Source organism: Anopheles nili, chromosome 2 (assembly GCF_943737925.1).
Source record: "Anopheles nili chromosome 2, idAnoNiliSN_F5_01, whole genome shotgun sequence".
NCBI classification, from domain to species: Eukaryota; Metazoa; Arthropoda; class Insecta; order Diptera; family Culicidae; genus Anopheles; species Anopheles nili.
Genome location: NC_071291.1, coordinates 59,715,548 through 59,859,726, shown reverse-complemented (window position 1 = coordinate 59,859,726; position 144,179 = coordinate 59,715,548). Strand labels below are relative to the sequence as shown.

Here is a 144,179-nt window from a genome sequence, read left to right as displayed (position 1 = left end):
CAGGCTTTTCCAGTACCAATTACGAGGTAGGCGGGATATTTTATGTCGCGGAATCCTAACAATTTCTGGCAATTTGTGAAGATGATCAGTACAAACAATTGGTTCATTAAATTGGTTTGTTTTGAAAATGCCTCTGCAGAACCTATCGGTCTTAAAGCACCTTCATTTTCGACAACCGCTCGCAGCAGCTCATTTGAAGAGGCCAGTAATAGGACGCTAGCTCTTTTTTGCCAGGCGCAGGCCTATCCTGTTCCAGTTACAAAGTATGTTTAATATGCACTATTTTTATCCTAAAATGACCCTTTTTCTGTTCAGGCAATGGGTTTGTATCATTTTAATTGCAATTATTAAACGTTTCATAATATCCTTTTTTATGTAATCTTTCGTGCAGAGCCAATCGGTTCTAAACCGCCGACTTTTTCAACCGATTCCAAAATTAGTATGTTTGTCAAACCCAGTGGCTCATTTATGGCTTTGTTCTGTCAGGCACAGGCATACCCGGTACCGGTAACGAGGTATAATTCTCTATTTTTCTTCCAGCAATTTTGATTGAACATTATTACGCTATAGATGTAGTGACAGTTTATAACATAATAATGTTGTTTGAAATAATGATATTCATAGTGAAATATTGATTAATCGAAACATTAATTCAGAGCACTTGCTATTCAAATGTAGTTGGAAATTTGTCAAACAGTTTATGGTTGTATGAAGTTCTTGTTTACCATTTTAGTGATTTGATTATAACATAGGCTTTTACTTGCGTTAATCATAAGTTCCAACATTTGGGTAATTTTCAATATGAACAATGGGCTGCATTTGGATATTATTGTGCTAAACAAGTTTTTTCGCATTGTTCCTGGCGGTGTTAGAACCTATTGGATCGAAAGCTCCCACATTTTCGTCCGATTCGATGGGAAGTATCTTCAGACGGTTCAGAAATACGAGCTTTGCTTTGTTATGTCAAGCTCAAGCCTATCCAGTGCCAATTACTAGGTATGTTTCAAAATTGAATATAAGTAGCTACCAGCAGGGCTAGCGAGTGTTATGTTAACATTCAAAAGACGTAGATATTGATTGCTATCCATGCAATCATTAGAAATCTTAACTATCAGTACAAACGGTTTAAAGACTTTAAACGCAGACGCACAGAAGAAAATATGCTACGCAACACAAATCGCCAACATCAAAATTCTTACGCGTGGATTGGTTACTTGTTGTCTAAAGTGCTTACTAAATGTTTTCCTGCTCCCATTGACAGAACCAGTCGGTTCTAAACCGCCAACGTTCTCGTCAGAATCGAAGGGAAGCATTTTCGAGAAATCGGCCAACAGCAGCTTTGCGTTGCTCTGTCAGGCTCAGGCGTTTCCGGTCCCTATAATGAGGTAAGCGCGAGTTCCCAGGTTCAGTTATGTTTATCATATTTCAATTCATCAAGATCGAAATCGCAAGAAAGACGACGGTCCGTCGGATGCAAAGCGCATGTGGAATAACATTTGGAAGGCAAAATTTTACTATGATAGAACGAATCTGAGTGAAATTATCTTGGCTTTACACACACGAAAACTTTAGCAATATAACCCTACAAAGGATGCGATCGAGGATTATGCGATACGATCATCTTGCAGATGATTATGTTTTCGTCATTTTCATCGATACGTGTGGCTCCTTTGTAGACAAGAATAGTTAAACCGTGTTTCGCTGTTTGGTTAGCTTACCATGAAATTTGTCTCTATTTGGTCTGTTTTTCTTACATTTTCTTCTTTCTTTCCCCGCAGAACCTGTCGGCAGTGTTGCACCGAAAATTTCCGGAGATCGCCTTCAGGAAATGCGTGTAACAAGTGCGCAGGATTTTGCTATACTCTGCCTTGGGCAAGCCTTTCCAACGCCGGCCTTCAGGTGATTGCTGATAGTGCTTTGATTTGATTGCGTTGTGTCTTGTTTCCGTTCTGTTAACGCGATTAACTTACAGGCGCATTATAGTAACTCAGTAATCCGAGCAGTGCATTATTTTCATCGGTGATGCTTATCCCGTTTCTGCATTTTGATGTTGGTGGACATTTGATTTGAAAGTCATGGTTTCTTCTGTTGGTTAAACTTTGTTTTGCATTGAGACAACGCGCACGCTTATCCCATACCATGCTACGTTATACCGCATTCAGGAAAACGTGTGGATAAACCATTTGGTTCCAAATGGTTCTAGCTGATTATATGTTATCACCCCATTACAATCTTTTAGAACCTGTTGGTAGCGTGGGTCCGAAAATATCCGGAGGTCGTCTACAAGAAATGATCGTTGAAATGAAGGCTAATTTTGCTTTACTTTGTTTGGCACAATCTTTCCCGGTACCGGTGTTTAGGTAATTTGGTTTGATGTAAAAGTAGCATATTTTGTGACTACTTTTCTATACTATAACTGGATGTGTTTCGATAGGAAAGCAGACAAAATGAACGATATCATTTTTTATTCGCAACTCAATCTAATAATTGAAAAGTGTGCTATCAAAAAAGTTTATGGCATTTACGTCTAAGTCTTAGATTATCTCTATCATTTTGGAACTCATAACTTTAGGTAATGTGAAATTTATTTTAAATTAATCAGATTCAGAGTATTAAAACGGTACCGTCAACATTTGGCAAACATTGTTTTACATAATTCCATCTTTGAATTTTACATTATTTTTCACATTTCCTGCTATATTGTTCAGAACCTATTGGCAGTGTTCCTCCAAAAATATCGGGAGGACTTTTGCAAGAAATGAAAGTAAAAATGCAACAAGACTTTGCAATTCTCTGCTTGGGGCAGTCTTTCCCAATGCCAAATTTTAGGTAAGCACAAAGCGTTCCATTTTTGCCAAACCGTTTTTTGAACGATTTATGATTGTCATACTGGGTAATTTTTAAGTAGTGCATTGTGGTTGGGAGATAGCTCATGGTTATTTATCATTGGATAAATGTGGTCATTGTAACGCAATGAATTGGTATGAAAGCCGTTATGTGCAGGTTATTGGTAAGTATGGAGTAATGAAAGTAAGATTATATGAAATATATCAGTTTGAAATGAGACAATCGGTACAGATTTTTTTATTGATATGCCTTGTTTTGACAAAATAATTGTTAAAATAATAAAGTGTAAAAATGTAATTTGTGTTTTTAAATATTTGTAATTTTGTTTTCAATAAAACTCAAAATTGATCGTTCATCAATATTAAGACTCAAAAAAAAACTATTTTACAATAGTTGGATCAAATATATCGATACATTTATGAAACTCGTATATATAAAAATCTTACTTTCATGCTCTGATAGGTAATTGTATAATTTTGACGAATCTTTTACAGTCAGAAGTAAGAATAGAAAAAATTATTGTTGATTTTAATGTATACATTGTTCACAAGCTATATTCCATAGTCTTTTCATCGCTTATTTTCCTATTTATTTTTTTACATGTATTATGTTTGTGTTTAATTATATTTTTCCAAAATATTTTTGAAACATCACTTATGCTATTGTGTTTTTACGATTGTTTTTATGAAAAAAAAATTATTAGTGTTATAAAAATATTTTTTCATTTAAAGACTATGGAAAATGCTTAACCAATCAAACATGTTTGTACTATGCTAATTCCAACTACCTTATTTTTCGTTTAATCTTCTAGATGGTATAAATACATCGAAGGAACTCAGCAAAAGAAAGCTGTCGTTTTGGATGAACGCGTGAAACAAGTATCTGGCACTCTGATCATCAAAGATGCAATTGTAGATGACTCTGGTAAATATCTGTGCGTTGTCAACAATTCAGTTGGAGGTGAAAGCGTGGAAACTGTGTTGACGGTAACGGCGCCTCTTGCGGCGAGAATTGAACCACGTACGCAGACTGTGGATTTCGGTCGTCCAGCTGTGTTCACTTGCAAGTTCTCCGGTAATCCTATCAAAACCGTTTCCTGGACGAAAGACGGCAAATCGCTAGGCCACAGTGATGCAGTATTACGTATCGAATCAGTTAAAAAAGAGGATAAGGGCATGTACCAGTGCTTTATTCGAAACGATCAGGAAAGTGCTCAAGCAAGTGCAGAACTGAAACTCGGAGGACGATGTGAGTTATTTTATATATAAATGTCTATTTCTGTTTTATCGAATGTTTGCTATTGCTATATTCGTTACAGTTGATCCCCCAATCATTCGCGAAGCTTTCCCAGAAGAAACGCGTCACCCAGGCCCATCTGTATTTCTCAAGTGTGTTGCTGGTGGAAATCCTACTCCTGAGATAAGTTGGGAACTGGATGGAAAAAAAATCACAAACAGCGAACGATACCAAGTTGGACAGTATGTGACGGTCAACGGAGATGTTGTGTCGCATCTGAATATCACGTCGATTCACTCAAACGATGGTGGTTTGTACAAGTGTATTGCCAGCAGCAAGGTTGGAGTTGCCGAACACTCTGCTAAGCTAAACGTGTACGGTCTTCCATATGTACGAACAATGGAAAAGAAAGCTATAGTAGCTGGTGAAACTCTCATAGTTACCTGTCCAGTAGCTGGCTATCCTATCGAATCGATTGTATGGGAGAGAGGTAAATGAACAGAACGTTTATAAATATAGTTTAGAAAAGTAATATATTTTTTGTTGTAGACAACCGACAGCTGCCCATCAACCGAAAACAGAAAGTGTTTCCAAATGGAACATTGATTATCGAAAACGTCGAACGAAATTCCGACCAAGCTACATACACATGCGTTGCAAAGAACTCCGAAGGATACACTGCTCGTGGTACACTAGAAGTTCAAGTCATGGGTAAGTTGAACGAACCATATTTTTTTCCCCAATATTTAGAAATAATTGCTCGTGATACCGACACCGTATTTATGCAATATATTTTTTTACTCATACACTTTCGTTGGAGCCTTTCAAATTTATATTTTAATCGGTTCTATACGAATCAATCGTAGTAATAATGCTTTATTTTCTGTAATTTTTTTCATCAATTACATATTTTGGTTATTTATTTTTCCAAAAATAAACAACTAGATTTTTATTTTCATATTTTTTTTATATCATAATTGTTCATAATTCATAATTTTCTGTTCATAATTTTCTTTTATATAGAATCATTATTTTCTTTACGTTACGTTTTACATTTATATAAAATTTTTCGTTGGATCGGTATCACGTCGCATTATTTCTAATAATTAATAACAAAATGTGAAATGTATTAAATGGAATGGAATGACCGTTAAATGTGGTTAGAGAATTGTTAACCAACGGGTTATGTGATAAGATTAGTGTTAATTTAAAAATGCATCTAAATCTATCGCGATTGTTGCTACGACGTGTATTATAATACGATATAAAATCATACACACATAGTTTTGCCACAAATCGTTCCTTTCGGATTCGGCGAGGAGCAGATAAATCAATTTGATATGGTTTCCACGATGTGTACGGTAAACAAGGGTGACATGCCATTAGAAATCGGATGGGAGTTTACTTCATCGTTTCCGAGTCCAGGAAGTTCCAGGAAACTATATACAAACGACGGAGTATTAATCTCACGGACAAGCGCTCGCATCAGCACCTTAAGTATAGATACAGTACGAGACCGGCATAGTGGAAATTACACTTGCCGAGCTAAGAACGAAGCAGGGATGGTGGAGTATACGGCGGTACTATTTGTAAATGGTGAATGAAATACGCAGTTAGTTTAAAAAAGTTTGTTAGTCACATCCTTTAATCTCTTTGATACGAGAAACGTTCTCCTGAAACTTTGATCATGTTGGGCCATATTTGTTACACATCGATGGTTTACATTAACCATAGAAGCTATAAAGGATTTTACAGTTCCTCCGCAGATAGTACCTTTCGAATTCGGTGAAGATGCGGTTTTTGCAATGGATATGGTATCTGCGACGTGTACCGTTAATAAAGGCGATCTTCCAATCGATATTGTTTGGCTACTAAATGGACACAAAATATTTTCTAATGACGGTATTCTGATAAGCAGACCAAGTCCAAGACTGAGTACGCTTAGCATCGAATCTGTACGCGATCGTCATAGTGGAAATTACAGTTGTATCGCCATGAACCACGCTGGTACCATGGAACATGTCTCGCAGCTGTTGGTGAACGGTGTGTTGGTTTAGGTTATAGTTATCTTTTGCAGCTTGTAATCTAAATTCCTTCCATAGATTCCGTTAAATAACTTCGCAAATATGTAGTTCTTCCGCAGATAGTTCCATTCGATTTTGGTAGCGAGGACATTTTTTCCCTTGATACGGTGTCCGTATCGTGCACAGTCAGCAAGGGTGATTCTCCGGTTGAAATTCGTTGGCAGTTTAATGGAAACCATTTGACTACAAGCAATGGCGTACTGATTTCAAGGCAAACTCAGCGCACTAGTTTTCTCACCATTGAATCTGTCCGCGATCGTCATTCGGGCAACTACAGTTGTATTGCGGAAAACCTTGCTGGTCAGGCTATACATACTACGTCGTTATTTGTGAACGGTGTGATATTTATATTTTTTCATTACTGGCATTACTTATTAATCCTTTTCCTGGTATACTTCATTACATTTCAACGATGTGAAAATGATCATTGACTTTAATCATCTCCGTCCGTTCGGGCGCGACCATGGAACAATTTTACAGTTTAAAAAAAAATTGAACTATTCCAATTGCTTTTAAATAAGCCAGTCGAATAAGAAAGAATAGTTAGCTGGCTCATTACTTTATAGATAGCTAGCTTATATACGCTACAACTAAATGTTTGTTTTCCATTCAAAAGTGGGCCCATCAGTATTTCCATTCGATTTTGGCGAAGAACCCGTCGATCTGCTGAACACTGTTTCGATTAACTGTGTTGTATCGAAAGGAGATACACCAATCATGATTGAATGGCTTTTTAACGGTAACCGTGTTACGACGGATGATGGTATTACTATTCTGAAGAGTGGTCAAAAGATTAGTGTTCTCTCAATCGAATCGGTTCAATCACGACATGCCGGAAATTATACGTGCGCCGCTAGAAATAAGGCAGGAGAATCGCAGCATACATCGGAGTTGAAAGTTATCGGTATGACCGTCAAGCAGCATATTACATGCATGTTCTTTGCATATTAACCATTGCTCCTTTCCTATGTCAGGTTCTCGATAGATTATTGGTTATTATTAGTTTAGAGCGATGTGATGCAGTGTCCATATGTTTTGAATCGTAAAATTAATTCGTTTATTACAACGTTGGCTTAGCTGTTCCGCAAATTATGCCATTCGAATTTGGAGACGAACCGTTTGATTCTGCAAGCACGGTTTCAGTGCAGTGTGTCGTAATGAAAGGAGACGTGCCCATCGACATTGGATGGATGTTTAATGGTCGCCGTATATCGAGTAACGATGGGATAACCTTATCGAAGCTCGGACAGAAAATGAGCACACTGTACATTGAATCAATCCGTTCCCGTCACGCTGGCAATTATACCTGTCGTGCCAGTAATGCGGCTGGTAGTGTCGAGCATAGTTCCGAGTTAAAAGTAATCGGTATGATTGTGTTTTCGAACTGTTTAGATTTTTGTTATTATCAACCTTTCCTATATTCTCCGTTGTTTAAAATCTCAATATTTTTTAACGTCTGTGTGTTTTTAAATAGTGGTGCCTATTATTCTGCCATTTGATTTTGGCGAAGAAGTATTTGACAGCGGAAGTACGGCGTCAATAAGCTGCATAGTAACTAAGGGAGACACTCCAATCGATATAAGCTGGAAATTTAATAACCGGCGTATCAGTCTAGATGATGGCATTCTGATCACAAAAGGTGGTGGTAAAATTAGTGTGCTTTCCATAGAGTCTGTACATTCACGGCATGTAGGAAATTATACATGCTCAGCTAGAAATATTGCTGGTAGCGTTCAGTATACGGCTGAACTGTTGGTCATGGGTAAGAGACGCATATGTTTATTTAACTAAAAATCCTTCCTTCATTTGATAATCCGCTCCATTTTTTCGGTCAACAAAATGCGTCAAATACATCTTATTTATTCGTGCTATATTATTCTCCTAAAGTTATTTTTTTAACTTACTATGGAAGCAATGTCATAGTATGTAACGAAACATGCCCCCAATGGATATCGATTTAAAAGATCAACATTCTTCTAGACGAAGGATACGTACAGACAAGTACATGAAGAATTCAATTTGTATTTTATTGCTTACTTACGTGTCGTCGATTTATTGTTACGTTTCGTATGAACTGATGATTTTAATACAAAATTTATTGTATATCTTCTCCATGGCTTGTGCTCATCAGTCGTTCCGATAATATTTCCTTTCGAGTTTGGTGACGATGCGTTTGACACGGGAAGCACAGTTTCAGTAAGCTGCATAGTAACAAAAGGCGATACACCCATCGATATTAGCTGGTTATACAATGGCCGCCGGTTGTCGTCAAGTGATGGAGTGATGATAAACCCTAGTGGCAATAAAATTTCAATGCTCTCTATAGAGTCTGTCCTCTCAAAGCAGGCCGGCAATTACACTTGTAGTGCACGGAATCAGGCTGGAACTGCTGAGCATACGTCGCAGCTTAAAGTGATAGGTAACGAAATACATTGGATTAAATTATTCCTTTGCTCTCTTCCTTTTTCCCTTTCAATATTTTCGTAATGATCGCTGAATGCAACTCAGTGAAACCAATCATACTTCCTTTCGAATTTGGGGAAGAGCCGTTCGATACTGGCAGCACAGCATCAGTGAGTTGCATCGTTACTAAAGGTGACACTCCAATCGACATTAGTTGGTTGTACGATGGGAGGCGTATTGTAACCAATGACGGTATATTGATCATGAGAAGCGGTCACAAGGCAAGTGTGTTAACGATTGAATCCGTTCAGTCCCGACATGCTGGGAATTACACTTGCCACGCGGCAAATCGAGCGGGCGAAGTCTTGCACTCATCTCTTCTACAAGTTATTGGTTTGTTGGATGTCTACTTCACACATTCTATCGTATTATTCAGCTATTCCATTGCTTGCTTATCTCCACATTTGTATTAAAAATCAAATAATTCCTTGTACATTCCTGTTTTCGTCACAAAAGTATTGCCTGTAATTTTGCCTTTCGACTTTGGGGAGAATGCCCTTGATGAAACTAGCATGGCTACAGTGCAGTGTGCTGTTACGAAAGGAGACACTCCGCTTAGTTTTAGTTGGCTGTTCAACGGGAAGGATGTGATTTTAGGAGAGTCGAGTATACTAGTTGCGAAAAATGGTCAGCGTATTAGCATGTTAACAATCGAGTCCGTGCAATCGGCTCATGCCGGAAACTATACATGTATGGCCAAAAATATCGCTGGACTTGCAAACCACACGTCGGAGCTGAAGGTGATAGGTAACATTGATAGCTGAAACTAACAAACAATTACTTAATTATGTATTATAAGGTTGTTGCACCATTTCCCTATTGGTTCGATACTGTTGCTTATCCCTATGGTCTGTGTTATTGTGAAACTTATCATCATCAGTTAAGCCACTCATAATGCCCTTCGAATTTGGTGATGAACCGTTTGACATGCTCACGACATCTACCGTGAGTTGCGCTGTGGTAAAAGGTGATGCTCCGATTGAAATTAACTGGATGATCAATGGTGAAAATTTTAGTTCGGAAGACGGTATTACAATAACAAAATCGGGTCCAAAAATGAGTATTTTGTTCATTGATTCTGTTCAGCCGAGGCACGCTGGGCGATATACCTGCGTTGCACGCAATAAAGCTGGGTTTGTGGAGCACAGCTCAGAGCTGAAAGTTATAGGTTAGAGTGATTTAATTTTTTAATCTTTACCCGTTTTTCGCTTTCCATCTTCAATTATTTTTATAATACCCATGTTCACACAACCCTCTTCGAAGTTCTTCCTGTTTTGCTTCCTTTTGAATTTGGCGATGAACCGGCTGATGTATTGAGTACTACAATGGTTAGCTGCGCTGTCGCAAAAGGCGACGTTCCACTTGACATTGAGTGGCTGTTCGAAGGTCGAAAAATCGAACCAAGTCAGGAAATATCTATTATGAAAAATGGACAGAAGATTAGTATGCTCTCAATCGAGATAGTCCAGCCCCGACATGCGGGGAATTATACATGCCTCGCTAGCAATCGTGCCGGCACAGCAGAGCATACGTCCGAGTTGAAAGTGATCGGTAACTATATAGAAAAGTGTTTAATATTCATAGCAGCTCCATAACATATCCTTCACATAAACAATCTCGCAAACTTTTTTCATTTCATTTCAACTTGATTTTCATTTATTTTACACTACCTTGCGCTCAAGTTCCACCTATAATACTTCCGTTCGAATTCGGAGAGGATCCTGCAGATGTTCTAAGCACCACCTCAATTAATTGTGCAGTAGCAAAGGGCGATCCGCCAATAGAAATCAACTGGATGTTCAATGGTAGCAAGATTTTCACCTCCGATGGAATTCTAATAACGAAAAGTGGTCAAAAAATCAGTTTTCTCTCCATTGAGTCTATACAAGCCCGACATGCTGGAAACTACACGTGTGTTGCTAAAAACCGTGCGGGTTTTGCTGAGCACACATCAGAGTTAAAAGTGATTGGTAATCAAATGTTGGCCATACGGTAACTGTTTATGTCCCTCTCCTTTCCAAAGTACCACCTATACTGCTTCCGTTCGAGTTTGGGGATGAACCTTCCGATTTGGCTAGTACGACCACCGTCAGTTGTGCCGTTGCTAAAGGAGACACTCCGATTGAAATCAGTTGGGTGTTCAACGGCAGCATACTGTTTTCTAGAGGAGGTGTATTAATAACAAAAAGCGGTCAAAAAATTAGTCTTCTTTCGATTGAGTCGGTTGAACCGCGACACGCAGGAAACTATACATGCATCGCTAAAAATAGAGCCGGATTGGCAGAGCATACGTCAGAGTTAATAGTGATTGGTAAACAATTTGGCTTTAGAATTTCCCCAATATTTTTCACTGTAATCCTACTTTATATAGACACCGTTCTTGACACATTCTGCCTGTTATCCTTTCCCAAGTGCCTCCCATACTCCTTCCATTCGAGTTCGGTGAAGAACCCTCGGACATACACAGCACTACCACAGTTAGTTGTGCTGTAGCAAAGGGGGACACTCCTATTGAGATCAACTGGATGTTTAATGGAAGCAAGATATTTTCAAACGACGGCATCACGATCACCAAAAGTGGCCAGAAGATGAGTTTGCTTTATATTGAGTCCGTTCAGGCTCGCCATGCCGGAAACTATACATGCGTTGCTAGAAACAAAGCTGGATTTGTTGATCATACGTCGGAGCTAAGAGTGATTGGTAGGCCTAAAAGTGCTTGAAGTAATTCGAAACATAAATTATTACCCTTTTCCATCTCCTCTTTTATTACCCTTAGCTGTAACATTTCGCCGTTGTGCTGTCATTGTTTTTCTGTCTTATTTTTCTTAGTTATACCCATAATTATGCCCTTTGAATTTGGAGATGAACCATTTGATATATATAGTACCACTACTGTTACGTGTGCTGTAACGAAAGGAGATTCTCCCATCGAACTTATTTGGCTATTTAACAATCATCGATTGCGAACCAGTGATGGCGTTTTAATAACCAGCAATGGGCAGAAAATAAGCTTTCTTTCCATCGAATCAGTTCAACCTCGTCATGCTGGAAACTATAGTTGTATTGCAAAAAACCATGCTGGTGAAGCGCAGCATTCATCGGAGTTGAAAGTTATGGGTTGGTTGGCTAGATACTACATGCTTTTTGCTCACTCGTTTTTGTTAAAATCCTATTTTCCTACTAATCATCATATACCTCCTTATCGTGCGCCTCGATTTTGTTAGCTACAAGTTTGATATCTATTCAAATTCTACCATGGATTGTGCTAAAACTAGGGACGGACGTTTCTTTAAACGAAATCAATTTGCACAATTTAGCTATCTATTTTACATGAATGCAATAATCTGTCCGGTCTTCTAGTACTGCCCATAATACACCCGTTCGAGTTTGGTGAGGAACCTTTCGACATCTACAGTGCAGTGACAATAAGCTGCACGGTCACAAAAGGCGATCTGCCAATAGATATTAGTTGGACTTTTAACAACCAATCAGTTGTCTCTGGAGAAGGTATTCAAATTTCTAGAAGTGGCCAGCGTAACAGCTTGCTATCTATTGAATCCGTTCAACCGTGGCATGCTGGGCAGTACACATGTGGTGCACGAAACGCCGCAGGAACAGTCGAACATAGTTCCGAGCTGATTGTTATAGGTTCACTATAAACATTTTTCCTTATATGAATGCCATTATTTACACTCCTAGTCATCCTAATCTCCTGTCTATGTCGCGATTGAAAATCATTTCTTCCTCATAAGTTGTGCCCTATATCGTCCCGTTTGAGTTTGGAGATGAACCGTTTGATACATCAAGCATGACTACAGTTAGCTGTGCGGTTACGAAAGGAGACATGCCAATCGAAATCCTTTGGTCATTTAATGGACAACCACTTTACACGAATGACGACAACGGTGTTATCATTACGAAAAGTGGCCACCGTGTCAGTATGCTGACCATAGAATCAGTTAGTTCGCAGCATGCTGGAAATTATACCTGCCTGGCACGCAACCCAGCCGGCGAGGTGCGCCATATATCGCAGCTGAAGGTGTTAGGTTGGATTTAGTTTGTTAATATATTATTGATGTAATTATTTTCCGATGTCCTTTTTCCTATCCGTTAAGTACCACCTTCTATTACACCGTTTACCTTTGGCGAAGAGCCGTTGAATTCGGGAGAAAGCACCGCCGTAAACTGTATGGTCTTTAAGGGTGATGCACCATTACACATAAGTTGGTATATGAATGGAAATCAGTTGCCCACGCACGAGAATGGACTCATCATAGGCCGTGTTTCGGAACGGCTTAGTTCTCTTACTATCGACCCGATTGGTGACATGAACCGTGGTACCTACGAATGTCGCGTTAAAAATCGTGCCGGCGAAGCTGTTCAATCAGCAAAACTAGTAGTTAATGGTACTGTTGTTACTGCTTTGTTTACAATGGAAACATATTTTTTCGTTCCTATTCCTCCCTTTCCGAACATCTGCCAGTCGCGCCAACGATAATGCAATTTAGTTTCGGTGATGAGATTTTGAACACTGGTGACAGCATTGCGGTTAATTGTATGGTGGTGAAGGGTGATTCGCCGCTGGAGATCCGTTGGTATCTGAATAACGTGCCAATTTCGTCGGAAAACGAAGGCATCGTAGTGGTTAAACTTTCCGAAAAGCTAAGCTCACTTAGCATTAACTCGATTGAACCCCAGCATCGAGGGTTCTATGAATGTCGTGTAAAAAATAAGGCCGGCGAAGATACCTTGAGCGCGGAGTTGATAATCAATGGTTTGTTTTTGACAGAAATGATATTTTGTTATTATATTTCTTTTGCCTTTACCTTACAAACACATCCCTAATGTTAACTGCGGTCTGTTCAAGCTCTGCCGGTAATTAACCCATTCCACTTCGAGGATCATGTCGATTCGGAGGAGAGCGTTCAAGTCACCTGCCATGTCTCAAAAGGCGATCTACCAATCGAGATAAGTTGGCTGTTCAACGAACGACCGATTCGTATTAGTTCCAACATTGAGATCACATCGATCGGTAAACGATCCAGCTCGTTGAACATACCTTCCGTTAATGCAGATCACTCAGGAGTGTATACGTGTATTGCGAAAAATATCGCGGGCAATCGCAATCAGTCGGCCGAATTGTTCGTTAATGGTACGGTGTGGATAACGAATATTTGAGTACTAACCGCATACGAATGCATGCCCATATAGAATTTGTGTTTTGGGTTCCCGATGTCCTTTTAATATTTAGTTTTCTTGTGCCCATTTTATCAACATATCCATTACAACATAATTTTTATCTTTTTGCGACATAGTTCTTCCAAAAATATTTCCGTTTTCGTTCGGCGAGGAACCGTCTTACATCGACAGTTTTGTAACGGTGCAGTGCGCAGTAACAATTGGTGATCTTCCCATCAGCATTGAATGGTTGCATGACGGAAAAGTTGTACCGAAATCAAACGATTACGGTGTGTCGATCGTGCACTCCGGTCGACGTGTCAGTACATTTACGATTGAATCGATACGAGATCACCACGCTGGCAATTATACCTGTTTGGCACAAAATCAGGCTGGCTTGGTCGAGCAAAGTGCCATGCTGATAATAAATGGTTTGTGGTGAATGTGAACCAAAAAATCCTTTATTTCTCTCTTTTTTTCCTTCTATCACTCATTTTATTGCATTCTATTTTTATAAATCCAAGAATCCTTTAACAGCAACACTGATTGCATTTGTCGTTGATCCTTCAATCATTGAATATTTTACCTTATTTTCAATGAATGCACTTCGTCATTCACACATGAGCGATGAACTCGTCATTTTAGTACGAGATATCGCCGAATAATCTGTAATAGATCATGTATTAGATTAGGTACATTGTCTGAGAGGGTTAATTTAAAATTAAATATGTTTTTTTTGTGTAACGTTATTGTAACTCTTATTTTATTCGCGGTTATGTCAGTTCCACCCAAAATAGTTCCATTTAGCTTCGGCGAGGAAACGATGAATTCGGGAGATTCGGGATCAGTCCAGTGCAACGTACTGTCCGGTGATTTTCCGCTTTCGATCAAGTGGTATTTTAATGGTTATTTGATCAATGATCATACTATCACGATCACAACGATTGGCAAACGATTGAGTGTATTAAACATTGACTCCGTGCACGGACGACATGCGGGCAACTATACGTGCGAGGCACAAAATAAAGCCGACACTGTTTCCTTCACGACAGAGCTGCTAGTGAATGGTTTGCAATATTCGAATCAATATGTAGTCCAGTTTTGCTATCCTTTTTCCAAATTTTCCTGCTTTGTGAATTAGTACCAACTATTTCCTTTCAACATTTTGCGCACTTTAGTTTGTTTGCTGGTGTCATGATTTTTAAAATTTTCTATTAATCAAACACCGTAATACTAAGCTCACACACTTTCAATGTGATTATGTTGCAGTGAATAATTGCCATATTTTATGCTACGACATAATTTTTTATATGATCGCGGCAAGAAAATGAGGAAATTTTGATCATTCAAAATGTTAAATCTATTATCGATCATGCATGTAAGGACGAGGAATGTGAATCATGTGCTCGTCCTTTTAATATGGATCCTTTTTATTATTGTTACCAGTATAATTGCTTTATGTTATAGATAGATCTTTACAAAAAATCGTTATAGAGATTCTATATCAAACTAATTTTTTAAGCATCAAATATTCCGCAAATCTTGAAATAATGTCTTTATTTTATTTGTTTATTGATTTTCAACGGAACATTATTTGTTTTTAAATAACATAAAAAACACTTAATGAATAATGAAAAGGTTAAACAAAAGCTAAATTAAATTGTTTTGAATTGTTCTAGTCCCTCCTAAAATTGCTCCGTTTAGCTTTGGCGATGAACCACTGAATTATGGTGATTCAGCTCTGATCTACTGTAGCATCACATCTGGCGATTTTCCCATTAAAATCGAGTGGTTTCTCAATGAAGTGCCCGTCGATCAGCTGGATCCGTTTTACAATATTAACCAGGTGGACTTTGGCAAGAAAGCAAAAGCGCTATCAATTGACGGTGTTAACGAGCGACATGTGGGCAGTTATTTATGCCGAGCTACAAACCAGGCTGAAGTCGCTAACTTTTCGGCGATTTTAAACGTAAATGGTTAGGAGAATGTATAGGATCTCTGCTAAGTTTGTTTGTTGTTCATTATTTGTGTTCCTATTTATTTTTGCTGAATAACTGAGTTGTTTTTCAAATCTTTCCTCCTATCAAAAGCACCCCCAAAAATTGCTCCGTTTGTATTTGGCCAAGAAGCACTGAATTATGGCGATTCTGCATCAGTACAATGCGGTGTCATCTCTGGCGACATGCCGATTATGATAGAATGGCTTTATAACAATGCTTCTATTGAAAAGGCATCCTTTAGCAATAACGTAAACATCATGGACTTTGGCAAGCGCACCAAAGCTCTTTCCATAGATGCGGTTGATGAACGGTACGCTGGAAACTACACTTGCAAGGCAACAAACCGTGCCAGCTCAACATTTTATTCGGCGGAACTAATTGTGAATGGTTTGTTTGTAGTACATTCAGTTGATCGTCTAATTGCAGTTTTCCCCTTTTCTATTTTTCCATTCGTTCATTTTTTTCGCCTCGAACTTTTTGTTACAAAAGTTCCACCAAAAATTCTTCCATTTAGCTTTGGAACCGATCCAATGAATTATGGCGATTCGGCATCAATACAGTGTAGCGTGATATCGGGAGATTTTCCAATTGCGATAAACTGGCTATATAATGATCATGCTATTAGCACGATTGACAGCTTGCATGGCATAACTGCGTTGGCATTCGGGAAGCGTGCTAAAGCGCTTAGCATTGAAGGCATCACGGGTAGTCATGCTGGAAACTACACCTGCCGCGCCACAAATGAGGCCGGCGTTACTGAGCATACAGAGGAACTGATTGTGAACGGTACAAGAAGTTTATCATTGCTGGTTGATCTAATTTAATATTTTTTTGTTTCCTTTTCCCATTCAGTTTCTCCCAAAATATCACTTATCAATACGGGCGAGAACCCGACGTTTGTCGATGAGTTCTTTCAGATTATTTGCACCGTGGTTCACGGTGATTTGCCCGTGGACTTTGTATGGTTGTTCAATGGTGAAGTAAATCTTCATTCGAAGCATATTCCGGGCATTCGTATAGAAACGAAAAAACGTGGCAGTACTTTGAGCATCGAAGCTGTACGTGGTGCTCACGCTGGAAACTATAGTTGCCAGGCCAGCAATATAGCCGATAAAGCTACAGCAACTGTTGAGCTAATCGTGAAGGGTTTGTGATTTTGTAAAGGATTACTTGTTCTGTGCAGCCCTTTATTTAACCCTTTCCTTACTACCCTTTTTTTAAGTATGTTATCATAATTTCGACAACTTAATGGATATAGAATCCACTTTGATGTCTTTTGCAAAGCAGGTTGGACACGGCCATGCTATCTATTGATTGTGATGTGAAGCTGTATAGTTGTAGGGACATACCCACTTCATGGCGTTTCTTTCTTCTAGTTGGTGTAATAAGTGCTTTCGCTCTCCTTCCCGCACATCCTAGTGAATCCTAGTTCCTTTCCTTATAAGAAAGCACTTTTCTTCGCTGTCGAATGTCTGTTTATAGGGCGTATATGGGGCTGATCCTTTCCTCATCCATCCTTATGATCCCTATCCTTCTTTTGAGTTTTAGCAAAGAGTGTACTTCCGAATGCATCTCCGTAAATGCGCATATATGGCAGAATTAATGCATTCGGAATGACTCCAAATAGTGCATGCTTATTCCTCTGTCCCCTCCCTTTTTTTGTTGTCCCTATTATTGCTTTCGTTATGGTAGAAGCGACCCACGATAATTATTAGTTTGATGTATAAATTGCGATGTCTGTGTTTGTAAATTGAACACTACTTTGCGTTCTAGCATGAAGTATAGTAGCGCATAAAACTGTTAATTTCTTTCCAAAGGCGCATTTAGAAAGAAATAAAAATAGTTTCATTGAAAAGACATCGTTAATTTGTCTCAAAACTCAAACTAATATTTGTGGGAAGAAAATTGGAATGGAAACTAATTGCATTTTTTGTCTATCTATGTGCGGTTTAAACTAATGAAAATGATGACTGAACAAAACAGTACCTCCAAGGTGGATTCTAGAACCTACTGATAAAGCTTTCGCTCAAGGCTCTAACGCCAAAGTGGAATGTAAAGCTGATGGTTTTCCAAAGCCTCAAGTCACATGGAAAAAAGCAGTAGGTATGTATGAAATGTATTTTATTATTATTCGAAATGTATTCGAAATGCTACCAGATATGCAATCAATGCTACGGGTGTAATATAATAATTTGCATTTTTTTTCATAGGCGATACTCCTGGCGAGTACAAAGACCTGCGATCTAATGATTCGAGCATCCGTGTTGAGGAAGGTTCTTTGTTCATTCAAAACATTCAGAAATCGAACGAAGGATACTACCTATGTGAAGCGATTAATGGCATTGGATCGGGTTTAAGCGCAGTAACGTTGATCACCGTCCAGGCACCACCAGAATTTGTAGAGAAACTACGAAACCAAACTGCGCGTCGCGGTGAACCTACTGTATTGCAATGTGAGGCGAAAGGCGAAAAACCGATTGGTATTCTGTGGAACATGAACAACAATCGTCTGGATCCCAAATCGGATAACCGGTACACGATTCGTGAAGAAAACCTTCCTAATGGCGTTACTTCTAGCCTTTCGATTAAGCGAACGGAACGCAGCGATTCGGCTCTCTTTACTTGTATGGCGACCAATGCTTTCGGCAGTGATGATACTAGCATCAACATGATCATTCAAGAACCGCCAGAGATGCCGTATGCGCTGAAAGTGTTGGACAAATCGGGACGAACGGTGCAGTTAAGCTGGGCCAAACCTTACGACGGAAACTCTCCTCTGAAGCGATATATTATCGAATTCAAACGTTCTCGTGGTTCTTGGGAAAATGATATCGATCGCGTGATCGTGCCAGGCGATACCACGGAAGCACAGGTTCAGAAATTGAGTCCTGCTACCACGTACAATATTCGCATCGTAGCAGAGAATGATATTGGTGTATCGGATCCTTCAGATTCTTCAACGATTATTACCGCAGAAGAAGCTCCGTCTGGAAAGCCACAGTCTATCAAAGTCGAGCCGATCAATCAAATGGCCCTTCGTGTAAGCTGGAAAGCACCGCCACGAGCCGAATGGAATGGTGACATCTTGGGCTATTATGTTGGGTTTAAGCAAACCTCCGTCAACTCGTCATATATCTATGAAACAGTCAACTATTCACTCGAAGGCGGTGAAGGCAAAGAACATAGTTTGGAGATTAACAGCTTGAAAATGTACACTCAGTATTCGATTGTAATCCAGGCATTTAACAAAGTTGGTGCCGGACCAATGAGTGACGAGGAAAAGCAATACACCGCAGAGGGTACTCCGGAGCAGCCGCCAAGTGATACTATGTGTACGACTCTAACCTCGCAAACGATTCGCGTGTCCTGGGTGAGCCCTCCATTGGAGTCAGCAAACGGTGTCATCAAGGGCTACAAAGTTGTGTACGCTCCTAGCGATTTGTGGAATGACGACAAGAACAAGGACTACAAAAAGACTGCTTCAAGCGACACGGTGTTGCACGGTTTGAAAAAGTATACCAACTACACGATGCAAGTGCTGGCCACTACGTCTGGTGGTGATGGAGTAAGAAGTGCACCAATTCATTGTCAAACAGAGCAGGATGTTCCAGAAGCGCCTACTGCCATGAAAGCTCTGGTTATGTCAGAAGGATCCATTCTCGTTTCCTGGCAACCCCCAGCGCAACCAAACGGTTTGATCTTACAATATACCGTTTACATCAAGAGTGGTGACCAGGAACCGAAAAGTCACAAAGTACCGTCCTATCAAATGAGCTACGAGGCGTCTGGGCTGGAGAAAAATCAAAAGTATGAGTTCTGGGTGACTGCTTCCACCACGATCGGTGAAGGCCAATCCTCGAAGACTTTGGCAGCCATGCCAAGCGACAAAGTACCGGCCAAGATTGCTTCCTTTGATGATAAGTTCACGGCTACCTTTAAGGAAGATGCTAAGTTACCTTGTTTGGCTGTTGGCTCTCCCATGCCGGAAATCACCTGGAAGATCAAAGGAGTAGAATTTGTGCCGAATGAACGCATCCGCCAATTACCAGAAGGATCACTATACATAAAGGATGTTATACGCCAAGATGCCGGTGACTATACTTGCACCGCAGAGAATTCGATTGCTAAGGATTCCATCACACATCGTCTGATTGTATTGGCGCCTCCTCAATCGCCGCAACTAACGCTTACAGCAACAACGACTGACTCACTCTCAGTAAAACTTAAGCCACACGAATCAGATAGTGCACCACTGCAGGGCTACACGTTGCATTACAAACCTGAGTTCGGTGAATGGGAAACTATCGATGTTGCCCTTGAAGCCCCGAAATATACTATTGAAAAACTTTACTGTGGCTCACGTTATCAAGTTTATGCTACCGCGTACAACAATATCGGTGCTGGTGAACCTTCTGATATTCTGAACACTCGCACAAAAGGTTCCAAGCCTTTACTCCCGGAGAAATCACGTTTCATCGAAGTTTCTTCGAATTCTATTACATTGCATTTGCCTGCATGGAAAGATGGTGGATGTCGTATGTCTCATTTCGTTGTTGAACACAAGAAAAAGTATGTAGTCAAGCATGAAAAGCGCATTACTTATGTTGACTAATGGTTAACGTTTTGTTTTTATTTATTAGGGATCAAATTGATTGGAATCAAATTTCAAACAATGTAAAACCAGGTGCAAACTTCGTTGTGTTGGACCTTGAACCTGCTACTTGGTATAATCTTCGTGTAACAGCACACAACAATGCTGGATTTACTGTTGCTGAATATGAATTTGCTACACTCACTATGACTGGAGGTAAATTTATCACTTCTTAATATTAATATTAAAACTTAAAATTGTTATGATTGCTCCAATGCTATTTCGTAAATCTAACGCAAAAGAATTTATTTTTCAAAATAATAGGAGTTGAAAAGAATTCAAATTTATTAATATATATTTTATATTTTTTCTTTTCATATATTTTAACATAAAAATTTAAGTTCAATTTTTATATTTTTAAATTAAAATTATTTAAAGTGTATTATCAAAATTCAAATATTATTATTTTTTGCTTGAGAATGTACATAGACTTATCATCACAACACATTTGTAATCACACAAACACACAGGTTTATATATATATATATATATATATATATATATATATATATATATATATATATATATATATATATATATATATATATATATATATATATATATATATATATATATATATATATTTAAATATATGTATATATAACTTATAATTTAGCACCGGGTATCGTTTTTCTTACTGCATTGTATTTATTTAAAAAAATGATGTCAAATGTCTCTGAAACAACCATCAGAAAAGAACCCGTTATGAATAATAATTGACTATAATGATACCTCGAGAAGGGTCGTAGCTAGGCTCATTTCGATTACCCTTTAGTGTGATATAATCCCTTATATCCTTTTGAGTTACGATAAGTTTGAACTTTTATGTAGTGCTCAATATTCAAAATTTTGAATTTTAGCTTGTCATTTTAAAAGTTTGTTTTAAATGCAGATAAAAGATATTTTAATAATTTTAACGAGATAGTTTGTATATAATATTTTATATACTATAAAAAATGAAAATTCAATTTAGCTCCAATTAATAACATCTATTCACTCAATTCATTGGTTTGTTAAAGGATAACAGTTTATTGAATATTGGGATAATCACACATATACAGGGAAATAGGAATAAACTACACAGTCAATATATCAAATTTTGTGTAATTTTTCATATTTATAATTTGTCTTTGATGTTTTTCAAATCGTTTTTGTTGTCATTTTTAATTCAAACTTATGATGTGCCTTCCTAAAAGGTTACAACATTATCTGCTCATGACCATATAAACAACATAATAAGAACAGCAACAAAAATCTTAAATTGTTCGTACGTGTTTAATTCAACTATCACAACTTCACTATTCTATCAACTATCACAAATTGATTTTATAAGAAATTAAATTGAGACATATATATCAACTTGTGCTAAAATTTTATTAAATGTGATCATGTCGTTCATGTATTTTGATTTAGAAATCTTTTATTAGCAAGTTTTATTTATTGCCGCCAAATAATGCCTTGTGCAATCATAGCAATATCCATCTATTAGTATATGCTCATAATGTATAAAATTACGTGGTTTATACATTGTGTCGATTATATTAGTTTTCAAGCATTTAATTCCTGTCCAATGTAGCTTACACAGGTTTTATTCATTATATTTTCCTAGTATTAATACAGGCACGATGGTACTAGTTAAAGTTTACGTAGTTGCACATCTTGGCTAGAGAATATATTTGTTCATGTTCACGAATAGATTTATAATAGTATTCCTTTGTATTAATTACGATAATAATTGATTGTTGTTCTGTTTACGTTTGTTGTTGTTCATCGTTGTTTACATATGTCATGCTTATGGTTTCTTAAGCGGTACGTATGTTTAAAATTAGGTAGCAAATTCTTAGTTGCTACATGCTTGGAAAAACACATGAAACATAAAATTTGTGTTTCAAATATAATGAAATTTTTTAATTCACGGTTATTTATTTTTAAACCATTTGAATTAAAATGAAACCATTTGTTGAATATTGACAGAAAAAATATCTACTCATGTACAGATGGTCTGTACTGATGTATAAAATACAAATTTAGTTCAATCAGAAGCAACTAACTATTAATTTACCCCTTCACTCTCTCTTTCTTCTTCTCTTTCTGATTGGTTGTTTCAGGGACAATCGCACCTACACGCGATATACCCGAGTTAACGGCTGAGGACACGATCCGTATCATCCTTTCCAATTTGAACTTAGTAGTGCCAGTCGTAGCTGCTTTACTTGTTATTATAATTGCAATTATTGTTATATGTATTCTGCGTAGCAAAGGCAACACAAACAAAGGTATACTGATTTTGTAATTGTTTTTTCTCTTTTCTCTTTCTCTTTTTCTCTGATCGTTTATTTGCATCTGTATCTAAAATTGGCGATTCTGTCACTATATACGCAATCTAAATAATGAAACAACAATTCATGGCTATAACAACTGCAATGGCTGGGATTCGTTTGGTTTAAATTACTACTTGTTGTGTTATTTCTTTCGTAATGTATGAATGTTTGTTGAAAACTATCAACGACAATGCGAAACAATCGTCAAAATGGCGCTATGCAGGAACTGTTGCGCCTATCTTTGGTTCCGTGCAGCCCGGTGCCATATATCCTCCTTGGATTCCGCATTGGATTGATTTGAACGTAATGGTACCACTGATTGCGACCGTGATCGTGGTGGCGGTAGGTGTATTAGTCATTTGTGTTGCAGTATCCCGGCGCAGAGATGACGATCCTCGATGTGGACCGAAGGATGTATATTGTAGGTTACATAGCTGTATTGCATATGTTATTGTTTTTGCCATTTAGCGTGTTTCTTTGCTTCTAAAGAGGGTTTAAGCGTCATGCTATGATTTTAAGAAGCATAAGTGACAAAATTCATCGCTAATTTTGATTTATTAAAGTCTGTAGTTACTGTGAAATGATACAAATTATTTTATTTCACTGCAACGATATGATAGACGATGTCGTATACAATCAGTCCATGGGACCGGCTGGGGCAGCTACTCTAGATAAAAGGCGACCGGATATTCGTGATGAGCTGGGCTACATTGCACCACCGAACCGTAAACTGCCTCCAGTACCCGGATCGAACTATAATACTTGCGATCGTGTGAAACGTGGAACTGTGATAAGTGAGTATTTTAGCATAACGTTTTGACAATATTGGGGTTATGTTTGGCCGATGTTCGATGATGGAGCATTCTTGCTATTGCTACAGTAATCGTAAGTATGGTTAATTTCGACAAATGTGAAATGTGCCGTACACATGTTCATTCTTTCTACATTTAGATGTGATGTTTGTTTTGTGTCGCTTTGGTTGTTAATTTCATTCGAAGCAAAATGGATGCAGCAGATGATGACGCGTACTTTTAATTAAAAATTTTACTTTTTACGAAAGCAAAAAATATATTTCATATCCATATTGTACATTTTCTATGGAATGTTTTATTATTAGCGTATTCTTTGATTAATGTTTCACCATAAGTTGAATAATAAGTAAATTATTTTTTATTTACAATTAAATTATATAAATTCTTTATTGATTTAAATTTGTAATATATGAATGAAAAAAAAAATGAAACTTATTATATTTAAAATATTTTTTGTTTATGTTTATGTTTAGAATAAAGATGAAATAGAAATAACTACTTCATGCATATACCAAGAGGATATTCATCTATTTAGTTATATAAATTGAACGTGACGCTTACATAGCTATGTTAACGCCATTGAAAAGTCAACATAGTAAAAATAAAAAAAAGTATTGAAATTACACACTAGATTTATTGTTTAGTAAAACTATAGTTCTTTCCAATCTATAATTGTTCATCGATCATTGTTACCTTTATTATTGATCATTGTTGCAAAACACATTAGTGAATCAAACAATTTATGTTATAATTTCGTCATCACCATAAATTTGAATATAATTTGTATTGTGTCAATTAGGCCAAAATCCCACTGTAAAATCCAACCATACCACTTGGGATCCGCGTCGCCCGTTGTATGAAGAACTGAAGAAGGCTCCACCACCGCTTCCAAGACGTTTCAACCATCCTCCTGCGTGTTATGGTAAAGTGACGCTTGTTTTAGTAACTACCTTTCTAGATATTAAAAATATTACTTATTGTTAGTATTGTTTAGCATTACATTAGATTTTTTTTGAATTATTCATGCTGCATCTACAAGTTATTTTTCTCTTCTTGATCAATGTTTGCTTAATGATATCTTATGGATAATATATTGAAAAATAAAATTCAACACTTTCCACCACTAACTCTTTGAGCGGCACTTTATAGACAAGGGTAAGGTGTATCATAAACTCGAATCTCACAATTAAAGGGCTTATCAAAAATGAGTCCAAAACACGTCGTTTAACAAACTGGACATGGTTTATAAAAATAATGCCAGTGACTTTGTTGTTAGTCAAGATGTGGTTTGGATATGAATATTTTCTTTTAGTTTGATAATTTATACGCATTTGTAATTTCTCTCATTATTAAAGGTATGGAAGACGAGATATGCCCGTATGCTACATTCCATCTGCTTGGTTTCCGGGAGGAAATGGATCCTACGAAAGCAATGAACTTCCAAACATTCCCGCATCAGAACGGAATGGGTGGTCCCGGACATATGGGTACAATGGGCTCAAGCATGGCTATGCAGGTTCCAAGTCACGTACATTCACGAACTGGATCACAGTCCATGGTAATGTATCCGATGCTAGTTTGTTTATCAGTCATTGATAGAACACTGCAGAATAATGAGTACCTATCTTGTGTTCATCTTCGACAGAATCGATATGCGCGTAAGAATAGCCAAGGAGGTCAGAGCAGTATCTATACTCCTGCTCCAGAATACGACGATCCAGCAAATTGTGCAGAGGAAGATCAATACGTAAGATGAATGAAAAAAATGTTTTATTCAAAAAAAAAAACCTTAAAATTTGTTTATTTTCGTTTATAGCGACGCTACACACGCATCAACTCCCAGGGTGGTTCCCTTTACTGCGGTCCAGGTCCTGAGTACGATGATCCGGCAAATTGTGCTCCAGAAGATGATCAATATGGCTCACAGTATGGTGGCAACTATGGTACACCTTATGAACACTATGGCTCACGTGGCTCAGTTGGCCGCCGTAGTGTTGGTTCACCAGAGCCTCCACCACCGCCGCCACGAAACCACGATACGAGTAACTCATCCTTTAATGATTCTAAAGAGAGTAACGAAATCTCCGAGGCAGAATGTGACCGCGACAATGGGCCACGCGGAAATTACGGAGGTGAGTTTAGTGCTTTTCAAAATTTGATTAATGCAATAGTGTTTTACAATCACCGGAAAGCTCGAATGAAAGTTTAACAATAGGATGTCTTAAACGAATCTACATTGTACAAACGTTTAGTAACCATGCCCCAGTCTAATGCTAGTTTATCCCTTCTTATCTTTCTCGCTGGGTTTCCACAACATTTGTGCCCTTTATCAAATCGGCTTGTTTTGCTGTGTGCTGTCGATGCGGTATACCGAAATTGGTTATACTCTCGCAGAACCATCTGAGGGTGAGTTGCCGGCGGATTAGTTTTGCCTGCAATAGCATTTCACCAATTCAGTCTGCATTTCCTTTTGGAACGTTAATTGTTCATTACATTGTGTGTTCGTTCATATTGCATTTCGTCTGGCCCATTGCAATCACACATGTCCATAACTTGTTAGTTTCATCTGTATCGCTTCATCCAACGAATCATCAGCGAAAACTCATGTATATGATTTGTGGCATCTCATGCAAAATGCATTTCTCACATTTTACAAGTTTGGATTTTTAAATTACGTATAACGTAAATTATTTTTAATTCAATCGCTGGATATGTCAATAACTGTCGTTAAAGATGTTTGTTTTAGGCTAAACATAAAATTAACACCCAGTTTTTCACAATTACAAACATTCTTTGATTAGTTCTTCAAATTGAATGGTTTTCATGTTGCTTACTTGTGCCAAACAGTACAAACAACAATATACAGCCATTCTCAACGACATAAAACGTTGAATAATGAAGTCATTTTAATAATATGTCCTTGACATTTTACTTTCATTCAATCAGAAGTATTATTTTTTTATCATAAAGTGGTAGATGATGATTAATAATCTTAGCAATGTGTTAATGTTAATGTAACACACGATAGTATCGGGCTCGAATCTCGTCTGAGTTTCCCCCGTACGCAGGACTGACTATCCAGCTAGGATAAATTCCAAGTGATAGAAAGCCTTGGCTAGGCACGACATTAAGAAGAAGAAGAAGAATGTGTTATGTGTATGTACATCGCAATGAGAAGCGTAGCTATCTATGCTGCTCATACATTATGTTTTTATTTTAATAACTTAAAAAAATGTTCATATTATCGAAATCCAACATTATCATAAGGTTCAAAAAAGTGTGTATGTTTTTCATTGCATCCCATCATGCATGTATGTGTTCTATGTGTAGACTTTAAATCGTTTGGGCAACTTTCTGCTCGTATCGCAAAGATGATTAATTTTTCAAATTTATAATTCTGTGTTTAATTTCTAAATAGCATTGTTGATTGAAGCTTATTTATAATTTGTGTAATAACATTGGTTAAGATTTAGTAGCTACCTTTTTGCAACAACATATATTTTATTATTTTTCTTTCTTTTTATTTTCTGTCCCCATCGAAATGTGTTCGTCTTTGTAAATGAAAATATTATTAAATCGAAACAGCTTCAACAAAATCCAACGATGCAATTAACGGTGACGAAACTGAGAAATTGTTGATAAGGTAATTATATGTTACATGTTTTGAGAGGGTATGTACTTGGTTATCTAATATGTTTATTTTTATTTATTTTTTCTGTGGACAATTAACTATAAGTTGTAGATTTTATTTTTTGCAATACTCATATTAGTTTTCATATGGTTAATTCAGTTTGTATTTATGTATTATGTTTTTGTGACTATTGTAGATTTTTTGTAATTTTACAATGTCGATCTAACAAAAAATATTTATCTTACTTAGAAACAATACATTTATCATAAGCATGAACTCTTTTTTAATATACACATTTGAACTCAATTTTGCTATGTTTTTGTCTAAACAAAAGTAGTAATGATTTTGATAACAATAACAATGGTGATTGTTTTGTGGATGTTATTTAGAAAATATTGTTAACAAACGCATACATTCATCGGGCAGTCGCAGGTTCAATTAACATATGTTATGCGAATAATGCAAGGATTAGTATTATACACGTTGCAAATACATGTTACAAAGTGTTTTAATTTTACATATTACATGCTTGTCTATGTTTCAGAAATAAACATATGTTTTCGATTATAAATCTCATACAGGAAATTCGATGCATTGTGGAGTGTAAGGCGATGTATATTATGTACAAATTTGGCATTACAGTATTCGCCTTTTGTCCGATCGATTGGATTACTATTTCGTTGGTTAATTATCTATGTTTTTTTTTTCTTTTTTCTCTATCATTACTCGTCATCGCTGGAACGTCCAAATCAGAAACGAAGTCAAACCCAAGTACACCAAACAAGCAGCAGCCACCGGTAACACAGGACTCACAGCCTACGATACTATGGCAGTGTAATCTGTAAACTGAGTAATTATACGTAAATGCTCTGTATCCTCATGACTTGGTTGTTTATATGGAGGAAAAACGATGGATGTAGTGAGCGTGTACGACTACCGTACAGTAGAATATGATGCTGCCATCAATGTGCGCCATTTTAGTGGGCGTGATTTTGCATACGCTGGTGATAGAATGGTGTTGTCGTAGCTAAGTGATTGAAACGACGCACGAATTTAAGCGCATTTATGTTATCTTTACTCATCGAACGTTTTCAACAAGCTTATAAAATCGTCAGACAGCATAGATTAGTATCTTTGATTCAGTGTTTGCTTACGTCCCATGCTTTAAGAAGGATGATTACAGGATAATCATTAAATTGTATTTATACTCGGCGTCTGTGCGTTTGTTGTGCATATTTTAGTGAGACAACTAATAATATTAAAAAGATTTTAGTTTGTCCTGAAAATAATTTTATTAGTTTAAGAAAGCTTACCAAATAAAAAATTCTAACTATTTGAGCCACATCAGCGCACATATTTTAAATCACCAAACAATAGACAATGATCCGTGTGAGTCTAAAGCTAAAACTATATAGAAGCGAAAACATCTTTAATATAAGGCATGCCCTGGCCAACTCTGAGAATGATTTGAATTGAAGAAAAAGTGAAGTAAATAATTTCATTGCTAAATAATTTTAATTATTTCATAACGCTGTTAATTCATTAACAATCTCTAACGGATAGCAAAACGTTGGACAGGGCAATACGTAATTTTGTTTGAAAAAAGCGTCATGAGCTGAATTTACCAGAAGCCTGGACGAGGTTGGATTGAGAACATCTTGATATAACACGACAAATTCTATTCGTACGTTGAACTGTGCCACCTGGCGATGATGATATTCCCAAGATGTTGTCTTAAGCAATGGCGTTTAGGCATCGAAGTTAAAAGTAATGAGTCAAGAGTCTGAAAAAATGTGCGGATAGTTTAAAAGCTGAGCAAGAGTACGAGTAAGAGGGTAAAATCACAACTGAGTGATTAGGTAATGCGAGATGGTGTAATAATTATCGGTGAGAAATTATTCTTTTTTTTTCTTTTCCCGCACTAGCTACGAGCTCTCCGGGCATACTCAGCGTGAGTGGAGAAATTATGGAAAAATGATTCTATAATATTAAACGCCGCTGTTTTGTTAGTGCACAAGTGTGCTTTTTGTAACTGATTAGATGACACTTTCACATTGCTTCAATAGAAATGGACGTTATTTTTGTGCAACCTTTGTAAGGCTAATATCGTGCAGAATACACCAAAACCCAAATGGTAGCTAGGTTTATACAAATTGGACAATCTGTGCATCAGCCGTATTTGGATCGGTGAATTTTTCAACATCCACGGCTGCCACAGACAAATGTTTGCTCAATCTATTGCTATAGGCATGTAGAGCTTCAGTTTTATTTGTTTCAGTGGTGGAAATGAATATTTTATTTTGTTTAAATGGAGTCTAGCATACTGAAGAGTAACGAATGTATCTTTATATGAGTTTACAAGCTGGCGTTTATCGGATGTCGTTTCGATGTCGAATAGTATGCAACAAATTCTGCAAATGTTTATTAGTTGTACTAGGACTTTTAACTAAAACTATTGCTCTTTTACATTGCTATGTGTAGCAGACGGTACTTTGAAACCGCAAAATGCATAAAATTATATTCAAAAGAACAGTACTATGTTTGGGATGATGAGGTGTTTTGCAGAACATGAAAACATTGTGGGCTACTTAAAAATTTCCACGCATGTAGCAAATCATCCACTGTTCGAGGAGGCTTTTAGTGTACAATGTACGTTAGGTTGTACGTTTGCTTTTATTTTTCTCACCATCCGCAGTATGTATGGCGTTTTTATTGACCTCATCAAACGCGGGTATGGACCATTTGGAGAGGTGGCAGGAGAGGTAAAATGTACGAAAGAATTGTACGAAGTGGCTCACATTTTGGCAACGTTTTCGGTCTTAAGACTAGGAAAGTGTAACTTACAAGTACGTGTCGTATATTCCTCAGCATAACAAAACAAAACTCTATCAATGTGAAATTATTAAAACAGTTATAGAAATAGCATCCTAGTAACTACTACTACCCATAACGGAATGATAAAACGATATGGACGTTAAAACCAAATTAGACATAGTAATATAGCTATAATATTGCAAGTGCAGGCTCATAAATGGCCAGCAAGGAATGGGAAGGATTACTTCACAGATTGAGCAGACTATATCCGACTTGAAAAACCAGTGTCAAATGCAGAAAATTTGAATGTTTTCATGTGTTTTTTAGAGTGCTTTCATAATGAAATTAATTTATAAACTAAATTTGGTACATTTTTGAACTCTTTTCCTCAAGACCAAGCAAGCGGAAGAAATTTAACTATTGAAATCAGCTTCTAGTCAACTATTTTGTCTACAGTGATTTCTACAATGACAAAAATCATTACCACCAATCCCTTTGTCTATTATAATTACAAACGCGTTCTTGAGTGCCATATAGCGTTTTTTTGGCTTTTTGCAGTCTTTTATCATGAACCGCACGAATTCAAGTCATGTTATGCGTAACAAACAAAAGGAAAAACTAATCAAAATTATGCAACAACTGTTGTACAAACGGTAACAACACATGGTAACAAATGTTTATAACGTAGGGAAAATACAGTATCGTAGCCCAGACATTTATTTACACAGATTTGGCCGACGTATGTTACTAACACCCAGCCCCAAAAAAAAAAAAGAAAATCTGTATTGTGGGTTGTTCAATTCGCCTTTGGATTTTTCTTTAATCTGCAGGCTCACAAACTAGCACAGCTCGTTGCGTAACTATCTAAGCAGTATATAAACGTTTTTTTCCCCACATCAATAAGACATCGTAATCTTTAGCAGCGCCGTATATCTGTGCCGTAATGTTTGACGCAAAATAATTCACCTTTCCCTTTAACAAAAAAATGCTCTGTAGAATAATCCTTACGAATAAGCTCGCTAAAAGTAATCAATGTAATCACTTACAGTGGAAAGGTGTGTGAAACTATGTTTAAGAAACAACTAACAAGCTGATTCAATTCGTTGGATAAGATTTGCCAGAAATAACAAACAAACAAACAAAAAAAAAAAGAAATGTGTAACGTAACGAACAAAACATCCAAACAATCACCGTACATAAAGTAATTTCAGTAGCATTATCCATTATATGTAGTAAATGAAAAGGCTTGCTTGAATTTGAAGCTTGCGAGGAAGGTAAAGTACTATACACCAAACAAAAAAAAAAGCACGGTGGATAAGAGAGGATGCGAACGAACAACTGCGCGCAGAATACATACCATTTTGATTGATAGTAACTGCAAAACGAAGAAAACTTTACTAATAAGCATATACTCTTTAAATTTAAATAGTAATAGAATAATGAATAAGCCAACTATAACTAATGAAACGAGATCATACAGCAAAAAAAGCAGCCAAAATCAACTGATACAGCATAAAACATCACCGAACCTAAAACGCAAAACCTAAATGCAAACAATACAGTTTTTTCAAAACTACTCCAAAATATTACCAGACAAAAAAGTTTAAAATAAAAATAAAAATTGTAAAATATAAAACAAACCGTGTCCTGGTGTTTCATATTTATGTTGTTTCATCTTTTCTTTTTGGGTAATTTGGGTTAAGGAAGAAGGAAGAGTGGGGAGGTGGGTGTTTGTACTCCTCTATGTCCTGCAGCCCTTTTATCGACCCCGTTCGTTAGGGGTGGTTTGGAAATGGAAAGAAAAAAATTCCCATATCGAAGGGTTCACGTCGAAAACACCCGATCTGCGTTGCATTGCAGCAGCTGCAACCCTTTGAGATGCAAAATTTCGGTGCATTTATGCACCAAACCTGAAGCAAAATCACACAGCAACCCTTATCCACCCGTAAAAAAACCCTACAAACCCTTCCACGCGTTACCATGGTAGCAAATTCACCCTTGATGCACGAATCCGCATCATTCAAAACGGCCTCCTGAGCGCGACGTCGTCGTCCCTGGTCGCTGCTAAAAAGCGTTTTTCGACGTCAAGTTTCGCTATCCAAAAACCGGCTATAATAACAGGAGAGCATGCCTCGAGGAGGCTACCCGTGCTGGTAGCCCGTCCGTAGCTGATCGAACTCTTCACTCCAAGGAAACAACTCGTCTGCTGTCCGCAATTCGCTCTTGCTCTCACGCGCTTGCCAAATTCGAATGCTTTGTCTCTCTCTCTCTCGTTATCAGTTACTATCGCAGCTCGTGCGGGGGCGTGGTTTGCTATCGATCGTCAACGGTAAATTGGATCGCACTATGGAGCGACGGTTTTGTACTGTGGTTGCTTGGTGGCCATAATCCATACGATAATAATCGTGTTTAAAATATACCGCTTTATAAAAAAGAATCATTTTGTGCTGAAAAAAACGAAGAATGCTGTTTGTTGTAAACTTCTGTAACATAAATTAACGTTTGCGGCAGCTTTTAGTGTCTTTGATTTACAAAAGCAAGTGAAATTAATGTGATGGATAAAACGGTGTGGTTTCGTCTCGCTGTGGTCCATAGTGCAGCATGTGATCGGAGCATTGGACCACGTGCTACCAGGAGTTCAGCTGGATATATTTCTTTCTTGCTCTCACGCGCTTGCCAAATTCGAATGCTATCTCTCTCTCTCTCGTTGTCAGATACTATCGCAGGTCGTGCGGTGGCGTGGCGTGCTTCGATCGCTGTTAATGTATTGGATCGCATTATGGTGCGATGGTGTTGAAAGCAAAACGAAAGCATCCGCACTCTTCTTTCTTGTTACGGAGCAGTAGTACCATTTCACATTTGCACGTGGCATCAGGCGTACCAGCTGGTTCAAAACAAACAGCCTCCTCGCATGCCTGCGACCCTATTAAAAAGATGGGTAATTTTCGTTCACTCGAAGACTTGGTTCCGACGACGATTTTGAAGTTTGCTTTCTCGAACCGCGTTGAGAAAGAAAGTGAATCCTTATTCAATCCTCGGCATTTTTGACCGGGAATCGACCGGTAATCGATGAAAGAAGGATTATTATGTGTTTTAGAAATGAAAGGATTTAATATTATATATTTTATAGTTTATTTCTGATATTAGAAATCTATTTCTAGGACAGTATTTCTCTGTTTTCCTTTCTGTTTAAAAAATGAATCTTATTTTAAACAGGTTGAATGGCAAAACGAATTCTAAATGTCCTGATAAATTTTCAGAACGCATGGGACAATATATATATTGCAAGTGTGAAAGGATTTTATATAAAATCTCATTCGTTGAATGTGATATTGTGCCGCGAAAGGAAGGCTACGCAAGGGCGCTACGAGAAAGGATTCTCATCCAGGATGAAGCATCCTGGCAGTTGGTTGAAAGCACGGCTCATCAATATTTCTCAACATTTATATAATTACACATCAAGAACACATTATTAAGGACCTCAGAAAGTCGTGTTTTATTTTGTAACGTATCGCTCTTACCATCTAAAGCTAAATCTGTGATTCAAACTACCCTAACCAATTCCTTTCCGTGAACGATCATCATACTTGATCGTATAAGCGCAATAACTAAAAATTGGTATTAACTATAAAACTCGCAGCAAGCTACAGTTTGCTGTAGTAGCTTTCGTGCACGACGAATTTCCTCGTAATTTCCGCCAGCGTTTTACAACCCGCCAGTGCCATCGTGAGGTCCAGCTCGTTCCGCAGGATATCCAGGACGTTCTCCACGCCCGCCTGCCCATTAACCGCCAATCCCCAGACCGCCGGTCGTCCAAAGAACACCATCCGAGCGCCGAGTGCCAGCGCCTTAAACACATCCGTTCCCTGGGTGATGCCTCCGTCCAGGAAAATCTCCACACGATCACCGACAGCTTGGGCGATTTCTGGTAGCGCTTCGATCTGAAATTACCAAACTGTCGTTACTAAAACGCTCATCGCTCGGCAGGTTACATACAAATCACTCTTACCGATGCGGGAACGGAATCCAACTGCCGGGCGCCGTGGTTCGACACGAATATGCCCTGTACGCCCAGATCGGCCGCAATGATTGCGTCCTCCCGCGTCAGGATGCCCTTCACGATCACGGGCAGCTTGGTGAATGCGACCAGCCACTTGACGTCCTCCCAGGACAGGGCCGGGTCCAGCTGTTCCGCGATGTATTCGTTGATTCCCGAGCCACCCTGGCTGCGTATGCTGGAGGCTTTTCCAACGAAGTTTGCCATCCTTAAAAGGGGTAAGGATCACCGGTCATAAATTTCGAGGGATTTTGTTTCATTAACTTTACGCCACATAAACAGATGTTTTAGATAAATTAGAGTTAGTGCTCAAGGTGGTAAAGAAACAGAGTTGGGAGAGTTATTGGTTCGGAACGGTAAAATCGTGGAAGGATAAAACCGGTATCAGTAGGAAAAAGGATAATAACGACTGCTAAACCTTCTTTCGCGGCATCTATAAGTGTTAAATAAAAAGGGGACAAAAAAGGAACTCAGAACCGTGCGGCTAAGATTGCTCTTTACATATCCTGCATCATGTCTTCCTTACATGTTTATCCTTTTTAATAAAAAGTGCCAAAGAGCCATACAAAAAAAATTGTATCAAAATATAATGGCAAATAGTACAACAAATAAATCAAAGCATGGCAAATATACTAAGTCCTGCTCAAGAAAAATAAAGCTTCAGTTCTTGGAAAGGGAATCCCTTCACTTCGAGGAAGACGCTCGAAACGATCTTTGCCATCGTATGTATCGAACGATCATACCACAGATCATCCTCGGGGACTTTGCATTCGATCGTTGGCCTGGCCAAATCATTCTAAAGGACCTAAATGGTAAGCTTCTAATACGATAAGCCAGTTAAAATTACACCAAAAGTGTTGACATCACATCCCGAAAAAAAAACGAATTCCAATGATTGATTTTCCTGCAAAAATTTGGCCAATTTAGCATTAGCACAATCGTTAATCCCAATTGAATTTTATAGCTACTTCGAGGAAGACGCTCTAAACGATCTTTGCCATCGATGATTGATGATGTATCGAACGATCACACCAGAGATCATCTTCGGGTACTTTGAATAATACGTAGCTTCGGTCAAGTCATTCTAAAGGTCCTAAACGATATCGTACTGAAAAGACGACTATAAATACAGCTAAAGTGTTAGCATGATTAACATTTTGGCTCAAAAATTTAGGAAATTTAGCATTGCCTCGATCGTTGGTCCTAATTAAATTTCTATGGCTACTTTGATTATCTCTGAGCAGCACTTGTTGATGCATTCAGCGAGGTCCAATAAAACATTATCTCTCTCTCTAAAGTGCGATTTCACTGCGGAAAGTGACACTGCCTAAGACTTTCTAGACACGATAATGCAATTCTGCACCATCCCACGACCACGAGCGATAAGCACAATGACCAGCAGAATTATGCTCCGGTCCTCTCGCTTCCTCCTTATGTCACTTACGTCAGGTGCGGTGGCAACGAGAACTTATTCCGCATATCGGCCCGCCGTAGCCCAAACACCGGTGCATCCACCGTCAGCACGATCGCCCGGAAACCGGCCCGTTCCGCTCGGCGTACGAGACTCTCCGTCAGCTGCCGATCGCGGTAGATGTACAGCTGGAACCATTTCGGTGTGGCCGGCGTCGCCTCTGCTACCTCCTCGATCGAGCTGGTGCTGATCGTGCTAAGCGTGAACAACACCCGCCGTGAGGCAGCTGCCCGTGCATTCGCCACCTCACCATCCGGATGGGCCATCCGTTGCATGGCGGTCGGTGAAATGCCGATCGGTAGGGCGAACCGCTCACCAAACACCGTACAGGAGAGGTCACGCGTTGAGCCACCGTTTAGCATGCGTGGTCGAATACGCCACCGATCGAACCCGGTTCGGTTGAGCTGCAACGATAGCTCATCCCCGGCACCGCTCCGGTAGTAGTCTAGCGCGATTCGTGGCACAATTTCGTACGCCCGCTGCTCGTAGTCACGCACGGACACCAGTGCCATTTTTTTTCCTCCCGAGCTGGCGTTCGATCGCACTTGGTTGATGGTTTAGCTGAGACTAGATCACCCTCAACCGATGCCGTGGCGCATCCGTTGGAGCACGTCTGATACGGCGATTGTATTGTTTGTACAAAAGAGGGCATTTTAAAACAGCTGATAACACCCCGTTGGTGGGGAACGACGACGACTACTTCACTGGACGTATCATCTGTGAGTTACGTGTGCAGCTCGCTTGAGGCTGGAATCTTTAGGTGCCGGCTTCCCGAGAAGTTTCATATCGCACAATTTTAGCACGCGATTAGCTTTTACGGGACGTTCTTCATCATTTGCTTCCCCTTTCGAAGCGATGATACCTTATCTGGCAGGTTTTATGGCCACAGGCGGCATTTTCGGGTGAAATTCGTTGAGCAAAACACAACTGAAAGTAAACGCAAGCAATTTTTAAGGTTAATGTGTGCATTTCTTTTACAAAAGTCTGGCGATATCTAACTATTATGCTTACGGTATTCGGTCCATTCAGTCAAAAAGAAGCAAATTAAATTAAACTTAACAGAAAAAAAAATCAACACCAACCTGCGCCATGTAAATGTTTAAATATTTTCGTAATATATTTATCAATGTCTATAATAGCCTTTTTTTTCATCACTACGTGATTGTTAATATGTGAATGAGAGAGTTTCCGTGAGACAGTTTTAGTGTATCGAACCGACCGCGTTCTGGTTACAGCGTCAGCGCGTCCGGGCGTTTACAAACGTTCGAAAATCAGCTACACCTGCTGGCTAAAGAAGGGCGGATCTGGATCTGTTACAGTACACCTTTGTTGCACCCTCTCTCTCGCGTACAAGAGCGATCGTACAGCTTTGGATTTCACGTACTGCAGCCCGACCGGTGACCTGCAACCTGACGGTCTCCTGTGAAGTTTTGGGCGAAACATTACGGCGCTATTTAGCGCTGCCGGTTCCGTTCGCACAGTAACTGCGCCCTGTCCGGAAGTGTTATGTGACATATGCTACCGCCCCAAACACTAGTAATAGTAATGATGACGGCGAGAAAAATGGGGGGAAAATTAAATCGTTATTGTGCATAAACAAAACCAAACTCAACTGCGCCCGTCCTGGCAGCCATGCATGGAATTGCTTCGTTTTGTTTTTCTTCTTGTGAACGCGTTTGAATTTTGCACCCTAACTGGAGGCTCCCTTCTTTGGTGCTGGATGGGGGTTGATGATCATTTCACACCCGCTGCAGGCTAATCGAAACGGAAGCTCGCCTCCTACGCCTACTACAAGTAAGTGCTATTGTTAGTACACAAAGGATTCGATCTATCGCTACCACCTCTACACCTGGAACAAAGGTTCACGTTTGGTATTGCGGTACTCGTACTCGTGCTTCCGGCATCGGCAAGCTGCTCCACTACTGCTCGAGTAGAATGCTGCTCGAGTGGTAAATGTACTTAGAGAAATGGGGGTTTTCTTTTTTGCTGCACACCACCACCACACCTGGAGGAAAGCGTTTTTCCCTTCGCCGTTCGCTTTGGCTTCGTGTGCCGATTTTTCGCTAAAAAACCTCATCCCTGTCCGGCGTCCCTTCGAAATTACGCGAAACCGATTCAGACGTGCGTCAGAAAGCAACACTACCATAGTATGTCCTTTTTTTCTGCCAGCTCTAGATTAAATCTGATCACCAAACACGCCTACTGACACCTAAGCCGGTTGCTACGGCAACTGCCTGGGGGTTTTTTTTTATTTTCGGGACAAACCCGGCAGCGCAGACCTAATTGTAACGTGAATTGTGAAGGAAACTAGTGAATTTTGTCAACAAAACGAGTATATCCGGCTCTTGTATCACAACATTTGAAACGACATTTCTACACACCTGCTTTCTACATCGTTCTTTTTTTTTCTTCGTTTTTTTTTAGCTTACGAGTTTCTCATCGATTCTAGCAACCCCTTTTTCGCATAATTTTACTTTTGCTCTCTCACTCTCTCTCTCTCTCTTGTCTTCGTTTCTTGTTAATATCTTTTACATTTCCTTTTTCGTCATCATATCCATTCGTCTATATCTCCTACAACTTCCTTTTGCCACCCTTTTTTATCATAGCCATTCAAACCAACCGTCCTCGTCTATGCCTGGCCGCCCGCGTATCCTTTCACTGGGGGTACGTTCCGTTGCTTTGCAGAACAAAACAATTATTGTCGTAAAATGGAGCGAACGCAAAAGAACCGTGGAACATCACTGCAACCGAAAGCCTTACGGAACCTAAACTCGGACACTTTGTACACTGGAAGATGATTTGATTGAGTAAGTCTCCCGTTTTGACGGCGTCTGGAAGCGGCCCCTTGTTCGGCCTGGTAATGGTGTAGTACTGCCGCCTAATTGAAGTATGCAAATGATCTACGTACTGCGGGCTATGGCGCAACTACATCTGCGAACCACGCAAGCTACGAATGCTACCCGGAGTTGCCAGGTGTTCTTCCCGAGAGAGGTCGGATCCTGCTTGTCCTTGATCGTGAGCTCACGCCACCGTTCACAGGATCTGCGCGATGACCGGCTCCAAAAGACACATATGCTCGGCACCTCGCACCGGCAGCCGGTTCAGGCAGAAGTGCCGTATCATGTCCGGTATCGTCGGGAACGGTCGACTAAACTGACCCAAGATGAACTGGCCCGAGTCCGCATCTCGCTGTATCCGCATGTGCATAAAGCCCTTAGCACTCCTGGAAAGAAAAAGGGAAAGGATACAAGACGAACGCCGACGACTAGGACGCGGAGTGTACGTACTTTAATGTGAGCGAATAGTCCTGCCGGGTTGATTCGCTGTTTCGCACCAGAAAGCTGCCCTCGGACAGCGGGCGTAGGATTTTCTCGGCATCGATACGGCTGATGGATCCGTGGTACCAGCTGTAAAGGTAAATTCGACATGGTTAGTTCGTTGGTTTGCGGACGTGTCCTTGCGTGACTTACCCTTGGCGATCGAGCGGGATGGATGCATCGATGAGGTCCACGTTTGGCCGGTTGGATCCAAGGTTCAGGCCGAGATCGAGGGTACCGAATTTTTTCGGCGGCCGGCTACCGCACTCGTTCAAATTAAGCGTGAGACTTTGCTTGAAGAAACCTGTTGAAGATGACAAGGAACGAGATACAATGGGCTGAGTATGGCACCAAAGTATTACTAATAATGGGGTAATAATTGAGGTTTCTGGTAAAGCAAGCCAAAAATGTATATAACAAACTTCTACATCCGCAAAATTTGCATATACTGAAGCTAGGATATTTAGATTGATGCATTAATTTGCATAGAAAAAATATTCAACTTTTTATTATTGTTGGAAAATCGCTAACATAACGGGTTTCAAAAAAACAGATGGTTAGGTAGAATAAATCGTGCTTTTAAAACACAATCACCGAATTGTAATGAGTTTAATGTTCTGCTCATTGAGAATCATTTCCTTCTGTATTTGGTGTATCCATCATCATCCGTTAAAACTTAACTGTTTTCGAGTATTCATTATTCCGTCAAATTGTCATCTTCCAATTAGAATACAATGTTCCGGAGAGCCCTTCGGCCCTAGCATTCTGCACGCTGCTGATTGCATTGTGCTTCCCCATTTCAGACGGTTCTCCATTGTCTAGTTAATGCTTCGGTTAGCATAATCCGAGCAATTGTTCACAACTCTTTCTCTCTCTCTCTCTCTTACACTCACACACTCTCTCTTTCTCGCTCATGCTGCTGGCCAGATTGCTTCGATTCGGTTTTTCCCCCGCAATCATGCATCTCCATTATCGGTGGCAATACTGATTGTTATTGTTTGACATCGACCACGTCGTCGAGGCCCTCTTGGATTGCTGATCGCAGCAGTCGGTGGGCAGAAGGAAAGCAACAACAACAGCACACACACAAAAAAAAAGTTTCACCAAAACGTGAGCGGAATGCGCGTCTGTCACTTTTTGTACGATTTTCCACGACGGTCCTGGGGTGTCCTTACGCTGGCAGGCGGCAGCCTGTGCCACCAATTACGCTCTAACTGATTAATTCATTATTTATTCTACGCACACACACACACACACCCACACAATGATTTAAATTTCTAAGGACGGTTGATCGTTGCGAAAACCCGGCCCAACCTGTCAGTTTAGCGCTCCCGCTGGTGACAGCGGCCATACATTAAACATTAAACCATGGGCCGGTTTTCCGTGGAACGGTAATTACTTGCGCTTGCAAATGGTCACCTAAATGGTGGTCACGGTGTGCGCGCTCGCGACCTAGCCGTGAGCAGCCCCTTTTGCGGGCTTCTTCTAATTTCGCTTGGTTCGCGGGGAATGTGCCACGTTGCGACATGTGTGCTTAGGGCGAGTTGTGAATACGCCACCGAACGGACTGTAGCAATCATGAGCGAGGGAAAAAAAACCCCACACACACACACACTCTCTGGCAAGTAAACGCATCACGTCAGCTTCCGGTAGGGACGCCATCCAGGATCCAGTGTCGGGGAATCGGCGATAATGTTTACAACATTTTTCACTCACAACAGCGCGCCACCGTCTGGTGGAATTGGCCACACACCGAAGGGGGGCGGGCGAACGAGAGAAAAATAACCACAAAACTTGTGCAGTTGTTGCCACCACCACCGTCACGAGGGTACGACGGAGTTTTAGCTGAAGCCACCCACGAAGGGTCAACCAAACATGTCTGCCAAACAATGTGCTAAACGATTGTTTATCGCAACGTGCAACAGCGAGCCGGCGATGGTGGTGATTGGAATGCGAATTACTTTTCCGAGTGGGGGTGGGTGAAATGTCCAACATCGACTTTTGCACGACACGTCCAGTGCAGAACGTTTGGGCACAATGGTCGCTAGTGGTTCGATACCGAAGGCGAATCTCGATTTCGTCGCGCACGGAGTTGGCGGAAAATTGTTGGTAGCTAGATTAATTCCTCCACGCTATGCCAGGCCAGATGTGTTCGGTTTTTCTCTGTGTTTGTGCGTGTGTGTGTGCTTTGCAAAGTGCAGGCGGTTCGATGCATAATTTATAGATGAGTTGAGCCCTAGCTGAGGTGTCCACGGGAATACCACGCGTCCTCGATATCCTTGTTCCGGATAGCGAACGTGTGGTTGCGTCGACAAAGCCAAATTAAATCTCTCAATTACAGGAACTCCACTCTAACGCCAGCATGTAGCGATGCTTGATGCGGAGGTATGAGCGTCTATTCTGCCTATGCCGCAAACGAGACATTAGATCTGAGAGCAGAGCTCAGTTACATTCGTTACATTCGAAAACGGTTCCGGGCAAGGTGTGCTTATGTAATGATAGGAAAATTAAAAAATAAAATTAAAGCCAAGCACAACGTGCCATTCTACGAGGAATTAAATGTACCAGGTGCAAAACATTGTGTTGTTCAATTATCCTTTTAGCAACCCCCATCTCAGCTTTGTTTAACCTTTAACTATTTGAAATTTCATTAGTAACAAGGACAAATTAACCGAGTCAGCCCGGGATATGACTCTCATGAGCGGCATGTTGGGTAGAAATGCCTTTCAGCTCACAAAAAATTATCCAAATCTAAATACGGCCAGGCTGTCCTTAAATAACTAACAATTTATTATTTCCACCTCCAAGGAAAAATGAGCTTTACGAAAAAACCTGCAGAGGGCACTGCTAAAATCCAATCAAATCTAGTGTGCAGAATGTGCGGATGAAGCACTTTTACAGCAAAAATCTTCATCATTTACAACAAGTATTGGGGTAGATATCGTAACCCCGTCATGTACCCGGCATAGCCTGCTGCGATGATTGAAAATGGTTCAAATTGAGTAATGTTTCCTCCCAATTAAACACTGCACACATCGCGCGCATCCTTTCTCAGAGGACACATCTCCATTTGCCGCACCGCGGACGATCCATTCTCCTTCCAGGTAGTCTCCGCAGGCTAAACGTGACAGGTGTGCGTTGTGCGATACCACCATAAATCAATTACCACTTTCGGGCGGCGCACCGGGCAACGTGACGAATGTTTTCCCCAACCCCAAAAAACCCCGTACATCATCCGATTTTGTCTGGCTGCAATGAAATGGTCATTACAAAACCCGTACTGCGTAAACCCCTCGGAAAAACCCCCTAAATGCGTGCTGCGCACGTACGCATTCAAACGCAAGTGTTACAAGATGAAATCGATGTTTCCTCGATACACCCCTTAACTGGAAATTAATTATTAAAATGCGTGTACACGCCGCTGCCGGGTGATTGAAACATCACAACCTAACCGCAATCCGATAGCACCGACACGGGGACACGTCCCAAACCTGCGTACTTACCCCCGGCAAGGGCCAGCTTACTGTCGGAGTCTCGCATCGACAGGCTGGAGGAGGCCTGCGACAATCCACTGGATTCGGTGCTCGTCTGCAGCAGCATTCCGGACGATGTGGGTGCTCCGGCTGGGAATGGGTGTTGCAACTGCTGCTGCAGCTGTTGTTGCTGCTGTTGCTGTTGCTGCTGTTGCTGGTTCTGGGACAGTCGCAATCTGCGCCTCAACTTTGGCATATCGAAGGGTAAATCACCCACATCCACCGACGTCACGCTACCGGAAGTGCAGGGTTCCTGAGTGGTGAAGAAGAACCAACCGACGGACGTTAGGCAATAAGCATACATTAGCGAAAGGCAGCCTGTCTCACCTGCTGCAGATGAGCGCGTCTTCTTCGCAGCTTCGGCATGTCGAACGGAAGATCATTCAAATCCTGCGGAAGCCCAACCACCTTGCCACCGTGGCCATCGGTCACCTTTTCCATCCCCAAGGACGCACGCTGAGCTCCAGCATTCAGGAAGGTCGTTCTCGACTTAAGATCCTCACGCGAATGCAACGAAATGCCACTATCAGAACCCTGGATTTCGGGACCTATCGACGGGGGAAAAAGCAAGCATAAGTGAGTTGGAAAGCCTCGATCTCTGGACACACGCACAACCCTTACCCGTGATCAGCAGCAACGCCTTGTTCGGTGCGGACCGTCTTTTGGTAACGTTCGCTTTCCCAGTCTCCGCGGGGTCCTCGACATCGGCACGATTCTTAACCCCCGCCGGTCCCGTGCCATCCACCGGCGACTGTCGCTGGGAGTTGTTGTTCCGGTTGTTAATGTCCGACGTCTCCGAGCCCGGTTCCTGCGAGGATTTGTCCGAAATCGGGCTAAGGATGTTCAGCTTATGCACCGCAACCGGCACGCGCAGCGGGAACGCAAGCACCTGCCCGGAATCCGAGCTGTGCGAGCTAAGCGACGACGAATGGCGCGAATCGGAACTGGACGTACTTCGATTGCCCTCGCTGGTGCTCGACTTTAGTGACTCCATGCTACCGCCACTGCTCGACGTGGCCATACTCTCGGTGGAGGAAAAATTCCGTCCACGCTGCTGGTGTGCCGCTCCCGCCGACGATTTGCCGTGGTGATGATGATGCTGCGAGTTCCGATGGCCCCGCTTTAGCTCCAGCACACGCTCCGGCTCGAGACAGAGCGTCGAACGGGGCCGTTCACCATCACAGCTTCCCGCGGGCGCATCGTTGCCCCGTCCATGCGCCATATCCAACCGCAGATCCTTGAGACGCGGATGTTGCGCCACCACGTTCGAGGCGGGCAGATTCGGGGCGCTCTTGATGCTGTTGATGAAGAACCGCTCGTGCTTGCCGGGAAACTTCATCGGGAGTGGTGCCGTCGACGGTGGTGACGGTGTGTACCCGCGCAACGGCAACTGTGAGGAAGACGTGGAGTTCGCGTTCGCGATATTGTCCATCTGCGTGTCGATCTGCAGCTTATCCTGCAGCTCCTGCGCCAGCTGGGTCGGTTCCTCGTGGCCAGGCTCATCACCGGTCGCACTCTCACCGGAAGGACCCGGCTGGGAAGCCGGAAGGACCCTACTGGTCGCGGATTTCGTCCGCTTCGTCTCAAGCCGCTTGGTGCGGGCCTGACCCGGTACATTGCTCGCAGCACTGCTGCTCGTGCTCTTCGTTAGCTGCAACAGCACGCTCTGGTTCGTGACGCGATCAACCGCATCCAGATCGTCGTCCGATCGCGTGATCTTCGCATCGAACGCCGTCTCGTAGATCTGGCGCGTCCGCACGTTCGCCATCTCGTCCGGACCGGCCGCCACCGGACCGTGGGCCACCGGATCGCTGCTCAGTGAACAGTCGGCACAGTTGTCGGCGCCCGGTTGGTGCACGTAGAAGACGCTGCGCGGTCGGAACAGCTCATCGTTGTCGTCGCCGAAGGCCGGCGTGGCACAGGCACAGACCGCCGCTGGTCCGAGCAACCGGTGCGGTGGCATCGAACAAGGATCACCCGGTGGACCGACGCTACAGCTGGCACGAGCGATGGCTAACGCTTGCGCATGCCACACGCGCCGCTTGCGACATTCGGAGCAGTCCGAATCGTCCGAGGTAGTTGTCGATGGCGAATCGCACCGGATGATGCGTACGCCTTCCTCCGTGATCGAGTAGCGCTTTGGTAGGCAGACTTCTTTCTCCGCACCGGGGGTGTCCAAGCTGCTGCTCTTTTTGTACCGCCCGGGTGCTTCGCGACCTGGTCGGGTGGGTGGTTTTTCTACCGGCGCTTCCTCTGCCGGGGTGGCTTCGCGTTCCGGTTCGTCTGCCTGCTGGCGTTGCTTGTTTTTTAGCAGATCCGAGTAGTAGTACGGTGAGGGGTTCCTTTTGGCCGTGTCAGGACCCGCCGTACGGATGGGACTGTGTCGGAGTGGCAACGGTTGCACGAGATCGTCGGAGATACTGTCCGGGGAGTTAAGCTCAGGTATCTTGCTCAGCTCGTCCTCTTCTTCGTCGTCGTTGTCCTCCTCGTCTGAGCTTATTGGGGCCGATGATCCTGCAAAGCAAAAACCAACCACATTAACCACCCTGCGGCTAGTTCAACACCTCACCAACCGTACTTACCGGAGCTAAAGTTTTGATTTATGTACTTCACTTCCGAGCAGCTGTCCGAGCGACGTGTACGGCTTCTAGCACGGTGCCTTCCGGTGGCTTTATAACTCCGCCGCGTGTCGAATATCTCCTCTAGCGTCTTGATAGCGACGGTATTGGCAGCCGCGGCACTCGCTGCATCCGGTGCGGGTTGCAGTGGACAAATCGAAGGACCGGAAGCCGACGGTACCAAGGGCAACGATGGGCGACCGATCGTTCCACCGGGCGGAATGCCAGTTAGTATCGTTGGACCGCTTCCCGGTACGGTGTTGGCGTTGGGCGGAACCGCTGACAAGGGTTGTTGCAGTATCAATGGTTCTAGAAATGAAACCTGCGAAACAGTGGGGAGAGTTTTATGAAATGGCCGGATACGGATTGGGACGTTGGATGGACGTTGTTGTAAGTAAACAAGCGCCTCCGTCAGGGGTGATGGATAACGAATGTCGACATCGGTCGACATTCGGAGGGATATATAAGGAGTTTTTTCCCTTTTTTTTAAAGAAACTGAGCTTGTGAGCTTCACTCGTCTCGTTCTAAACATATAACGACGGAGTAAAGCATAGGAGACAAATAAAACCCAAATTAATTTTTATGTTCTCGCTAAAAGTACCTAAGAAACAGTGCAAAGCTTCTCTAAGCCTGTGATTTATACTACTGTCGCTAGAGACAGCGTAAGCCGACGGCACTTGTTCAGATCTTGAAAAAAGACTTGACAAAAGAAAATTACAACATTTTTCTTCTTCATTAATTTGTGACGAAAAGTTTAACTATCTGTTAGACTTTTTCTGTGTAAAATACATTTTAACAACCCTACAACATTCGTATAAGCAATATAGTGCGTAATAGAAAAAAACATGGCCAACTTTGCCTAAATTCAAGTTTTTTTGACCATGTGATTCTGGATCAACGCATACTTAGTTCATTGTGGAAGGATATATCCTGTTACCAATCAAATCAGATCACCCTATTTAAATAAACGAATAAAATGGGATCATTAAATCTGTATTATTTTATGATTTGCTAAAGAAATTTTGCAATACTCCTTGGCGTACTGTTGTATTGTGAAACGCTTGCAAACTAACCAACAGTGTCGAGATTTTAAAACAGTTTTTGTGTTTAATTTATTAGCTTGATGAATATCTACGTCATTCTTCCTGCAATGAAGCTGTATTTTGTGCCAGAAAAAGATAGCTCTTGAGCAGAGATATATTCTTTCTTCACGCTGCTTAAAAACCTACCCCGAAGCAGTTTATTACGGTAAACAGCAGATGTGAAAACTAAAGGCAACAATTTTGTAAGCCTGCTTTGTAAAGGTTTATTCTTCTTAGCTCTCGTAACTTCACTTCGCCATGGATTTGACTTGCTCCCAAAGAATATGTCAATAGCTAACATTAATAGTGGTCTATTTTTAGCCTGCCAAGCCATCTTTAGCCGGACCAAATTGCACTCCGTATGGAAGCAAAATCCATTAGAACGGTGATTCCAAGGGATTTTGTCACACAATCTGGAGAAACAGCAGCGAAAACACACATCCTGCATCCGGAAACACAGCTCAAAGGCAACTTTCTCTCTTTCTCCTGCTTTTGGTTCATCTCTTTCCAACCCTCCATTGAGCCGACGACCCAACCAGCCATAAACATTTCAAAAATCGATTATCTCTCGCCCCACCAGGGGGCAGGACACCAACGCCCCAAGGGAACCGTTTAAGTCGTGGCGTCACTCTCATAATCCCAACAACCCGGCGGTTTGGGCCGGAAGGAAAAATAGTAAAAACGGTACAAAAAAAAAAAAGAAATGGAAAACGACCGACCAGGTGAAGGCAACCAGACGGAACACGCCCGAAGGCGCGTGCCAACGAACAGGTCCCGCATGTGTGAATTGATGAATCCGTTGGGGGCTTCATTCACGCGATTCGCGCGCTACCAAATCGTGCCATGCCGCGCCGTGGCCACGCTGGTGGCATGGAGAGAGAAAAAAACGGGGCGCACCTTCGCGAAAATCCCCAAGCACGCCCGAGAGATGCTCGTTTTGCTCGCCCGTTCGTTCGGTTCAGCGAACGCCCGATTCAACCGTATGAAGGGCGACATCTTGAATTTTCCCCCAGAGGGCAAACAGGACGAGCCTGCCGGCTGGCGGGTAATTTATGACAATTTTAATTTATGGTGTAAACAGCAACATGCGATCCTCAAAAACACGCCAGTTTTGAGCGGGAATGTGATAGCCTCAATTCCCAAAGCCACCGGCGTGGTGTAGGAAAACTTACAATTTTTGAGCTCATCACCGGGGGAGGCCAGGGAGTTTGCCACCTTTATTTCTGCAACGAAAGCCCTCCGTGCGTGTGCACGGGAAATTGAATAAATTTCTCACCGTTACACCGGGTTAATTCGATTAGGCTCATGAATATTTAGGAAACCCGACGCGTATTCGAACGCTTTGCAGGAAAGTTTTCCCGATAATATCTCGCTCGATCGGTTATGGCGCGACATGTCTCGCGAAAATGAGAGAGAAAGAGAGAGAGAGAGAGAGTGTCGCCACCGGCATAGCTCAAATCCGGCAAGCAGCAAGTGAAAATTTTAACACAATTTACATAAATTTGAATTGAACCCGCAGGGGGGGCGGGCTAAAGTTAATCCTGCAACCGCCACGGGGATGATGGACCCGTACATCGGTGCATTATTTTCACCTAAAAAGTGTCCCTCCAAAGAACGTATATTACGCCATCGAACCTATTCTCGAAAACCCACCCGAACGAACACCCAGGTGCCCAGTTGCGTGGCCAAAACTCGGCAACACACATATGGAGGAATACTTTTTCATTTAATTAAATTCCACCCATTTCCAATCCGCGCTCTCAACCGACACGGGAAAAGCTGTAACAGCGGGTCCTGCAAATCCGCGTGGATTATTGTTCTCTTCCCTTTTTCGGACGAAGAAAGGACTATTTAAATTAGCTTCCCACGTCCCGAGGAACGTGGAATGCAACCTCGAGCGCTCATTATGAAATATTTATCGAACATTATTTCACCGCACCGGTCACCCACTCGATGGGGGAAGCGTCTTTTTAATATTCAGCGTCAGTCACCACGGCGTAAACGACGCTGGGAAAACAAACATTTTTCTCCCCCAACCCGGGTTGGACATTCTTCAGTCGAGGGGGGGAAAAACAATGGGGCGAAAACGACGAAGGACCCCATTATAAGAAAGGTTCCCGCAGTGCCATTCGTGAGCCGCTGCAACTATCTAGCCGACAGGATCGTACGCTCGATCCCGCCCGTGTGTAAAATATTTAAAACGCAATATTGAACGACTGTAAATTTTCCCAACAAATGCCACACCAAAATACCAACGTCCCATCCCTGCGCTATCGGTTCTTCGACAGCAGAATGACGGCGGGATTTCATCCCCCGGCAAAATGGCAACAAAGCGCACCCCCATCGCCACTCGTACGGATCTCGAACGATACCGAGTACCGAGTCAGACGTAACCAATAACGATGCAAAACGGGACAAAATAACTTCCCAGGGGGGAGGGGGTGGCTTCTTGATAACAAAACAAAACAACACAAAATCATACACAAATGGAAAAATGCCGACCGATTTCGATTCCGGATTCGATCACGATCCGCGAGCGGGGATGAAAGCGTCATTAGCGAGTCCTTGGTGTCCTTGGAGGGGTTGCAAGCTGGAGTTTCGTGCCTTCAGCACGGTGGTAAAAATTGCGCTAACCAAAGCTATGGTGAAAAAAAAATGAAACCCCCTATCCGTTGCCTAGACACCAACGGTACACGATGGCGAAGCTCAAGGCCTGCTGCGTTTGCAGCGTTTGTTCCGTCGGTCACTCTACAGACACACACCCACACATGATGAAGCGCAAAAAGGATATCGATATTACGGTACCATTGGGGAAGTGGATAGAGCAGCAGCAAAAAAAAATGGAAATGCAATCCCGGGCAAAAGTACCCGACGGTGGTAGCAATGTTTAGCAATTTCCAACAAAAGACACCGAAACGGCACCATTGCGAAACTGCCGGTGGCAGCAACAGCAGCAGTAGTGCGGAAATGAATCGAGACACCCCGCAAGGTCCAACATTGCGCGCTATATATAGGATGGTGAAGCTTGGACGCCGCACAATGCGCCGATGGTTGGAAAGCAACGTGTGCAAGGGAAAACATTCGACATTCGGCTTGCGCGAACGTGATACGGGCGCATGCCGGTGAGCCCTTCAGGTGTACTTATAACCTTTACCTGCTTGTGTCTTTCACTGCTATTGATTTCGGAAATGGGCAACATTTGCGCCTTAAGAAATGAAACCCGTGGATGCAATTCCCTTACATCAGCAGGAGTATTCTGCTAGCCAAGGAAAAGCGGCCAGAATACAGTCATACTGTGAACCTTTCGACGTCTTATTATAAACGCTTGTTAGAATCAAATAATTGCCATGAAAAGATCAATCGTAGGCTCTTATTTATAGAGAAGGGTAGTAGGATTTTTTTTTCGTTGAAAGTACTCGAACTACAACTCCTTTTCAATGCTGCAATTAACGATGAATCTTGCAGTAGTGTATTAAAAGTTTTGTACACTTGTTTACGCTTGTTTTTTTGGCTTTACAATATAAATAGTGCCGTTCCATTTGTGTGTTAAATATTCATAGAATGATGTTATTTTCGTTACACCCACCTAGCGATAGGGGGGAGAGAAAAAAAAAAGCAGCCACCATAAGCCAGCTTATAAATGCAGATTACCTCACCATTGGGGCGCCTCCATCGCACACATTGTATCATTTGCGACCACACCTAAAATTCCAATGAATATTGATTTTTACGATTATTAGCGCGGGTTTGCTGGCCACACTTTGTCTTCCCGCAGCTTCGGTTAGCGGCAGCGAAAATTATCAACACCGTCGAATAATGTTGCCGCTTGGAGCGAGAAAAACTTTTCCTCGCCACTAATTTTGTGGCTCCTTTTTTTTTTTTGCTTCTCAGTACGCTCGGTGTAATAGAGTGTGCAGGATGGAATTGAGTCCGTCGGAAGCGATTAATAAGACCACGCTCATCGCTGTCACGGAACGCTGCGCGAGAGCTTTGCCCGTGGCAGCAACAAAAAAAACCTCACCGTAGCATAATCTACTTGACATCCCATTAAGCTTTAATTCCTTCCTGCAAATAAGGAATCCTTGGGAAGCTCGAGTAGAAGCAAAATAACAACAACAAAAAAACACCCCCCGGTCAAGGTGGAAAAGGTTTCAAACCGATCACGAAGTTTGCCTGTTCCTGGCCGTGTAATAGCGTGCTGGCGAGAGTAATTCGTTTTCAGAAGCGTTAGAAATTGCGCTACGTGCGTTCGAGTGCCGGACACAAAAGTGCGCCATTTCATTGAGATATATCACTGTACACAAACGAGTTTGTACAATTTCGCTCGCTCTCTCTCTCTCTCTAGAGCCTTAAATAAATTATCAAGCCACACGGTGCGCTTATACGATCGACACTCGAACTCGAGTCTGGGCCCCATCTTCTCATACTTTATTTACACCTCTCGTGTACTGCGTGTGGCTTCGCCACGGGGCGTCACAGCATTCCGGTCCATTCCGGGACAGCCAGGTTGCCCATGACGCCAAGATGAAGCCAAAACTGAACGCACTCGCTTCAAGCAAGCGAGAAAACGGAAACACGAACGTGCTGCACACTCGACAACCTGCGCCAACAATAACACGCGCTTTAACCTTCCCCGCCGGTCGGGAAAGTAATTTATTTGCGTTTTAATTAAATTCTAATTCAATTATGGTGATGGTGGTTCAATTTTTTGTCCATTTAAAAAGTAATTATTTGCACCACGGGCGATTTCGCTCGTGGCGATGGTGAACCGATTTGAGCACGCGTTAGTTTTCGTCGCTTCGGTGAGATTTCTGCTTCAAGTGCGCCCCCCTGGGTGCAAACGGTGGAGTGCTTATGATGAAAACGGCATTTTGCTCCGTTCGGTGTCCCGGTGTGAGTGGAAAATGGCAATAAGCGACGGGAGTTTCGTTGCAAAAACAAAACAAAAAGAAACCTAGCTCTCGAGTGGCAGCATCTTTTTTTTTTGGGTAACCAATGTTGTCTAGTTGCATACTTACGTGCTCTGATTGTGGGCTCGGTGAAGCCCAGTTGTTTGGTATATGTTGGACGAGGCAGGGATCAAAACTGGACGGTCGTTTCTTTACGAAGTCAATCGGTAAGCTGTAGTCATCACAGACGGATATCTGAAAGTGCGAGAAAACACCATCGTTTAGCGATCGTTTCAACCATTCAGGAATTATGAGACATCCACTCGTAACACACGGTCTTTTGTAAACGTCCTTTGACACCCCGGTTACAACCATTGCCATATTGTAACCGTTGCGCGGTGGAAATTCTTCACTCAATCCCCATCCCGGTGCGCTCGGACGCCTTTTAAGTTTTGTCACCCTCTTTTCCCGGGTTTGGCACGGGAGCGACACTTCAGGAACCGGCTCGAAATATGCATAAATTTCCAATGCCATTGTTTTCGTTACATAATTCATACCGCATCAGGAAACCAACGCCGGGGTCTCCTTCTGCCCTTCTGGTCTGGGGGTCCTTTTTTGGATTCAGATTTTCCGAACCCACTGCCGGGCAGGGCGCACGGATCCTTCGTTTGATTATGGCGTTTACATTAAATTCAATTTCACCAGCGCGGCGTTAGCGGAGGCCACACATTGTGGTTGGGTATGGGTTAGCATCCGATGGTCGGGCTTAATCAAAGGGAAGAGAAGTATTTGCACAAGGGCCACAGCGGTAATGATACGACGATTAATACCACGCGATTGGGAAGGGAGCCAGGTCGGATCGACGACGTATCGACAAGTGTTTGCGTCGGTGCGTTTTGTTTAAATACACACACGTGCGTGCATCCACTTCGAATCAACCCTTATTTATGGACCTGCTCGGACCACCGTTCATATTACCATATTCACCCTGCTGGATGCTGAGTCCAAAAATGCTATCGGAATTTTATTCAAATAAAGCGTGCAGTTTTCAATTCCACATGCAGCGCATTCCATGCACGGTTCAAGCGGAATCGAATTTTCTCTTTCAATATCGGTTTGCTAATGGCATGCTAAAGTATTTTCAATCTCCAATTTATGCTTTCGAGACAGGCTTTACCAGGGAAATTATATACACTTCCTACCTTATTTAGATTACTTTTCATTATTCCTGCAATGGCTGCTGCTTCTAAAACATAATTTGGCCACAATTTTGCCCACGATTCGAAGCGCATTGTGGATGCTAGCGTGTGTGAGCAAAAATCATAACCTCACTTTGTTGAACCCTTTTTTCCCGCACGAGCCGCAACCGTTTACCGGAAGCGACTGGTTCCGACGCCGAGCATCGGCCGGTTCTCGAACATGCAGCAGTTTTAGCTCACACCCTTCGCTGCATATTATTCATATTCATGATTTACGGTCGCATTAACCTTAAATACGTTCGAATGCGTTGAGTACGGGTTCGGTTCGGTCGAAGCCAGCCCTTCTACGGACATGGACGGACGGACGGACGGACGGACGGACACACACCCGCCGTTATAACACGTTCCCGGTCCAGTCCCATCCCAATGAAATGAAATTTATTAAGCCGTAATCATTGCAAACAATACACAAACTCCACCAGCCGCTGCGGAGGGTGGCATTTTGGTCGACACGCTGCAAAATGCCGAAATGTTTGGCTTTCATTTCCGCCCGGGCCCGGTTGTTTGAGAGCAGTCCATCCCTGGGCCACGGTTGGATTTTTCTTCTAGCGAGTAGGGGATTGTGATGGACCAAAAAAAACCATGCAAAAATTAAAACATTGACCACCGTGCAGCGTTTGGAGAGCATAATTCATTCCAAATGATTTCGTATCAATTTCAATTACGCCTGTATTTGTAGCTTTTGATGATGGCTGCATTTTATTACACGCGCGCGCTAGCCCCATTAATTAAAGGCTCATGTGAAAATGATCGTTAGCGCGATGAACAATGGATGTTTTTTTTTTTCGTTTTATGCTCCTCACAAACCTCACTCAATATGGGTTCATTTGGTGATCGCAAGTCACATTTAATGTTCCGCAGTTTGCTCAAAAAAAAACGCAAAAAAGTTAGCAAAAAGATCAAATAAGAAATGTGCTGCAAGAATTCCTTCTAGCGTTTATAAATTTTAGAATTCATTTTTTTTAGAAACATTCCGGTCAATAAAAGTGCGCCAAATAGACAACGTCTTGTGTGATTTATTCATGTAACATCATGTAATAGATCCACCCAAACCAAACTTCCATCCAACAATGCAGCACAATCATCCCACTACGCCCGTTGGCATTAAACTTTCATACATAATGCTGATATATTGTGGCGAATGCGAGTCAAAGCGCAAGGATAAACAAAATCTGCACGCGCACAAATATTCACACCTTAACGCAATAGCGCCCGCCCCGAAAACAAGCGGACATAGATTTCACTTCACGGCTAAAGCAACTCCCGCGTGAAGGGGTTTTTTTTTGCTTCTCCACACCACCCACACGGAATAGCAAAAGCAAATGCCTCCACCGACCAACGTGGGTTCGTGAAAATTCAATAGAAACGAGGTACCTGCAATTTGTTTCGCCAAACCCCTTTTCGGGAATCTCGCTACCGTTCGACATTGCGCATAAATTCGACAAATTAGGCCTGCCAGCGGAGCCACGTGGGAGTGGGAGCAACCAAAAGAAGAAAAAAAAAAAGGGAAGAAAAAGCACCACTCTCTCACGGAAGCCACCTTGCGCCGGCTTACCACAGCGCGGATTTGCCGAAAATTCCGTCCACACCACCGGAAGGGGCAAATCAAATCAATTTCCGGCTATAAATCAAAGGTACAGCCGAAAGATGATTCCAATATCTCGCAGCCCGGCGCGGGCATGTTTCGCTGTGATCTGATCGTAATGGCCGTCGTCGTCGTCCTCGGTACACATGCCAAAAGAAAGGAGGGAGATCCTTACTCTCAAACCACTCCCAAGCCAAAACGTCACAGGAAACCGTCAGCCCGGAATTCCCGTTACAATCCGCAATGGCGAAAGACACAAGCCTTCTACGGGACGGTTCCTCCGGCACCGGAAATTGCTCGTTCCATTGTGAAGGACTGGTAAGCGAGTGGGTAGCGTTCGATCGATGCATGCGCTTCTTCGCGCAAACCGAGCGACGTGTTGAAGCGGTAAGATTTATGGCATCTCATTTGAATGCCGGGTGAAAGTGCCTACGGCCGCCATCTTCCACTATCGCCACTCGAACGCACCACACATGCCGACGTATGTAAATGGGGGGGGGGGGGGGGGTGGTTTATTTATTGAAAACACTATTTACATTTTATATTTATAACGTCTAATACTACGCGCCAGCGGCTCATTCGTCCTGTGTGTGTGTGTGTGTGTGTACATCGCTCCAGCGTGGATGGGGTGCGTGACGTAAAGCATCCTTAAGCTTCCTGCTCAAGGGTATTCCTTGCACAGGACCAACCATCGGTGACGGATTCTCCAATGCATCAACCTGTCTCGGTCGGTGGCTTGAGGTGGTTTTTTTTTGCTTCTCGCTACCGAAGTGATTTGATTTCACCCCAAAAAAAGGTGCACACCACCACTGGGGGGGATGAAAGATAGTGTAATCACGGAGCCACCCGCAACCCAGCGTTGCCGCAGGCAACAAATGGATCGCCTGTACGTATCCTTTCAACGCCCCCTCTTACACGATCTCTTGTGCTCTTGTAACGCTGGGGCGCAATCTACACGACACCCCGAAATCGATTCCCATTTACAACGGGTTGCCCGTTATTACGCGCCATTTGTAACAATTCCACGCTTCCCAATGGGAGCGGAATATTCACGAGCCCTTTTTCACGCGTACAGCATCGCGCACCGCCGCGTTGACATCAGACCGGTGCCGAATGTTTAATTACGCACTGCGAAATTGAGTCAAATTTGCATTTTAAGCACCAGCGACCACGTGTTGCTGTCGCGCGCGTGGGAGTTCCAATCATGGCTTCAATTAGCCCTGCGCTGGAAGAAGATTGTGGTGCTGGAAAGACCAACTGAGCGACGAGAAAAAGTGAGCTACAACACGGCTTCAAACGCCCAATCGAATGCACGAAGCGGAGGAACACAACAAAGTGGTGAGATTAATAGGGTTAGCGACATAAAATGTAATTCGCGTGTGGCTTGAGGCGTGAGGACGTACCCCGATCTTCACCGGGCAGGTATTTCCCATCCACCAAATCAAGCATCCCAAAACCCGGAACCCCAGTGGGCAGTAAAAATTCATTAAAATAGACATTTTATAGACAATCAATTTAACGCACCGACAAAACATTAACATACTTGTCCTGACGATAACGGCCCTAGGGGTGTTTGCGGTCAGGCCCCAGCTCACAGAACAAGGACAATGGTCGCGGTTCCGCCCGGTAATGGGGTTTGCGGTGAGTTTTATTTCTTGCAAGGTGCGTACCGAGCTGCACCCGAATGGGTTAGCTTTTATTGCTAAAAACCTGGCTGCCTGGCCTGACAAATGGGCATTTTATCGTGGGAATGTGATATCAATTGAATGGTGGCGTTACACTCGTCGTCGTTGCCGAGGGAGATTATACACCCTAAGGTTTGTTGGGCAGCACCAGCAGCGGCATAAAACCCCTTAACGGGATGCTGTTTGAGCTCCCAACTCGGTTGCCTCCAGTGGGAAGTAATTGCGCCTTGTTATACGACCGAAATAATGGTGCGCCAATAACAATCGTCCAGCCGGAACTTGCGGGGGGAAATATGATCCTTTTGGAATGGAAAATTCCTTCTGAATGTGTGAGAGAAAAAATCCTTCAGTGTTTGAGAGGGAGCGAAATCAAGCAACACTCCTTTTTTTCTTCGCAAAAATTAATACTTTCTTCACCATTCGCCATAAACTGCTTATCACGTTTTGTGCCTCAAAAAGTCGTGTAAAAAATATTTCAAACACACACAAGCACACCCGAACGGCTAATGTTGGCAAATTCGATCTGGTGAAGAGGTGGGAAAAAAAAATCAAATCTCCACCCACCACCAGACGGCAGACTTTTCACGTATTTAGCTCGCTTAAGTAATTCCCTCACGTAACGACTGTAAATCCACCACCGACCGTGAGCGTGATTTCGACGGCATCCCGTGCCTTCCTGCTTTCGGTCGTGATTTATCGCCGTGCTTTCTCCACCCTCGAAGCAACGACGAAGCAGAAGTGCAAATAAAATCCCCTTGCAACGAGTGCAACGCGCCACAACCTGAAGAGACACAACCCTGCAGCTGGCACCACCGTGGCAGCTGTTGCAAGTGCCATCTGTGGTGGGGCGCAACAAAAAAAAACCCAACCCAGCGGTGTCTCGGCGTTTCGGCAAAATCAATGTGTTGAAAAATGAACCATCATCACTCTTCCGCACAACAATCGTTGTCACGAACAAAATTCGCCACTCATAATTCGTTTTCGCGCACCTCGTTGTCGGGGGAAAATAAAGAACTTTCCAGCTTTCCCTAACCAGCCGCCCTGCGGGTAAGCTGCGGGTTTGGGGAGAGAAAACCAGATAAATCTCGAAGCCTGGGAAGGTTCGCTGCAAGTTATTGCTGTTATTATTACATAAATTGTTCCATCCCCGTGAGTTTGCGCCCCCCAAAAACCCACCACAGTCGCACAAGGCGCAAAAGTACAAGAAGCGCAGGAGAAGCGCTTCGAAATCACTCAACTTTTCGCCACCCAAACGGCTGATCGGCGCCGGCGTCGGAATGAGAAGTCAACAACCGTCGGGCCTGCTTCGCCCCGTTTTCACTAAATAAAACGATAAATTATGCTTAATGTATCTCCCCAGCGCAGTGGTCTCGAAATCCACGCGCAATGAAATAAAAACCCACCCACCCCCCGGGGGTGGTTTGTTTTTCCACCCGTCTGCGAGCTTTTGGAAGTTTTGCTCTTTCTCTACGCCCTCGGCCCGCTAGACGTAGAAGGCTTTCACGGCAAAGACGACCAGTCGGTCGGTCACAAAAGCAGACACCATGACGCCCAGGTCTTCTTATCATCTCGATTATCGCGCCCACAACCCTGCTTTCGGGTCTTTTTATCACTCGGTCGCTGCGGGCAATAAGTATGGTAAATCTTTCTTCGCTTTTCCCCGCTCGTTTTCGTATTTACATAAATCTTTCCCATGGCAGTGGCCACCGCAGCATCGCAACCACCAACCACGAGAAGCCGGAAAAAAGGGCCGGAAAAAAACCCCCCACGACAAAATCGAATCCACATAAACACTGGGCGCCCGCTCTGAAGCAAAAAAAAAGAGAAGGATTTACCATCCAATCTTCGCCCAGCAGGCGGCAGGGAAAATGATTCAATAATAATCATAATTTTCTCTGTCATCGCGCGGCTTGTTTCGGCTCTCTAATAAATGGCCGGCCTGGTTCTTGCGTAACCACGAGTGAGTCACCCATGAAGAGTATGAAGAAATCAGCACACCTTCAGGCTGTGACACACGACGGCTGTTTTTCTGTGTCTGTACCATCGATGGTTAAAGCCAACGTGCCGCAATCTTGCTCGAAACTACTTCTGATTTCCGGCAACTACAATCGTAACTATTTATTGAATCCGCTTAACTGTCCGGTCCGGCTAAAAGTCGAACATATTCGCAAGTTTTTCGGCTACGACAGTGTCCTTCGGAATCCTGTGCCAATGCTCCCCTACACACGCGGTTCCAAAACGTGGTTCGTCCCGGATACGAAAAGCCCCTTTAGATCATCCCCGTCGAGATCCTCAAAGTCAAGTCGTCTGTGCGAACGGAAATGAAGAAAAAAAAAAAAAGGACACCCCCCACTGACGATGATGATGATGATGATACCGTGGGCCGTGTCCGCGCGCTGCGGTATGCGTGTGTTATGAGATTGACGGAGCGGTCGTTATGGCGAAATGGGATGGCAAAAAGAAAAAAAAAATATTGGGATATTTCACGAGCCCATGACGTACATCCACGGGCTTGTGGGATTTGCTCCATCCACCAGCATCGAGCCCTTCGCCGGCCGGTTTCGATTACCTTCCCGGTGGGAAGGTTCAACCGAGGAACAAGAAGTCCTTACGAGGAACAAGAAGGCCCCCTCCCGCGTAAGGATATTGACAAAACGTACCAACCAACCGAGCGGCTCCACATGTGTGGGTTGGTGTAGAAAAACGCAAACCTCTCTGCGACCAGCGACCGGTTTCCGTACATGATTATAATCCGAGTAGGATTTGTACTACCGGCTCTGTTTTTGAAGTTTGTTTTTTTCTTCTTCTTCCCCTTGCAAACCACCCCCCCTCCCCCCCCCCCCCGGGATAGATTTATTATGGGCGAGCTTATCTGTTGACGCAGTGATATGGGCGAAAGTTTTTGGCAGATTTGTCGAACGGAAATCGTAATAACCTGGAAATAATCTTATCCCCTCTAAACCACTGGGCGTCTTGTTCGGCTCGGCTGTGCACGGGGCCAGGGAAACGGCACAAAATTTCATCCGGCACTGAGCGCAAGAGTGAGTGTGGGTGGAGGTGGTTGGAGAACGAAAAAAAAAGAATGAAAAGAAAATATGTTCCCGCAGCAACGGCCTCCTGCGATCAAAGAAGGATCCTGGTATGAACGGGCCTACTTTGATGAAGTACGCTTGGCTTAAATTTTGTATTCATGGAATAACGAAAAAACCCCAACCACACAAGCTCGTGTGCATATGTCCCACCTCCCGCTATAGGTGGTGTGTATTGCATAACCTCACTTATGTTCTACCCATCTCGAGATGGATCGATATCAACGCCATACCAGTGGCGCTTTGGCCCACGGATAAGCCACCCATTTTCGGGGTGGGAACATCCTGCCATTGCACTTGCCGTCGTGGTGTGGGTGAAAAAACAAATGGCGCCCAACACGCTGTTCAACACCTGCTTCCTGTCCAAGGGAGCTCACTGAGCGTACCGACGAGCAGCGGGCTTCAGATGACAACCGGTGGAAGCATTCAATCTGCCTTTCGCCTAGACTATGCACTTTCCACGATTCGTCAAATATTCATGAACTCCATGGCAGAAACAATAGCCCGTTCTGGGTGGCAGCCAGCGAAAAGAACACCAGCAGTGGGAGAGAAAAAAAAACCCCACAATACGCATATCCTTTTGCGACAAAATGTCGAGCCTCGCGTGACGGCTTCGTCCTCGGCGAGAACAAAACCAGAGAGAGAGAGAGAGAGAGAGAGAGAGAGAGAGAGAATGAAAAAAGTACACAACCAAACACCTTTGCCTCGCTGCTGTCCTTGCAGGAAGATTCGGTTTCATTTAGTTCCCCCTTCCGCCCCCAAAACACTACGGTATAATCGCGTCCTCTCAATCAAGGAAATGGAAAAGGACACTTTTGTGGTACGGGGCCGCCTCCACCCCGCGCCAGCCACGCGGGTGTGATAAATTAAGATGTGTACGAAGTGAAACTTTATATCCTGCTCGAGCCACCGCCTCGATGCGGAACGGACACAAAAAGGATGCATCGACGAGGGTGTCGAAGTAAGGACGATGTAACCTTCGCACCGGGGTGTGGGTGGGGTGGAGGGGGATGGGGGGTGGGGGGGAGGGAAGCAGCATAATGATGAGATGTTTTGACAGCTGCGGTTCAGTTAGCATCAATTAGGATCAGGTTCGGGACCGAGAACCGTTCCAGCATCCGCCATCAATCTCATGGTACTCGAACGCGTGGGCGCCGCCCTCTACCCGTGTGTGTATGTGTGTGTACGTGTGTGTATGTGCGCGTATGTCATAAATATTAAATTTTCGAACAATTTGCACCAGAACCCGCACCGTTTCGCCACCGGATGTGGCTGCGGTTCCTTCTAAGTGTGCTCGCTGGCTGGAAGAAGGACCTCTTGACCCAAGGCCGCGCAGATTGTGCTGACAAATTGAAACTAATGATTCATCCATCGGCCCACCAGTGAGTGTCCGGAATGGGGGCCATTTCGCCGCCGCAGCAAGTCTGACCGCAATCAGCCGCTAATGAAGCATCGAGCAGCACCGAAATCTGAGCACGTCTCGCGGCTGGACGGTTGGTGTCCTTATGATTCACCGGTTCGAGCGCCACCCATACTAACCTGGAACGGGGGAGAGAGAGAAAAAAAAAAGAAACCCAAACGAAGGAGAATATTAAAAATCAATATTTTACCCAAATGGATGTCGGTCAATGTGGAAATGGAGCCCACAAAAAGCCCGGGGGCGTTTCGGTTATGCACACGGATCCTTTTTTTTCTTTCTTTGGTGTTAGTACCGCGATCCTAGTGCCGAATGGGGATGGAATGAGAGCACACACAGAAAAAAAAATGTAAAATTCATAAGCTACCGGAGCGGCCAACCTATTCAGGTTGGCAAGTTTTTGGCAACATTATTTTTTTTTGGCCTTTTCTCCCTCTTTCCCAACTCGGGTTTGCTGCCTCCCATGGGACGAGACGTTTGTTTGCGTGTGGTTGTTTTTTTTTGTTGCTATTGTCTTCTTCCTTCCATCCTCCCAAGAACCTATTCCGGTGTGGACCTGTCTGTCCTAGACAGGCGACCGAAACTATTTCCCTTGACTATCCACCACGACCACGAGCACGCGGGTGAACTGTAACGCCGTCTCAAGAGCCCTTAGTGAGCCATTTTTTACCATCTTTATGTGGCCGTTTTCTGTGCTGCCACCCGTGGGTAACCCTTGCCAGCCCGTGCCACAGGCCAAACACCAACCCCGCCGGCACATTTTTTTGGCACATAGATGTGAAGAGACATCGAAACATAAACAATTTTATGGGCAAACTTTCCTTTCGCCACAGATAAACAATCTGCTCCCCGGTGGGTGGATTCGGTGATTTTTTATCTTGTTACTTTTGGTATTTCTTTGCACGCCGTCGTGCGGTTCTATAGTTTCGATCTGTTTCCTCTTTCGGTGGTAAGCGCAACAGCAAAAAAAAAAGAAGAAACAAATTCGCAGGTGAACTCTTTTCCCCATCCACAGGTGGATTCACAACACAATCACGCAGAGTGTGTTGCTCCTTGCGAGGATATCAAGGATGTCGGTAAACCGAAGCAGAAAGAGAGAGAGAGAGATGATAAAGGGAATGGAAACGGCCAAAAGGTTGGATGGGGGAGGGCGACTTCAACCGGCAGCATTCCTTGTGCGCATATGTTACATAACCATAAAAATCAAAATGAAGGCAAGGAAGAATGGAATTTGAAGAATTTCCGGCACTTAACCGGAAAGCATTTCGCGAAAGCATCCCGCTCGGGACGCAGGAGCAAAATTAACATTGTTTCCAGCCGCTTCCCACCGGTGGTTAGAGTTAAAGCCGATGGAACCGTATCGGAATTGCGGGTCTTTTGCTTCAACGCATCGACCATCTTCGGGTGGATTTGCTTTTCTCGCCAAATGGCACCGGGTGCCGTTTTGCTAACCGCAAAAACGCTGTCCGGACCATTGGATTGTTGCCGTTGCGCAGGTTAAATTGGCTTCGCTTTAACAGATAAACGTTAACCTTATCCCCCTCAGCCGGTGTTATCCGCAGATGCCGTTACAGGTCATTTTGATCAAGTGAAAATTCCACGCTCGGGGTTTTTTGGGTACAATAATACGGACATTCCTTTTCTGGTGATCCCCTTCGAAGGCGGATGCTCAAGGCGTTACAAAAGGGACAAACATTCATTCTTTATTTATCCACCACCCTGGCATGTTGCAGAAACAAACAAAAAACGCCTGCAAAAACAATAAATCAAGTAAAAATGCACACCCTCAGAGGCTGGCGGTAGTCTCCTCGCTTTGCTTTCGCTCCCATTTTAAAGCTAAACTTTTCATCGAGGCATCTCGAGACTTGGTGATTTTTCTGCCTTATCACTACACAAACGCGTTGCCCAGCGGATTGAGCCACCGCGCCGCCGTAAGGAATGGCGTGAAATGGTCCGTTTATTTTTTATTTTATTTTATAGTCCTCGCTGCTATGGGACTATGGCATGGGTATGGTTGAATCTCATAGAACCAGTGAAAGCCCACACGATCGCAATAAAAATATAATTTTATAACTCTTCGCATGGTGCTGCGTCGTTATGCGTGAAATGTGTGGAGGAGAAACTTTTAACTTTCCTTTTGATCCTTGCAAAGGCGCGCAGCCTACAGAGCGGCAATTTAAGCGAAGGAAGCCAATATCGAACATTATGATTGCAAAGATTTTTGGCATATTGTTTACACTCTTGCCAGAAAACAAGCGATTGAGTTAAGGGGAATGCAAGCAAAGCATGTGGAAAATTACATAAGAAAACAGCATCATTTAGCTATTTGGGATTAAGTTACGAAGTCAAGATAGTCTGTTGAAAGCGTGAAGACGTTAACATTATATTGGCATATCGCATCAAATGATGCTGATTTCTCAATATTTAAAAGCGGAATAAACTACTTCTCTCTTCCTTCTCACTTCATACGGCATGTAAAAGTTTTTTTGTTGCTTGTAATAGATTGTAAAAGGTTGTTGGTCAAAAAAAGGTTCTATAGTTATGACGTAGCAGTTAAATCCATCATAAATGCTATGGAATTTCGAAGCTGCACTCCATGTACTTTATTTTCAACACGATATTCAAAAAGACAACACGAAGGACCTCACGATATCCAAGGACAAATGATTCAATGACTGACAAATTCGAAGTAAAAAATCGATAGCATGCTTGTCGTAAACAACATCCATCATAACTATATCCTGCAACCTTCTGGCTTCTATTTGATTGTAATTTCATAGACAAAGTGCCCTGAAAATATATCTCCAATATTCACTGTCATAATACTAAGACGAAGTAATTTTGATTGGAATTTTTTCAAATTTCGCATTTCTTGATGAACCCTACGTAACGACATTGTGTATAATATTACATAACAATAACATAAAATCTACATACTATCTGGTTCACATTATGAAACAGAAAACAGAGGGCACGTAATGCATTAATAATTCACAAATTTAAACTAAGATATAAATGCTCTTCATTTTGATATTTGCTTCAATTAAAGCATAATTTGAGTAATACACACAACTTTTTGAAAGAAATAAATCCATTCTCGTAAACGCCCTCAAGCACTTAGCCTCCCAAACAACTTCTCGCTCGGTGGATCATCGATTTATGAACCTCCGAGCATGTCACGCAGATGAATTTCTCCCAGGTTGAACGTGTAAACGCGTCGATAAAATAAAATTGGGCACTTTTCAAGCACCATTTCTCGCTGTTTTCCGCGCTTAACAGCGAACGCTAATGGCGTGCGCCTGTATGATTTTGAATTGCTGCGCTCCAAAGCGTTCCCTTCGAGAGGAGAGAAAGAGAGAGAGAGTGAAAAAAATTGGCAAAGCCCAATTTCCTGCAACATTCCAGATTGCAATTGCCGTGGCGTACCCCGCGAACGGGATCCCGATCGGGTCGGGAAAACATCCGCCACGGGGCATCGGGAAAACGGGACCTAGCGTGGCAGCAAAAAAAAGAAAGAGGAGACGCATAAAATCTGAAAAATGGAATATTTAACACCTCCGGGCGTTCAGGTGAACCTGTTTCCCGAACCGCTCGATGCTCAAATCGCCCAAAATCACAACTAAACAGAGCGAACGTAATTATCATTAATCTTTCGGCCCTTGCGGCGCCTTCGCGAATCGCGACCCGGAGGAGGTTTGGTTTACGAGTTTCAGGAGAAATTCCCCAACGAAGATTAAAATATCTAATTCCACGGTCGTCTACGCACCAACTAAACCATCCGCTGAAGGCTTCACACCGCATCCCGAATGGCTGCCATATCGTTCCATAAAGATTTACGGAGACTGACGCAACAAACAAGCCGAGCAAACAAGGGCCCACCGATCGTGAACGCGATGTGAATAAATACGATTACGACACGGGGGTGCACGATGAGCCCTAAGATGAGCCCGATGGGTGGGCCAAAACGCTCGCCAAAATGAATGATTAATGACTTCATCAGCCCGAAAGCAAGACACGTCAACTTGAGATGAACCCCATTAAATGCCGTTTCCGGGTGGGTCGAATCGAATAAAGACGATACCTCCAGCCGAATGGCCAGGATCCTGCGAGCAGGTGAGCTTAGAAGTAAATGTTGCACACCATCCAAATGGGGACCCCATCCGTAACGGGCCATAATCTCTGGGGCTACAATATGCCTGCTTGTCGGCCGACTTTGCCGCAGTATTTTCCGCGGCATTCTGTGGCCCGTAAAGCCGAAGAGGGTTTGGTATTTGAATTTTCATTTCAACGCGTTAAAGTGAAGAGTGATTACGAGCGGCGAAAGGGCGGAAAAACCTCGAAGCCAAACAGCCGTTTAACTGAAACATCCCTTCGGGTTTTTCGGCACGCAAAAACCACCCCCCATTATGCACCTTCAGTGTTACAGCAGCCGAAACGCGCGTTCGGACATTCGGCCTTTCCGAAACCGCGGTTTTACAGGGATCACAAATGCGAGTGGTTCTCGCGTGCCATGGGCAGCTGGGCCCAATTTTAATGTGCTCCGGGTTTGGACCGAACCGGTGTTGGGTGGAACAAAAAAAACATTCCCACCCACTCTCGTAACCGGATGCCGGTTTCTACCGACGGTTCTGATCCGACATTATCTTCCTGCATCTTTTGGGGTAATTTTTACGTGTCTGCTCTTCCGCAACCGAGCTGGAGCGCGCCCCGTGCGCCGTTACATAAATTTTGCACAACATATTTTATAAATTTCCAACAAGCAGTGAAATTGTCTGCACTTAAGCGTCCGCTATGCTGCCGCTGGTCCGGCTGCTGTTACGAGAGATGAGCCCCGTGTGTATGCGAGGAGGGTCTGCAAAAAAAAAGCGATTAAATAGTACCGCACGAGCTTGCACCGCAGTGAATTGCAGGTATGCCATGTCATCCAGCGGATGTAAGGGGGCAAAAAATAACGGAAACGATTAGCCGAGCCACACCGAAATAAGCTCGTTTGGATAGCGTTTGCATAGTATTACGGGGCGCAATTTGCATAAAATCTCTTCCGTAGCGTTCTTTTCTTGCGTTCTTTTCCGGATCTTCATTTCATGCTCCTCTACGGTAGTGGCCAGTTTCAAATTTATTCTTGTAGTTTGTAACTAAATAGCTAAAGAAAAATGAAGTTGATATTCCTAACTCAATATTGACAGCTGTCAGTTTCCTACGGCCCGTGATTCCATGGCCTACTAATGAGCTCTTGGCTAACTTGGTGGCTTAAAAATGGATAACTTGCATCATTCAAATAATTGATCGCATTGTCAAACCGTTAATACGCACGAAGGTGGCGTGCCAACTCAGTAAAGAGTAACGAGGCGTTTTCGTAAACGGTGTGGAAACATCGTTAAACAAATAAAACACCCAACCGAGCGCCAGCGCGATGGAAGCAACAGATTTCGTGCGCTAAACACGACCATACCTCACCAACTACTTCACGCTATTACATCGTGCTAGAATGGTATCGTACACACTCTGATTACTATTTTCCTCCTCATCATCGCTCACCAGACCGCCACCACGCAACGCCATGCAAAATTAAACACAACGAGGCGAGGCGCCACTATTGCATTAGGCTCCGTTCTCACCATCAATTCAGCCGAGTGTACAAAACCTATTCGCGTCCTTTCCAGTTCCTGCGCGTCCGGGGGAACCGGCCAAACTGTGGACGCGGACGGTCAACTATTATTATCTTATTTCACGCACCACTGCTCCCGAATGGCCCTGCCAAACTACCAAAGCGAGTGGGTCTTGATTTCTCGGCCAACTGACACCGGTCAGCGGTGGCGGTTTGCGGGCGTCAGGAATTTTCACATTAAACGCAAACACGAAACACTTCGCTACTCTTGAACGAACAGGGGGAAGAGAAAAAAAAACAACAACTACCAGCCTGCGACACGTGTAGGCGTACCAGTAACGCATTACTGGGACACCGTGACCGGAACCAACCACCCCGGGCTGAGGGTAGTTTTGGCACAGGTTGAGATAATTAACCGGTGGATGGATGATTTACCACACTCGATCCCATCCGTAACGCGTGTCTCGTGTGCCCCATTAAACTGCCAGTCGTGCGGCGGAAGATTTTGAGACTTTGAGGTTAGGAAAAATGGTGCCTACAATCCGTGCGGTGGAGCAAAATCTGCGTCTGGTCGGTCGTTGCCACCATATGTTGCCCCCACCGGAAGACGCCACCAGAGACAGCGTGTCTGCGTGGGGACGAGTCAATTTAGGGCGCTTTGTTCCCGTAAATGCGAATGCTGGAAAGCTACGCAACAAAGCGCTTCGAGTGGGGGGAGGACGAGCAAAAAAAAAAATAGAAGTAAACCACTTTCCGTAAGCCGCATTTGCATAATCTGCTCGTATGTAAGTGTCCGCCGGTGTTCATTAAAATCACTTTCGGTGCGAATGGTTTCACACCGGATACGAGAAAACCCGTCCAGACGAAAAAGTTTATCGCAAGACACATCCTATTAGGTGACTATCCCGGACTACGGGACTTCCGGGAGATCCTGCAGGAACGCCGCTGTGCCGATGGCACGAACCGTAATTGACGAAAAATGCTAATCAGTGACGGTTCCCAGACAATAAACCGGAAGCAAACTCAGCCCCCCAGCCACCCAAAAAGCGGGTTTCGGTAACTCTTTCGCACGAGCAAAACGTCACGAAGGCAGCGGGTTGTATTTAAATGAGATTATTATTAATTTCACTAAGCCATTTTGGGCTGCTTGGTTTGCGAAAACACTGTGCGCTAAATTAGACCCACATTTGTTCGGGCCCGACGGTAGCTAACCTTAACAAGCGAAGCTTAAGCTAAACATCTGCCTGGAAGTGCAATTATCATCTCACTCCCTTGCGCCCAGCTCGAGGAGAAAATGTCATTTTGAGAGTTCTCACAAATGAATGGATAAGGGGCATGCATATTTTTTTTTTTGAAAAATAATGAAGGTTTTACTTCTAGCGCCCGTTTTGCTCCAAATCATTTTCATACATTTTTCACACACCAAACCCCGTGCTGGTGTTTGGCGTGCATGAAACTGCCACCGGATGTCCTCATGTGGTGTCCCATCACAGCCCACACACACACACACGACCACAAACATACACATCTGCAACTGCAACCACGCCAGGGAAAATGACAACTTTTTCCACCACTATCGCAGCCTACATCAAAGCCATAATCAAGTCATAAAAAGCGGATGATAACGTGCCCAGGGATGCCTTTGTTCGTTAGGGGATAACATTTTCCCCCCCGTGTGTTCCGCCGGCCTTTGCCACGCGTCCTTTTATCGGCACAATTTTTTTTTTCGCCCTCCCATTTCGCCTTTATTCAAACCGGACGTAGGCCCGAATGTCACATTGGCGGCGGGATTCGGTAAAAGGTCCTTGCTCCTGGTGCTACGCCAGAGTGCTGGTCAACGTTCGCTCGTCGGTGGGTTTCAATACCTCTATCATCAGACTGCTATCTCCTATATCCGGCAGGGCCGTGTAAAAGTCATACCAGAGAGGTAGAGTCGGTTGTGGCTATTTTTAGAGTTCCCTTTCTGGTCGGCATTACGCTTCTGGTTCGCTAAACAGCACCGTTTGACCTCGAGGAAATCTCTTCGAGGCCAGTTCACCTGTCACAGTGCCAACGGAAATCACCGGTGATAATGTTGCAAAAAAGTACCAGTAAAAAGCGTCAGTTTGCGTTCATCATTTGAAAGGGTAAACGTCTGTCCAGGAAGTCTGTACAGGAGCATAAGATTTTATGGACATTGTCATAGTTGTCAAAGTTACTTCCAGCTTTTCGATTCCGAAGTGTCACTAACGGAGCTCTAACGTGCAAAATATTACCGCACTTTAAGCGCATTAAAATGTTTAATTTGATAAAAATACGTACTGATGAAACTTCGACCTTTTAGGGTGTATTTATTAACCCGTGATTCTGAAACATAATACAATTGCTTCTGTGAAGCATTTATCCGTCTCCATTGCAAACGAAACCAACCGGTTCGGATCAGAAAATCGCTCGCAGCGTTTTGTTGTTCGGTAAAGAAAAAAAAAGCACAAAAATACGTGAAGTGAGCCAAAAATAAGCCCGGTACACTTCAGCAGTCAATCCGGCTGCCGCGTATCATTTCCTTCCCTACGGTGAAACGCGACCATGGAAACTCGAGAAGCAATCATGATGGGCCGGTCATTCCCGGGAAAATGGCCGAAATCAAATTCTAAACTTTCCCGAAATTTCAACAACATCATCCGGTGCCCGCGGCGGTTATGATGTTGCTGCCCCAGCGTGTTGAAAATTGTGCCCTGTTTCCCGTCAAGCTGGTGTATTAGCCGCACCGAAATCCTGCGCCAGACGCGCATGTGAGCGTTATAAAGCCATTGAGTTCAACGTTTCGTACATTGGTGGTGTAACGCAATTTGCGTTGATTCAGTTAGCACTTGCAGTGCATGTTGCTCAGTACCCACGTGCACACAAAATTATGCTCACCCTCCTCTCCAAGAATTACTTTCGCAAAAGCATGTCCTGTATTTTTTTTTATCTCCAAACCGCCATCTTTAATGTGAACGCAAACATCGGTCTATCGTAAATGTATTAAACATGTACGCGTGGGCGTCTTACTAAAACGAAACTCCCTCCAGCGGTTCGGAATTAAACATCCCAGATCACTATAACGACCTTTTGCCAACAGGAAGCTGGCCGTCCCTTTCGGTTAACAAGCGCCCCATTTTCTTCGCATCCCAATCGCGCATCATCCCTTTTTCAAGTTGACTGTCGATGGCGAAACTTCGCAACATCTCTTCCGATTTCCTTTCCGCCGCTAACTCGCTTAAATTTAAAAGATTAACAATGTCGTGACGGGAACCGTATCAGATGTTGCCCAAAACTCCCTCCCCTAAGAAAGAGTTACAAATGCACGCGAAACGAATCATATCGAACTCGTTGGGAAGGAATTCCTCGGAAAGTTGCTTATGTTTTCCTTTGATCCCTTATTTTATTTCCTTTCCATTTCATTTCCTTATTGACTGTGTGGAGTTGACCGCGTGCTCTAGCGCTACTAACGCGTGACAAGATGAACTGGGAATGGTTACTCTCTTACTCTCTTTTAAAAAGTGCTGTTTAAAACCGCCCCCTCAAACTGTTCGAATTAAAAAGAACCTTTTCCAAACCCATATGATACAAAATTGTTAAGCATTGCGTTTGCTTAATATTTATCCCAAACGATAGAACAAAAACGATTGCGCACCGGTGATGGAACAAAGACCTCTGCGCCAGCATTGCGTTGCGGGGCTGATGTCAAGCGTATCGACCGCACTCCCTTAAGGGAACGACAGGACCATAAATCAAATTTTCCCATGAGCTAATTGTGCGCCCGGTTCTGGCGCTGAAAAGTTCACTTGACATAGGTTGGCACTGGGCACGGCAAGCGAGGTTTAAGAGCCATACCAGTCATACCGCCAAGCAGCAGTGGAGGAGAGTTATCGCGACGGTGAAAAGCGGTTAAATAAACAAATAAACAACCAACCGGGTCGTCCTTTTCCTTCAGGAGAGAGAGTAGGGCTTAAAAACCAAAAGATACGGATATACATGTTGCAAGCAAGCAACTGGTAAGCGAAAGGTTGAAACATCTCTGGGAGCATGGTTTGATAAAGCTGGAATGTGTGACCTGTCTGTCTATCCTGTCGATTAATGCGAGCAGGAATTCAATTCGCCCGCTAGCGAGCCTTCCTCCCCAAAGAAGCCACAGATTTATTGATTTGTAATGCACTTCACATATATATCCACTGTTTGCATGCAAATCCAGTTACGTCGGGTATTCGGCTTCGTAAAGCATCTTTCAATCTACTTCATCCACTGCCGCTAATCGATAGACAACCCTCAACGCTCGCAGAAGGAATGTCTAATTTTGTCCGAATCTTCCCGTTCCACTCGACGGCACCATTGAACGGCACAAAAGGGGCTGCGAACGAAAGGCTTTGACCATCGGTTGGGCATAAAAGCATTTTCGTCCCCGTTTCCGATAACATCTCGCCCCAAAATAGGGAGAAATTCCCAGCCGGACAGTTGGCGTTGCCGGGGGATACGCGCAAAGCAAGCTTCCCAACCGGAACGAAGATCGAACCGAACCAGTCCGAGAGGTCGTGAACAATCATCATCCGGCCAAACCTCCCAAACCCCGTAAAAAAGGGGTTTTTCATCGGCCATTCCGGTCGCAACGCGCGCCAGAGCTCACGTTTCAACCGTTCGCCCACCATTTTGCGTTCGCGTGTAGTTAAAAGGATGCGCTGGGACAGAGAAGATAATGAGACTAAGTGATGCTTTGCGAAAGGGAATTTGATGGACCGGGGGTGCTGTTTGATCATTAAATCACGTAAATTTTGATGCTAGGAGAAAATAATTAAGCTGAACGAGCACAAGAAGTCAATAGTTGCGTAACTTCTCGTTTGAAAAGGATAATTTTGCTTTGATATCTTCACAACAGCGAGTTAGGTTGTTTATTTTACTCTGTGTGACCTTTCTAATCCTTTCTTATCGATAGTATGCTCAGACATAATTACGACGAAACATGGCAAGCTTGAAGTATTGATTTTCGATCATATAACATGTTTATGGATTTTATTGTTGCAACCATCGTGGTTATACGGCCATTATAATATTGTAGTATCCTACACCCATAAATCAATGCGCCTTATTGTGAACCTTTTACATCGCAACTCTTTTATGCTTCCTGTAAAAGTAGCTGCTGCTTTTACCTCTAAATCTCAACAACGCACCGCTCAAAGATCATTCAATGTCGAGGCTGTTGAGTTTGTAAAGGCAACGGAGAGAGAGTGAAAAAAAAAAGAAAATATTCTACCCTGAGGCCGTGCGAACCCCTTCTTCGTGAGTTCAGCCTTCACCTCTCATGTGCCAAAGGTCGACATCAAGAGCCTGTCGCGTGCTTTTCGCTCCGTTTGGCATAAGCCACAAAAACCACTTAAACCCCATAAGAAACCTGCTTAGCCATGCCTGTTTCGCAGTTGCGGCACTTGAAAGTGTACCGACGGGACGCCCTTCAACGAATGCTCTGAAACATAGCTCATGCACCTTTGTTTATCTACGCTCTGCATGTGTACGCACACGTTCACATTCCCGTTTGAACAGAAAATTTGCAAGCATTTTACTAACATTTTTAGACAACAGAAAAACGATACCTTGCTTTAAGGCTTAAAGCTGCGCAGGTGCTATGCCATTTATGCATCAACTCATCTTAAATTTATTCATGCATTTTCTACCGATTCTGCTGCTCTCTTTTTACCAAATTTTCTATCCACTGCGGGAAAAGTTCTTGAAAGAAGCATAATGAAACATAAATTTGAATTGAAATGCAAAAAGCCTTCCATGGTCACTATAAACTTACTCTTGCTTCTCACTCTTTCTCTCGAAATGAATGGTCCGCATGGTTCCGAAAATAAAACAAAATTCACAAAGGAAAAATTAGAAACTTTTCACCATATAATTTTCTAGCAACCCTCGTCGCTTCTTCAGTGTCTTGAGTGTTTGTTTTTTTTTTCACCCAAAGCTTAGATTCAGTCATTCACCCTCGCTCACTTATATTTTGTTATTACTTCTGGGACACCCGTAACGCGATGGCGAAAGAATCCCGAGTGCCGGGTTTAATTATTTTTCATATTTTTCATCCCATCGAGAGCGCTGCAAGGCAGCTGAAACAGAAAAACCCTGATTATTAGACTCTTCCTGCATAACAAAACCACTGATGCGTGTTTCAACGCAAAAAAAAACTCCTTAAATAAGAACTTCTGTCCATCCTAAGGTAAGGTATATTTTTTTTTGCCTCTTTCACATCTCAACAACACCAAGGGAAGCATTAGAAAGGAAATGGTAAAGCGAGATGCGAAGAAAATATTCAATTTACTTCGTCCGCTGGAAAAGTTTCGTCGGCTCTAATCCTCGAATTCAATAATCATAGAAACAAATGTTTGCCTGCAACGGGGTGCCTCCCAGCAGACGATGGTTTTGAAAATTGAAAACATCATGATTACCCAGAGACCGATCACATTTATCGTTGTGTTGCGCTCTACGTGCAATCAACACCCGCAAACAGGGGAAAGATTTTAACGTACCAATTAAAGTTTACTGCACAACGCGTCCGTTTGCAATGAGAAACCACACGTTGCTCGATAGCAGTGTATGCTCACATCACATGCTCGTCGTTACACGAGAGTTTCGGTTGTGGGTTTTGAGAATTACTTTTCGAAAAAACACTTCCATGGAAGAAAAAAAGGATTTCTACAGAAGATCAACACAGCTTTTAACCATCATTCCTTAGTCAGTTGACGTTTTCTTCTCAATTTTCAACATTGAATTCGTGGTTAAAGACAATACATGCCTTGTTAAATAACACACACTTAAATTAAACAGGTAGTATCTTTTATATATCCTGAACTAAACAAAAACAGACATCTTAAGTATCTTGAATTTACAAGAAGATATCCTAATAAATTATGGGTTCGTTTTTTTTTGATTCATTTCAGGCATTTACTACATCATCTACTGTGCAAAAAACAATATATTTATGTATTTATATAATTTCATTCCTCCATCGCATTCACCAAGTGAATTAAGATAAATATCAAAAGATTAAAGCAATTCAATGTTTGTTTGAATAAATAGTTTTCATATACACATCATATTTCATATAAATGTTTTACTCTTAAAATCAAAACTATTAACAAAACAAACACGTTAAACACCTTTAGTTTATTATTTTACTCTATCAGTTATGGAAATGTTTGCATGCTAGCAAGTTTGTAAGACAATAAATGAATCATATTAGAGATGTTTCACGCAGTGGTCGAAAGTGTAATCATTCAAGATGTTTTTATAATAAAATGCAAAGCAACTTCAATGTACCTATCGAGGAAGATACTGCAGAAAAATAAATGAACCAGTGGACTGCATCGAAAACACCACTGGCTATCGGTGCATTGTTAAATATGTTGATTGCTTTTGCACAATAGCACCCCATGGATTTTTCACTGATTTTGCAAACCAGTGTTAAAAAATTTCACTACCTCGTAAACGCCTGTACCATGCCACGCACAGCCGGTTCGTGAGTAAATCAGCACATTTTTATAGACACGCAATTGCAGAACCCTTTGTCCGGTTCCTCACCGGCAGCCGGTTCCTCACAAATCGCGCCATCATTATGCCCCTTTAAAACAAGCAAACAATTAATTGAGGAAATTGAATGTGGTTTTCCAGCATTAAATGTGGGAGGCTACGCGTATCCGGTTGATCATTGAAATGTACGCTGAAAAGCCATACCTCGGTACCGACAAGACCGCGCGGAGTAGGAGCCCTCAGGGCAAATTATAATCTCTTTTATATGGCCGTCCATGGTCCGACCCCAATAGACGCTAACGCCCATACTCGAATGCACCGTGTGGCCATAATTTTCATCCCTTCCACTAGCCCGGAGCATAATCCACTAAATTAAAATAGCGGATTATAGTAAATTTTTACGATAATGTTCCCGTGGCATCGACAACCTCGGAGTGGCGAGTTTTCCCACCACGCGCATACATCGGAATTATCGCGTGTCAGTGGTGAAGAAAATTGCAGGTGTAAAGCCTGTTTTAAATCAAGTACCGTGGCCGTGTTATAGTCCGCGTAATTAATTTTGCCTCACTTCACCTATAGTATCGTTTTTAATTGATTTCACTCCATCAATGCATAAATATCTTATATAATCATTTTTATGTTAATTCATTTATATATATAAATATGAATAAATATATATATATATATATATATATATATATATATATATATATATATATATATATATATATATATATATATATATATATATATTCATTTATATATGAAGCAGCCATCATACTCGTTAGATACTCGCATTATCCAACGATCTTTGTCACCATGTGTGAGGACTGCTGTCAGGGGAGAGCAAATATTAACTTTCTATCATCACAAAGTTCGGGTGTCGTACGGGAGACAATCTAGCCACTACATCTAGCCTTTGGCACCACTTGGCAAAAGTTAATGCGTTGAACTCGCCTGGAAGCCATCAATCAATTTCGGCCTAAGGAAAATATTTTCCCTTAAGCACCGTACCACTGCACGCACCGTCGCAAAAGAAACGACGCACAGCAGGTCGTCATCTGTTGATGACGGGAAACGCTAGTACCACATCACACGCTAGTACTTTTCACACTCTCTCTCTCTTTCTTTCGTTACTCTAAGAAATATCCTGTAACGCACGGGCAAATGGAGCCGATCGCTTGACGGAGCGAATGTTTGCCTTGGCGCTCACCAAAAACCCCCAAGTGCGAAAGATAAATCGAGGGTAAATGCATCGCAAATAGAGTTCTTTCTCCGGCTCTTAACCAGCGCCCAAGCAGCTGCTCCATCGCATCATCTGCGCGGTTGATTGCGAGCAGATAATAAAGTAGATTCCAGGATTTTCACCATCCTCGAGGGGACACCGTGATGGAGACACCGCGATGTCCTCGATGGCGTACAAGCTATTGAAATATTATTTCGAGATGAATAAATAAATAGCAACGAAATTACAATCTCTCCGTGATTATGTATTTTTCCATCAATGACGCGCCACATCTATTGACTTTTTTCGTTCGGCGCGACCGCGACGAAGGAAAGTCCCAAAGAAAGTACAAAGAAAATGGGAGAGAAAAAAATATATCCAATCCGATCAATACGCAAGCAGCTTCCTGGAACGATTATTCGAAATGAAAATATAATCGCAAGCGCAAATCTGTTTGAGCAGCATCGCGGCAGCATCTTTCTTACGGCGAGCATTATGAAGCATTGCAATACTTGCTTCTTTGTTTGATTTACGCAGAACAAATTCTGTTCCGCACTTTGGGCACTGGATACACTCGTGATAGATTATGATTGATGATGATTTATTCTTACAGAATGGTGGAATGCATTTGTCATTAAGTTCACGCTCATCGACAAATATAGAATGGAACACAAAACAACATAAATATACCCCCATCCGTAAACCAGTATTTGAAACTAGATAAAATATTTAGTAATGAACTAGTTTCTATAAACCATGCGTAATATTACAGCCGATTCGATAGATTTTTTGTTTCATTATTCTATTTTAAATCATTTATTTATCAGTTCACTGTTTATACGACCAATCAAAACAATTCATTCTTGATTTTGAGCGTGTATTTTTGCTTAGGTTTTATACAATTCATAAAAATAACCAATCAATAAATCGATTTTGGTGCATTGTTCGTTGCTTACAGTAATGCTTTGAAAAAGTATACCATTCAAATTCAATAGCAACAGCATTCTGTTTCATCAAGCACTACGAAATTTGAGTAAAACGTTGCCCGACTGTATTTATCACGTTTCTTTACGCAACAACCAATCAAATGAGATTCGCGACAATGCCAGCGATATTAATAACGACAATAATGATGCACACAAACACCCACACACAGCACAAAGAAACAAAACCCCAATTCTTCTATTCAGACCCCTTATGCTGGCTAGAATGGCTAGCGAGGGGCCGTTTCGTTAACGAGACGATGATTACATTTTTCCACCGTCTTAGGCAATGTTTTATGCTTCTCCTGTAGCCCTTGCGTCCATTCATCGCTCTGTTGAAGGATATTTTCTTGCCTGCCACCGGAAATGGAGTACATTTCGCTGCCTAGCTAAGCCCTAAGTGCAAAGTTCCTAAGAACTCCCCCACCCGGCATATTACGCTCACGCCTTAAATGGCGTCGCACTTTTCCCGCGGGCACACCTGTTAAAATATCTCTCCCCTGGGGGGTGGGACACACCCGCACAATCCACCCTCGCTCCACCCCGTTGGGAGTAGCCCATTACTATAACTCATTAAAACATTTAACGCCATAAACAGCGACATCATTGCCAAAGTTTGCAGCTGAGCCCCGTCGAAAAGTGCGCGATTCCCCACGCGTTAGCAAACTCGCCAGCATGATGGGCCAATAATTATGATTAAAATTAATATTTAAACAGACATTACGCGAAAAGCACATCGGTGATGTAATAATGGGTGATGTTTTCACCAGCGCCTTGGCCGATCCCGCAAAAGGATTGCAACCCCGGCATCTCATCAAACGGAAGCGGCTGATGGCGCGCCTCCATCGTAATGGCATTAGGCGCTTTAGCCTTGCAAACACACTGTAATTAGACCGCGGATGGACGAGCCCGGTGCCAACATATCGGCGTTTGCTAGCTGAAGGGTGGACATGGCATCGAGGCGGACAGTAGTAGGACTCTTCTGCATTGCGCCACCCGAACGGCAAACGTCTCGGCCATTTCGTTGCGTTCGCGACACGGTTTAATTCAATTAGAGACCATCAGGCTGCGGGAATGAGCGTCGGGAATTTTAAGGTTTCTAATGCCCTTCAGTTCAGCTCGAGTTTAACCGAGCTCCGATTCCGCACGCGTTCACAAGATCTAAAGCGAAAAATGCGCACAACACGTACAACAAAACTCAGGAGCAGCAGCAGCATTTACGATAGTCCTCCTGAGACCTGCGAGCTCGCTTTCGTTAAGTGTGGCGCATTATCTCGATGTCAGGTTTTTATTGTTATTGAATGAAGCCGAAAGGGCGCAGGTTTGGTCCCATCCGCTTTGGTTCCAACCATTTCCCCGTCACTGTCTTGATTGCAGTGTCGCTTTCCCTGCTTTGCTGGATTCTTTCTGCATCAATTTGGTCGCATTTTTATGCACCATTTCGGTCCCGTTTCGCGCACGTTTTACAGCAACCGATGGAGCAAATATTATTTATGGCACGCTTTATCTGTCTAGCCGAACCTATATTGCATTTTTGTGTGTGTGTGTGTGTGTGTGTGTTCCATCCGCCTTCCGTACGCCCTCGCCCCGTGTGCCGTTTTCTCCAAACACCAAGTGCCACTTTTGCTAATAGACACAAAACGATTTCCAGCAGCGCTCCGATTTCCGGCCAGAAACCATCCTCATCCCGTCCAATCACACTCAGGCACCAGCGTAAGTCTAAGGGTACGTAATCCGGAGCACAATTTGGCATAATAGTTTTATGCTCGAGCCTCCCAACGCGTGTTCGCCTTTCTCGAAACTCGCTCCGAATCCTGGATCAAACGTCGTCGCTTTCTTTCGCCACCGATCGCCGGCGCCAGGCGGTGGGCAATAATCTTGCGCAGTTTGTGACGGGGTAGCCTGGCCGACGACGTGTAACGACGGATCATTCAACACCGGGAAATCGGCACCCGGGGTGGGTCAACCAGCAATAGTGCTGCCGCGTGCGCCCGGGAAGTGACTTCACGGCCCTTTCTGCACCAGCTCAATCCATTTTCCCAGGCGATTTTTCCCCCTTTTTTTTCGTTGTGCGCCACAAAGCCACGTGCTGGCGCGTGCGGAAGTAGCGGCGTTTCCGTTTCAGCGTACCGTCTTAGACCGTAGGCTCGTAAGAAATTGCCTGCATGTGTCGCACATTAGTGCGCTCCATTTGATTATCTTCTATTTAGATAATTGCATTCATTTGTCTGGATTATTGTGCTAAACTACTGCTCGGCTGCTGTCAGTTGCATCTTAGCAAAAATGGGCCTCGTAACACCACGTCGAGGGGGCGCTAAAATGCAGGCCATTCGCTTCAGAGCATTCCCGAGAGAGGCGAAAGAATTCACAATCATTTCCGTGCGATAGTGGCTTTTCATCGTGGGCAAGTGCTTGTGGTAAAAATTTTCAAATAATCTTCGGTGGTTTTGCCATTTCACAAATGATTTTTGTTCCCTCAAACTCAAAGAATCATTTTACCAACTTATGCCCGCCCCCGACCAGCAACCGTTTCTTGACGTTGTCCGTCGTGTTATTTATCGGAAGCAATTAATTTTCTTGCCACTTTTATCCACTAATTAATTTTGAGCCCGTGCGCTCCGATAGGGAATCGATAAAAATGTCCAACCACTAGCCGGCCAACCGCAGCAGTTAATTACGGCGTCGAAACTTGAAGCTTTTACTGTCTTCTCGATGAACTTTGGCAAAAATTACGATCATCGGTGGGACGTCTTTTCGTGTTCTCGGCATCGAGTTCTTCGTGCACAGCAACCAGGACGAACACGATATTGATGGGCGTTAGGAAAGAGTTGTGCGGTCGAACAAGTATGAAGCCACCGGAAGAAATGGTGATGCCATTTGTTACGTGACCTCTAGACACTCCTTCCCAGACACACGCCGGAACATGCTGGAAATTTTTCGACAAATTACACCCGCGTGTAAAATCGTGCGAGAACCCCAGAACCCAGCTATTCCGCAAGTTCGAATGGTTTCCTTTATTCCTCAGAGGAATATTCCCCGGGCTGTGTGGCATCAACACGGGGTTTCAGATAGGACGCTTGATTTAAGTTCGATTGCATATTTTATGATTAAATTCACTTACACCGAGCGTCCTTCGATGGCTTCATTCAAACGCAAAAAGGTGCAAGGTGAAACAGCCGGTGTTTTTCTGGAATTTAGAAATCAGATCTAGAAACCCTCCGGGCCCACGTGACCCAAGAGGCAGGCCTGTACCTGTACCCTTACAAGGCGGCACTATTGTAGTAATTTTCGATTCCAATTCTATTTCCTCCTAATGGATTCGGTTTCTCCCTACGGCCTGGTGCCGATCCTGCACAGCCCCTTCCATCGTCTGGCGTGTCTATTTTATTTCACCTTAAGCTAACTTTACGATTATGCGTCTTATCTGAAGGGATCACGTCGTGGTACATCTTGTATCATACCTTTTTTTTTCTCTTTCTCAGATTCGGCTATACTCACACACGCATTGGCACGTTTGCGGTTGCTTTTAGGCTGTGCGAAGCATCCCCCAACGCGGTCGAGAGCCCACCTTTTGGTGGCTTTTTACATTATTGTTACGGGTTTATTTTTTTTTTGCAAAACCACACTGCACTGCGCAGTTCCCCCCGATGGAAGGTGCGAACGAAAAAGCCACACTAAACCATTTTCCTACGAGCACACTCGTAAACAAACCCCGGGGTCGAACCCGCGTCGGATATAATGGCGTCTTTTATGGCGCCCGAATGCGTCCCCTAGCCGCACAGCTCGGTTAGCGATCCGACCACGCCAACGGTGCTCTTATTCAATATTTATATGCAATTTATAAGTTATCATAAATAAAAGCCGGCCCGTACGAACGCTGGTGCGGTGGTGGAGCCTTGGGTTCTGCGACTTTCGAATCCTTGCTTGAAGTTCCAACAAAACCCAAAACCGAAGGGCTCAACTTGACAGCGAATGTCCTGCAGTTGAGCGGGCATTCCGCATCCTGACGCGCACGGAAAGAATTTCCCGAAGGGTGAGCGTGAATGAATAATGAAAACATGCGGCTCTGCAAGACCCGGATCCTTCCGGCCATCGTCGAGATGCGTCTAGGCTTCGAGCGCTCCTACGACCGGAAAAGAGGCGTGACGGCGAAGACACTCCAGCATTCGCACAAACCAAAAGGGGACTTCCTTCCAACGCCGGGGACAGATGAAATGTCAGCAAAACTGACGACTGGACCGAGCTGGGCGGGAGGCCGAGAGCCACACTCGTCAACACTCGAGAACACCACGCAGCGAAACGCAAAATTTCCCGAGCTGCCGAGTGCTTTCGTCGCAATTTTACGCTTCCGCCCGGGGAAAACGTCCTCTTCAGAAAGGGACTTACACGTTTGAACGGATTTCGTTTCATACGATGTTCTCCTCATCGCACTTTCTTTTGGCGCGGTTGTTCACTCGCTTTTTGCCCTTCGATAGGAAGTTTTTAATGATCGAAGAACACAATCAAGCGAGAGAGAGAGAGAGATAGTCCCAAAAAAACCCAAAATCGCCGCTGGACAAGTTCTTACCCAAAATGAAATAGTGCACGTCTATGGTAGCGGAATCTTTTGCGAAAGAAGCTAAACGCGTATTTTCAAAAGACACTTACTTGCATCCGTTACTACGTGCAAATAGATCGGTTAGATTGGAACGTTTATGCCGCGGGCGATAGTCTACCAGCTCACACAAAATGGCTTCAACTTCATCGGCAAGCAGGTTCTGAGCAGCAACAGTGATTTTTTCATCACTTTTGCTCGCAACTTCTCAGCAAGATGATGAGCAACACACCAGCTTACGAATTCAACACCAAAAACCGAAGGAATTACAGCGCAAAAAAATCCCATTCCTATTTACGATTAGATCCAAAAAGGAAGACACTAGCCAGAGTTCGAGGAAAAAATAGCCCACCAAAATTAATCACCCTCTTCATAAGCGCTCGTCGATATCAAATATTTACATTTTTAGCACCGCTTTGCCGCACTCCGATCGATAATAGGTACTAATCCTAGCTGTGCAAACTGTTTTAAGACTGAAAGTGGAACAATGCGCAGAGACTAATAAAATTAAGAGCCGCTGCAGCACTTTTTACGGCAAAAACTTCATCCCGAGGTTTTTTTTTTCGTTGTTGGTTTTTGCCCAAGCCGCATTTCTTGCCAACTGACTTCTAGTCATCTCGGTGCTTTTTGCGAGCAAACGGTTGCAGAGAATTATCTGCCATTTTTTACCAGGTAGTCACGTAGCACCCCAAAAAGAAGAAAACTGTGTCTATTTCGATATCAACTACTTCTAAGATTCGCTGTTTCAATGCCGCAAAGCTGACAAGTTCACGAAATATGATAACAATAACTAAGCACATTTTTTACTGCTGGCACATCCCTTAAATAAATAATTCCGACTATTTGAGTCAATCTAGCGAAAAATCGGGGTGAGAATTCGTTTAACAACCACCGTTTAAGAATTATTAAACCACCTCACTTTATCAGCATCAGTCCACAGGCTTTTTGAGGGCGAAGGCTAAAATAGAGCTAAAAAGAAGCCCAGTAATTGAACGCCATTTGTCAAATTTTATACTACTCGTCAAAAAAAAAAAAGCTATCGCCCAACATAAAAAAGCCCACCGGACGCATCCTTATGAACGCACAACCATCAACAACTACGAGAACCGACAGAAAGTCTATTAGAATGGTAGCAAAGCGGAAACCCTAGTAGCAAGTAGACAAATCATTTCGACCCCTCGTGAAAAATCGAGAGGAAATATTCCTTATGCAATTTCCCTGGTCGAGATGATTTTTGGTTTCTTTGTTTCGCTCCCGAGCACGTCGGCTAGCCTAAGCTGACCGGCCAATATCAGAGAGATTGCCATTTAGGTTATTGTACTCATGCTTGCGGAAGAAAAATCAAAATAATCCCCCAATTTATCAGACGCATCAAATCATCTTACAAATTTCGTGATTTGATAAATCTTAAATTGTATTACCAACTGTAGGTCGTCCTTTTGAAAGGAACCAAAGAAGCCAATAATCTTAGAGGTCGTTGACGGGCAAGACCCTCACTCCCAGTAGCGATAAGCCTTAGCACTTTTTGTACAATTTGGTGTATGAATAAAATATTCCAAAATATGAATATTTTTTAGTTATGATTAAAATATTCCAAACATATTTCTTTTCCAGTAAATTTGCTACAGTTTTAAAGAAAATAACCATTAAAACTTCTGTATATATGACATCATTGATCTAGAACGGAACAAAGCAATATAAATATGACTATTAATGTACGAAAACATAAAAATTTTGATTTTGAATTAAAATTATGACTATCATTCTGCGATAAAATTTGTGACTAGAGGTGTAATATATAGAGTACGTCCTGGTATGTCAATTAAATCTACATGATAATATTTCTCTTTAAATACAATCGCTCTTATTGTTACCGTTATGGTATCAAAAAATACAGCAAAAATATGCATCAAAGCCTACTTCGCATTAAACCGGTACGTTCACATGCCTGTTGAAATAATTCTCACTTAAGTACGCTCCAAAGTTTTCCCGAGGCCACTAAGCATGCTTAGAATGACCGTTTTATCACATTGTTTAACAGTGGCACAGTGTTTTAACGGCACGCTACTGTTGATCTGGTAAAAAAAACGACAACAACAACAACATTGAGCTAAACTACGGCAGACTACGCGGTCCTGTTGGTTACGTACTCCTGCAATGAATTCCCACCGTTCGGTTTACCACAACGAAACAACCGTCAAGACCACACAGCGGTACCAGCAAAACCAAACCATTTACGGACAATGCTAGCGAATAAACAAACCGTGAAACTACCGCCTTCGGTACAGTGCGCTGCAAAAGTGTGTGCGCCGGTGGGAGGGAAAAGTGAAGTTTGTAAATAAACCATAAATTTATAACTCTCATAAAACTCTCACGCTCGACTTGAACGCTAAAGTGAATTGCACTTGAATGGTTTTACCACCGGTGCTTGTTTTTTTGTTCTTCTTTTCAATTCCATCGCAGCGCAAGGAGAAGGAACAAAACATGAAGTCGATCGTTGTTACAATATCGTTACAACGTTATGGTGGCCGCATGACGTTCAGAAAAAAATCTATCATGATCTTAGGCGTACAAATAATCAATAAAATCATTCAAATGTGTAACTGGATGGGAGTAACTACCAAAGGAGTAAATCCAAGGAGTAATTGATGACATAATAGGAAAAATTATCAACTACTTCAAACAACTTATTTTTAGTTGAACTTTCAATAGCACGTTGCACTAATGAGACTACTCAAGTAGAAAACTTATCCCATTTCTACCAATTAGCGGTTACAGCTACTAATATGTAACGCAAATGTTACTCTTATTATTTGCACTAAAATAATAATAATAATAGAGCAAGAAAAAGCGCTTATATATCCTATTTTTTTATTTCATTTATCCACTATAGACCTCAGTTATTTCACAATTATGGTCTAACATTCCTTTGCTGCCGAAAATACGCTCTTTTTGAGCGTCTATCGTGGAGCATATAGAAGGACGTTGTTTCCGGTCATTTATTGAATTTCTCTTCGCCATTTATTGACTTAATGATTTATCCGAAAACCCCTACCTAAAAAAAGGACCTTCCCGCTGCGTTCGAAAAATCAAGCTAACCTTAATTCGCCACCGTATTCCCTCGGCGAACATTTCCCGCTGTTTGGCCAAGCCGAGAGCGCAGATTCCCCTTCCGGCGGAATGCCAGCCCCAGCCGTATTGGCTCGTAATTAAAATCCTATCGATCCCTTCCGGTCTGAGTGCCACCCGGTCGTCGCTGAAGGGACGTCGCCCAAAATCAGTGCCCTACCGCACGTCCGCGTGTGTCAATGTTCACCCTACGCCAACCTGCTGCTAATCGCAAAAGGGAGAGGAAAAAAACGCATGTTTACTGTCAAACCCGGACTCTTTATGTAGCAATTGTGAAGCGGCTGATTAAATATTGAACGTCGGCCACCGTCGCTCCGTGCCCGGTTGTTTGTTGTTCTTTCGGTACTGTTGCTTTCCGGCTTCGGCCCTAGCAGGAAGCCGGATAGAGCCGGATAGCTGGATTACTGTCGCGCAAATGACTGCTCGAGGATGGACGAGTAAATTCTTCTTGAGCTTGGGGGAGAAAAAAAGCTCATTCATCAGGCCACCCTCGAGCACACCGACGAGGGTCGATTGGATAGCATCTTCCAGCTGGGAGAAATGTAAGCAATACCCTCAAGCCTTGGTGTCGCGTCGTCGAGAGCAAACAAACTTGTGGTGCACGCAACGATCGTTCCAATGCCTTTTAGGCGCGTACACACCGACGCAATGCTGCTACCACATTCGCAGCTAAAACAGCCAGGCAGCAAGGAGCACGTGTGCCAACGACGCAAGGATTTGTATGTCCCTCTAGGGAATAGAAAACGATGTAGCCTACGGATTCAGTACCTTGGTGTATGCGAACGAGCTCCACCAGGACAGTATAGTCAACAAGTACGTTACAGCCGAAGAGTTAGCCGTGTTTTCTACCTTCTACATCCTAATGTGTTACTGTTGTTGCAAAACACTGCATTCTACAGCTTCATCACAGGCTAAACAGTTCGTCTACAAACAGAAAACATTTGCTACTATGTTCTCCATCGTCACCGCTCTGCCGGATGATTGTCTTCTCACCTGCACCAACGGCCACGAGAGCAATCACTCTAATGGCCCAAAAGCACGCTCCCAGAAACAGTTACAACCCGCCCGACCGCACTTGTCGACTCACTTAAACGCATTGTGCCACCTTTATCGAGACACCGACGGGGATCTCCGCAAACTCTGCGTCACAAAAATACACGCACCATTTTCCCCGGGTGCGTTTATGCGCCAACAAAGCACATTATTATTTATAATGAATTTTAGCTCCCATCCACACGGGAAACCGTCTTTGGGTGGGCAAACCTCCATCATCGTCGTGAAAGACGCTCGTCGTCACTCCGTCAGCGTGTGTCGTGAGATTTGCTAGAGCTTGCCGGTGGTATTAAAGTTTTCAACAACAAATAAACCTTCAGCACAAGCCCGGCAGCTCCCGGACACAGTCACAAGCGGCATCCTTGTCATTTTTGGTTTTTTTTTGTTTTACAACCACCACTGGTTCGAGCAAAATTTTCAACTAATTTGCATGTTCCGTCCCATCCCATCTCGAGTGCCGTTCGCCTTCCGGTTTCTTCGGCGCCACACCGGAAGGACAGTTTCTACATGCGCCGCAGGGAAGTGGCAAGCACCACATCGGTCGGCACATTAAGTGGAGTGAGTTTTTACTTCTTTTCCCATTAACAAATACGTCTTGAGACCGTGCGCGACTGATGGAGTTTTTCCGGGCAAACCGATGGAGCCGCACAATCGTGCCACTGAGATGTACTGAGACGCGACTTGAGTGAATTCTCGAGACGAAAGTTTTCGCTTTTTTTTTTCTACTTCCGCTCACTTCCAACACTCTAATTCCCGGGCCACCGGGTGGCTGGCTGGGGGGTTGCTTATTTTTACAAAATTCGCGCCACCGAACCTTTATCCCGTGGGGCGACGCCGGGTAACTTCGCTGAAAACTCGGCTTCCACTCATAATGTGTATATTTGCCGCACACAAAACCAGCCGCCGTCTGGCGTCCGAAAGCGCTCTTTCCCCCTGGGGAGCGCGCCGAAGGGATTATTTCAATTATATTCAACGACAAATGACAATGATAAATGGCTTTGCGTCGCCTTTGAAGTTTCGCTCGATGCAAAACTACCGCTTTGTCGAACGGGCAACTACTTACCGAAACATGGCCCTTGCCAAGAAAACGCCACCGAAACCATCGCACAGGCAAATCGTAAATCCCCCATCCCAAGTTTTCCCATTCACCAGCATCCGACATAAACGACAAATCCTCGCCGGATCCTGCGGTCATCGTGAGCAAACACCGACCGACCGAGCACAAATCATTTTGAGGCTTCGCTATTTCGCTTTGTTGGAAAAATTGCTTCTTTCTGCGAGTGAAGACAACGATGCTGGGTATTTGACAACTCAACGGGACCCCAAGTACCTGGATTAGTTCAGCCCAAAACTCCCCCCGGGAAATGCCAAAACGAACGAAGGAGCGAACTCTGCTCGCCCTGGAAAGATAAACAACAATTCTTGATGATTTAGGATGCTCCCGTTCTGACAAAAGGTTTCGCCAAAAGGGCGAGCATTCCGTAAAAACGAAAAACGATCATTATCATTAGGTTAATGGATTTCGCATCCCAAGCGTCGAAGAGATAAGGCCGGAGCGCTAGCCAACACAGGGTGGCGTGCGTTTTAGGCGAATAGTTCTGGCCCTGCTTTTGGGTTTTCCTCCCCAAACGGAAAACAAAACGGGTCACCTGGCAGCTGGCCGGGCGATCATTAAGAGTAATTTTCCTTCCACAATCATCTGAATCTGGATCGACGGAAAAGCAAAGTGCGCATTGCAGTGGATACATTCGGATCCCTGCTTACGGTTGCTAATTGATTGTTGATAGTTCTCGCAAGAAAATGATGATGTTAGTTCCCTTTAGGTGACCTGAAGAAACGCTGGAGCTCGTTTGTTTTGTTTTTCTTTTTCACCAACACTCTCCAGAGCATGAAAATCGGCGCTGGTTTTCTTTTTTTGTTTCGTTCAATCCACACCAAACACTTATCAACCGCTGCAAAAGGTTAACGCAATACATTTCGCTACGGTTGTTTGGTTTTATTTCCTCGTGCGCCATCATTCCGTTGCGCCACGATATGTCAAAATCCGTTTACCATGATACGTCCGCGAGCAAGAACTACATCCAGCTTGAAGCTATCGCGGCTCGATCGCGCAAGATAAGCGTGAAGCATGATTGATGAAGGGCACCAAAGGGCCGGTGCATGCGCCACGCGGCTCCACCGACGATTCCTATCGCCAAAAGGGGGATGCTTTGTTCCTTTCCAAAACGTTCCGTCACCGGGAAACAAACCAAACCTCGTCCCCGTCAAACAAGGCCGCGGAAGATCGTGAAAAGCCTCCATCGGCACCTCTCTTTTTTTGTGTGCTGTGCCAGTGCCGCGGCAAAGCACCGAAATCATTTAAAAAAGCCCCGAACGATTGGCGCAATTTCGAACGCAAATGGGCATACCACAACGCCCGGAGGAGCGTGCGCATTTCGCACAATAAAGATGATTGATCTCGAGATGAAGATCTTAGGCAGATCGCAAAAGAAGCCACCGCTGCCGCTCCAGAACGAGCGGCAATGCAAATAACACTCCACGGCACGACGACGATGTGAACGCCGACCTTCGCCTGGGTTTTCAGCTGTCTCCGAAGCCGACGGGGGTTAGTTGCGAAGGGTTTCGAAACAAACCACCCCCCCTCATGACATCATCGCAAAAGGGGAAACAACGAACACGAAACGCCACGAGATATCTTGCGATTTTCGCTACCCGTCGGTGTTAAGCTAACGACCGTACCAATCATCCAGCGGGATGATAGCCCACCGCGTTCATTAAACGTAATGCTTATGCTCCGCATCCTTGCGCAATGAAGATTTCGTTTCCTGTCCAGCGTTCCAAGCCCACCGTGGGTCGTGTTTAATTAATTTCATGCCTTCTGTTGCCCGATCGTCATCGGTGAGGCTCTAAATTGTGGGACTGTGCTTCCTGTGTGTTCGGCCAGCTCTAGATTCGCCCTCCACCGTGCGACTAATGATTCGATCGCACGAGCGTTCATCATTACGCCGCGAATTTGACTGGACTGGTTTCTCGACGATCGGTGGCGCCGAAGATCGAACGCGTGACGGCGACCGTCTGGTAAGCTAATGATATCAACAATGAGCTTTGCGGGCAAAATCGAACACCATTCAGCTGGAACGTTCATTAGAGCCCTTCCCGAAACAGTGGCTCAGTGTGGTAGCGGAATTTCACGGTTTAATTGTACACCCTACCGAATCGTCGAGCAAACGGCCAGCGCCGCGATGATCGACCATCGGAAGGGTTTTGTTGTAAATTGAAAACCCATAGAACGAAGCACATCAATTCTGGCAGCCGGATACGGTAGAAATGTGCTTCCTGAAATTGATTATTTGTTCAACTAACCTTGAGTGAACTAACCTTAACCTATGTGCTGGTAAGTATGACGGCAATATGCCTCTCTTTGATTCTTACCTGAAAAACGACAAAAAATACACGTTAGTAGATCGCATAAATTATTATGTATATTACGCTGGTTCTCGTAAGGGTTTACTGATTATTTGTCACACAATTCTGGTTGTTATTTCACAGTGCAGGTTGTAAAATAAAAATGACCTTATCCATTACGTATCAAACAAATTTGGTAGATATTTTATAGTACAGGTTCTAATAAATAAATATGACTAATAAAAGATCCCATTCAACACATTCAACTAACGAACCAAATGTTGGCTTTTTGACAATTCATCGAAATCAATTCGTTTCCTATTTTGAGTATGTTATTTGCATTTTAGCATGTGATTTTCGTGCGTATTATGTTCGAAGATTGAATAAGATACGCTACGTCTGTTTGTACTAGATTCTTGTATGCGTAATGCTGCACGAGATCTATTCCACAAGAGATCAATGCCCCGCACAAACATTCTACACAAAAAGGGGTCACCCGTTCCGGCCAATTCGTCAATCATGTTCATCGACATTATCGTGGCAGCAATCATTACCATCCCAGCATGCAGGCTGGCGAGATTCCCATTCCATCCGCTGACCAGCGGGAAAACGAATTATTCATGATTTAAACAGCAATGAATATTATTTCACGCCATTTTGCAAACCCAATGGATGAATCTTTATCTGAGGAATGAGTATTTCTTTGCTGCATTTTAACTATTGGAGCCTTATTTGCATTATCGTTCAAATTCACTCATTATATTCTCTTGAGAATTATTATAGTTTTCAATCTATTTAACAATATCTAAATCCTAACATGACATCACAATAAGAAAGTTGTCATTGAAAATTTCACCTTGACCAATGACTCACTCATTACTATTCTCCGGATTGCCTCACGCCTCTAAGCTCTCTCTCTCTCACTCACTTTTGTTTCCAAATAAGCGAGGATAAAGTATTTATCATTTGTTTTGATTACGTAACAATATATTATGCAAATTGGCCACCACCTCGAGCAAACGCCACGCGCCTTTACCACCACGGAAGCAGTCGGAAAAACCTGCCCACCGATAGCCGTTGCGATTGTGGTTGACCTTTGCTAAAGGAATGGAAATTACCTGAAAAGCAACAGAACAGTTGACGCTTTTACTCTGGTTTTATGCAAATGAATGAACACCTTTTCACTGTGTTCTGGTGTCCCGTTCGTTCGCGTGTTTTTGGGGTTTTTTTTTGTCTTTTTTTGTTGACACCCTACACAAAAAGTCCGCTACGACAAGGGTGCTTGGGAGAAGAAAAAATAGCTCTCCACTGACCGGTGTCCATTGGTGTCGCCTTTTCACACACCACCCTAAATTACTAACTACTCCTGCACGCCGTTACACATCGGCGTAGGTGGAGATGTCCACTTTTCGGTCGCCCTTTTTGGACTGCCGCCCGTAACGGATCTCGACTCGAAGTGAAAACCCATCGAGACCATCGAGTAGCGCCCGAGTTGGTGAAGTATCAATTTCAATTAAAAATAGAACACGTCCCCTTTACTCAACCTCAACAACGTGGAGTTTAGCCGAACTCAACTCAACCACCGTCGAACCAGCAAATTGACAGCCATGTACCTGTTAGCACGCCAACCACCGGTGGTGTATTGGGGCCGTTCACTCACACTGGCCACTTTTCGACTGTGGGTTTCCTGTTAGATGTCCTGTTCGCTATTCGCACGGGCGCAAACAAAAAAACCAACAACAGCGAACAACTCAACGAGCGTCGTGTTTGACAGACTCTTCTACTTCCGGGGAAGAGGAACAAAAAGGATCTCCACAACCCACACACACACTCCTGTCGAGAGGACCCCAACCGTCGGAATTGGCTCCCAAAGGGACGTCCAAAAGCCTTAACGGTAGTTAAATTTAACGATAGAAACTTTCACTTGCTGCGTGACCCTTCGGTGACATTTGAAGACGAAAAAGACGGCCTAGGATTGCTGGCACCAACACCAGCACCAGTAGCGAGCTTATTGTTCTCTCTCGTAGAGGGTAATTTAATGAATTCATAACGTATCACTCCGAAACGTCCGTCGCTGTCTATCCTGAGGTTAATTAAATATGATATTTACAAATTTGTTGCTCTCCCCGACTGCCCCAAAAAAGGGGCGAATCGAATTTGCTTTCTCGCAAAACCAGCACTCGAAGGAAGCGATTTCCTCAGCGCTAGCACATTTTTCCCTTAGTGAGTGGAAGTAGTTTCTCATGGGACGTTCACTTCAAAACCACAGACAGGGAAATAATTTTTCTTCGCCAATGTTTTGTACACGGGGCTCGCCGGTTTATCACACCGGCACCTTGGCACCGGGAAAGTACTAGTGCAAGAAATTGAATTTCCGACAATTTAATGATCCTAATAGAGATTTATAGTCGAACGTGGGACAGTTTTGCGCCCCAGCGCTTGACCGGACACGGGACACTCACTTGCACTCGGGAGAAAATAAATCCCCCTTGCCGAAGCTCTTTATCAAGCCCCGTGCTTCGACACTTTCCTATCTGGCTAGATTTTTTTTCCCCTTTTCGTTTGCCCCTTTTTCGAATTGCGGGAAATGTTCCTACATGCTATGCTCGTATGTGCAGCATACTAAAGGACATCTACAAATGGGCTAAAAATAAAATTAAAAAAGGATAGGACAGATTCCTTTGAAGTCACAACAAACGACACGATAGAGGTGCCGGTAAAAGAGTATTTGCGGAAAATTTACTAGAAGGATCAACAAAAATGATTTCTTTTTCAATTTTCACATTTATAGGTGGTATTTTTATGAGAATAAATAGGCCCCTCAACTAGGACAAATTAAATGAAAAAGAGAATTTATAAAAAAAAATCAAAAAATTCAACAAAAATGCTATCTTTTGTAAATTCTGCATTTATAGGTAGTATTTTTATGAGAATAAATACCTTTCAGAAATATGAAAAATTGATTGTTAGTTGATTTTACTTGAATTGAAAACTAGACTTTTCATGCTTTTGATGAAAAATTTAAAAATACTGATTGTTTCTGTAATACAACACGACTAATAAAACCTAATAGTACTCCCAGCGAACACACCCAACCTAAGAGGCATGTAATACTAATCTACATTTACACGACACACAGTCTACACCGTAACGCCAACCATTGTACCATTCGATTCGACATCGTATCCCATTCCAACCACGCTACCTGTATTGCTGCACGTGTACGGTTGCCATTTTCGGGCGAGGAAACTTCCCCGAAATAATCCTCACACCAAACGGCTGCGAGCCGTCGCTCGTACAATTATAGTGAGATCATCGTTAGGCTTTCACAAAAAATAACATCCCAGGCATTTCCCGATGCTGCCGTAGGCATTCTAATTTTCTACATTAGCAACTCCGCTGTCCGCGGTGCCGGCCCGGCTGTCAGATAGGCAGCTGGAGTATTTTCCACCAGCGGAACACGACTGGCGGAATGCCATCGCTTCTGTATTCGACATAATTAATTAACCCCTCGAGAGCGATGTGAGAGTCTTGCTTCTGGAAAGAAATGGTAGCAAAAATACCGCGCACAACGAACGAAGCAGCCTGTGCCAAGTGGCGTTGCTTAGCGACGGAAGATTTTCATCTTGTTCTTTTCTTTTTTTTTTACTTTACGCCTGTGAGTGTGCGTGTTTTTACATCCACTATCACTAGATCTAGATCCTTGCGTCCCACGCTCCTTCCTTTATGATAACGGATTTTCTTCGGTTTCGGTGCTCGTGAGAACGCGTTTCGTTGGGCTAATGATTTGACGAAACCATGCCTCCGCATAATCCGCACGTTCTTGATAACGTTCCGGTGCGCTTTCTCGTTAGAGCACACAGCACAAGCGCTTCAGCTTCGCGAACTTTCTATTGAGTCAGAAAATTTATGCACACTTGCTGGCCGACTGGAAAAGGGCTTTCCGTTTGATGTTTAAAGGAACCGAGGGATTAACGCAAGCACATGCCGTGCGCTAATAAAGGAGAAAACTTTAGGTACTGCTTTAACAACAGCAAACGAAAAAGATTCCTGCAGGTGCTTTTTGAAATATACAAACTTTCCAAAGCGCAAACGTTAACGTTTGAACCTACTAGGCACTCGGTTTGGTGAAACACCACTTCTAGGAAAGCAAACATCTCTATTACTCATGGCCAACGCCTCTTCGTTGACCCTTAACAAGCATCATCACCATCCCAGCCACTGCGGAACAAGAAACCAACCAAACGGAGTGTCAAAGTATCGTCTTACAATTTGGCCACGGTTCGGTTGCCCCCATCAGGTTCGAGTTCATCAGCTCACTTCGCTGGACACGGGCATCCCAAATGGGCAATCTCATTTCGCGACCCACCGAACCATGGTACCGGGAGCGTGGAAAATCATGCATGCCTGATTTTCACAACCACCCTCGCTCCGGTGCCGTTTTGTGGCGTCAAATGGCATAATTTTGCGCGGGTATGGGCACATTTGGTTGATTAAAAGGCGCCCGCTGAACGTGACAAACACGCATATGTCTGTATTTTTCGCGCGATTCGATGGCGTTTTGCATTGGGGGAAAAACGAGAGCACAAAGGCAAGTGAACATGTTTAGTGATTTGCTAAAAGTTGTGTTGAATGAAATCATTAAGTAAATGCAATACAAGAGAACAATTCAGGACGTGGTGTATAATGGAACCAGCAATAGTCCTCATCTTCAGCCTGATGTAAACAAGTGTCCTGATCTGTTCTGTTCGCCTAGCTGATAATAGCAAGAAAGTTTTCCCTTTCCCTAGTACCCTAGCAGGATAGTTTTCCCTGTATCGAAAAGGCACCCTTCATTACCCCGGCTAATGATCACCAAATTCCAGATCCTAGCCTCCCGATAACACCCAATTCTGAGCCCAAGTTTCCATCGGGCTCCATCATTTCACGGATCCGTTTACCGACAACGCAAAAACATGCCCACCTTCTGTCAAAAGCAGTGGCTCGTCTCTCACGAAAACGGCAGGACGAACCGCATCGACACCCCAAATCGACACGCATTACAAAACATTACGCAGCCCGCCGTGTTTATCGGAAGAAGGCCATCAACTCACTCCCGGGATCCACGGCAGCTCGCGCTCTGCTTTTGGGGCATGATTTTTCTCCACAGACTCTCTCGCGCGCGCGAAAACGTGCTGCGCAATAAATAGGCCAACCTCCGATAAGCACGAAACCGGGCGACGAAACCACGAAAAACGTGGCATGTCCTTCCCCCATTAAACCCTTAGAACGCATTTCTCGTGGTCGTCCGTGGGAGGACAAAACCTTTCGACAGCAAACCTGGTGTGCTGGTTTTTCGCTACAAAGCTACGTGTGCACGCCCGTCGGCTAATGATAATGATGATGCTGATAGCAGCCATGCTCGTAGGTTTTCCTGGTGTGTGTCGTAGGACGAAGGCAAACGCACGGACCACCCACTGTCAATCATTATCAGCTCGTCGTCATGGGAGGCGGAGGAAAATTTTGACATTTCCCAAAGTCATGAAATGGATGTTACGAAAGCAGGATTCTGGGTATGAGAAGCCTCCCGATGTGGCTGCTCCCAGCGAGCACTCTCACGCTCAACATTTACACGCCACAGTGGTTTTCCACAGCACGCTCTCGCACACACACACACACACATTCACACACAGCAGGGAGGCTTTTCTCGGATAACATAACGACCACGGGGATGCTGAGATGCCGGTGTGGCACCGGAGAAATACAAAAAAGCAGAATACCGCCCGCTCAGGGGATGTCCTTGCGCCATACGGTCCTGTGGAAAATGTTCCCTCCAACGGAACCGCCAACAACAACAACAAACGGCACTCAGCGGGAAAAGCATCGCTCACGTCGAACGACGGCAGGACGATTTTTAACGACGATGACTCACCTCTTGTATTATTTTAACGATATTTTAGCGTGTCTTCCTGTTGTTGTTTTTTTGTTGTTGCTTTTGTTTTGCTTTTCTCCTGCGTCACACAACACAGCGAACGTCACTGATAGCGCACGGTATGGGACAATTTTTGCCTCCCACGACAAACAAGCACACGAGTCCTTGCTTCGCCAGGCGCGAACGCGAAAACGCTAGCCAAAATTGTCAATTTACGGAAGCCAAAAAATGCTTCGTCCTCGTTCTGGGACGGCTTTTCGCGGTTTGTTTCACACGCCAATGACCCGGTCACAGAGTCCGGGCGACAGAGTTTTCCACGAGTTTTCCACCGCGCAACGTTGCACCGGTGTGAGTCGCGTATTGCGCTAGCGCTCGCACGAGCACCGATGATTCATCCTTGCGACATCGCCATTCGAAAGGAAACCCCCGAAAATCCCCCCTCTCGTTTGGGTCCTTTCCCACACCCACCTCGCGCACGCACACACACACACACACGCACACTGCCCGTCAGCTGCTGGTTTCAGTGCCGCTCTCGCAGCACGGCTTTCGTCCTGCTCGCTCGGGGTACGGGCTTGTTTTAAGCGGTTCAGCTCAGCTCGCTCCTTGGCGAGCGTTTCGGGCGGCTCTCTCTCCCGAGCGACGAGGGAAAACTAACGCCAGCGAGCCAGCCATTTCCATCTGCGGCGGGATGCGTCCGTCCAGGGTGGTTAGGGCGCGCGTTTTTGGAAAAATACGTCCCTACTCTTCGCCAAAACGGAGTCCTTGCGTGCGCCGCTCTCGCGGATGAAATCTCGGAGAGATGGCAGATTTTCTTGGGTTTTGTTTTGCCCACAGGAAGGTTGGTCGTTTTCTATTTATTTTTTTTTTCAAATCGAAACCCGTGCCCGAAAAAATTCGCACGCAAAATAACACGCACGCACGCACGCACACTGCACACCTTCAAATGGCACACGGATTCTGTTGGCTCGGGATCGGAAGTAGCAAGGTACGATGCTGTACAGAGGTACGGGCCTTATCAACACGTTGGAAAAGTCGCCCTCGCGGATGCTGTTTTGCGTCACTCGTGGCACTAGCGCAAGAGAGCGTCCCGGGTGGATTCTACAACAGCGCTCCGGCGACAGGTACGTTTCACTGCGAATGGCAAACGAAGAACGCACCTTCGCAAGACGTCCTCACGATGGGCGCGATGCTCAGCTCACAGTGCAACTCGAAGCCCGATCACCAGGACGCCTCGGGGCATGACCAACGCGGCGTGAATGTTGCAGATTACTGAATGATGTCATGCGAGCGGTGCATGTTTTTAGGAACAAAAAAAGAAAGCGCTTTCTCTGTCGCTCTTTCTTTTTCACTCTCTCGCTCGCTCGCTCTCTCTGGCCACGCTCGCATGAAACGCCACCGCAAGGATAACGCGAAGGAAAACTCCCGCGAGTGGTGTGGAAAAATCCACTCACCGATTCGGCACCTGCTTTTTGCCACGAACGAGCGAAAAGAATCCCTCAACGCAGAGTGCCATTCAGGCAAAAACACTCAACCGAAGGCCGGTATTTTCCATCACCAATACTGTCGCGAGTTCCCCACGCGAAACGCCCCGTCGTGACGTCAGTCGGAAAAACGGTCTGCACAGGGAAAACCTGCGCACTGCAGCCGACCCCAAGCCGATGGAACGCCGGAACACCGTTGCCGCATTCACAACGCACGCACACATCCCTCGACACGGTTCTCAGCAAACGGCACTCATTCAGTCCCGCTTGCTGTCTTGCTGGCGGTTTCCGGTTCGATCGATTCACCGTGCTGGGGGGTGTCCGTGCTTATCGCACTCGCCTGATCGGCTGTGTCGGGCTGTCAGAATCAGCATCCTTCTTCGGTGGAGACGGTGACTCACCAGCATTGCGTTACGTAAACAATGCTGTCAGTTGGCAGGCTCGACGAGGCGTGCGCTTGGGCTTGGTGGATCGACATTGCAACTTGCAGCACTCTGGCCGGAACGGATACACCGCCACCTGTCAGTGCGTGTTGCTTGCCAGTCAGTGCCACGGGGACGCGAGGGTGTACGAATTGATTTTCTGACAGTTAGCGCCAACAGTTGAGGAGTATATCGCACACGGCATCATACAAACTAGCGGCACGGTGTGGCCGAGCGTGTTATGCGTCGACATATCGCTTTATCTTTTTGTGATTTAAAGCCGGAAGTCGGATTTAAATTAAATATATTTTAGAGAAAAAGTTGTTAAAAACGTTACATTAATTTGAAAAAACACTGGAGGAATATATATTTTTTAAATTAATTAAAAATTAATTTAAATATACGTTATGCATTATGCATTAAATATACATTATGTGAATTAAAATATACACAATGCATTGTAAAGTTACTAAACCATCTCTTTAGCTACGTCTCTGTTTAATAATTTATTTCAATCAGGAAATAAAAAAAATCGATCATATTGATTAGGAAATATAGAGCGTATCGGTAATTATAATATAAATAGCTTCATTCTAGGTACCGGTCAATGGTATTGTGAGTGTGAAACATACATCATTAATGTCCGGTTAACCCTTTAGTGGTAAGCAGAAATCTCGTAATATCAATAGGTTACGGATCTGTAGAACCAGTTCAATTTTAACTCATGTGTACAACGTTTGCAAAAATAAATTTTATATCTTAAATATACCAGTCTAACCAGTCATACAAAAAATAGCTTTTTAGTAGATAATTATTTTATACAACCATTTTCAAAATATATGTTTTATTAATTATTATCTTTTTTTAATATTCCATTTATCTTTCCATCATCATTGAAGTGACACTTTTCAACTCATTAGTTTATCAATAAAATCTGGAGCTATGATAATAGTTCTTTAGACAAATAACACTTTAAATTTTTCACATATAATTGGTTTATCAATACAATCTGGAGAGTTTCGTTTCAAACATAATAAATCAAGGCCCAAGATAAAGTACCGTTGTACAAAATAATAGTCTTCACTCTTCAAGAACTCTCTACTATGATAAAATACTATTTTATGACAGCACCTCCTTCTATGTCTTCAGTTGGCTTTACATGGTTTGGATGCTAGAAACAAGGATACCTCGAACAGCAATCACCCACGTGGGCTCCATTTCCACCCAAACCCAGGATGGTGTTTACAGCGACATCGACCAGACGATTTTCCAGGTGTCGTAAGGCAATCTCGCTCAATCCCCTTACAATTCTATTTTCTCACGATTTTCTACTCTCTTTCGCTCTATCGCTCTCTGCCACATGCTGTCTCAATCGCTCTTACTCACTTTTATTATCCCTTCGCTTTTCACGCTTATCAGAACACCTCCTCCCACCACCAGTGGGGAAGAAAATCATTATAGCTTCCACCCTTCGGATGTTGCGTTCCGCTACAGCGTCCAATCTCTTATCAAATATTTACACTAAATTTATTTGCTTGCACTGAATTATTAAAAACACACAAGCAAGATCTCATTTACCAAACTTCCCGGGGAGTCACAGGGCGCCGCGTAAAAATCCAAGCGGAACCAGATAAAGCGCAAGTTTACTTCGGGCGATTGCATTTTTGCGGATGATTTACATTTGAAACCTGCCGTCACGACAACGACAACGGCTCTTTCCCGGCGTTGGTTTCCGGGTTTAAATATGATATCCGCCGGTGTACGTCATCCCGGAACTGCGGTGGCATCCGAACCGAAATGGAGTCGTTCTAAGCCATCGCACTGCCCACTAACCGTTGCAGCTTCAGCATCATTTGCTTCATAATGATAGCTATTAAGATGTATTTGTATGCATGACTATTTCGCAGCTTGATATTTTTTTTTTGCTTCAATCCAATATCGCCGGTGCATGTGCACGATATTCTCAGAGTAATTTGGGCGAGGACCGGTTCCGTGATCGCTTTCAAACCGCCCCTTCAACATCAACCATTACGCACGCAGCTCTGGCTGCCCGGAACAAAAACTTATAACACACCGGTGGTGATGCGTTTTGTGGCACGCTTTAAAAATGCATCGAATGCATTCACCGGTACCGTGCACGTTAGGCTTGTGAGGGGTGTCATAAAAACGCTGCTTATTGCAACGAAGTAGAAAAACGACCACCATTTACGCCGACAAACGGCTGTACGCTTGCATTGGCGCCGTTTTGCTGAGCGGAGATTATGAATTCGTCTCACACAACGTATGGTGTCATGGCTCGGAGTGATGCGAGTGGACAATGTTGGATAAAATTTATTAAAAGCACTGAAACAATTGGTCAAAAGGTCCGATGTCTGTATGTTATGGGCACTCTTTTTTCTAGGTCTATGACACGCTCCTTTTTTGGTGTACGACACAGAAATTGAATGGACACTAAGTCATTCAGGGCAAACCACACCAAAGCGAATTTACATTGGGAAGGGAACAGCATTGCCGACATCCGCAAACAAGCTAAAGAGATAAACTAACTGAAGAGATCTGACGTTCTTTTAGAGGAATGAATGTGCGCCCTTTATTCTCGTCTCTCGGATGACGGATAGTTTGCATGTCACTATTGGCTTGCATTCGTTTACGAATTGAGAGATCGTCTATCGAGAAGAACGTGTCAGACTACACTACAAGTGGAGAGCATTACTTGTTTCTTTTTTGATGGATATTTGAAGTTCCCACATAAGGAAAAAATACGCCTTTAAGCCCCGCATATATACCAGCAAAAAATGTGTCTCATCATGCATTATTGCTACAACATTAAATCGATACCCAACGATCTGCACCGACGTCGGGTAGACTTGCGACCGATAGAAAGACAATTATTTTCAACAAACGGCAACAACAAGAAAAAAACGGGCCAACTAATAAACCCATTTCCTTTTCGTGACTTGCAGGGCACAAAAGACGTCACCGTGGTTCGCAGGCCAGGCACAGGGAACCGTGTCGAGGCGCGTTCGAAGAAAAAACTAATGTTAACTCACCCTTAGGTTTGCGCTTCGGTGCGGAATTCCCTGCCAAGCGTGTGGGATCCGGGTTAGCTGGTTTTGGTACAAATAACCGGAATAACCCCCCAAAACGACGAGCAAAAATAAGAGGAAGCTAAAGAAAAAAAAAAGGCAACGAGCCACGATCCAGGATCTGCTGGCCGCAAAAGCGAAGATTCGTCAGCTCACGACCTGCTCGCAACGGATGTGCAAAAAGCTCACGATCTCACCCGCAACCACGACGACGACGACGGTTGCAGGTCCACAATTCAGCATTTCATCCGCCAACACAGAGCGTGTTTTGAAATCTTGCGAATCTGGCAAACTTCCCAGGAATTCTGAACCACCCCTTGGGGAAGGAACGAACGAACAAAGTGCCCGAAACCGACACCGACGAGCACGCGTTACGTAAACGGCTATTTATTAATAACATCCGGAATGTAATCCATCCAGCTGGATGACTTCTATCTCCGATCGGGGATCGCAATTCGCGATTGCCAGCCGGCGGCTAATTTCTTTCGTGTGTGAACACAGCCCCCAAAACCATACACGTCAGACGCGGGATGATTACACTAATCACTGCCAGCTTTATATTGGTATCAACTTTTCATCAACGAATCAACGAACTACGCCAGACTGCTTCATGCCGTCTGGTGAAGGTGACTTGCATGTCAATTGAGAGCTTCTCAACTTCTGCTCGCGATCGTAACCCTTCTTCACGCTGGTTCGCCGAAAAGGCGAGAATAAGACGCCAACTTTCTCGCATCCATTGGCACAGTTGGATGCGTGCCACAAAATCCACAACGGAGCTGATTATCTTCACAGTTGGTGCTATTTCCCATCTACCCACCCACCGATTCCCGAGTTCTAAAATCCGCATCCTACGCGGCGGATCTCCAAAAAGGAGTCCCCCCGAGCTCAATGTGAGCTGAACTTCCGCCGCGGAAAATCTTCATACCCCTTTTTTCTCTCTCGCCAGCAATGACTGAGCGAATGAAAGTGGGGTGAAGAAAAAAAAATTAACAAATGATTACTGCTCAATCATCTTCACTCATTTATACACATTTTCTCCATTTACCGCTTCTTGGCTTGCTGAGGCGTCGTAGATGCCATCATCATCATCATCATCATCATTATTCTCATCTTTCCAGCGCCCTTTTTTTTATCTCTCTACCCCTTTTATTTTAAATCCATTCCCAATCGCAGGTGCACGAGCCATGATTATCTACTCGAGTGTTTGCCCCAAACCGGGTGGTGATCCTATTTTGTTTTGGCTTTTTATTTCCCTCCCCACTGTGTGCATTCGCAAACACGCCTTTAGCTTGCGGGTTCATCCGCGTAACGCGCAACTAACAATAGGGCCGGTCGCCCTCTTTTGTTTCACCCACAGCAAATGACGCGCGTACGCCAGGACGACTCTGCGTTGATTAATCAATTTCGCTTGTTTTCTCGCGCCCCGTGGTGGAAATGGGAGTTGCGGGGGCTGCAAATGCAATTTGCGTGTGTATGCGTGGGTGTAGCTAAACCCCTTTTGCAAACCCCATGAAGGGCCGATCTATCCACTTTTCCAAAACACCCCAAACACATATGGAGCGTGTGTGTGTGTTCGCATTTTACTTTATTTTCCAACAACAAAAAAACGCACACAAAACAATGGCCCCTAATCCTGCTCGCCACCGTTGCACCGTTTCAACCGTCTGGTCCTGTTAACGGGCCGAGAACCAAAAACCTGAAGCTTCCCTTACGCAGGGATTATGCTCGATGACCCTTTTTCCACCAGACATAAAGACGCCCGGCGTGGCGTTTCGTCGCTTGTTGCCGAGTCGCGGCGTAATGATTTACGCCATCTCTCCCACAACCCAACCGGAGCGCGATGATGATGATCCCGCTCGCGTCCTTCCATCGCCTGGGAAACGAGCGACCCTCAATTAGGTACCGGATTATGACGCTTTTCCGCGCGAAGACCGGAAGAAAGGGTGGGACTTAGGAAAACCGTGGGATGGATGTGCGCGTCCTCAACCGAAAGAAAGGTGCTTACGTTCACCGAAGCATTTCCGAGTGGCGCACATTACAACCGGCACCCGGTTGCTGGCGGAATTCATGTAACGGCCTCTTTCGTCTTTTTTTTTTTCTTTCAAAATGGCCCCCTCAAGCGAGCTGGCAGAACGCCGGGTTCGTGTCTAAAAATGGCCTCCACCCAAAAACTGCCGTAGGCAGCACTACATTAGCAAAAAAAAGGGGTGGGCAAAAAATTATATATATGGACTGTAAAACCGGAGCCACTACAAATTTTAATGGCTCCTGAAGATTATCGTTTTTACTCGGCGTGACAACCCTTCGAACGTTACGGGAGGCGTTTAAATAAACTGCCTACATTTGCGTACGCGCATCCTTTCACGACCGTGTGTGCGCGTGTGTTTCCGCCAGGGAAGGTTCGTCCTGACGCAATGGGAGCCGCATTTCGTCATCAACGTGACGTCACCGACCGAGTACGGTTGCAGCTAATTATTTGCCGACTTCTCATCAACGCCAGCTCCGCCTCGCTCGAGAAAACATCAAACGCATTCTTATGCTAATGCGAAGGGACCAATGCGCATGGGAGCAACAACTTTCGTGCACGCTTCACACATCAAACGACGTGAAAATGGCACGCGTTCATCGGTGGGGATTGGGTATTTTGTGTGTGTGTGTGTGTGTGTGTGTTTTTTTTTAAATATATTTTTCAACCCACACCAAACCGGCAGAAGGTGTTATTGAGTAAAGTTTTCTGAATCGTCCCCACGCCACTGACCAGTCCGGCCGCATTTTCGACGCACATCCTTTCAGTTTCCGGTGACAATGGACCTTTTTCGTAATTTGCATAATAGGGCGGAGCGTGGGGATTTTAGTTCACAATTCGGCAGACATCCTTCCAGGAAGCGTGAGTTGCGTGCGTAGAGGTGTTTTGAAACTTTACCAAAATTTACTCACCCTTTTCCTTTTTTTTTTTTGACTGCGTCACGTCACACGCAGACTAACTTTTCCCCATGACGAGCAATGTCGAGGGAGATTGGTTCCATGTAAACGATGACCCCTTCACCCACCGATGAAGAAGAAGAAGCGCAAAAATGGCAACACTCAACGAGGTAAATCAACCGGAAAACAACTCAACTTTTGGGGGTACGAGCGGCTCACAGCGGCTCACAAAAGGTCAGAAAGCCCTTCAAAACCGATTGGATCGCCCACTCGCCCGGAAATGATGGCTTCCCCTGGAGTGGGACCGAGAAAGCCTTCAAATTAGGGTCATAAACGCACACCGGCGAACACAGGGTGCCATGCAAATCCACTGCACGCAAGTGCCCTTCGCCAAGTGCACTCGATCGGTGACGAGCCTTCAGCGCTCGGAACGATCACCGCGCGGAATGTGTTGAATGATCGATGCGGATCAATCATCAGCTCACTTCGCGGGCCGCTTTTCATATGATAAACGCAGCCCCGAGGCGTGAAAAGCCATCCCCGTTTGGTTTAGGGCACGCGTATTTTTCAGCAATTTGCAAGCATTAACATATTGAGGGATGCGCACACTTTTGAAGGTGAGCTCAAGGTGACCCTGACATTTCGCACAACGCCTGCGATCGCCGCGATCTAGATGCCGCACGCACGTCTTCGGCTCCATCGCGGGTGACAAATAAACGCTCGACAAATTGCAAATTCGAACCTTCGAAACCGCATCGTGCCTCCGGTGCGGATTGAGTGAATGTTGTTTCCTTTCGCCTGGCGGCGGGTATACTATCGGGTGCCCATCGCGCAATCCGAAACGCACCGGATAGCGTAAGCATAATTTACATCTTCTGGTGCAATGGGAAGGTTTTGGATCTAGATCGACGAGTGCCGGAGGGTCGATAATGTGTAATTACCATCATCGCGGAAAGGTGAATCAATTTTTAGAGTGCAATCATGCACCACTCACCTCGGCTTGTGGCCGACCTTCGAAAGCTAGCGGACCTGCCATCCTTCACTACTACTTTTTGCGTAGTTAGCAAAATGTCACCGGTACAATTTAATTTCGGATAAACGCCGTAATCGCGTAATGGCATCGCACAGCTTCGCCATTAGAGCCCGGTTTCCTTGTTCGTTTACAGGACGCGGTGGCAGTGACGGATCGACGCCACACATTACGACGCCCCGTAGGTAGAGATCATGCCCACTTATCGGGAAGTTAGGTCGCATCTGTCGTACCAACCATGACAGCTCAACCTTCAGAACACCTCGCCCCGCGCTGACCACGTGGTGTGTTGACGTTTGCCGCGTCGAATGGACCAGAAATAGAGCGCTATCTTCGCGCTTACGGAGACATTAATCTTACGTCTAATCGGTGGGATCGATCGGCGCATTAAGCCCGGCAGTATAGGGAGCGGTATTGCTACCGTTTCTAGCACACAATGTAGCGATTGCGAAAGATTTTTCAATTTGTTTCTTGATTGAGCTCTCGAAATAGCGTTCTTTTTTCTCCCCATTCCCTCAAAGACGTCTCGACGGGGGGCAATTTTTCCAGCTTGAAACAGCCTCTCGAACCCCCGCATATCGATTCCACCGGGCGGCCGTGAGTTCGGTTTACTACGCGTGTTTTTTTTTCCCCGTGTACAGGAAATAAATCCTGCCAGCTCTCTGACCAGCTGCAGCGATATCCAACGCTCGCTCAAAACGATTCACGATTCGTTCAACCACCGGGACCAGAGCTCCGACAAACCCTGCGCTCGTTTTCACTCGAGCTTTATGAATTCATAACTCATACATAAATTATTACTTTCTTCATCAAGAATTTTCTCGCCATTTGCCGCCACCGCTTGCCGTACGCCGATACGGCCACTCCAGGGGAACGCAATGAAGAAACAATTTCAGTGCCCGGTTCGGTGTCGGTTGTTGATCTCCTCCCGTTAAGAGTATCGCACCGAAGGTGGCAGTGTCCCGTTTTCTCTCCTGCCAGGACACGATGCCGGATGCGCATAGATCCGTGGACAGGCGCCATAAATTTCCCGGCATTACCGAGCGCCAAGCTCCCGGTCGTGCGCGCAAAACGCCACCACTGGATGTATTCGCACCGGGGAAGCGATATTCTTTTCGTGATCCTGCAACCCGTGAGGTGTGCAGGTGCGCCGTTTGGTTGTGGATGCTCGCAATGGTTTTGTCTGCGGCTGCAGCTGTGCTTAGCCACCCAGACGGGGGAAGTTGAATAAGTTTAAAATATTCGCCTCCCTTTTCAGCCGGCTTTTATACATATTTATCGGCAATTCGATACCGGGCGAAGGATCACGTATGCTCGGTTTGAAGTCCTGCTGCCTGCTTTTCGCTGTCGTCTAGGTACACTAGCTCACGGGTTTCAACCGCACCACGCTGGCGAACGTGCTCAGTAACGCGTCCGGAACTCACACTCATGTGCGGTTTGAATTCGAAACATCTCAGCGGTATCCTTGCAATGCGCGGAAATCGCTTGCAGCGTGGGTGTAATCGAATTTATGACCACCGAGCATCGTTGCAATATCTTTGGCAACGCCATCAACCGGCATCGGTTGCCGTTTCGCCTATTTGTAGCAATTCAAAGCGAGTGAAAATTTATTCATTCGCAGTAACCGGGCTTTGATTTATAAAATTGATCCTGCAAGAGCAACAGTTGATCGGTCGGTGGCGGTGTGGTTTTGGGATTTGTTCACCTGTTTGCTCGTTATGAGACGGAGAGCGTTGCGGCTATTTATTTTAACATCACACACTGGTGTTATATTTTACTTGTAAGGACTTGCAAGATTGTAAGGACTAGACTATTGCATGCAATAGCCGCATGATCAAAATTAAGAACATGTTTACGGAATTACTTTGGTGGCAGAATTTCAAGATTACGAAATCTTATTTTTTTGGTTTTAGAGCTATTCTTTTATCCTTTAATCTATAGGAAAATGTACATGTGGTACAAATGAATAATGTAACAAAAGCCTTCTAACGAGATGGATAGTAACAAGTAATTTGTTCTTACATGGACTTTAGGCTTTAGCAGACAAAAAAATTATATTTATTTGTCTAATTACTACTTTTGAGGAAACAAGTTTACGACTAATATTGATCGCTCTATTGAGGGCTCTATCACATTATTATTTTACTTAAAGAGCCCCTTAAACTTCCTAAAGTCTTAAAGGGACCCTATCTTTTTCTTTTTCTAACTAATAGGTAATCCATTTCGGTGTAATAATGCCCACAAGCTATCGGTTCGCCCTTGACATTCAGTTACAAAGCGATACCACAATCCAAAGCGATAGTGAGCGTAAAAAACAATGTACAAATTGCACCTCAATTCTTTAGCCACAATTAAAGATCACAGCATAAACTCGCACCGTTCAGACTACATATGGGAACTATTTTTCCCGTACGCTTTAAAGCAATCCAAAAAAAAAAGCAAGTAACCTAATCGATTAGCGCAGTTTTGGGATTGTTTCTGTTGCCAAATAGCGCAAAGAAAAAAAAATGAAACCTTCATGCGTCTGGCTAATCGAATCAATCAACCCTTACGGCTCGGAAGATGAACCGATTGCCCAAGCCAATCCCAACCATCGCGGGATCGCGCGCACACCTCTCGCAGCTTATTTTATTTGATCAGCAATTTTGCTTCTTGCCCCTTCAATTTCACCACATCGCACTGAAAGGCGGCTCGAATCGGGCCAACCGAAGGCCAAAAACAAAAGCCTAATTCCGCAAGGGCGCCCGCAGGTTTTTGGCGCAGGTGAGTTGGTGCAGAAGAAGCGGCAAAAAAAAAGACACAACACGAAACATATATGACACGAAATTGAGCCCCCCCCCCGATGCCGGCCACGCGGGTATCGTCTTCGCGGCAAAAGTGAACGTACTCGCTCTGTACACGCGGGACCACCACGCGGTACGCAAAACACGCGAGAGATCGCACGTGTCGAATGATGCACACGTGCACGAACGAAACCTCCCCCATTCGATCGAACTGAATTTCTTGGCTTCCCAAAACACGGCCTCCCGATTACGCTGGGTGACGCTCAACCGGAACGATCACCTGGCAGCGATCGTTACTACCGCGAGAACGCGCGATCGAAAAAGCATCGCGGATCCAACAACAATCGATAATGACGTCTTGAGAATCAACCTGCCATTGTTAGCGGCATCGGTGTACGATGCCGGCAACACCGTCACCCGGCGGGTCTGGCAAGAACACGTTCACCTGGCACACGGGGGCTTCTTCAGCCTTCAACGCGGCCAGCGCTGGTGTTTGGCGTTTTGGGGCCGCACCGATTATGACGGGGGAGTCAGCAACGCGAGCGAAACGCAATGGCGACGCGTACGAGGCGACGGCGACACTCGACGGCCCGGTCTGCCCCTGCACAATCGCCATCATCACCACCACAGTCGTCATCGTCATCATCATCGTCATCATCCTCGCCAGCCAGAGGGGGCCTGGTTAGAATTGGCCGATGCCGGTGGATCGCTTATATAAAACCGCAACTCATCTTCTGCGGCATTAGTTCGGTCTGACGACTCCTCGTAGCTTGCAGCATCGCGCACTGCTCCCGTGAATACGTTTACACCGCATAGGTTCATTTCTCAAGCTGTTCCTTCCCGCATCCGAACGATGGTGCATAAAACGGTAACGCTTCACATTGATTTCATCCCGGAACAGGGAACCATTGGAAACCCCTCGTAACGCTTGCTCTCATTCCCTCTCTCTCTCTCTCTCTCTAGCTGCTATTTGGCGCACTCCTGGGACTCGCCAGTGCGGCTCGTCTGGACAATCTGTACGGTGCTCCAGCACCTGCGGCCTCTTACCAGGGTGGTGGTGGTGATGGTAACGTGCTGAATGCACCACCAAACCAGTACCTTCCACCATCGGCCGGAGGTCCTCAGGGATCGCAAGGAAACTACCCTTCAGTGGCACCCCTAGGCCAGTCCGGGTTCGGTGCGTACAACCCTCAACCGGCCTATAGTGGCGCTAGTAACGCCCTGCAACCGAGCGGACCTGCGGGTGGCTTCCAGGGTGGCTTCCAGCAGACAACCCCTATCCCGATTTTGCGCTACGAAAACGTTAACAACGGCGATGGCAGCTATCGATTCGAGTAGGTATAGCAGGTGATCGTGCGAGGGTGATCGTGCATTTTTTTTTTGTTTTCGGTGGCGTTAATTCGTGATCGATCGATCGATCGGCGGAGGTCGAGGGTTAAGATCATCGAAGCACGTGTATCTGACATGTCCGGTTGTGGTTAATTAATCGCCCGGTGAGCTCATGGTTTACGTGCAACGTGCTCACGACGATTAGGGGCGTTATGCAGTGTTACCAGGTTCAAATGGTTCAACAGGGATGAAATGTGCGGTTATGTGCAAAAACCTCTAAGTGCAAGTCTGAGAACTCAAAACAGTTAAAGTTCTTACTCGTTTGTGGAAAAAAAAAAAACAATCAAATATCCACAAGAAGTCAGTTATTGTAGCAACAAAGGTTTAGTGAAGTCGTAAAGGAACGGAAAAAATCACCCCATGAGTTACAGGAACGTGAAAATGTTTTATCGTTCTTATACGATCATAACGTGCAATTTGATGATCTGTTCGTAAAAAAAAATGGCGGTGCTTCAGAACATTAACATGTGCAGATACTTGTAGTGTAACGGCCATTAAGGGATGTGATTAGCTGCACTAAACTGCACCGGAACCGGTTTCGATGGTTCTAATTCGTTCACGATCACGATCTTTTCGCAGCTACGCCACCGGTAATGGAATCCAGCACCAGGAAGAAGGCTTCCTCCGGAATCTCGGACCGGAAAAATCCGAACAGGTAGTCTCGGGTGGTTACTCCTACACGGCACCGGATGGTCAGCTGTACAGCGTGCAGTATAAGGCCGACGCGAACGGTTTCCAGCCCGTCGGTGATCATCTGCCAACGCCACCGCCTCTACCGCAAGCGCTACAGGAGTGAGTTCTACAGCTTCTTGAGCGGAATTTTTACAATTTTATCTCCTCACGACCTGGCTTCTTTTTGATTGTCACACCTGTAGGGCTTATGATCTGCATGCTCGTCTCCACGCTGAAGCCGCTGCGAGACCTCAAAACCCGGCTTACCAGGAAGCTCAGACACCTGGCCGACAGTATGGTGCACCCCAGCAAGGACCTCAGCAGGGTTCGTACTATCCCCAGCCGCAGCAGCAGCAACAGCAACCACAGTACCCCCAGCAACAGCCACAACAGCAAACGCCCCAGTTCCACTCGAGCTCACCGAACGCCCTCCAAGGTTATCCTTCGGCACCAGCCAACCAGTACCTGCCACCGTTGAAGCGCCAGCAAGGCTTCAACCCTAACACCGGTTACACCTACTAGTGCCACTGGCGACTACTTTCTATCGATTTCAGTATTTATTTGAGCCAACCCCCGTTACGAAACACGCTAATAAAACAAACGTGACTAACATCGACGTGCCCTTCGAATCATTCATCCACGGAATTTCCGAACGTCCTGTGGGTTCTCGAACGACCTCCTGCGATGACCTTCTTAAGTATGTGTAACACCCCTTCTGATTCGTTGTCTTTTCGTTCGTCGGTGTCGGCATTTTTCCCCGTGAAACAGAAGGGTCGCTGGGAAATTCCCTACCCACCTGGGTCGCTGAGGTTGTGCACCTCTCTATGCGGGTCTCAGAGTTGACACGGAAAGCCAAGCCAAACGTCAAGACCGTGACCCTGACATTCGTCACAAAAGCCCCTTTTTCACGCGATGGGCACCCCCCGGTGGGCGGGTGCATCAAAGCAATCCCGGAATCGTGGCCAGCTTTTCGTGAAAACGGGCACACGCGATCCGCCACAAATCTTGTTGCAAAACGCTGCTGAATCGAACGCCGCGGTAATGAGCTTTTGTGTCGCGTTGTGACCGCTTTGGACGGGGGGGGGGGGGGTTTCGGGCTGTTGCCTAGTTTTCGCGCTTCTCTGGTGTTTTTGTTTTTCTTTTCCATTTCGACGGCAACGCGAATTGCATTTATGCAAATCTCGCGACCCCACCGAAAGAATGGGCCCCCCCTTTTTGTAAGCCGCAATGGGTCAGCGCCCAACAGGTGAACTGTCCGAAAGGGAAGAGCTTTATGAACTTCCCCGAAAACTCGCATACGCGGGTAAGCACGCCGAGGGCGATAAATCAAAGCACGATGCCCGTAATTATCATAATTTATGTTGTGAAAAAAATTTACGATCCGCGGCAGCGAGGTTGTGAGCCCGATAAGATTGACTGATCGGGGAGCATAACTGCGTTCGGTTGTTGACAATTGTGCTGGAGTAGAAAAGAAAGAAGGAAAAAAAGAAGCGAACCCGAGAGATGAAAACGAACTCACCCACGCTAGACGCACTCCCCCCTCCCCGCGCCGTTATTAGGCCCCATTTCTGCAAATGCGGCAGCGTTCGATCGGGCGCGATAATTGTTGGATGGCACTGATGGGTTGATAAAATGTGGCCCCCGCACGCGAATACATCAAACGCAAGGGTGCTAGAAACAAAGCGATTGAATTGTTTGGGAGGCCCTTTGCCGAGTGCCCGGGCAACATATTGGCGTCGTATTGGCGAGGCAGCGATACGGAACCGAGAAGCTGCTGGGTGGCACAAAAAAAAAACGTCTCATTATCCCTTAGCTACGGCGAGGTTCACCCACGAAGCGTTACATTTTATTGCACCCGTGTACAGATAGTGCTTAACTTTTTGTCCTTGAGAGGGGATTTTTGCTTTTCAGGCACCTTTTTGCCACATTTACTCATGTTCGGAGGTCATTCCATCTGGCTTTCTGAGCGAGAAGAGAGGTAACATTTTTATTAACCCTACGATAATCATGAATATATGTTTATACCAGATATGTTAACTATCACGTATTTATGATTGTGATTGTTCATGAACAAAAACGATATCGAGTGCAAAAGGGTTAAGCTGAACATTAAATGACTATAAATTTTTTTAACAAATATGATCCATTTGGCTCGCCTTATGATCCACTGGAATTTACAATTAAACTTGCAAATAATGTTATTATTGTTAACAATGATAATATACGAATCAGTTATAACTTTAAACGTTTTTTTAAACACACATACTGCTCCACAATTCAATAAAATAATACTATTCTATTCAATTTATTGTGGAGTAAAGAGCTAAATCTAGCATTGGAGTAGAGTAGCGAAAATGTATTTTAAGCTACACCGATATGAGCTTTTAAATATGTAAATTAGTACAGAAAGTTAAACTAAAGTAAAGACCTTTGAATCCATTTAGGCTCGCGAGCCAAAGCCAGCGTAAACCAAGAACATTATAAATCACCCGCTATAATCAATGCCGCAACTTAATGTAACAATCTGCACCCATTACATCATTACAGACGCTTTTCAACAGTGATATTTTGCTGGAACTATTTTGCCGCAACGTTCAAATTGATCGCAGACCTTATCAGAAGAAAGGACCATCACTTCTAATCCACCGCAAAATAGGGTTATTCTGCCTACATGTGCACTATTTTCTAAGTAACACTGTGGCTCACACCTATCAATCGCATTACTATCTCATTGTCCCAATCTTTAAGCACCCGCGTACCACAAATTTACTTTCGGTTCCACGTCTCCACGTCTCGTGGGGGAAGGTCTTCTCGGTTCTCTTCTCTCAATATTCACCCGAAAGTACACCCTGGACAGGCCAGCGGGCAACAAAGTAATCACATTTGCGTGATATGTCCATATCAATTACAGCCATTGCGGGTCCGGCTCTCGGATGAACTTTTCCGCTACGCCTTTCCATCGCTTCCGATCACTGCGGGGTGAAAGTTCAATTGCTTAGCACCCGCGCGGTGCAAAAAAGGGAGCGAATCACCCACACATGCAAGCGGACGGTTTGTTCTTCACGGTGGGAAAAGAAATTAGAAAACTCCAGCGCTTCCCTTCTTTGAGAAGTCCTTTGTCCAGGGCTCGACAGGTTAATTTCCTCGAGGCACATAAAAGTTGCTGACTATTTTATCACGACACGAGTAGCAGGAAAAGATTTTTTTTGTACATGGATACTACTTGAAGTATGTACCAAAGAGGTATTTATTAGATAAAGTAGTATCATTTAGAACAACTATAGCTCAAAGGCCACCGGAGCATGTTAAAACTTAGCATCATTTGTTTAAATGAGCAATGTTAAAAACATTTTTTGACACTTTTAAACAATTATATATACCTTTTCTACCTTCATTCATTAAGTCATTTAGACATTGGATTTTTTTAAACATCTTTCTGCAGTAGGCTCTGCGTTCGCTGATGATTCTCTCAGATTTTCCTCCGTACACCAGGTTGGCCAAACAGGCAACTTGCCGAGCCCTGGTTCATGCAATCAGAAACCATTTTCAAACGTCCACTGGACGAAGCACATAATTCAACATCGTACGTGAACAAGTGGGCACCACCGGTTAGAGAGTAATGATCTGGGAAAAACCAACCCGTGATGGATTTATTATGGACACCACCGAGTCCTGGTGACGTGCTGGGGCAGCGTACGGTGTGTGAACTGGCGAAGGAAACCCCAACGCAGCACTGCAACTCGCGTGGGCCGTTCGCGTTCTAAGACGCTTAGAAAAAGGAACACCTCCTTTGCGGTGGGTGGCATGATTTATAGTACGCCGCTTGTCGGACTTACTTTTCCATTAGCGAATATTGCGGCGAAAGAGTTTTCCCACCCCACAGGGGCCACATGCGAAGTGGGTGTGTGAGCAAAACATTACCCACCAAAGTTTCACAGTTTCGGCCAGAACATGCTTAAGTTTTGCGCGGTAAGCGATTGTTAGCCGAAATGAAACATATTCTCGGTGGACATTAGCTGGCGCACAGGGGGCAAGATGATCACAACCTGCCAAAGCTCGGGAGCCCAACATCAATTGGTTAAACTTTCTAGATCGATGTACCATCTTGCCTGATTTGTGGTGGACTTTTACTTGGGATCTGCGGGGTTTTGTGAAGATTAGAAAACGCTCCACTGCGGTCGGCAACAAAGGAATGCATTATTCATATTGAAAATTCGGAACTAGAAAAGTTTTCTTCGTCGCCGATTGTACCTGGTTGCTTGTTCGCATACAACGATACGTCGAGTGCACCTTCTCTCTTCCCTAACAGATGATCTTCAATAAAATCTCTTACGGTAAAGGAAAGAAGAAGTAGTAAAAACTTTTTCAATACACTTCACGGCCGGTTCCGGTTCCGCGTTGGAAAAAGCGCAGCACACAAGAACAAAACGGAACGTGAAGTTTCTTCACCGCTGCCCGGGGGCGAAGTTTCGGAACATCACATTTGAATCCAATTTGATGTCACAACGGCTTACTTATGCCTCTCGAGACCTTACTGTCTTTGTGATTTCATTTTCTGCTAATGTCGTTGGCACTTTTTCTCTTTCGATGTGGACTTTTCGCGTGCGTTTTGCTTCCGAAAGACACAAAGGATGGCACAAAGTTATGACTCTTTTGCTTTCTTTGTGTCCTTACCAGCTGCACGAGTTCTTTTCTGGCGTTTTGATTAGGCAGTACAGTGTAGAAAAAAAACAAAAAAGGAAAGATCAAGCATGTACTGCATTTGCGTTCAGAGAGCTTCGTCTATGCTATTGATCGATGCTTTTTTGTGGCATTTTGTGATGTCTACATCATAACGAATAAACTTTTTCCTAGGAATGATGTACTGAAGCTGTATAACCTTTTAGGCATCTATTAAAAACCTTTGTTAAATTAAATATTATGTTTAAATAAATTGTTGTTGAACAAGGCCTTTACGGTAACACATTTGTATGTTTTAAACATAGCTTTTTTTTAATACATTATAAATGTTTAAACCTTACCTCGTACAGTAGAATAAAGAGTGGGCATTACAATTCAACGTTTGTGAATTTCAACACAGTTACTGGTTCCTCGTAGAGCAAAATTAAAACTGCATACGGTAAGAGCCCGGTAGTCAGTGGCTCACAAGTCGGTAATATTTCAACAATCAGACATATTTTCCCTTTCCCCAGTAAACATGTTGTTACACAGGCGTCAAAAAACCAAAAGCATATCACCAACAGCACTAATAATATCATCAATTACACTGTCTTACTCACTAGATGTTTGCACCCACGCTTAGAGGAGATAACCACAAGCCTAATCAACACCATATCCTACTCTCTCTCTCTCTCTTTCATCTCACACCTCATTTCTTGAGCCCGCTGCACATACACTACTTAACTTCGTAAGCCTTATCGCTGAACGAAAACGTGTTTCACATTCTGCAAACCAAGCGCAATAAAGCATTGTTTTAGGATGATGGAAATTATTTGTAGGCCAGCAAAATCTGATTAATAATTATGAAGTTTGTGTCATTAAATGGATGGTGTTAGACGGTGTTAGGTTAACAACACTAGCGCTATCCCGTTATGCGTAGCCTACGTCATTGTGATTTCAGGAATGAACGCATAATAACCGACAGTAAAACAATATAAAACCCCCTATAGCAGTACACTGGATCGCAGTAGTTCCGATCAAATCTATTATCTATTATCAAAACTTCCATCACCCAATTTTTATCACCGAAACGCGTGTGACCTTCACAATGAACGAAACTAAACTAAGATAAGGATTGAAGCATCGATACCATCGATTCTGCTCAATACTAATCCGTTGGTTTTGTACCGTTATGATCGCGCTTCGGTGAATAGCGATCTTCAAAGGAGTGGTGGTGTGCTCTAATCGCCCATGCACAGCATTCAACAAAGATCGTGTGAAAAGGGTATTTGTACGTATCGCCGCAAAGAACAATTCACAATTTACAATTAGATTGTTGATGTAAAGACAGACCAAGTGAACATTACGGCATGTTCCTCCTCTGTATAACAAACGTGTGTATAACAAGCATATCTACGTATCGCCTGTATAACAGAGCGAGATATCGAGGATACATTTAAACAAACCTCACAACCCACCATCGTTTGTTTTTGGCGTTTTGTCAATAGGATCACTCACTGGAGCTAAAAAGGTTACTGGATCTGGTCACTGGAGCTAAAAAGTGATACAAAATAGCATATTTCTGATGGACGAAGATTCCAGTGCGTATTTGCGCACTATTTGAAGCACAATTCACGAAGGTATTTGCAGGATCAATGTTAATTTAAGCATACCTTGACTATCTGCGAAAGTTAGGATGAATAAGCGCTTACCTTAACGAGTTTTAAAATGTCCTTTAACTAGCAGTTAACAAGGCCTGGCTAAGCTTTTGTGCTTTTCAACTGCAAGGCTGCTTTCTTATTATGTTATAATTATCTACATACAGCAGCATTTAATCATCTGAAGCCGAGCGTTTCTTATACTAGTATTTAAAAAAGAGAGGTCCGTACTTGCATTGCTGACTATCGAGTTGCCACATTCTTTCTACTTCAGGGCATCATCTCTACGGAAGTGTGTTAAAAAGCTAATAAGTTCAAGGCAAATCAAGTAAGTTGTTTAAAATTGAGCTGTGAAAAATTGCAACTGAAGCTTTGTTTTAAAAATGTAACCCTATAGTGTGGTACCTCTTGAATGGTGGTTTTTAATATGCAACGCTCAAAACAACAATATTTATACATAAATTTGCATCTATGCTTGTGCCCTTGCATGATACCGTATTTTAAAACGACATACGAGTGAATTGACATGCAGACGGTGCATCCATTTTCATGCGATTTCATACACACCCACAAGAGGGAGGGCTTTTCTTTGCGTTTCTGTATTTTACTTCACAGGACACTATCCCGATACCGTAAGCGACCCGCTGATCTATTATGCCCCGGGTGAGGTACGAAAACTGCACGCTCAAAACCATCGCATTAAGAGTGCAATAATAATACGAAAAAGAGCGCGCGAAAAAAAAAGGGCCCTGAGTTGCCATTCAACCGATCATCGTAAACCATTCGCTGACGGGACAGGTTCTTCGGTTTCTGTCCCAAACTCCGAGCCATCCCGGACGTAAATGGCTGCTGTATGGATGAAATTTCTCACACACATTTTACCCCCCTCAAAACACTCGACATGAATATACAATGAGCGCTGGGCGGACGTTGCGGAAATGGCGCAAATAATCATACCCGCCAAAAAGGCTGCGCCCGGTTGCGAGGAGCTGCTTAGTGTAGTTTTCCACAAAAACAAACATCTAAATTCTCGCCCGCTGAGCTCGGCACAAAAACCTAGCGCTGCAGCTCTCGAACGCCAGAGCGAACAGTTCGCTGCGGTGTGCTGACTCCCGAGAGCGCTGGTGGAAATGAGATTTTCCACCCATCCCTCGAATGTGCCCGGTGTCGCTTTTCCGGTGACAATTTTCCGTGCTGAGAATACAGCCGAATGGAATACACCGTTGGAAACAATCGCCAGCAGTACGGAGTAAGGATCGCGAGACGGTCATCGACATCTGGCTAGTGTGTGTGTGTGTGTGTGTGTGTATTTTCGTATACCGCCCATGAACCACTAATTAAATGAAATAAATCGTATAACTCACGTGCACGAGCGAACATGAGTATTATAAGAAAACGTCGAGTAAACAGAAACGATTACCAATTTTCATGTATCGGCACGGGTGGCGCTTTCCACGTAATGTAACGCAATTATTTGATCTTAAAATTAGAAATTTCCCATTCTTTTCCAAATCAACATCGTCTCCACTGCGCCCTGAAATCGAATTCCAAACGCTTCATCGAACACAGCCACCGTCCATTCGCGTGGAAAACTTCGCTTAATTTCAATCAAACCCCTTTTTCTTTCGGATCACTTTCTTTGTCGGCCGTCGCTCACTCATTCCGCCGCGAAATCGTACGTAAATTGATTTGCTCTTTTTTTATATATCGTTACACCTCGTCCTCGTTCAATTAGACGGCAAGTGGCAACGGCGCCCTAAATAAATAGCGAATGCGCGATCTCTGTAGCAAATAGAAGCGAAATTAACATCGACCTTCGAACGGCTGCTGATACCTGAATATCATTCCAGAACCGTTCTTTTTTTTTTTTTGCTATCGAATAGATCCACCGAGTCAACAAGAAAAAATAAAACGTGAAAAGAGTAGCGAAGTAGGTGTTTGGTAGAGGGGATAGAAAAAGAATCTCATAAAAATGTAAATTTTCAATAAAAATCGGAGCCCTAATCCCATTGGCGACAACCGCGCTGATTAGGGCCACCACCACCAAAATTGAGCCAATCGTCGGCCCAATAACAGCGAAGAAAAAAAAAACAGAACACCCGTAATTCTTTGAGTATCCTTGCTGATATTATTTGCACGACCTCTTCTCGCACACACCCACGCCGCCACTTTTGGTGCAGCTTTTCCATTGATGTGCGCCAGCTCATCGGAAATGAAAATGGAGTCAAGAATTGCCCGCGGCGGGAGAAGCAACCGTAGTAGCAAATGGTGCAATCTCGAAGGTGCTGTCGAGGCGGCGTTAACAAACCTGCAGCTGGTAGGGTAAGTTCTTTAGTTCAATTTCCAACTTTCTTGGCTTGTTTATCTGCTTTTGATTCTACCGTTTGGCTGCTTTAGTTTTATTTTGTGCCTAGATTTTGTTTTACCAGCACAAATGCTTCATATCTATATGATTTATTTATTTCTTGTTTAAAAATATATTTCGTAATTCACGATAAAATACCAGTAAACTTTAGACGATACATTTTCTGTCAATTTTTGTCAAAAGTTTGGCAGGTATGATAAGAATTTAGAACGATTTTTGGATGAAAAATGTATGCACTAGTTAGAGTACTCACATTTCGAAACAACGCTTCCAGACAGACAAAATCATAACCCCAAACAGGCGACACTCTAAAACCCGTATCCCGCTCGCAGTAGCATAAACGATTCACTCAGCATAAATTCCCAGACACGCACGTACGCAATGCCGTGCCCGTTCTCTACGCCATTCGTGTGACGCATCATGTCCGAGAAAAAGCTATTGGAAATCTTTCCAAGTTGTGTTTTTGCTCTGTTTTTTTTTTGTGTGTAATTCCATTCAACCGTTTCACCGAAACTTCAGCAAAACTGTCAACGGGTGGATCATGGCTGGCTTTCTCCGCAAAATAACCCAACGCACCAAACCGAGTACAACCCGTGGGCGAGTACTCGGCAATCGTCTGGCCTTCGTCTGCCGGAGGGACGATGGATAAATTGTTGCCGGTTGCGCGAATTCTCGGTGGCGTTCACCAGGGAACCAGGGACCAAACCGGCCGGCCGGCATGCCCGACAGCTGACTTACGGCTTAAGGGACGCTGATGTTTATTTACTGCAGCGCCATCAGCTCACACCGAAACGCCGCCTGCGGTAGTCCCAGAGCGAATCTTGTTCGTTTTCGAGGCACCGATACGGCAAAAAAGGCGAACAAAACTGGAATGCAACGACACACTCTCGCGTACAAATTCGTATCTGTTGCACCACTCGAATTCTAAGCGGGCCGGTTGAATTTTTTAACCACATCATCCACTTGAATCATGCTTAAGGGACATTCCAATCAGTTTGAGCGTTATCTAGCGATGTGATAGCAAAATCATATCTGCAAGCGTTTGATGGTTATTTTTGAACGAGGTTTGTACCCGACAAATAAAGCAAAATTAAAGGTTAGTATAAATTCCTTTCATTTGTTCATGCAATTGTTGTTGCATCTTGATAACAACAATCACAACGCGATCAAAGTCGAGCATTGAATGAGAGCATACCTAAAAGACTAGCATAAGAATAAGAAACTTAAGCATAAACCATCACATGCTGGTTTTTATGCCACCATATTTGAAACGCAGAGCATTTTATGAATAAAACAGTCATCAACTAGTGACCGTACATATGAAGATTATGAAGATTATTTCATCTAAAACTCGAGAAATATGATACATCAAGTAGAACATTGCTAGACACAATAGAAAGCAGAAGATTGTCATGAAATACACGAGCCTGAAATGAAATATCCATTCAAAAGGATTCATTGAGCATAACTTCGATGTATTCTAGCTCATGTCTATGCTTTCCCTTATCACCGTTAGTAAAAGTTAACAATTATATCATCTATTTTCGGCATAGAAACTTTGCTCTGACCGGATTCTAAACACTCTCCCCCAAAAAAAAGGCACCATTCCAGTGGTTGCGTGGCTTTACACTTCATGCACCTGGCCGATAGAGCGAAAGAGAGAAGGAACATTCGTTTAAAGTTTCCCTCCACGGTTGGGGCTTCAAAAAAAACCGCAAGCCACATCGCCATATTGCACATGTTGGAGCGTTTTTCGACATATTTTCGGCAGCCGATGTCCGGCGCCCTCTGCCCAGGAAGGCATATCGACAAAGTGGTGTTCTTTGTCGCATGCGTCTTTACCCTGCCGTGGCCAGCATACGGGAACGAAGCGGATGGAAGTGACACACGAAACATTTCCATATTTCATCCTCTGTGCGATCCCCAACCCAAGAGTGGGACCGCTTTTCCGCTTTCCCGGGGACGGTGTCACTAACGAGAAGTGAACCGACCATGGCCGAAAGCCTCGTATCTTCAGTTCTCATTCGCCCTTTGTGGCAGGGCGAATATAAGTAAAATAAATAAAATTATTATGCAGGCGAATATTTGATGTTTTGCTGTCGATCCCGTCGGCCCGTCCTAAACGGCTCCCCTCTTGCCAAGCTTTTGGGCGTTGTTTGGTTTTGAATATTAAATGGTTATGCCGTGCCATTACCCACTCACTACGAGTGATCTTTTTTTTTATTCTTCTTCTCCACATGTGCTGCCACCATGCTGGTCATTTCATCTTTTAAGAGCACCACTAATTGAAGGACATTTTGCACTAGTTCAACAGTTTGTCTTTGTAAATTGAGTGCAATTTGTGGAATCATAAAAAAAAACTCCATTTACACACAATAAACAAAAACATTCACGATTATTTGTTGCTTTTTCACTGCATTAAATTTTGTACCAAACATATGAAAATATCAAATTGTTTTTCCAATATTCCATGCACAGGGTGCCAAGGTATCACCTGCCACCTGAAAGGCTCCTTTTTTCGCAAGGGTAAGCTCAAAAGCTTCTCTTCTTAGGTGCACTAGAACTATGGAATTGCACTTAAAAAAAACCCATTGATGGCTGAGAGCGATGCTATACAAAAACAAAAAGCTGTAGCCTTTTCTTCTAAATGTTCTCTCTTCTCGATAGTGTACATACTACCTTCGAATGACGTCATTTCGTGCGCTTCGTTCTACCTTCTTCTCTTCTTCACTTCTTTTCACGTATTCCTCCCTCTCTCACACATCCTTCAAGCTGTCTGGAGCTTATTGTTCGATAAATAATGTAAATTCTCGAGAGATACTAAGAAAATGAGTTTGGGCTAGTGTCTGTCAATGGGGTCGGGCAGGACTCACCAAACCCCGGAAGCGTACCCACTTCCAGACGGGTGGTTATCAAGCCAGATGCATACCGGAAGTGGAATGGTACTAGCCACGCACCCACGCAATTCGCTATATCCTTTTACGCGAGTGCGAAAATGCCATCGACATTAATAATGCAGGTACTAATATTCTTTTGTTGCGCTTGGGATTCGCTTGAAATGTTTCAGTGTGTGTTTTTGCGTATGTATGCGAAACGATGTATGTACTTTTGTTAAAGTATTTTGATTTTTTCGCCCCATCAATATTTACTAAAGTGAGCCTAATAAGAGTAAACGTGTATCGATGTGTTTCCGTATCGCTCTAAACAAATAGAAAAGGTTTTATGCAGGCTTTACAACACGAACTAATCGATAAATAAGGGCATATTCTAACTATACTTCACGTAGATAACAACTTATGGATTGGCATATGCATTACAACTTCATTCAAGGCTTCAAAAATGCAGGTGTTAACGTTCTTTTTTTAATGAAAAGCTTTCTCTCTCGTCTACTAAAAATCATGGACGTGCAAAGCATTCAGGATAAGGAAACCACGATTTTCAGATAAGACGGAATGACATCGACGAAAGTTAGCTTTAGCATAAAAATACACCAAGCCAGAAAGCTTTCGCTTTTGACAAGTCATCCCTCTATGGGCCACATTAGCCCTAAGTGTTAGCGATGGGTTTCACGTTCGAAAGAGGGAGAGAAACAAAAAATGGAGCACGACAGCAGCACTTTGTAGTATTAAAAAAATCTAGCTTGCTTAGCACAGCCCCCGCGGGCAAAAGCAACCGAAGGAAATTATCCAAACGAAAAGCCTACAGAACGATAGAAATATTAGCTGAGAGTGTCCGTTGGGAAATGGCAAAACCCCGGTGCTTATGAGTAACAGCGAACTGCAGCCTCTTCTAATTTGTGCCTACGTCAGTCACGGTGTAAACCATGAGTCCCGACAATAGCCATGCTACAAAATAGGACATGATATGTGATGGATGGGCTGATGATCTCGCAAAACCAGATACTACTTAACGGAGCCGAACAATTTGTTTTAAAAACTGTAATACACTAAAAATGCAAACGGAATTCTTTACTATATTTCATGATTTAATGAAAATGTCTTTGCATCTATAATTTTTGTTTTGCATATATCTGTAATTTCAATAAGGTTGTTACTCGAAAAAACTGTTATACCAAATTTTAAGCATTGAAAAATATGATAGTTTAATTATGATCCATTCTGTTTCATGCTTTTTTTATTTTTTTAATAGTTTTGATATCAACTTACTAAATAATTTACGAACTGAAATATGGAAAGGTAACATGAGAAGGATATACGCGCATTATGCCGAACGCATACAAAAGCGCCATCTATCGTAGTAAATCGTACCGTTTAGAAAATTTCCACTAGATGGCGTTATGATCCAACAATATATTAAGCGCCATCTATACTTCAAACTTTGTAGCCGCCAAAAAAATGCTAATTCGAAAAATGCTTTGAAAAAAATAACACGTGCAGGATTCCATTAACTTGATTACGTAGCATTTACATTTTCACAAAAAAAAAAACTCTTGTCAGTTTTATGATAAAAGTATTGAACGACCTTTGTAAACATTCATCATATGCAATGAATATGAGTCTTAATAAATTAAAAATTAAATATGTTATGAAATATGATTAGATATGATACGACAATTTCCTTTAAAAATATCTGTTACGGATTTATTAGTTGAAAAATATCTATGCGGATAAGTCATTTATAAATAAGTTTTAAATAATAATCAGATGTTAACATTTGATTAAAATTATGTTGAAATTGAGTAATCCTAACCTAGCCTAACAAGCCTAAACTTACGCACATTGTCGCTTCGATTATTTGCTATTTATCATATGAAAGATCCATCAACATACCTGTTTGCGAAGCATCGTCCTGGAGCCGGTATCCATCGGATCCTTACGTTCGAAGCGCTCGAATTTGAAGCTGTTCGAACGGTAAAGTTCGTTGTCCTCACCGCGCCTGTTACGACACAGTCTCCGAGTGATAATGTTGCCACTCTTAGGCCTATTTCAACAAAAAATAAAACGAGGATTCGTGATTGAAGAGCTTTAAATTAAAATACACCTTAGTTACATGAAAACACGGCAAGGACACCTGAAGGTATAATAACGAGACCTACTTTCGCGGACGAAAGTCTGTCGAACGGACACCAAAATTCAAACGCTTACCCGCATGGTTTGCACTGCGTCATGTGCAGATCCCAATTCAGATTAAAATTGAACATCTTCAGTCGTGCAACTGCTCGTTGTCTCAGCGATTGTTCGTTGGATTGTTGTGCGATGGTAACGGATTGACTGTTTCCACGACGTCCACTCGACGAGTGTCCTTTATGGTGGCCACTGGAAGCATGGCTGGGTGGGGGAGCGCTGAAGGAAAAACAACTATTTAATTTTTTACGAAAAATATTCGTTAAATTTTTTACAATTTAACTTTTTGAACTTAAAATTATTTCCTAATATTTTCTCTATCTCTTAGACACACTCAACTTTCAATTTATTTTGTGACGAGCATTAGGTTTTTATTTAGTAACATAATGCTAAGATATAAAACGTCAATTTCTTAGAACAAATCGATATATTCACATTGCACTTTCCCACACACATGACAACATTAATGCGTAAATCTTTCTATCGAACACAGTCGATAGGAAATACTATGAACGTTCAATACGTATTTTAGGTTGAAATGTCATTTTTATTACTGTTAGTTGATTTTTAAACTATACTAGGTAGACTTTGGACGATATGGAAAGTACGATCACTAACTTCACATCACTACATAGATAAGATAGATAAGGAGTCGTTATTGGAGTTGTTCCCTTTATTTTGGATTTTACTTCATTGAATTATTATTATCTTTGAAACCCCTTGTTATATGTAAAAAAAACCAGAGACCTTTAAACATGTCTGTAACATGCATTATCTGATTCAACTTACAAAACGTACTTTCCGATGTGTAATAAACTGTGCGTCAATGATGATCTCGGTCGCCATAAAGCAGGTCCACTTTTACCAGCACATTGATCATGTCGCAATAACCATGAGGAATTAGGGCATTCTTTTCTATATAAGCATTATAAAATTGCATAACACAAACACCAAAACGAGCAGCATAACGATAAATTACAATGCTACATCAGCAGCACGATTTTAAGAAGGCAAACAGTTTTATTTCAAAGGCCATAGTGAATGGTATAATAATATTCTACCAAGTCCAGCTCATGAAGAACACTGCACCAGAGGTACATGAGAAGATGTCAATGCCTTTGGCTTCCCTATTTCTAACATTCCAAACTATCATTCGATCCATTGGTACATTCAGATTAACAACAATTGAAGTTCGACGGGAAAGGCATCCATGCATTTGTCAATGCTTTTATGTTACCATTAATTTGAACTCCTTTTGTGGTATTTTTCGTATCTAATCTTTTCTTTTTAAAAATTTCATATGTGTCAATCAAGCTGTATTTTATCAGTAGAATAATTAGAATAACTGAAATAACACGCTGTTAGGCATTTCCTCCCAACAACCATAATGTACCTTATCCCGGGTGTACTCGGTTACAAATCTAATCTGTTTTAGTGAAAAATATTTTTAAGTCAAAAACATTAAATTGTACTTTGTGTGTTTGTGAAAAAAAATCAATTAAATACTCTTTGTGCTATGTTTCTTAATTAAAAATATTTGTTTTTATCAATCTGTATTTATCAAAATGAAATGAAAATGAAGGATAGGATATAGTTTAAAAATAACGCGATAAATAAAACGATTGAATATTGAAAAAGCATAAAGTGAAAGCAAGATAAAAAATTAACATAAATGATTGATACAAGTTTTCATTAGAAGTCAGTGATGCGTACATAAATTTATTGAAGCACAACTTAAAGAAACGCAAACTGAACGAAAATCAACGAAAGGATAAATAAGAGGGCAAGATATTACGTTTGGATAGATGTATGATCATTTTTTTTTATTACAAAACAGTGATGCGTACATAAATATACTGAAACATAACTTAAAGGAATGTAAACTGACGAAAAAATACTTTTCATACAAGGCTTGAGTATTGAAAAAGAGTTAGCAAAAGCGGTTTTTTTTGCTGTGAACAGAAATTGTTGTGAAATCGGCAAGTTTAATATGTTTAAATTAAACGGCTAACGTAAACGCGCTGTTGCATGCCAAGCCGGTACAACTTGTATGTTTTTTTTTTCAACGTGATGTTCCGATGCCATTCATACTTCATTTAAACTCATTCATTTAAAACTTTCCAATAAAAATAAAACGACACCATGCTTGGCCAACTTACCCTTCCCTGCTAGGCCGGCTGCGTCGCCTCCGTCGTCGTCTCTTCTCCGACGACGCTGTACTAGCCTGCGGACCAACGGAACGGCGCCGTTGGACGGCCACCACTTGCGATTCCCCAAAACCGGCCGAGCTGGTGGTATCCGTCGAGTGCGGCACAACGGATGGGCCAGCTACAACAGAGCCACCCAACGTTCCTGTTGCTGGCGATGACGAAGTCTGCGCACCACCTCCGGTACCGATTGCAGTTTTCGATGACGATGACCGAAGCGTTAGACCCTGGTTCACTTTACGCCAAACGCGCTCCATCGTTTTTTTTTTTCGTCAAACCAGCCCAAAACGATCTTCTATCTTGCCACAAAAAGGAACAAATTACCAATGCTCTAACGCCTCGTCGAATCGAGTGCCCATTGATCGAGTATTCGAGGGAATCTTTTCATCGCAGTAAGCTATGCTTGGTGTTGAGGGCGCGTTTATCATCAAACGATTCTTTGTTGTTGTTGTTTTTTTATTTCTTTTCGCTAACCTTTCACGCTTACACAACGCGCTTGCGGCGTTAGAACTGCTACTCATGTTCCGTAGGACAGATCACATCTTTAATTGCTCATGAACTTTTCCATGCACTTTGCTGAACACTCTCGTCGTCGTTAGTGTACGTGCACATGGTATTTGCTTCGAGGCTACAGGGATGAGAACATTCACTTCCGATAAGATACAAAAGCGTCTATTCACGTGCCACTCCTTCCATTGCCAATGGGTTTTTTTTCCGCGCCCTGTACACTTGCACGATGACGAAAGCGAGGACACTTTAAATTAACCAAAACACCCAACGCACGCTAGAAAGCCACTATTACACGGGCTCATTTTTTTTTTCTTCTTCTTCTACCAAAGAGGCGGCCCTATTCTTCAGGGTAAAAACAAAGACTTTTGCTTCTATACGGCACGCAAAGGCGACGACTCATTCGCAAAACCTTTCATTGCCTTCGCTTGGGGTTTCTTGGGTTCTCGCAGAACCAGGAACAGCTTCCGCGAGGATATTCAAACACGAAACTTGACACATATCATTTCACACTCTCTCCGTATCCTTTGCAACGCATTGGATTGGTCTTTTTCACACGCGCCCATACACACACACACACACGCGTACAAATCTTCGCCTCTACATTTTCCATCCGCCACAGTTTCACTGGTTCCTTTTTCCTCACGGGTTTTTGTTCGGTTCCGCTGGATCGAGGTGTGATTTTGAAACTTCACATTTCTTGCGCTTCCGCTAGGCACTTTTAACCATATGCTGCCGGAAGACAAAAGCTGCCAAACTATGCTCAAATCGTGGCTTTTCCAATCGAACACCACCGGCAGGCACGGCACCGTCCCATACACGAGCGACTGTTTGTTAGGAAGCAAACATCCTGATAAGCGGAGTGGTGCACCTGCCTTACGCACACGGGAAAACGGCTCACAGGGAAAGCCCTCGGTCCCGAAACTGGAAACGTCATGAGGAAAATTTTTGACAATAATCAAATCCGTTTCTCCATCCATCCGCGAGAGACTTCCGCGAGCGCAGAGAGAAAGCCAAACGCATCCTAGTAGGCGGGAGCATGCGATAGTAGACGGGAGTCAACGACGTGATGAGGGGTGATAGTGCTTTTGAAAGTCCTTGCTACTGTTGCTGCGATTACCGGTTTTACCCGGGCGGGCAAATGATTCACAGGTTGGCCTGTGGCCAAAAAGATTTTCCATCTTGCCGTGCCCGCCTACTGCGATATGATTGCGAAAGGCACAAGACCAAATCGTACAAGCAATTTCCACATCATTCATGCCAGCGCTCTCTCACCGTACATTCCTTCACTGTGAACGAGAGAAAATTACACACGTATTTGAGAAAAGTATAACAGATACCCACCGATGTGTCGATGTTTTGCGTGCGATCCTTGCTCTCAGGCTCGTCGTCGTTGCTCCATGTGACAGCAGCTTTTTGAGAGCGGTAGAAATTAGCGCTCAGCCCAAGAGGAAAACAACCACGTGTGCAACAACAACGGAAAATGCCAACACTTCCTGGAGCCGATCTCGATGCAGCCGGTAGCATGTGCCCGCTATCGGTGGGGTAACAGGGCTGTAACACATCACCCCAAAACGTGCTATAAATGTCATACCAAATACAGCATTATAGTAGGCTTGTTTTTTACTTTGCACAACATGCAGATGGAACCGGTTGGCTCGGTTGCTGTTATTCACCTGCATGTCTTCGTAATTAAGCCAAGAAGTAATCAGCGAATACAACTCCTCCGTTACATATTTCAGTTAATACAGGATGTCATAAACTGTGAATATCGATTTAAAGATTCGCTAGAAAAGCGCTATGGATTGGTTTTACTAGAAAATCTAAGCGAAACAGTACCATGCATATTATTTCGGATTTGGCTTTTCTCGATTCAGTAACAAACAGTGCAAATAAGTCTTAGTCTGTTGGTCTTATTTTAACCATTTTAAAACGATTTTAAATAAATAAGTAAACTGACAAAATATTTGCTCTTTATGCTAACAAAGAAAAACTTAATCGAATCTGTGGAGGAAAAAGCTTAAATACACAAGAAATGGGAACATTCTTCGCACAGTTTTTGATGTCGGTGGTTAATGCAGGTTGAGTACCGCGCGCGGCTTATTTAAACAGTTCAATGGCATCAACATTTGGATACCTCTTCCCACCAGCAGTTGATTGATTTCAGTACCCCCCGAATGCCTTCCATATGTATATAACAGAAAAAAAAATAATTCAAAAACGATCGATTCTTAAACTTCGAATATTACCCATAGATACACCCACATTAGTCCAGACCTTATCAATGCGTACAATTAACTGACTAAATAAGTTGATTCCGCTATCGTATCGTATCAGAGTAATGTAAAAACATATGTTATATACTGATGAAACAAAACATTAATAAGAGAATACATGAAAAGGAGCTTCGATTGGAATCTCTTTTTGCGCGTCATATTCGCTCTATCAGTCTAATTTTATTTTTTTTTATCGGACCTATTCATTTTACATCGGACCTAGTAAACCTTCGACAGAGGGGTCATTAACTTACTCATATGGGCTCCACTATCGGAGCTTCATCTTCCAATGCCTGATTTATGTGAGCAATATGTGCTCTTCTAGCTCCCATCGCGCTTGTCAGTCATGCTGCTATGCTAATGGTTTAGTTTGTTCTTTCGAAAGTTTGCGAGACTTGTTTTAAAAGGTTCTCGAAATCCTTACAGCTTCGACGTAACTTAAATGTACCTATTTAGTTCATAGCTAACAAAGAACCAAGTGCTTCCAGCAAGGGCGGGAGGGACTGCATTTTCCAAACCATTGCGAAACGCTCATCTAAGCTTCCACATAGTGATTACATGAAATTAGTTTATACAGTGGCATTTGAATGAAAACGCGCAGTTTTCAAGGCTCACATCTTTAACCGATTGCTTATAATAACCACGCTCCCTTTTTTTGTCTACAAATCACACTAGATTTATGAAATTTTATTCGAAAACTATTTTTTTCTTCATTCGATTAGGAGCGCATTACTAACCTCAATAAGTTATTAATATGTAAGGTCGCCTATATGCGATAGTAACTTTTGTTGCATTATAACTGTTGTTGTGAATTTCGTACATATCCAATTAATGATTTCTTCGTTCAAAACCAAAACGAGATTCTTCCGAATTAGCTTATAGTCTCTTTGTTATCATTAAAAAGCATTAAATAAGAAAAAAAATACTAACGTTTGATCGGTTGCTAATTACGTGTCCCTTTGGGTAGGATACTCGAATAACTGAAGTATCCTACATGTTTTGTTTCTTCTCCATGTTGGTTGACTCAACGACCGTTGTACGGTGGTCGAGGTCTGCCTTCTGCTGCTTAGGTTTTTTTTTATGAAACGGAATTTTCACAAAGCCAAGGATAGTCAGTCCTGCCAACGCGGGAGGCTCATTTCACGTGTTTGTGCCTCTCGCGCTTAAAGCTTCCGGTTATCGAGTCCCCTACCCTACACGAAAAACGGGTGCGTTTTCTTCGTTCATCTGCAACAAAAAGGAGTTTTTTTGCTCCGTAAGCGCCAATGTAAGAGAATGTTCTTCCACTGTTCCACATCCTCATTAGATCCAGCTTCCACAACCACAAGCAAGTTGTGATAACACACTTTGCGGTGTCTGCACAAATCTCAACATACGTAATTGTACATAGATGTATAGTGTGCATTCGCGTTAGATTTGCAGTAAAGCTAAATCAATATGACGATGACTCGTTTTATGTTCCTTTCCACACACACCAAACACATATATAGTGGTTTTCCGATGCGAATTTGGGACAATATATTTAGCAAATATATTATCCCTAGATAAATCTTATAAGCATCGATGCGAATCTCAAACCATTACACGTGCAACACCTGAAATTTGCGGGACATCTTTGGGGAGTTTTCGACACTGTGGTGTTTTTTGTAGAGTACACGCTGCTTAGCAGCTCCCTTAGTGGAAAGTATGACAAACGTGAGCTGTGTACAAGGAACTAAACAGTTGACTAAAACGTATCACCACCGTACCAAGGATGAATCCATGGAGCCGACGGTGGTGGCGTCGGCGGATAGATCGTTGGCGACGGAAGCGCACACGACCGTGCAGCGGTGCTAGTTTCGTAAGCGCTAATGCTACTGCTACCGCTGCTACCAACCTGCATCGACGGATACGGCGAGCTGGTGGCAAAATGGGGTGAAAACAAGCTATTGTTAACTGCTACCTGCTGGGGCTGTATATGCGCCTGCTGTTGCTGCTGACTGTGGTGCGAGTGCAGCTGGTGCTGGGTAGCGGCTGCAGCCGCCGCAAGGGCCGACTCTTGGAATGACGAGTATGCCGAGGGGGGCACAATAGGCGATCCGTGGCCTAACATACGACTAGCGGCGGCTGCAGCTGCTGCCACGGCCGCTGCCGCGGAACCGCTACCGACACCGGCATTTTCCGGAAAATAGTCCCCAACCGAGGCGGACGCAGCAAGCTGCCCTAGAGACGATTTCTCTTGCTGATAGCGGCAAGATGACATCGCCTTTTTATCATACATACTTCCGCCGGTGCTGCCGGTGGAGCAAACCCCGGCTATGCTGCTTCCGAGTCCTGCTCCCGTGCTGCCGCTTAGCATCGAGCTGAAAGCACCCCCGGAAAACAACGCCGCGGAACTACTCGACGGGGAGAGTACCGATGAGGCGGCGGTGGATGAAATCCCTGCCATTGCTAGGGCAGCAGCCGCTGTTGCGGCTGCAGCGGCCACAGCAGTCGACGATGAGGCCGACGACAACGAGGACAGGGACGATTTTCTCACGCCACTACTGACGTTGTTGTTGTTGTTGCTTCCGCTGCTGCTGACCTGCGACAGCGACGAGGACGACGGTGAAGGCGTAAGACTGTTCCATGCTCCTGCGGCCGATGCAACATTACCACCGCTTGCTCCCGAGAACGTGTCGCTAACACCGCCGCCAGTGCCAACACGACTCGACGAAGAAGATGATATTAGGTCGGACACGGTCGTGCTCTGAGGGCACTGCAGCTGTACCCCCCACCCCAATTCCTAGCTGATACGGGCCCGCTTGTTGGCCTGCGTTTCCTGGTTCAGATTGCTGCTCCGGATCATGTACTGCAGCTGGGGCATAAATGTGACCACATCCGACACCTGCACCATCGGCATTTTGTCGACATTCGTGCGACCAGCTTCCATCAGCACCTGATACTGCAAGCTAAAATGCAAGACCGGATAGTTGTGCGTTACATTGCGCAGAAACCAAAAACTCACGTTGCCTTACCTATTGCCGATGAAAATGTTAATGTCCAACGCGTTTAGCACGCGCCGACAAACTTCCAGACTAATGTACGGGAAAAAGACATCCTTCAGGTCGAACAGCGTCATTAGATATTCGGTCGTCCGGTACGGCGTCTTGTTCACGCAGTAGATGATCTTGTTCTCGACCGGTCGCTTCACCACCTCGTACGGCTTAAACTGCGTCACGCTAATGTTCATCTCCGGCAACACGATCACGTTACTGCCATGGCGCGATTCCGCTAAACTGTTGATTGCAGCCGCCGCCGCAGCCGTTGCTGCCGCGTGCTGTTGATGCTGCACCTGCTGCTGCTGCTGCTGTTGCTGCTGAGCCTGCTGCTGTTGATGCTGCTGCTGGAGCTGCTGCAGCACGGCAGCGTTCGCGTTGCGGTAACTGTTTGATGCGGCACCGGTCCCGTTCCCACTTCCGCCGGCACCGCTGGAGGAGCTACTGATCGCGCTCGAGCGACTCCCGGACAGTCCCGTCGAACCGGAAGCCGACCGCTTGCCCGACGACACGGACAGCTGTTGCTGCTGTGCGACCGCTACGGCAGCGGCCTGTTGCGCGACCGCTAAATGCTGGGGCAACGAGGCACCCGTTATGTTGGACCTTGGGGTAGAAGATAGATCGATTACTTCCGATAGTCTCGCGGCGATAAGCGCGTTTAGATAGTGCGAGCTTCCATCAACACCTCTAGCGGTAAAGCTTGCAACAAGCTCATCGCCACCACCGCCAATCGCACCATTGGTACTGGTTATAACACTGTGATTTCGAGGATAATCGATCCTTCCACCGTTCGATCTACTTTTATCGTGCACAATTACGCTAGAAGCTACCGCACCAGAGCCGGTGGTGGTGCTGGTGCTGCTGCTGCCGGTGCCTTCCCGGTACGATGGTAAGTGTCTACTGCTGCTGTTGCTGCTGCTGTTGCCATTTCGCTCGCGAGCCGGCAGATCACCGGCCACCGGATTGTCACCGCCACGGTTGCGATCCGGACCGAGCAAACGCTCGTTTATGATCTCTAAATCTTTGCTAAGCCGCGTCTGCAGGTGCGCCAGCAAATCGACACCGTTGGTAGCGAACCGATCCAACAGCTCGCCAGTGCCACCCACCGGTATCAACGCCGGTGGCGGTTGCCTTGCCTGACCACCCTTCGGGGAGGCACGTGTCGGTGAACCAACCGGTACGGCCGTGATAGAGATCGGATTCTTCGGATACGCTACCGATGCCTGCTTGCTGCTGCTGCTGCTGCTGTTGCCTGCCCCGTAACCGCTGTAACCTGCCATCGACGCTGCAATATGCATTCCGGTCGCAAGCTCGTCCAAGGTACTTGCTGCGCTTCTCTTGCTTCCTCCTCCTGCTCCTCCTGTTGGCGTGATGGTTACGTTCCGTCCCAGCGAAAATCCATCAACACCGCTGCTCGGTGGTCGGGCAACAGCAGCTGCATGGGCTGCATTGGTCACATGTCGGGAGGCATTCGTCTTTCCGGTACCAGAGCTGGTGCCACCGTTGCCCGTTAATCCGGACCCGCTGGCCATCGTAAGCTCGCTTATCTGCTGTTGGTTCAGGCGGGACAAATTGACCGTTCCGTTGGGATTGCTGGAGGTTGCGAATATTGACAAGGCAGGATTTAGGTTCGGTAAGGTATTGCCACCGCCACTACTACTGGCGCTCGGAGTCGAGCGCAAGGCTGAGGACGCACCAACGCCACCACTCGACCTGTAGGAAGGCACATTACACACAACGGGGGTAATATTTTTAGGCAGTTTCTTTGGCTCACGAGAAGTACAAAAAAAATTACATGGAACGCGCACCAACAATCAAACACATCGTTTACCCTCTTTTCGTTTACCCTCACACACCATCAATAGTCTATAATCCATGGGACGTCGTATAGCTCGCCCGCTTGTAAATTCTATCGTTTTGCTATCAACAAGTAAGTTATGCGCCTTCGCTAGTCAATCAAACTCCATCTCTATCGCTGCTACCCATGTTGCTTACACCCAAAACAATAGGTGGACATAAACATATCCAAAAGGATAAACGTTCCATGAAACGCAGTCCCGCCCGTAAGGCGCAACAACAGACCATCAGGATGTGGGGGGGTACCTTTCACCGCTCAATGTGTGGAAATTGACACGCTAAACATCCGTTGGCGTTATCGGAAATGGAATTTAGGAGAAAAAAAAAGAAGGTTTGCCGCTCCGTCACCACTGCGCAAAGAAACTGACTGCTTAGTGAGTTGTAATAGTTGGAATTGGCCTATCTTTACACCAGGTCGAATGAGGCACAAATAGGAAGAAGTGGGAAGAAGGAGCGTTTGCGTTTGCGACTGAATATTCCTCCAGGTTCAACAAGCAACGTGCGAAGCAACAGCAACATATTATGACCATCTCATCATCATCATTGTCCATCGCATCGGGAAAGCAGACACACACACACACACACACCACCTCTGGCTCTGATTTCACGGCTCTATTCTGCAACGGAGGGAAAGCTACTCGGAAGGGGAAAAGCTAAGAAATAGGTGTTGAGATTAAACGCTTTTTTTTTGCTTTAGAATATCATCAACTGCGACACCGACCGGTGTCTGCAAAATATATCGGTTCATTATTTAAACTTAACTTCGAGAGTCAGCTACCGTACAACAAAAATAACCGACTTCATACTGAGACGTCCAAAATAGAAAAAAAAAAACATTACACATAAAGGAATACGAATAGTAATAGAAAAAAAATGGAAAATCAAACGCAACAAAATCTACGTCAAAAACTCAAAACGTTGTGACATAGAACAGAATTACATTCATGTACGTAGCGCGGCATTACTACCAAAAAAAAGCTATCAAAAAAGCAATCAAAAATGACACTACGGTTTCATAAATACAGAAAACAGTGTGAAAATCTATCGATTCTATTGAAACTTTAACAACTTTAAAGAAACAGAGATTCGGCTGGCAGTTTTTTGTTGATTGTTGAGGTAATTTTAGGTACGTGTCTTCACATCTTGGTTGTTGAACAATATTCTATATAAACCTAGATACATCGCAACAATGCGCCACTATTGTGTGAGACGTTCAAAGTCTCAAGCAAACCTGTACCAATGGCAATTGCAATAAAGTTTATGTTTATAAATCTGATGCGGTATGATATGCCTATGTTACATCTGTGCTCTTGTCCATTTATCTCAAAATAAGATTTACTTATTTGCCAAAAGGCTGTGACAAAAGGATTCATAGTTTTTGCACACCTGACTTTACTTTGCGTGTCACGTGTTTTTATTCTTTTGCATGGTTATGTGCAATAAAGAAACACGTTTGTTGTAGAAAAGATGTTGTATAATTTGCATACGCAATGCTTTCCAGATCTGTTACAAAGTAACAAGCAGTGGAAGCTTTCGCGAAATTATCTCAGAGCAGCGCGTGATGAGTGATTTATACCGCAATTGATTGGAGTCAGAAATTGGAATCTCATTTGCACGATATCAAAGGGAACGAAAGTTCCCTGCTACTTATTACAGATCAACTTTGTGGTTCATTAAACGTTTAAAACGTTCATAAAAACGACGTTTAAAGACGTTTGAAAACGTCTTAGAACGTTTTAGACGTGTTAAAACGTCTTATGCAAAGCAACACGCGTTTGATTCTCGACAACAAACCTTCTTTCGAGTTAAACACAATACACCCTACACGGTAAGGGAAATTCGACCTTTTGCGCTATATCTTCCTTAGCCGCCCTCCGATTCGGTTTTGCTCTCAATCATTGCAAAATTAATTCGTTCGCGTCTTCTGCCAAACGATAAAACACTAACGTAACGCAACGAAATGGAACTAAAGTGTAAAGTAACAGCAGGAAAGGATCTACAACGTAACTAAACGAACTACTGCAAACACGGATAGAGGAGTAGAGAGACATTTGCTAGCTAGAGCGTGCCGAAAAGTAAGTAATTCTCCCGACGTGCGGGGATGCTGTGAGGGATAGGTACCGAATGGACGTTTTTGATCTGCTAATGCAGCAGATCAAGCGGATATTGCTACTTCTTTTTTTTTGTTTTGCCAATCCACAGCACCAATCCACAACATGCCCGCGACGCGGTGCATCGGTGCCTTCCGACGGTTTGCAAGCGAATAAACGAAAGTGGTGTAGAGGATTTGTGCTGAAGTTTGTCTCCTACGATTACGTCTTCCAACTCCTGGCTGGCTGCAATACTTACAGATGCGCTTGTACCTGGGCCGACCGGACCAGGGGCGGCGGTACCGGTTGGTTTTGTGACGACCGGGGCGTCAACGACATGGCGTTGGTCAGGTAAGAGTTGTACTGCTGCATCGAGTGCATGTTCTGGATGTTGCGGATCTGCGCCTGTGCTTGCGCCGCCTGAAACAATGAAGCGAACTATAATTAATTAAACCAGCGGACATGCCAGGACGATCGCGGAGAGAAATGCTGTCAATGTTGGGGCATCGGGAGTTCGGGGTTTTCCTCGCCTAGATATAGCCGTACCTGTTGTGCCTGGCTAAGCCGCAACAGTTGTTCCTGCTGGGCGGCAAGCAGATTGGGATGGTTCTGCGACACCATGTTCCAGTTTTGTGTGAGAGCCTAGAAAAAAAAACACGTAAAGCAAAGGAGGGGGGTTTAGCAGACCCGGTTTACGACGGCCAGATCAGCAGCACACCCGTAACGAACCTGTACCGCAGCGGTAATGGTGTTCATTTGGTTGTTCGTTTTGGCAAGATTCTGTTGCGTTTGCAGCGTCTGATAAACGTTGTTCGTCGCCTTCCGCGTGGGTGCATTATTCATCATAGCGGGAGCTTTCGGTGGTGGTTGAGCCGGCTGTCGCGTCCAGTGGACGGTGTTAGTTTTCGGCCCCGAAAGCAGCTGCGAATCGACCACCTTGCTTGGCCAGTAATCCTCAAAGTCCGTCCCGGGCGGAAAGTAACCCTTGATGTCGGTCAGGCTGATAACCGCCACCGAATCGCTGGCAAACAGCTCGTTCCGGATGCCCTGCACCTTGCAGCAAAACTTAAGATACGATAGGTCCCACCCGGACAGGTTGTCCGCCTTCAGCTTGAGGTTGTCGGTTTCACCCTCGAAGTAGAACAGCGGCACCATCTTCTGGTAGTCCCGCACGGTGTACGGCACGACGGACTCCTTGTTGATGCGGATGAAGCCACACTTCTCGTTCGGTGTGCTGCACCCGGTCAGCAGCTTCTTGTAGCACACGTCCAGAAACTGGTAGAACTTGTACGCGTCGGACACGCGCACGACCAGGTCCTTCAGCGTGAACAGTTCCCGTCCAAAGTGCATGTCGCACTGCTTCTGGTTGATCTCGTTCAACAGCTTGCACTCCGCCTCGGTGATGTAGTACGATCGCACGCACGTGCACGTGTAGATGTCCTGGTGCAGATAGTTGAGGTACTTGTTCAGCAGCTTCATCTCGACCATGCGCACCGCACAGTAGCGCTCCTGCTGGCGCAGGATGAACGGGATGTGCACCTTTCCCGGGAACACTTCCCACCCAAACCGGCCCTTGTGGCTTTCGTCGTCGTTCACCTTCTTCTCGCCGCTTCCGTTCAGGTCCGATCCGCCACCATCGTACGCTTTGCCGCTTCCATTTGAGGCCACACTTTGGCCACTTCCGAGCGGGAGTGCTATCGTTGGGGCCGTGACACCACCGCTCGTCGCTGCCATCGCTAGGTTGGTGGCGTTTGCTGGCAGGTTTGTGGTTGGTTTGCGCGTTAGATAGTTCAGTATGTTTGCTTGGCCGGGTGTGACACCGTTGGCCGTTAGCGTGCCCACCGCCGTTGGACGGGCTGGAGCTGCCTGCGGTTGTTGGACGGCCGCTGCTGCTGCTTTGGCCGATTGTTGCTTGTGTGCCTCCACTATCTTTGCCGCCATTTCATTAATTTCGGCCTCATCGTGCCGCTCCTGTTTCACCGTTACCGGTGCTGTGGATGACATTTCTCTACTGTCCACGTGCGAAAGTGCTCGGGGAGATGCACGCGCGCGCGCGCACACACAACACTTTCACTCTCCTGTCACTTCTATCTCGCTACACACACACACACAGTCTGGCTGTTTCACTCGCTCTTCCTGCGGTGTGGTTGTTGTTCTATTTCCTTCCCGCTCACTCACACTGTACACGCTCGCTCACTCTTTCTCATCGAGTAGACCTTTTTCCTTTCTCACTTGTTTTTTCTCTCTCGCTCTCTCTCTTCCTGATGGTGTTTGAATCTTTGCTGCTTTGCTTCTTGAACCTTGTTGGTTTACTTTGTTTTTTCCATCGGCAATCGATGCTCAACTACTTTTTGTTTTTGTTTGCTTCTTCCAACACCAACGCGTCACTAACACAACCAACCATTCGGTTATTATTATTTTTTTTTGTAAAAAAGAGACCCGCAAACCTTTCACTCACAGTAACATAAAGGTTGGAATTCACTGCCACCGGAATCTAGCTGAAGCACCCGGTCCCGGAAACACAACATGCGGAACACCACTGCACCGTTATCAAAGCACCCTTTGCTTTGAGCTTCCTCACGCGCACAGGATCTCGCAAATCTCCTCTAGTAATTCCTGCAATCAGATGACGGGGCCAATGATGTTGCTCCTCGCTGCAGCAGCATATGCTTTAACCCTTTCAACCGCAACCGAAGGGTAGTTTTCCCAAAAAAACACCCACACTTCGTGCAACACTACGTTTACGCTGCAGTGCCGTTTGTTTTCGAATGTTTCCGAACGCCCACACCGTGATGCGATTCAACCGCTCATTTGAAGCTGTGTTTTTCACTGGCGCACTGGAAAAACCACGGCAAACACCCGGGGACCGAGGAGAATATTGTTTTCTAGGCTTACAGCTGGATGGGGGGCGCACACACGAAGATCAAACTTTTTCCCCAACGGCAAAAAAACATCAATCCAAGGGCGCGCGGTGGTTTTGTATGCCGAATCGACTACTCCACGCGTCCAGCCTCCGCCAAAGGAAGGAGTTATTTTTTCTTCTATTTTGTTGTATGCCTCCTGTAACTCCTCCACCGTTCCCACTACCCTCGCAGGCATCCGAGGCACACGGTCCACGGTGTTCAGCTGATACTCGCGTGTTGGTTCACACACGTACGCACCCCCACGCATGCACGCGCGTCCCGTACGCAATCACTCGCACAGCGTTAAACGCGGGCACATTGGCTGGTTATTCGCGCCTCAATAGCTGCTTGCGAGCTTTTCATCGGTTATCCATTACAATGCGCCGTCTTGCGTCAAAAGCACACACACCACACACACACACAACTGATCTTCTCCGGTGGTTTGTGATGCGGACAACTTGCCCCAAACACTTAGACGATTTCGGTACCGTTTTTCACCATCCTCACTAGCGGATCACAGCGGAACGGATTGGTTTCTCGCAAGCAAAAAAAAAAGAGCTACAAAATCCTCGCGCAAGGGCACCGGAAACAGGACGCCTTAAACAACCGCGCACAAAATATCTCGATGGTGTGTATGGCCCCTGTCAAACACGACTCTGGCCCGCGCTGCGATGCATACGTTCCGCACTCGGCTACACGTCGTTATTTTGTGTGAGCGCTATTGAACGTAAAACACCGAAAAACCCCCGGATCAGGGCCCAATCTGACCGAGCGCAGCGTGCGAACAGAGGAGGCGAAAGAACCCTGGGCCCCGCAACTGACGTGGTAGGCGAACGGGCGCGTGCACGACAGAGACAGCACGCCAGAGACAGAGCACCCTCACCGCCAAGAGAGAGAGACCGTCAGTCCGCGGGTAGTCTCGCGTTCACCGGCAGGCTCCTGCTTCGCTTACGTTCGTTTGCTTCGGTTCGTCATCATCGTCGTCGCCCGCCATCGCCGTCGTCGTCATCGTCGTAGTGGTGGTAACCATGGTGTTTGGTTGTTCAATCTAGTGGCAGTTTACCCGTGAAAACGAGCGGTATGCGTGTGCGGTGTGGCAGCACCCCAAATAAGGGAGAAGGGACGGTTCGATGTGATGCGAGAGAGAGTGAGAGAGAGAGAAGCGGCAGCTGGAGCGAGCGAGATGGAAACGGATGAAGCGCTATCGGTGGTTGGTGAAGATGGGAAAGAGAGATAAATAAATATAAAAAAAAAAACAATGTACATATATATACACACAGAAAGGCCCTGTGTAGTACGCCCTCATTTTTCTTCATTTTCCCGTCGCCGTCGGCTGCCGCGGATTGCCATCTCCACTTCCACCCCCCTCCCCCTCATGCATTCCATCCAACACCCACCCCTTCCGCTTGCCCATCCTTGCCCGCTCACACACACCGGCCGCATGATGCAGCCGCGCGTTGTATGATGATCGGTGTTTCAAGGAGAAACGACCGAAACACGAAACGAAAAATAATACCAAAACGAAAACACACTTTGGCGCCTCGTCCCTGTGTAAAGTCTCTCTCTCGCTCTCCCTCACACTCTTCCGCACTCCTTCTCGTCACTTTCTTTATCTCCCTGCAGGGTTGCTGTTGCGCGCTTACTCTGATCGTTTGTCTCGCTTAAGCCTACTAGATTGTTCGGCCTGCTCACACACAAACACACACATTCCTTCATTGCCGCCTAACCCTGGCCCCGCACCCTCCTGTTTCGCCACATCCGCCGTTTCCACACACCCCTCACGATCTCTTTCCCACACACACACACACACATACACACAGCCGCACGCTCTTCCGTGGGGCAGCTTCTATCTTTCCTTGAACCTTTTACGAGCCGTCTCTCCGCTGCACCCCACCCACCCCCGTTCAGTTCCTTCACCAGCAACCCCCCTCCCCCCCCCCCCTACGCAAAACCCATTCCCTCCTGCTGCGTGTGTGTTTGCGTATTTGCAACGCTTATACTATACATATTTTGTTGTTTTTTTTTTCTGTTTTAAATTTCGTTCGTGCGTATAAAATGATTTTCGCTCAGCGATTGCGAGCCCCCCCCCCTTCGCCCCATCACGCCCCCCCCCCCACCATCCATTGGGGTGTGCGGTGCATTTGGGAGTGCATATGGCTTTCAGAAAATTTTGCTGCGGTGCAACCCGGACAGACAAGCAAGGTCATAAGCAAACAATGGCACGGAGCAAAGCATGCAGCAGTAGCAGCAACAGCAGCAGCAACGAAAAAAAGCACTCTAGACGATCGGGAGCTATTTCCAATTCCGCCGCCAAACGGCTGCAGGCTCGCTACATAACGCGAACCTACGTGTGCATAAATATTTTCGTACTTTTTTTTTTGCTGTTGTTGTTTTGCTTCTGTTTGCTTACGCTTTGATCTCATTTCGCTGCGCTGTGAAAGCAGGACGAATAGGATCGATAGCACGCAAGTTTTATGGCCAACGGCTGGGGTTAGTTTAGCGGATGAAAGTAATCTTAGCCCCGCTTGCGATGGGTGCTGGAAACACATGCACTGTAATTATGCTTCACATCCAAAGCATGATTAGATTAATGTGCGCTCGTTTGAAGTTGACAATATAAGGTATAAGCCGGTTTTACAGCGCTAATAGGTTCAGAAGTCATACATACAATTTTTACTACCCTGTTGTCTTTCATACACACACACACACCCGCACACATGTATGTGCGAAAGGGCGTTGGTATAAATATCAATATTACCCTGTGTTCCAAGCGAACGCCGCTATTTACAGGCGATCCAAGAAACAAACCCGACAATGAAAACCTCAAGCGCAAAAGGTCGAAAACTCCACAGCTTCGCACGCGCCTTGCTACAGGGCCTTGCCTGTATAAAGGCAGTGGCAGGGCCTGTGTCGTGTGCGAGACTACGATGGCACTGATTAAGCTAACCGCGGTCTTCTTTCCGTTCCGCGTTAATTATTCAAGCTAAAATGTTTTTCCTTCCTCTTCGTGGCAGAACGGCGGCATTTCCTTCCTGTTTTTTTATTCTTTCTCCGGAGACGGATACATTTGTTTGGGATGCTAAAAAGGGAAGGCGATAGCATTCCGATGCATCATCTGACGCGCGTGAAGCAATAAAAAACGATACTAATAATTTTGTGCTAACAATAAGCTTACAGCTTGTAAAGCATTGTCTTGGTGAACAAAAACTAGTACGGAAAATTTCAGGATTCATTTCGGATGAAATCCGAGTTAAACAACATTCTTAAGTAGCTTGCATTAAAAAAAAACTTCAATAATTGAGGGTGCAAACGTGCTGCTAAAATACTCAAAGTCTAATTTTAGCACATACGGATGCTCCTCTTATGCGCATCCTGCTACTATCGATGGAAGCTACCATTTCGCGAGCTGGGAAATTCTCAATCCTCCAACGTCCGGCGGGAAGAAATTCAAATTATACAAAAAAATAACGATCAATAATTAACAAACTTAAAGCGACCTCAGAATTCCGCACACAAACCGATGGAGCCATCTTTGAAAACAATTTCAAGCGCCTGCCAGCGAGACTACTCGCCGTATATAGTTCGCCTTGGATTATTTACGTTGCTCGAGTTTTCCCTTAGTTTCTTTCTGGCAGCCTTTGTTTCTTGTTTTCCTTCTCTGTCTTTAGCTTTCTCCATCGTTTTTTTGTTTGTCTGTCTCTTTCGCGCTGTTTTCGTCGCTCTCAAGCCTGTACAGTATTTCCACTACATTTTAACATTGATCTCTCGCCTTACGTACATTGCGTGACTGCACATGTAGTTGTGTATATATACTTCTCTCTCTCTCTCTCTCTCTCTCTCTCTCTCTTTGCGCCGATGATATATCTCTCTCTATCTACACGTTACCTGCCATCGTCAGGGGTAGGATTGTTCTACGAGGCTACGTCACCTTTATAAACTTTATAATAGGTCATTTACTGAGGACAGAAATATCAGTTCCTTTTTTTTCGGTACCCTCGTACATGGTTAGGCCTATAACCGGGTAGTCGTAAAGCGATTAGAAATCCGGCTTATATAGATTATGAACCTCATAGGTACGTAATGTTCGTGTGCGTGTGTGCTTTTGTTCACAATTATTTGAAAACATGTAATTTTTAAATTTCCTTAAGGACTTATTTTGGGGGAAAATAACACACGAAAATTGTCCAAATAGTCACACAAAGAGCGACATCCATTTAAATGAAGCATGTTTACGATGCTTGAACTGATAAGTTACAGTTAATGAGCTTCTTTAAATATTTATTGCATACATGCAAAACCGAAAAATAGTATTATAAAACGATTATGGCATTATTTGCAACCGTTGCTGGATTTGCTTTATGGCATCGATATTCGACCATGCATCTTTTTTTTCTCTCCCCCTTTTACATCGTTCATGTGCACGTATTTGTGTGGAGAAATTGCTTTTTCCTTTTTTTTTGTTTTTATAATTTCAATTCAATCTCACAAATCGCAGAAGACAGAGAAGATTTGCTGGTTTTGAGGGTTTGAGTATTGAATTTATGATCGTTGGCCAGATTTAAGCCTATATCGTTTCCCAGCCTACTTATTACTACTGCGCTTGCGCTTTGCGGCAATGTGGAGAACTATTATTATAATTATTGCGTTTACCTTATAAACAACAACTTAAACATTTACTGTTGTTTGGGAGATTGGCAGAACTATAACTATATTATGCAAAATGTCACCGCAAAACCCGAAACACTCACAATTAAGTTACATCTTTCCGGCGCAATCGTCCGTTTTTCTTTTTCCTTTCGTATGTAGCAAAAATCCTGTGGCTTTAACTGTGTTAAATAGGCAAATAACACTACCCTACTGGCGCTGGGTGGATTCAAGCTCTCATGTACAGACGGTTCGCTTAAAGGCCGGCGTATATGTAGCCAGAGGAGAAGATGGCAGATTTGGAGGATGGAATCCTCGGAACCCGCCCCGCCGCAAGCACTCCGTTGGCCACCGCACCCACTCATTATTGTGCTTCCACGAAGGGAATATTATTTTAAACAACAAAAAACCCGCACATACATACGTACCCTTTTTTCATCGCATGCTATGCCATGGAAACGGACCTTCATTTCTCTTGCACGTGTGCATACGTACGCGGGCACACATACAACGGCGGCCGCTGTTCATGAACCCAGCGCACTATCGCGCGAAAGAATGCGTCTGGGATAAGAGAGGGGAGTGGGGTGAATGGGGGGGAGGAGAGGGAGGCGTTTGTACCCCCGTGCACCATCCGCCCGCCGCTCTTTGATTGTCGAACCTCGCAACCTCGAACCGATGGACCTTAGGGCTCTGTCCCAACCCGGACACGCGAATCAACCCCATAAACACACACACACGTACAGGAAGGTGTTTCGCATCGAGTCGTGTTGCCTGACAATAGCTGGAGAGAGGTCCGTGTTCGTGATAACATTGATTAAGGTGGGTGGGCGGGTGGGAAGCGGAAGCAAGGGCAGATTGGAGGATCTTTTTTTCCTTTTCTTTTCTTTTTTTGTTTTTGGAGGCCTCTCGTTCATCCCAAACATAAAAACGGTTCTCGCGCGATTGTTGTTGTTGTTGTTGTTGTTGCTGGTGCCATAAAACAACAACATTTCGTCATCAGCCTCTACCAAGCTCAGCTCCATACGCTCCCGATAGCGTCTTTCAGCACAGCAGCCCTCTCGCACTCCCCCCCCCACCCGGTTGATTCTATCATAAAACCCACACCCCGCCGCACACCCACGCGTCAAACCACCCCTTCCTGTGACCCCGTTCATCCTGCCCATTCATTCAAACCAGCTGTGCGTGTTGGAGCACCAGTAGGCGCGCTCTCGCTCTCTCACTCTCTCGTTCTCACTCGCTCTCACTCGCTCTCAAATGTTGGCCCTTGCTTGTTTCTTCCCCGCCCCCAGCATAAGGCTGAGCTTGGGCAACTTGGATAGAGCGAATGCGCACGGGGTGTAGTAAAAACCAAACGGCGGTATGCTCGTGTGTACGTGCGTGCGTGTGTGTGTGTATCAGTTTGTGCACCCTCAGCGTGAGATGATGCCTTCAGCTCGGCTGCTCTTGTGCGTGCGTAGTGGTGGAATGGAACACAGCGAGCACAATTTTCCGAGCCCTCGCTCACCGGCGAGACTATTTCAGGTTTTCGGTCGCCCTGTGAAGTTTTAGATTTTTCGTTCGTACCCGCTTCGTTTCGTCGCCCTCATCGTGTGTGTGTGCGCCTTTTTTGACGCTGGCGTTTCCCTTCTCCTCCTCCTCTCCCCCCCACACACAATGCCCCACAATGCTTCCCTTTTATGTGCCCTTTCGCTCTCCGTTGTTCCCAGGTTGTGCTGCTGCATTTCTGTGCCATCTGCCTTGCCTTTCAACGGATCTCCCGGCTTCTAGCCCCTTTCCCAGCTGCAGATGTGTTCCTTGTTGTTCGTGTTGTTTCCTGCCCTGCTCGGGCCAGGTTCCTTCCGAACCTTCCCACAAAGGGGCATGTTTGCATCATCCAAAAACCCAGCTACTATGATCAAATTTTGCGCTGCCGTTTCATCGATGCGATTATGCACCTAGCAACACAACCGCGTGTGTGTTTGTGTGTTAGAATGAACGTGAAATTGCGTGTGTGTGTGTGTATGCGTAGAACGTAGCGCTGTGTGCGCTAAGCTCTATTGCGCAGGTATACCTAATCGTTTGCGTACTTCATTTGTCACTTTTTAAAAAACTTCGCCCCGTAGCGCCCTCTAGCGGTGGCGCGCTGCGTTTCTGGCAGGAAACTGGGACCTTTTCGGGTGTTCGGGATTCGAAACCGCAACCGAACATGTGCGTCTTTTTTTTTTTGGAGGGCATTTTCGAGGGCATAGCAAATATTAGCGACCTTCGAGAGGGAAACCCCGTAACGCTGAAGCAGGAACACCCGCTAAAGTTTGATAGCGAAAAGCACGGATTTCTATCCATTTTCCCAGCCCATGTCCAATGCCCAGCTCCCAATGTGTTGTGGAGGGGGGCTTGCTGGTGATCGCAAAAAAAATATCGCCATCTCCTACAACCGCGCCTTTTGCTTAGCAACGAGAGCGAAGAAGTTGTTTCCTTTCTATTTTTCCTTCGATTTTGCCAACCGCACGCCGTGCTTCTAATACCACTTTTCACCCAGGGTTTCTTCTTCTTGTTGTTCTTCTTTATTTTTTCCACCCCCTCCTCATGCACACAACTCGGGGTTGTTCGGGGTTTCGCCCTTACAATTTTATTTTGTTGTGCTCCTCCACATAAGCCAGTTTAGTGGGCCCGATTGCTCCACCATCGGGGGTTGCTCCCTTCGCGATCGCCCTTAACCCTACCCCCCCCCCACCGGGTGACGTCGCGTGGGGCAAATGCCCTTCACCTGGTTTCCCATTCGCAATTAAACAGCGAAGCACTTGGCCTCGTCGGTGGAGTTTTTCATGTTGTTGTTGCTTACAACGACACATCCTGATCTAGGGAACTGGTGCGGTTGTTTGATTATGAATCTTGCGCTCAATTTGCAAATCCCATTCGGAATGCTTGTGATGGTGCATACGTATTACCAGACACTTGAATGGAAGCTTACATCGGTAGACTATTTGGCTAATACAAGAAAGGAAACCCTGGGAATTCATCCTTCATCTTCCCTATCGAAGCGAATCGTTATTTGCAATAGCCAAAACCAAAACCAAATAGACTAAACATGCTGATTTTCCCCGATTTACCTCGCAGAGAAGCTGTTTAAAAGCATAGCTCTCGGATCGGAAGGAATCGGATTTATCAGACTCGGTTATTCCCCGCTGATGAAATGATTCATAAATTATATTTCTCTAATACTGACGGAAGACTGTAAAAGTAGAACAAGTTTGCAAACACCCAAATGGTATGTTATTTAATGTAAAATATCCTTAAGAAACCGTGTTGGCAATTGTACATTAGATTAAAATATTGTTTCTGAATAAAGAACTCTATTTTCAAATTAAAAAAAATCAGACTGTGATTAAATCCCTTTAATGAATTCCTCTGCTTTACCTCAATATATAATCAATTGTTCTACCGTATGCTTAAACACCTGCAGTTTTGATTACTTTAGTGGCACTTCGGATTTTTTAGCGCAAAAGGGTTACTGATCACCCCCCAAGAAATGTTTGAAGCAAATACGCTAAAGTTAATCAAAGCACAGAGTAGCGATGAGGAACAAATCAGAATTCCAAAAAAGAATGCTATAAACAGAATAGTAGTCTCAGATTATGATTCTGATATTAGTGATTCCATTTCAAGAG

At 44.2% G+C, this 144,179-nt stretch overlaps 6 protein-coding genes across 6 annotated transcripts in view; 2 read left to right on the top strand and 4 right to left on the bottom strand.

The window, feature by feature from the left end:
• LOC128721074 (cell adhesion molecule Dscam2) overlaps positions 1 to 28,061 on the top strand; it is a 47,299-nt gene extending 19,238 nt beyond the window's left edge. The window contains exons 6-22 of the mRNA XM_053814785.1: positions 3,659 to 4,095; positions 4,166 to 4,573; positions 4,633 to 4,794; positions 13,498 to 13,782; positions 14,591 to 14,875; positions 17,792 to 17,911; positions 18,019 to 20,377; positions 20,449 to 20,615; positions 23,004 to 23,201; positions 23,401 to 23,574; positions 24,392 to 24,514; positions 24,948 to 25,150; positions 25,238 to 25,339; positions 25,409 to 25,724; positions 25,987 to 25,998; positions 27,178 to 27,235; positions 27,977 to 28,061. Coding sequence (XP_053670760.1) covers positions 3,659 to 4,095; positions 4,166 to 4,573; positions 4,633 to 4,794; positions 13,498 to 13,782; positions 14,591 to 14,875; positions 17,792 to 17,911; positions 18,019 to 20,377; positions 20,449 to 20,615; positions 23,004 to 23,201; positions 23,401 to 23,574; positions 24,392 to 24,514; positions 24,948 to 25,150; positions 25,238 to 25,339; positions 25,409 to 25,724; positions 25,987 to 25,998; positions 27,178 to 27,235; positions 27,977 to 28,061 — 5,494 coding nt within the window. The remainder of the gene's footprint in view (positions 1 to 3,658; positions 4,096 to 4,165; positions 4,574 to 4,632; positions 4,795 to 13,497; positions 13,783 to 14,590; positions 14,876 to 17,791; positions 17,912 to 18,018; positions 20,378 to 20,448; positions 20,616 to 23,003; positions 23,202 to 23,400; positions 23,575 to 24,391; positions 24,515 to 24,947; positions 25,151 to 25,237; positions 25,340 to 25,408; positions 25,725 to 25,986; positions 25,999 to 27,177; positions 27,236 to 27,976) is intronic.
• A 5,618-nt stretch (positions 28,062 to 33,679) lies between these two features.
• Positions 33,680 to 36,077, bottom strand: LOC128731456 (uncharacterized). The gene is made up of 3 exons (XM_053824580.1): positions 35,539 to 36,077; positions 34,047 to 34,302; positions 33,680 to 33,978 (listed from the first exon to the last, which is right to left on the bottom strand). Exons 1-3 carry the CDS (start codon positions 36,075 to 36,077, stop codon positions 33,682 to 33,684), a joined length of 1,092 nt encoding a protein of 363 aa, XP_053680555.1. The 3' UTR covers positions 33,680 to 33,681.
• A 1,664-nt stretch (positions 36,078 to 37,741) lies between these two features.
• LOC128721511 (uncharacterized) lies at positions 37,742 to 124,259 on the bottom strand. The gene is made up of 11 exons (XM_053815269.1): positions 123,191 to 124,259; positions 121,053 to 121,250; positions 120,738 to 120,888; positions 51,134 to 51,259; positions 44,998 to 45,355; positions 43,037 to 44,929; positions 42,743 to 42,963; positions 42,386 to 42,668; positions 39,036 to 39,186; positions 38,853 to 38,972; positions 37,742 to 38,788 (listed from the first exon to the last, which is right to left on the bottom strand). The coding sequence occupies exons 1-11, from the start codon at positions 123,493 to 123,495 to the stop codon at positions 38,599 to 38,601; spliced, it is 3,996 nt and encodes a 1,331-aa protein (XP_053671244.1). The 5' UTR covers positions 123,496 to 124,259; the 3' UTR covers positions 37,742 to 38,598.
• Positions 106,058 to 107,875, top strand: LOC128721512 (pupal cuticle protein 20-like). Its single transcript, XM_053815270.1, has 4 exons — positions 106,058 to 106,072; positions 106,168 to 106,538; positions 107,173 to 107,385; positions 107,469 to 107,875. The coding sequence occupies exons 1-4, from the start codon at positions 106,058 to 106,060 to the stop codon at positions 107,785 to 107,787; spliced, it is 918 nt and encodes a 305-aa protein (XP_053671245.1). The 3' UTR covers positions 107,788 to 107,875.
• A 3,488-nt stretch (positions 124,260 to 127,747) lies between the features above and the next one.
• On the bottom strand, positions 127,748 to 128,449 carry LOC128727141 (transcription factor SOX-4-like). The gene has a single exon (XM_053821015.1). The coding sequence runs from the start codon at positions 128,447 to 128,449 to the stop codon at positions 127,748 to 127,750; it is 702 nt and encodes a 233-aa protein (XP_053676990.1).
• A 336-nt stretch (positions 128,450 to 128,785) lies between these two features.
• Positions 128,786 to 135,227, bottom strand: LOC128731245 (uncharacterized). Its single transcript, XM_053824352.1, has 5 exons — positions 133,715 to 135,227; positions 133,532 to 133,627; positions 133,245 to 133,405; positions 129,018 to 130,751; positions 128,786 to 128,951 (listed from the first exon to the last, which is right to left on the bottom strand). Exons 1-5 carry the CDS (start codon positions 134,987 to 134,989, stop codon positions 128,786 to 128,788), a joined length of 3,432 nt encoding a protein of 1,143 aa, XP_053680327.1. The 5' UTR covers positions 134,990 to 135,227.
• Between the last annotated feature and the right edge of the window lie 8,952 nt (positions 135,228 to 144,179).

Bases quoted from the DNA above. Each gene is read 5' to 3' on its own strand.
- LOC128721512 (XM_053815270.1), top strand. The intron at 106,539-107,172 runs GTAGGTATAGCA...ATCTTTTCGCAG, and splicing joins GATGGCAGCTATCGATTCGA to CTACGCCACCGGTAATGGAA. The intron at 107,386-107,468 runs GTGAGTTCTACA...TCACACCTGTAG, and splicing joins CTACCGCAAGCGCTACAGGA to GGCTTATGATCTGCATGCTC.
- LOC128731245 (XM_053824352.1), bottom strand. From the start codon at position 134,989: ATGTCATCCACAGCACCGGTAACGGTGAAACAGGAGCGGCACGATGAG. The intron at 133,628-133,714 runs GTTCGTTACGGG...TTTTTTTTCTAG, and splicing joins CCATTACCGCTGCGGTACAG to GCTCTCACACAAAACTGGAA. The intron at 130,752-133,244 runs GTAAGTATTGCA...GCCTTCCTACAG, and splicing joins GCCCAGGTACAAGCGCATCT to GTCGAGTGGTGGCGTTGGTG.
- LOC128731456 (XM_053824580.1), bottom strand. From the start codon at position 36,077: ATGGCACTGGTGTCCGTGCGTGACTACGAGCAGCGGGCGTACGAAATT. The intron at 34,303-35,538 runs GTAAGTGACATA...ACCCCTTTTAAG, and splicing joins TCGTTGCCACCGCACCTGAC to GATGGCAAACTTCGTTGGAA. The intron at 33,979-34,046 runs GTAAGAGTGATT...TGGTAATTTCAG, and splicing joins TGGATTCCGTTCCCGCATCG to ATCGAAGCGCTACCAGAAAT.
- LOC128721511 (XM_053815269.1), bottom strand. From the start codon at position 123,495: ATGGAGCGCGTTTGGCGTAAAGTGAACCAGGGTCTAACGCTTCGGTCA. The intron at 51,260-120,737 runs GTATGTTGATGG...TCGCACTTTCAG, and splicing joins GGACGATGCTTCGCAAACAG to ATATCCGTCTGTGATGACTA. The intron at 39,187-42,385 runs GTAAGTACGCAG...CATCTTCAACAG, and splicing joins TAAGCTGGCCCTTGCCGGGG to GTTTCTTCAAGCAAAGTCTC.
- LOC128727141 (XM_053821015.1), bottom strand. From the start codon at position 128,449: ATGGCAGGGATTTCATCCACCGCCGCCTCATCGGTACTCTCCCCGTCG.